The 144,179-nt window shown below is 34.8% G+C and overlaps 13 protein-coding genes and 2 long non-coding RNA genes across 20 annotated transcripts in view; 8 read left to right on the top strand and 7 right to left on the bottom strand.

The window, feature by feature from the left end:
- Positions 1-11,567: 11,567 nt before the first annotated feature.
- Positions 11,568-13,212, top strand: LOC109150806 (acidic leucine-rich nuclear phosphoprotein 32-related protein 2-like). Its single transcript, XM_019298782.1, has 2 exons — positions 11,568-11,925; positions 12,633-13,212. The coding sequence occupies exon 2, from the start codon at positions 12,668-12,670 to the stop codon at positions 13,085-13,087; it is 420 nt and encodes a 139-aa protein (XP_019154327.1). The 5' UTR covers positions 11,568-11,925; positions 12,633-12,667; the 3' UTR covers positions 13,088-13,212.
- Positions 13,213-15,570: 2,358 nt separating this feature from the next.
- LOC109150812 (CDK5RAP3-like protein) lies at positions 15,571-20,639 on the bottom strand. Its single transcript, XM_019298790.1, has 10 exons — positions 20,478-20,639; positions 20,192-20,326; positions 19,385-19,479; positions 19,190-19,284; positions 18,949-19,084; positions 18,697-18,849; positions 17,995-18,510; positions 17,570-17,778; positions 15,950-16,082; positions 15,571-15,859 (listed from the first exon to the last, which is right to left on the bottom strand). The coding sequence occupies exons 1-10, from the start codon at positions 20,536-20,538 to the stop codon at positions 15,728-15,730; spliced, it is 1,665 nt and encodes a 554-aa protein (XP_019154335.1). The 5' UTR covers positions 20,539-20,639; the 3' UTR covers positions 15,571-15,727.
- A 1,055-nt stretch (positions 20,640-21,694) lies between these two features.
- LOC109151391 (rhodanese-like domain-containing protein 9, chloroplastic) lies at positions 21,695-23,779 on the bottom strand. The gene is made up of 6 exons (XM_019299405.1): positions 23,644-23,779; positions 22,770-23,020; positions 22,539-22,689; positions 22,313-22,398; positions 22,114-22,218; positions 21,695-22,016 (listed from the first exon to the last, which is right to left on the bottom strand). Exons 1-6 carry the CDS (start codon positions 23,688-23,690, stop codon positions 21,946-21,948), a joined length of 711 nt encoding a protein of 236 aa, XP_019154950.1. The 5' UTR covers positions 23,691-23,779; the 3' UTR covers positions 21,695-21,945.
- Positions 23,780-31,610: 7,831 nt separating this feature from the next.
- Positions 31,611-35,449, top strand: LOC109150818 (FT-interacting protein 1-like). Of its 4 annotated transcripts, none has more exons than XM_019298795.1 (3): positions 31,611-31,973; positions 32,373-32,449; positions 32,698-35,449. In XM_019298795.1, the coding sequence occupies exon 3, from the start codon at positions 32,829-32,831 to the stop codon at positions 35,151-35,153; it is 2,325 nt and encodes a 774-aa protein (XP_019154340.1). In that variant the 5' UTR covers positions 31,611-31,973; positions 32,373-32,449; positions 32,698-32,828; the 3' UTR covers positions 35,154-35,449. The 4 variants fall into 4 exon arrangements, with proteins under 4 accessions (XP_019154340.1, XP_019154349.1, XP_019154344.1 ...); XM_019298804.1 differs by having other exon boundaries at positions 31,650-31,973; positions 32,675-35,449; XM_019298799.1 differs by lacking the exon at positions 31,611-31,973 and adding an exon at positions 32,002-32,284.
- Positions 35,450-42,834: 7,385 nt separating this feature from the next.
- LOC109153341 lies at positions 42,835-43,971 on the bottom strand. Its single transcript, XM_019301250.1, has one exon. It carries the CDS (start codon positions 43,969-43,971, stop codon positions 42,835-42,837), a length of 1,137 nt encoding a protein of 378 aa, XP_019156795.1.
- Positions 43,972-51,016: 7,045 nt separating this feature from the next.
- LOC109153440 (transcription factor TGA2.2) lies at positions 51,017-55,657 on the top strand. The gene is made up of 11 exons (XM_019301312.1): positions 51,017-51,146; positions 51,259-51,365; positions 51,626-51,702; positions 51,818-51,919; positions 52,452-52,520; positions 52,637-52,696; positions 52,780-52,857; positions 53,297-53,372; positions 53,961-54,232; positions 54,566-54,811; positions 55,375-55,657. The coding sequence occupies exons 1-11, from the start codon at positions 51,079-51,081 to the stop codon at positions 55,522-55,524; spliced, it is 1,305 nt and encodes a 434-aa protein (XP_019156857.1). The 5' UTR covers positions 51,017-51,078; the 3' UTR covers positions 55,525-55,657.
- Positions 55,658-62,038: 6,381 nt separating this feature from the next.
- Positions 62,039-64,766, bottom strand: LOC109150836 (FT-interacting protein 1). Its single transcript, XM_019298814.1, has 2 exons — positions 64,667-64,766; positions 62,039-64,574 (listed from the first exon to the last, which is right to left on the bottom strand). Exon 2 carries the CDS (start codon positions 64,506-64,508, stop codon positions 62,157-62,159), a length of 2,352 nt encoding a protein of 783 aa, XP_019154359.1. The 5' UTR covers positions 64,509-64,574; positions 64,667-64,766; the 3' UTR covers positions 62,039-62,156.
- Positions 64,767-86,175: 21,409 nt separating this feature from the next.
- Positions 86,176-87,107, bottom strand: LOC109150856. Its single transcript, XR_002049236.1, has 2 exons — positions 86,697-87,107; positions 86,176-86,529 (listed from the first exon to the last, which is right to left on the bottom strand). It is a non-coding gene; the product is annotated as an uncharacterized LOC109150856 (long non-coding RNA).
- On the top strand, positions 87,000-91,820 carry LOC109150846 (transcription factor bHLH48-like). The gene is made up of 7 exons (XM_019298821.1): positions 87,000-87,563; positions 87,654-87,785; positions 87,866-87,931; positions 89,711-89,779; positions 90,226-90,297; positions 90,981-91,182; positions 91,393-91,820. Exons 1-7 carry the CDS (start codon positions 87,054-87,056, stop codon positions 91,428-91,430), a joined length of 1,089 nt encoding a protein of 362 aa, XP_019154366.1. The 5' UTR covers positions 87,000-87,053; the 3' UTR covers positions 91,431-91,820.
- A 1,861-nt stretch (positions 91,821-93,681) lies between these two features.
- On the top strand, positions 93,682-94,331 carry LOC109151399. The gene has a single exon (XM_019299417.1). The coding sequence runs from the start codon at positions 93,769-93,771 to the stop codon at positions 94,102-94,104; it is 336 nt and encodes a 111-aa protein (XP_019154962.1). The 5' UTR covers positions 93,682-93,768; the 3' UTR covers positions 94,105-94,331.
- A 303-nt stretch (positions 94,332-94,634) lies between these two features.
- Positions 94,635-97,785, bottom strand: LOC109150860 (probably inactive leucine-rich repeat receptor-like protein kinase At5g06940). The gene is made up of 2 exons (XM_019298839.1): positions 95,413-97,785; positions 94,635-95,265 (listed from the first exon to the last, which is right to left on the bottom strand). Exons 1-2 carry the CDS (start codon positions 97,700-97,702, stop codon positions 94,892-94,894), a joined length of 2,664 nt encoding a protein of 887 aa, XP_019154384.1. The 5' UTR covers positions 97,703-97,785; the 3' UTR covers positions 94,635-94,891.
- Positions 97,786-102,848: 5,063 nt separating this feature from the next.
- LOC109150881 (chaperone protein dnaJ 6-like) lies at positions 102,849-105,191 on the top strand. Of its 2 annotated transcripts, XM_019298877.1 has the most exons (9): positions 102,849-103,014; positions 103,181-103,279; positions 103,398-103,499; positions 103,796-103,855; positions 103,937-104,043; positions 104,132-104,214; positions 104,409-104,499; positions 104,606-104,843; positions 104,903-105,191. In XM_019298877.1, exons 1-8 carry the CDS (start codon positions 102,892-102,894, stop codon positions 104,799-104,801), a joined length of 861 nt encoding a protein of 286 aa, XP_019154422.1. In that variant the 5' UTR covers positions 102,849-102,891; the 3' UTR covers positions 104,802-104,843; positions 104,903-105,191. The 2 variants fall into 2 exon arrangements, with proteins under 2 accessions (XP_019154422.1, XP_019154415.1); XM_019298870.1 differs by having other exon boundaries at positions 104,606-105,191.
- Positions 105,192-109,614: 4,423 nt separating this feature from the next.
- Positions 109,615-113,470, top strand: LOC109150866 (serine/threonine-protein kinase Nek6-like). 2 transcript variants are annotated; one of them, XM_019298859.1, is made up of 14 exons: positions 109,615-109,776; positions 109,869-110,000; positions 110,505-110,571; positions 110,672-110,737; positions 110,843-110,889; positions 111,037-111,082; positions 111,165-111,245; positions 111,314-111,356; positions 111,438-111,487; positions 111,573-111,654; positions 111,736-111,785; positions 111,867-111,940; positions 112,035-112,086; positions 112,160-113,470. In XM_019298859.1, the coding sequence occupies exons 2-14, from the start codon at positions 109,876-109,878 to the stop codon at positions 113,213-113,215; spliced, it is 1,839 nt and encodes a 612-aa protein (XP_019154404.1). In that variant the 5' UTR covers positions 109,615-109,776; positions 109,869-109,875; the 3' UTR covers positions 113,216-113,470. The 2 variants fall into 2 exon arrangements, with proteins under 2 accessions (XP_019154404.1, XP_019154394.1); XM_019298849.1 differs by having other exon boundaries at positions 109,615-109,772.
- A 27,536-nt stretch (positions 113,471-141,006) lies between these two features.
- Positions 141,007-143,515, top strand: LOC109150900. Its single transcript, XR_002049246.1, has 2 exons — positions 141,007-141,460; positions 142,900-143,515. It is a non-coding gene; the product is annotated as an uncharacterized LOC109150900 (long non-coding RNA).
- The window catches only part of LOC109150893 (carboxyl-terminal-processing peptidase 3, chloroplastic), a 4,500-nt gene continuing 3,822 nt past the window's right edge, over positions 143,502-144,179 (bottom strand). The window contains exon 12 of the mRNA XM_019298891.1: positions 143,502-143,879. Within this exon, the coding sequence (XP_019154436.1) occupies positions 143,664-143,879 (216 nt within the window). The 3' untranslated portion in view covers positions 143,502-143,663. The remainder of the gene's footprint in view (positions 143,880-144,179) is intronic.

Here is a 144,179-nt window from a genome sequence, read left to right on the forward strand (position 1 = left end):
TCGCTTTTTCTTAAAGTAATAATTGTTTATTTTGTCGTATAACAAATTTTTTATGTAAGAGTAAGCAATCCGGCCAATTAAGTGGTCAAGGTTTTATGTGTACTCTAGTTTTGACTGAGGCACCTAAGTACCTTAATTCTGATATGCTTTCATTGAGTTTATATGCTAATTTTATTCAATCATTATACCATGGAACATGATTTATCTTGTAAGGTGGACCACATGCATATAGTTCATTTTTAGTATATTAAAAGTTCATTTTTAATATATTGAATGCTCATTTTTTTCTTTTTTATTTTTTGTATACTGAAAGTTCATTTTCAGGTAGAAAAATGAACTTTAAGTATATTAAAAATGAACATTTATCTGTGGTTCACATTATAATGTGGGTCATGATCCATAATATAATTTGTTAATCTTATTGGGTTAAGGCCAATAAATTTAGCATAACATCCCAACAAACAATTATTAGTTTTTTCGCACACACAAAAATAAAAATAAAAATTATTTAATCCATCAATTGATTGTTGCGATACATTATATGTTAAACAAAACAAAAAAAAAAAGGTTGACGTAATTGAATATGTGTGTGCGAGAATGCATATGTGAACATTATTTAGATGAGTCGTCACAAAATACTTAAAGCTAACTGGCTGACTAGAGAAAATGAAGGTGGGTGATTATGTTACATGCAACAAAGATACGATGAATTATTGATCCAAACAACATCATCTTACGTGATTCACAATGTCACGCCCTGATTCCTCAACTTTAACTCCATCAATATAATGTCGTCTTACAATTTGTCTCACTGTATTCCTGCTCATTACAAACCTCATCACCAGCTCTTACCAATTACCAATTTACCATCAACTACATGTGATTAAATGTCGTGAATAAAATAATAAAAGAAAAAATGACCAAAAATGCAACGCCAATGATCAGGGATGAAAAGTGAACATGACTAACATTCAGGGACGAATTCTACAATTACCATATAACTTAAGGACGAAAATTGTAATTTTTCCTAGAATAAATGTTAAGAAAGTTCTTAAATAATTAGAATTTTACGAGTCACGATAACTCGACTCTGAAGTCAGTTTATAATACAAGAAATGGGAAAACATGGCCGGAACAACAATCATCATTGTGTAGACCATGGTCCACACAGCTGTATGAATCATACTGTCAAATAATGTACATTCAGTACATAAATAATGTACTTTTAGTATATTAAAAATATTTTTTTTTTGTTATGGTTCACATAACATAATCTACACAATAATTTTTTGAGAGACAACAATCGTTATGCTGTGGAACCGTGTCCACCTTGCGGTTCCACAGCATAATTTGCCGGGACACAAGCATTGGGCTAAACAGTAATCAAGTAGGGTCGAAGCCCATACGAATTTGGATAACCAAGTTTGGGGCCCAACCCAAGAAACAAGTTTCTAGGTAGGCTTTCAATTTGGAATTTCAGCACAATTTTTTTAACGATGGAGAATAATGGAGTGTTATGCTGGGGTGGACACGATCGTAAAAACGACATCGTTTTGACATTCGACTTAAAAAAAAAAAAAAAAAAAAAGTTTTCAGTTTCGATTGATATTAACGGCGTAATGTTGTGCATAATTTGAACCATATAGTTCATTCATTTTGGATATTTAGTTCATTCATTCTAGATATTTAGTTAATTCATTCTGGATATATAGTTCATTCATTCTAGATATTTAGTCCATTCATTCTGGATATTTAGTTCATTCATTCTGGATATTTAGTTCATTCATTCTGGATATATAATTCAAATTATGCACAACATAACGCCGTTGACAATAATCGAAACTGTTTTTTTTTTTTTTTTTTTAAAGTCAGACGTCAAAACGAAGTCATTTTTACAACCGTGTGCACCATGGTGCACAACATAATTTGCCGAGAATAATAAAGATTTAACTTGAAATATTTGATAATGTATATTATTAGACCATCAAGACCTAAGAGGTTTGCGATCTTTCAGTATGTTCATTATACTTTTTCTTCTTCTTCTTCTTTTTTATTTTTTATTTTTTAGAGTGATGAGGGGCTCGCATCTGTTATCTGAGGATATGTGGCGTTTGATAAATGTCGTCTTGTGATCCTAACCGTTAAAGCACCATAATGAGGTAAACAAGTTTATGTTGCTCATAGTTGACATGCTCAAATCAAGTTCGAAAATAGGTTGCTCACACAATAGTCGAATTTGTAACCTTGTAGTTATCAAGCCAAACACATAACCAACTTGGCTAAGATTGACTTATAATATAGTATATGTAATGTTCACTACTTTTTTTTTTTTTTTTTTTTTAAGTGACAAGGGAAATCGTTGTCACAATCTGAACATATACACGGGTTAAAACCCCGCTTTTTGATCGTAGTCGACAAAGGACCACAAGAAGGTAAACTAGCCTAGGTTGTCCATAGCTGACCGGCTCAAACTAAATACGCCAACAGACTGTTGGAAAAATAGCATAAAATGACATTTTAAGTCGCTATTTTGTGGTACAAATATTAGTGGAGTCCACTTCCGATTTGGGTGGGGTCAGAATGGGTTCGGGTTCTTTGTAGTGAGACGAAGAGATTGATATATTGTACACTCAAAACCAATAATGGGTGAATGAGAAAATTGATTATCAAAGTAAACTCATTTGAGTTGGAAAAATGAGGGAAAGGCTTTAACGTAGCATTTGTCCCACATTGGTTTGGGAGGTGGGTTTGCACCAGTATTCATACAAGAGCCTTTCTAAAGTCTATTTAATTGTATAGCATAGAGGCTCTCTCTCGCGCGCAGGGGTGTAAACCAAATCTCAAAATGAGCTTGAAAAGACTTGACTTGTGTACGTGGGAAGAATAATTGGTTGGCCTTGCGGGCTAAATTATGTCAGCAGTTGTGTCGATTCGGCCAACCAGAGTCGTTGGGTCGATTCTAGTAACCAGAATCGTTAGTGAGCCGTCGGCTCGGCTCGGCTCGGCCAAACGATTCGTTGGCTCTGGCAGAATCGTTAAGCTCTCGTCTGGACCGTTCAGTGTTTTAATTCATCAGCTTAAGAATTAATTTCGAATTCATTCCAGAATTGATTCTCACGTTAATGGTCAGCGGTTACAGAAGTTATATATTCTGATTAATATCATTGTTGAATGGCATGTTAAATGTTATTAATCCTACAACTCCTATATAAGTTATAGAAGTGCAGGTCATTTTCAACATCTGAAATCCTAGGCTTTTTCCCTCTCGAAACACTGCTCTTCTTCTTGTTCTTGCCATCTGAAGTTCTTCCAACGCTCTAGTTCCCTGGGTTCTTACATTGAACCGTAGTACGCTTTATCCTGGGAAATCTAGGCCGCGACGCTCCTATCACCATCGGAAGGCGATAAATTAAATAAGGTTTTAAAGAGAGAGTGTTTCGCTCGACTCGTACTAACCACCTACCCGCAAGTCTATCCTTCCTTATGCTTGGAGGCTCGTCTTCAATCCTTCGTGTCTTATCGGTTATCAAATAAGTGGGAGATTATGATTTAAACAATAAATCCCTTGCTTATATATATGTTGGTTGAAATTATAATCTTCAAGATTATAAATTTCATTTTGTTTGATATATATATATATATATATAGAGGGTTGCATTCAAATACAAACCTCCTTAAAATACAAACTCGAACTCGTGCACACATTAACATACTTACATGCACACAGCGCGTAGGAGGAAAAATCAAAACCATACATCAAAACTCGTGCACACATTAATATACTTACATGCACACAGCGCGTAGGAGCAAAAAATCACAACCATCCATCAAAGCTCGTGCACACATTAACATACTTACATGCACACTGGCCACACTGCCAATAATATCTGGAATTAGCTCGTGCACACATTAATATACTTACATGCACACAGTTTGTATTTTAAGTCGGGTTTTTATTTTAAGGGAGGTTTGTATTTGAAAATAATCCTATATATATATAATTTTGTGTAAAATTGACTTGTTCATTTCCTACACAGACTGCTCTGATTGGGAGTCGAAATTGTAACTTAATGATTACGTACTAAATCAACAGTCTTATTAATTTGCCTAGAGTTGTCCCTGATGCCCACAACCTATACTAGTAGTTGGATATGAAGATTTTTGAGTACAAAAATGTATGTTAATGAGGATAATGTGGGATATGTCTGCTGTTGTTGGGAATGATATGGATATATATTGAATTGTCAATCCAGAGATTAATAATTTGTTGAACAACTAACTATATACATGGGCATGCAAACAACTGCTAGTCACCTACAAGTCTCATCTCTAACCAACAACTGGTACATGTTGTACATGGTACATATACTATAATAATAATCCCTGTAAAAAAGTACAAAGGGCTTTTAAGTCACTCCCATACAACACCATGTTGACGGACGTGAGCTAAAACGCAAAATGTAAACTCGTCATGTAAATCAATAACTATGCCGTGAAAATATAAGTTACTATCTCAAGAATGATTTCACTGTTATTGGGATAAATCATTATACCCAAGTTTACACAAATATTTATAAATTTATGCTAGTTCAAATGAGAATAAGTATATATATGTGTGTGTATTTATTTATTTAAATGAGGAGAAGTATTTATAGAGAACTGTGCGGACATGTGTAGTCGTGTGCCGTTAATTTGTATGTTGTGTGCATGGCCTAATTAATGTAGTTGTGTGCCATAGTTTGTATGTCGTGTGCATAAGGTTGGCAGGTGTAGTTGTGTGCCATTATCCTGTATGTCGTGTGCATGACCTATTGTAGTCGTGTACCATAGTTTGTATGTCGTGTGTATAGGTTTATTAACTAATAGAGAATGGGTTCGAAACCTGATGTTTACATGTATGCTAGTGTGTATTGTGTATTGTGTATTAAACTGTGTGCATGATACTAATTTATCATGTGCATATTATTTATCTGCACAGCTCTCTATATATCATTGTCCTCATATAAACTCAACCATATATATATATATATATATATATATATATATATATATATAGAGAGAGAGAGAGAGAGAGAGAGAGAGAGAGAGAGAGAGAACAGACTAGGAGAATGAATTAGTTATGATGGTCAATTCCAATTTGCATTTCCAACACAAATTATTTGACTTGAGAGATAAACTTTATATAAGATTGTAAGTGGGTTTATCCTTAACTCGAACTAAGAAATTGCACAACTCAAGTAGCTTCACTAGTCAACACATTTTATTTGCAAACTACAATCATTATTGGGAGTGTGCATTTAGTCAATCGAATTGTTTTAATTGAAAATTTTAAATCTTAAACCGTTAACCGAATTAAACTTGTTGTTACTGAATTAATCGAATCAAAATTTATTTTTTCAGTTAATCTGTCGGTTAACTGATTAACCGAAAATTTTTAACTAAAATTTTAAATTATTAAAATTATAGATAAAAATTAACATTACAAATTACATCAATACCTATAATAATAAATCTATAAGGAAATTTAAAAAAAAAAAAAAACAATAACAACACTACAAATATAAAAGCACAAATTTAAATAGTGTAAGTATAAATAATAGTAAACCAAAGAATATATATATATATATATATATATATATATATATATATATATATATATATATATTGGTTAACCGATATTTTCAAACCGAATTGACTGTTAACTGAAATTCTATTAAACATTTAATTATTAACTGAACCGAAATGTTTTTATTAAAATGATTAACTGAAATTTTAATTCGATCGTTTAAGTTTTTGTCAAAGTTTGCACTAGGGATGGCAATGTGCCCCGTTCCCGATGGAAATCCCCAATCCCCGCCCCGACAGAGACGGGAATGGGGAAATTTTTCGAGGAACGGGGACGGGGATGGGGAATATGTGTGATTCCTCGCCGGGGACGGGGACGGGGATGGGGATACCTCTCCCCACCCCGCCCCGTCCCGTCCCTGAATATATAAATAAATAAATAATAAATAATAAATAAATATAAATAAATAAATAAATAAATAAATATATATATATATATATATATATATATATATATATAGAATTTATTTATATAGTTATATATTTATATATATGTACTAGCAGCATAATGTCGCCACTGTATATAAGCAGTATACTATACACACACACACACACACACACACACACACACACACACACACACACACACATATATATATATATATATATATATATATATATATAGTTTAGTATTTTAATTTTTGAATAGATTTTAAATTTTTTTATTGTTAAAAATTACAATTATTTAAAAATTTGATTAGGAGTTGACGGGGAATGGGAAATCCCCGTCCCCGCCTAATTCCCCGCAGAGACGGGAATGGGGAATATTTTCAATTCCCCGCCGGGGATAGGGACGGGGACGGGGATGGGGGCGGGGTTGCAGGGACGGGGACGGGGAGTACACTCTCCGCCCCCGCCCCGCCCCGTTGCCATCCCTAGTTTGCACACCTCTAAAAATTATCAATATTAGTCAAAATATGTTAAAGCACCAACAGGTCGGTCTATGTATTAAAATTGAATCTAAATATATGTATTTGGACACGCTTACCAAATATTTAAGGGAATAATCATTTGACCATTAGCGTACGTCCTCCAAAATCTTGAATTGTTTAAGGTTGGCAGGTGCTTGTGTTTGAAGAATTGAAAATTGTCAAAAATGTGAAACACTGAAAGCGGAGTGGACCAATAAAGATTGGTGTACACTAAAATTCACGCGTTTTGGATGCTAAATTACCAAAAGGTTAAAACAGTGTGAATACTGCCTGCCTCACGTTGAAGGAAGGCATTATGAAGAGTTAATACTTAATATAGTACTCGATTATAATGGTTTTGTTTAATTTAGTTCTAAATAATTTTTTGTGTTTAATTTAGTCTTTAATTTTTATGATTTTACACAATTTAATCATTTGTTAAAAAAAATTGTTAGTTGATTGTTAGAAATAGGGTCTAATGGTAATTTCTCATCATACTTCATCCCATTTGGGATGTTCCTTCTTCTTTCTTTTATTAAGCTCCACGCAGAAATGGAGATCTTCATTCCTAAATCAACTTCAACCCTAAATAAATAAGGGGAAGAAGAGGAATCATTTGCATTTATGTGTAGATCTTAATAAGAGGAAGAAGAAGGAATCATCCCAAATGGGATGAAGGATGAGAAATTCACAATTAGGATCCTATTTCTAACAATCAACTAACAGAATTTTTAACAAAAGACTATTGTGTAAAATTATCAAAGTCGATGACTAAATTGAGCACAAAAAGTCATTTAAGACTAAATTGAGTAAAATCATTATAGTCGAGGACTATATTGGGTATTAACTCCATTATGAATGTAGGGGACTAGCTAGGGGGTAAGGATGGCCATTTTAATTCGTTCTCTAAATATTCATCTTGTATGAATTGGACATTTTAAAATGATATAGTGGGTGGTGGATCGGAGATTAATCTTAAAATATTAAACTCGTCTAGAATCTCACTCAACTCATCGTCTCTCTCTCTCAATAAGTACTATGCCGTTAATTTTAAGATTTCAATAATTCTTGTTAACTTTTTGTTGTTTTTAGTTCTAAACTAATAAGTTTATTTGAAAAATTAATAATTTAGTTATTATATTTGAATATTTCTATTATTTTATGTTGTAATATAACTAGTAAATTTTATTATTTTATTATGTATAAGTAATTTAAATATTAATATTTTTAAAAATTTTAAAATAAGATAATAAATAGTGAGTACCGCACTCAGTGGAGTGATGATGAATTTTGAAAAAGTCCACCCACTACGGGTAAGGAGTGGGACTGAGTGGATAAAGTATAAGGTGGATCAAGCAGTGGATGTAGCTAGTCATCTCCAACCAACACCCGACTTATTGTCATTCCTATGTAGGAGCTAGGACAGATCTTAATTTTTAACGAATAAACTAAGCCTTATTTTGACATTTACAATTTGTCCTATCAAGCATAATACTTGCAACATAAAATTGGGAATACTTTCATTTTTCAATTTTCATTTCTCCATACATTTAATTTACTAACAAAATAATTAGGTTATACACATAAGAGATTCAAACTATTAACCCCTTTGCACTATTTGCTCATGTTTTTCTACTACTTCATTAGGAGAATTGTGATTCTAAATTCTCCAAAACTAATGAAAGGGCAAGAATCGAGATATGTTACAAAATTGGAGAATTGAGTTTAATAAATAAATTTTTCTTTTTTAATTTTCCAATTCTCTAATTTTTTTTTTCATAAAATTGTTCCAATTTTTCACTTACTAGATAAATTCCTTAACTTTAAACAATATTAACATCATCAAAATCTTAATAACATTATTCCTAATATTTTATATGGTGTTTTGATTATTTAGCTTCTTTTAAAAAAAGTACATGTTACTATCACATATGGAAAAAAAATATACATAAAAATCTAGTAAGTGTCAAGTAAGTGATAATTTTTTATTTCTTCTAATAAAATAATCAAAAACAGATTTTAAAAAAAATAAAAATTAGACGTGAATTATATGAGAGAAAATTAGAATAGATAGTGGTAATAAAAATAAGTTTAGCTATATATTAATGGTTAAATTAATTGGAAAGAAATGAAAAAAAAAAAAAAAAGCATAGGTAAAGTGAAATTATGGAGCAACATGGTATAAAATGTGATTGGAGAATCTTAGACAACATTATTATAAGGTGCAAAGTTTTCAGAAATATGACATCAAAAAATTATATTTCTTAATCAATATCACATGATATTTGTGAAGATTTGTCTCCTAGTATTTAATAGACCTTGTCAAGTTGAAAATTTTTTAAGCGTAGTAAGCAAAGAGACAAAGAATACTATTCCTACTATACATCAACTATGAGTTCATTGGAGAAAAAACTAGAAAGAAATTTTAAAAATAAAACAAATCTTTTATATCTTCATCAAGAGGCAGTAAAATATGAAAGATTATTTATTTATTTATTAAGCTTAGTAATATCAAAGACATGGGTCCCACTGATTTCCCAAGTTGAAAGACTTCGGTTCTATTTTAAAAATAATATTTCAATTCAAACTTATGAATAAAATACATATACACTTGTTTGGTAAAATAGTTAACTTATAGATCAATTTTAATTTATTTGATCACTATTAGTTGAGAAAAATTACTCAAAACAACTTTTCAATTAACTTTTTGAGAAAAGAAATTATATCAAACATCTATCAGTTAACAGCTAATTTATCAAACACTTTTCTACAATCAGCTAATGTTATCAATTAGTTATACCATCTAATTAACTTAATCAGCTAACCGCTAACAGCTAACAGCTAACAGCCATTTACCAATCAGTATATTAAGAAAAGAAACTCTAAATAAAATATGGTATATAAAATTTTGATCTTTTCTTTTTTGGAACGTTTGAGTCTTCTCGTTAAAGCGCCTAAAGCATCTAAATGGAGTTGATTTATCATATTATTTTAAGGACGGTCCAAGTGTCCAACACAATAGTCATTCATTCCTCATATTAGCTAGAAAGTCTACACGCATTTTTCTCCTCTTTCAAAACACGGGAGATCTTGTAATTATCTTTACCAGGGAGTATTTTCTTACACTTTACTATGAATTAATCAGAACTAATATAATCAGCTGATCAAAGTAGCTAACACAATCAGCTATTAGTTATCAGTTAATCCAATCAGCTATCAGCTGATTGCCAAACACCCCTAAATGTGGTAACATAATTTTTAATACCATTAGAGTTGGGGTTCAACCTTTTGGAGAATGATTTTTAATACCGAATATATGATAGAATGAAGATTGATTGTTGATTGTTGAATTGAGAGCGGAAAAAATAAAAGGAGAAAATGGGCATGCTTCCAAAATGATGCTAATAATCACAGCTACCATACTGAAAGACAACTCAATTACAACCCCACACCAACTCTATGGGGTCAACCTTAGCTTGGATCATGCTTTTATTTATGTCTACATTAAACCCTCCCTCCCTCTCTCCCATCTATATATATGTTTTTACTTTTTTACCTTTTCTTTCACACTATATATTCCTTTGAAATTTATATATACCTTTGGCCTTCACCTTCAACCTTAACCATTGATTCACTTCATACAACAATTGAAAAGAAAAAAGAATTAATATTTTACCATTAAAAAAAACACTTTTCTGAGGTCAAAAGTTCATGAAATTGTTAGGTATTTTTGGAATATTGCGCATCCATTGAATATTTACACATTTTCTTGATTTTGTTCATTTAATAATATTTTAATTAAAACAAAAAAAACTATAATGGGAAGTAACTGCATATTGTTAAAATTGATTTAATTTATTTTTCTTATGTTAATAAAAAACAAATGTCGTTTTAACCACTACACAGAGTAATATTTGTCATCTATTTTAATGATTAACTTTAGTCTCTAAAAAAGGTAATAACAATCAAATTAGTTAATCCTTTAGAAAAGGATTGTATTGTAATTTTAATGGTTCTTACCCCTATTACTTTAGAGCTTTAATAGATTAGATAAAATTATAAGATGTGTCTCAATAATTTACAGATTTTTCAAAATGCTTGTCCATAGTTTTCCTCAATTGTCTACAACTAATGTCATTTCTAATTATGAATCATCATAGTAGCCGCCATTAGTTTAAATTTAATTTTGTGCATTTATGATCACCGTTACAAAAAATAAAAATAGAGGTTAGATGAAAACTTATAACACTCCAAAATATATGCGTAATTGTTTAATAAAATTCTTAAAACGAGACTTTAATACATAATAATATGTTACATTGATTCACTCCTAAATTAAAAGAAGACTTATCTCATAAATCAAAAGCGCAATTCATTCTTTTATTATTATTATTATTATTATTATTATTATTATTATTATTATTATTATTATTATTATTATTATTTTATTTTATTTTATTTTATTGAAGTAAACCATTAGTGCAATTTGATTGCAATCTTATCACTAAATAACTAAACCGGTAACTAAATTTCAAATGAACTATAATTGCATTTAGCAATTATTGATAAACGATTAATTATATATTTTTCTCTTTAAATTTATCTTATAATATATTAAGAGATAAATATTAACATCATGACATGATAATAAAACTTAATATGTATGTTTAATTTAATAAACAATTCAAATTATTTATAGTTTAATTTAATATCAGTGAATAAATTAAACTATATATACCTATAAACTATATTGAAAGTTTCTCCAATTTTTGTCTATCATGATTCTAATTAAAATTATTAAATGAAGCACAAGTTGCAGTCTATTCACTAATCAGTAATCACTTAGTCATAACCAAATGTTAATAATCAATGGAATACAAAAGTGAATAAATAAAATTTTAATTTTAATACGGAGTAATAAAATTTGAAAAGCCACCATTCTTTTAATCTCTAAAACCTAATTACCCAAACAGTCCAACCAACAAAATAAATCCTTAATTATTTTATTCTACTTCTACTGCTACTGTCCCATTTGTTTTTTCATTCTCTCTGCACTCTTCTTTGCCTCTGCCTTAGCTTATTCCCTCTCCTCTTCAGCCTCTCATCATTCTACAGATTTATCTCTTCAAATCTCTGCTCTAATTCTTAACCTTTTTCTCACTCTCTTAATTTTATCATCTGGGTTTCTTTATTTTCCCTTCAGATCAATTTTTTTTTTCTGCTTCCATTAATATTCCAGCACTAATCTGAGAGAGCCAGGAGAGCTGGACAAAGCATCTGATTATGGGGGGTTTCTGGTGTTTTGATTGGCTTAATCTGATTTTCGGAAAATGGGTTCTTGCTTAAAGATGCCAGTGTTGGCCGTTTCTTGGGAAGTCAGCTTCATTTGGTACGCTCCTTCTCTCTGTTCAAATCCTCGAAGCTTCACGGATAAGATTTATCAGTGTCTTTGATGGGTTTATGGAAAGATTCAATTTTTTTCCCCAGGTTTAGTGGGGTTTCAGTTCCAACAAACTTCCATATGAACTATTGCTCTATTTCTCACTTTCAATGTTTTATCATAAAGATTTATTCTGTGGTTGATCTTCTGATTTCTTATTTCTACTTTTCTACTTGTTTGCAAATATGCTTTTTATGCGTGAAGGGTTTTTATTTTTATTTTTGTTGTTATGCATGTATGTAGTTTAAGATTTTGATTCTGAGTTTCTGATATACCCAATTTATGGTTCATTTTTGCTGTTTAAGCTCTTGAAATCTTAGGATTTTGTATGATTTACTAAGGTTCAGTGTTTTGTTGGATGATTATCAGTATTCCATGTCTTGTTGTCTTATAATGGCTGACACTAAGAACACATAGGTTTGATTCTTTTCGATTTGTTTGTACTTGTTTTTTCTTCAGTTAGGCTCTGAGGATGTACTTCTGTATAGGATTAGCTATCTATTTTTACTTGCCTTTATAATTTGAAGTACATGATTCCCATAGGTTCAGCTTTGGGAAATTTTGGATTTTGTGTTAATCTCAGTGTATTCTAGATTTAAACTATATGTTAAGACAAATATTTAAGCCCCCCCAATGCTTTGTCTTTTTCATGGTAGAAATTTAGGTCAGTAAAGCTTTTTGGATTTGGAGAATGGGTAGAGGCAGAGGAAAGGGAAAGAAACAGTCTGTTCGTGAGGATCTTGGGAGTGGTGAAGAAGAGAAGATGCCGCCTGTTAGGAGAAGAGGAAGACCACAGAAACCATTGAAGGATGAAATAGAGGAGGAAGAGGATGAAGTTGAAGTTGAGAAGGTAGCTGGAGATGAAGAAGACGGCGAGAATTTGAAAAGCACCAAATCGAGCAAAGATAGTAATCAAGGTGTTGAAAATGGCAAGAAGAGGAAGCGGCCTTCACAAGTGAAGGAGAATGGGGACTCGGTTAAAGAGGAAAATGGCGTGGGAACTAAAACCAACTCTAAGGACTTAATAAAGTCGGTTGGGTTCAGACCGAATGGGAGCAGAAGGAAGAGCAAACCTAGACGAGCAGCTGAAGTTGGGGTTGAGTGCAGATGAACTTTGAGGCTCTAATAGCTTTTTTTTTTCTATATTGGTTTATATGTGCTTTGCAATTTTTGTTATGTCATATGGCTTTGATTTTGGATACCCCCATTTTAAGTTAATGAAGAATTGATTTTTCTGGAAAAAATATTCTCACTAGTCTTTAGTCTCCTGGAATATTTATTTGCTAGCTCTTTTTAGTTAGGCACAGTCAATAAAGTAAATACTTTACTTCTCCTATACTGTAGTTCTTATCACATTGTTCATGTCACACAAGTGTAATATACTTCTTTGCGTTTACATCCATTTGAGAAGCACACAGGAGCCTTCCGGTCAAGAGGCTAAATACTGATCTATAACTGATAACACGGGATTATCGGAGTTTCAGGTAATTAGTTGAATTCCTCTTTCTTTTGTGTAAGATTTATGGAGTAGTTATTGTATTGCACTTTAAGAAAATTGCTCCAGAAATTTTAGTCTGTACTTTCTGCACATTTCTTCTCTAAACATCATTGACTCCTTAAAATCTGGACTTATTGTCTGTTTGTTTTTAAATGTAATAGGTTAGGAGCATGACTGAAAAAGGTGCAGTGTGCTTTCTTTAACATGTTTTTTTTTTTTACTATATGCACACATGCTCGCTTTAACATCACTTTTGGTTTAAAATTATTCAATAATCAGTATAAAGCAGTTATGAAAATTTCATTAACATGAATATGATGATCTCTGTGTGACAATAGGGATCAAAATATTTTGGGATATTTCCTTCTATCATCTTCCCATTGCATGCCAACCTTGGACCTCTTCAATGGGAATAATGTGGAAGGAGCCTTTCAGTTAACATAACTAAATTTCATGTGATTTGTGCATATTGATAATGCTGATGATTATTGGCTATATTAAGATGCTTTTCGTTTTTTGGGGTTCTTGTTTCAAATTCAAACTTGGTAAGGAACTAGGGACAACTCTAGCCAAGTTGGTCAGACTGTTAGCTAGGTAACCATGGGGTTTCAAGTTCAACTCCCAGTTGGAGCAGGGCATATTGGCCTTTTAGTTTGAGCCGGTCAGCTATGGGCAACCTAGGCTGGTTTGTCTCATTCCAGTCACAAGGCAGGATTTACCCCGTGCACACCCTTGAGTAGTGGCTGCGGGTTTCGTTCCCCTGATATATACAAGTTTAGCTCTTTAGGGTGTCAGATGCCATTAGTCCAACAGTAAGGCGAGGAGACTTTACAAGTTGTTTTCTGTCCTTATCTCTGGACTCTGGACTTGGTCTCTTTTGGGCATTGTCATCTTAAATTTGAACCAGTCATTGCTGGGTTGGAAACATTGAGGCAAAGTAATGCAACACTTCCTCCTTTATTTCCCCTCCTCCAACTGTACAGAATATATTCAGTCGATTACTACTACAATATTATTGTTTTTGAAGCATCAGACATTTGCTCAAAGTCGCGCAACTCTGAATTACCAGTTTGCTTTCGATGCTCGTTTTGTTATTTGAACCAAATAATGTGGAAATGATGAACATGGTGGATGGGGGGTGAAGATGATGTTAGATCAGACCATCAATAAACTTGTGCATTCAGCTTTGAAATTGAAGGTCAAACTGGCAGTTGTGGATGTGGAAGTTGGCATTCTCTTTTCAAGCAAAGCTGATGAGAAGTGGATTTTTTTTCTTCTTTTCTTGTGGTCCTCCTCCAATGGGTAAACAACCCAAATATTTGGCATTTTAGTCCTAAGAAAGACTTTACCTCATCAATTTGTGGATAGATATAGATGCATCCTTAATTATCCCATGCTTTGTCTCCAAAATTATTACTAATGGATCTTTTATGAGAAAGAATAAGTCTTACTTACTAATGGAAATCTTTTATGAAAAAGAATAAATCTTGAGTAAGATTGTTCACGCTGTGAATCTTTTTAACTAAAATGTAATATTTTTATAATAATATTTTAATTGAACTTGTTTTAAGTGAAATTAAGTTTGTGACACTTAAAACAAAATTATGTTGTCAATAAACTGACCAACCTTGTATATCATAGAGACAAAATATAGAGCTACTTAAGGACCCGCCTACCGATATTGAAAGACAACTTGGCGAAGCCGCCTGGGCATTCAAAATTTTGTGATAGGTGGATTGAGTTTTAAACTTGTGAATTTGAGAAATGTGATGGGTTAAACTTGAAAGAATGTAGAAATTATCCAACCATATAACAATAATGGCATACCACAAGTTGGTGACAACCTTCAAACCGCAAAGTGATTGTCAACCATAATTCGTTTTTCAGAATCTTCTCAACAGTAATGTTTTTTCACCTAATCTGACTTTAAACAGTCCAAGTATTATAATGCCATTATCAATCTCATTTACATAAATATTTCATAATAATAAATACATTTTGATATTTGATATTTTGAAAATTTTCATTTTCATTTTCCTTTTTATAAGAAAATAAAAAATTTCTCCCACTAATACACACATCCATCTCTCTTGGTGTAGTTAGAGGTAAGATGAAATTTAGTGCAAAATGTATGACAATCCAGGTTGAATTTTCAGTTTTTTGGCAATGTATTTTATACAATCCGCTAGTGTATAAACTATAGTTACCATTAACTTCTCAACTATGACCAACAGAAAAGTAGGTCTATGGAAATTAAACACTAGAACTACTTGTCAGCAATGTATTAATCTCTCCGATAATATTGACAGGCCGCCCGTCGAACATAGATGAAAGTGTCTTCTCGCAGAGCTCCTTCAACTTCTTGGTTCTCACAATAGCTGCTTCCTGCATTAGAAACACCAAATACAGGAAATGAATTCAATGTGAATAGACGATGGGTAGCAGTGGTGGTTGATGCAAGGGTAACAAGCTCACTTGTTTTGGCCAGGATGAAGATACAGAATTCTGCAGTTCCATGCGTTTAGAAGCCAAGTCTTTCAATCCCTCTTTCAGTTTAATTTCATGTCGCTTCTTTTCCTCCAATGTATTTGTCATTCGTTCAAGAAATCTGAAATGTAAATGAATAGTTCAATCAACATCGATAAAGATCACTCACCACTAAGTAGGGAGTTCGTGCCTTTTTACCAATCACCTAAGGGTGTGTTTGGAAACCCGGAAAATGATTTCTGGAAATCATTTTCCGGGTTTCTGGTGTTTGGCTACGCAAGGAAAATGAAAGTCAATGGAAAACAACTTATGGTCAATGGAAAATCACACCTATTTTCCGGAAAATGACTTCCCCTTTTTTTTGGGGGAAGTCATTTTCCATCTTCTAAACACACACACCAAAGCCAGACTTCCTCCTTCAACAACACCATACCTTCACTGGTTTCTGGCCGGAAACCAGAAAAGTTCTCTGGTTTCCGGCGGAAACCAGAGAGATACCTTCACTGGTTTCTGGCCGGAAACCAGAGAAAAGTTCTCTGGTTTCCGGCGGAAACCAGCGAGAAAGCTCTCTCTGGTTTCCGCCGGAAACCAGAGAGCTTCTCCCTGGTTTCCGCCGGAAACCAGAGATCTTCTCTCTGGCTTCCGGCCGCGGAAACCAGAGAGCTCTCTGGTTTCCGCCTTTCAGGCCGGAAGCCAGAGAGAATGGCGGAAACCAGAGAGTACAACTCTCTGGTTTCCGCCTTTTTTTTTTGTTTTGTTGTTTTCTTTTTTTTTTTTAATTTTTTTTATTAAATAATATTATTTGATTTTATTAATAAATATTATTATTTATAATATTATTGTAAATGTTATATATTTTAAACAAAATAATTAATTATTTAAAATGTTTAATTATACAATTCTATATCATTTCCAGAAAATGAGCCAAACACCAAAAGACAGTTTTCCATTTTGCAGCCAAACACCAGAAAAGAAAATGACTTTTGGAAAATGACTCATTTTCCAGAAGTCATTTTCCAGAAGTCATTTTCCTGCTTTCCAAACGGACCCTAAAAGTAATAAACAGAATAAGGGAGAATACTTTCATGGTTATTGATTTTTATTATTATTATTATTATTATTATTATTATTATTATTATTATTTTTTAAAGAAAAAAGAGCAATCTCTTTTCCTCAAAACAGTGTAATGCATTACAAGGAGCAAAGTAAAGAACTTGCAAACTATGAAAAATTGTTCAGCACATCAAATCTTCAAACAAATATATGATGCTAAAAGAAACTCAGGTAGTACTAGGTGTCAAATCATTCTATTTGAGGTTGTTACAGAATAACATATATTGTTTCAAAGAAATAGGACCATGGTCCAAATTAGTATGCGAAAATTTGACTTTAGTGGATATAACATGACATTTACAAGTCCTAGGCATCTTGAAAAGACTAAAGCACGCTAGACTGTGGGAGGGTAAGGTGTTTCGGACCAGCATTGAGGTACTGAGGCTTTGGCATAGTAGTTATACTACTATGAAAAAGCAAGTACAACTATAATAGAATACTGGCACAGGGGAAAAAATATGCAAGTGTCGCTCTACTAAATGGCCTGGAAAGTACCTTTTGGAGTTGAGGATCATGATCAAGTCACGAGTTTTCCTATTTGTCAGCAACGAAATGGCTGAGGAAACATCAGACATCATCATCTGAATTGAATCAGAAGTGTATTGTTGCAGCACAAAAGGGGCAACTGCCTGTACTTGATGTTGCAAAGATAAAGTTTCTTCATTTGTTGACTCAATCAAACGTTGATTCAGGAATGCTTTAACCTGATGTGCAAGGTGAAAAAAAAAAAAAAAAAAAAAAAAAGATGACATGAATTCATAGCATGGACAAGTTGCATCATGACAATCTTTAGGATTTTCTAACAATGTATTCCATGTGTACAAGATGAGCACCTACAGGCTGTCACAAAATTGAAGAAAACAATAATGATAGTGATAGTGGTCAAGTAGAGAAATAATTTTTGCAGAATATATACAGACCTCAAATAAATCATCAAGAATTTTATTCCTATATTCTGTCTCCAGAAATGGACTCCTTTCATTGCTAGTGGTGTGGGCTTCAGTCAATGTACTCGCATTTGGTACTGTATTCAGCAAGCCAACATCTTCATCTGCATCTACTTGGGGATTGTCGACACTAATATCCCAAGATATTTCTGATACAGGGACCTCAGGAACTGAGGATTCACCTTGGTTCTCAAGATGTGGTTCCATGGCATCACTGGCATTAACAATTTCATAAGGACCCAATCCATTACCATTTTCTTCTGTTTCTTCTACAGTACCAATGTCCCAATCAATTTGAGGGCTGTCCAAGGTGATATCCCAATCAATGCCATCAGCTGTGATGTCTACTTCAGTGATGGCATGGCTTACCCCATCATGACTGGCTTGTGCAGTTACAGAATGATGTATCTCAGTGCTCGCAGATACATTAAGAGAAGGTGGACTTTCTCTGACATTCCTTAAATTTTGTAACACAGCACCAAGTGGTTTCTGCAACCAGAAAAAGTTAACTGATAATATTGCCAGAATGCCAGTACACATAACACTCATCATAGCACCATCCACAAACTAGCAAAACTTTTTTCAAAAATAATTGTTACAAGTGCAAGAAAGAAATACTGAACTTGCTTTTAGACCAAAGAGTTAAAAACAAAACACAAGTAACGATTCTCTTACATTATTTTCCATATGAGCACCTTTAACAAAGTTTGAATAAAATTCAATGGCTTGGGACACAGAATCACTGTTCAGTACTTCCAAAATTCTGCTGAAAGTGCTTGGAAGTGTACTTGTTGCAGTCTCTAATAATTCTGACTTCACATTTACTCCCTGAATGATTGGAAAACATGAAAAGAAACTTAAAGATTGTCAAAGAAAAAGAAGTGAAAAGTAAGTAAACAATCACAAACAGAAAAAAAAGGGCAAAACCTGCAATCCTAGCTCCTGGCAAGCTTCTATAAATTTAGCTGCTGAAAGAGTTGCATTTCTTTTTATATCGGCTTCCTTGCGTTCCAATTCAGATAATTGATGCTGAACCTTTTGAGTCTGTTTCTTATGGTAGGGGCTAGAGAATAAAACCAGCCAATCATGCAGGGTTCTAAAACATCAATCCTTGAAAAAAGCTTCAAATATTGATTTATGACCACTTCATAATATTGGTGAAACTTACATTTCATAATTAACATTTTGAACCATTATCTGGGCAGCCTCACCAAGGAAAATACGTTCTTTCTCATAAGCACGTACAATTGCTTCCCAAACACCCTGACAAAATTGAAATAAAAGTTGTGTTTCACAATGAAAATACTATTTGGTTTTATAACAGAAGAGAGAGAGAGAGAGAGAGAGTTGCCATTGATCTTACAGCAGCACCTGAAAGCTGACCAAAGATATTGCGGCTTTCTGGGGTTGACTTTAGAAGAGCCTCATATATGTATTTGGCTTCTAAATAACCAATCCCTGAAAAATCCATGTGAATCATCATGCTTGCAACTTTGCAATGCTTATGATGATACAAAACTCACAAATTGCATGATTGTAAATTGAAAGAAAGATATTTACAAAACAATATTTATAAGCTTTGCCATTGCCATAGACTATAATGACTTATTACACGTAATGAGCATTCATACTTCCATTTGCAAAGTTGTTCAAACTCTTTGAGAAGAATTAATCAATTAAATCAACCCAGCCCAAGTCCTGGGAGACAAAGTGAAAGTTAAACATGATTGAAATAATAAAGATGATGATGATGATGATGATAGTAATAATCCTATCACTATCACTATACTAATAATAACAATAATGTTGAGTTCTTTCTGAAACAAGCTAACCAAGAAAATGATTTACTAAAGTTACTTCTCTCTTTGTTTTGAGAAATATACTTTTCTTTTTCTTTCCTGTTTCCTAGTCCTATAATAAGCCTAGGCCATTCAAAAGTCGGTTTCAGTTGCATGCAAAAAATGCTGGCTAGGAAAACAAAGAATCGAGAACACAGTTTCTGTAAACAACCAAATCTTTCTAATTTCAAATATGAACGAAATGAAGTTTCCAATTCCACATGTTGAAAGTAAAGTCCAGCCGGAAGCATATTCGCAAAGCAAGTGTATACAAACGAGAGTTATTAAACAATGTTTCTCGGACTTCCACTTAATCTGAAAAAATAGTTAACCTTCAGCATCGAGGGTATGAAAGTAAGGATCTAGGTCCTTGGGAAGAGAAGCAAACGCCGTCAAAATTTTTGCTCTCACAGCTGCAAGCCGTTTTCGATAGTCCGCCGGAATTCTCTTCCGATCGACCAACCATTCTTCATCCATTAAAAATAATTAAAATCAGTTGAATTACTTAGAAGCTAATAAATCAGATAATTCCAGAATAATTCATGTATGCACCAAAAAAAAAAAAAAAAAAAAAAAAAGAGGAGAAAATATAGAATTCAGAGAATTCAACTTCTTTACCTCCGAGACGAGCAAAAGCGATATCGATCGGAAGGTTACGAATGTCTTCCTGGTTCTGCATTTCCCCCGAATTTCTGCTAGTTTGATAAATCGATGGAGTTTCACAGTCACGCAGAGAAGAGAGAAGACTAGACGCTAACGTACGCCAGGGAAGACTGGAAAAACTGCGGCTTGTACACTGAACGTATATAATGGGCCGTGAGTGATTTGTGCTTTGAGCCTGTAAGCCTTATTTTGCCTGAAAAGCCCATTTCAGGGTCCACCTGCAAGGTAGATCTGGGCAAATTATGCTGTGCATCCGGATGCAAAAACGACGTCGTTTTATTAAAAACGCGTGTCTCCCCTTAAAAAAAAAAATTCAGGTTCGATTCTCAGCAACAATATATGAATTAAAATTTCAGAATCGATGAACTATAATTCCATAATCGATGAACTATAATTCCATAATCTATGAATTAAAATTCCAGAATCTAATCTATGAACTAAAAATTCTAGAATCTATGAACTAAAATTCCAGAATCTATGAACTAAAATTTCAGAATCGATGAACTACAATTTCAGAACCGATGAACTATAATTCCAGAATCAATGAACTAAAATTCCATAATCTATGAACTAAAATTCCAGAATAAATAAACAACATAATGCTGTTGCTGGGAATCGAACCTGATTTTTTTTTTAAGAGGAGAGGCGCGTTTTTAATAAAATGACGTCGTTTTTGCATCTGTATGCACCATGCATGGTGCATACGGATGCACAGCATAACTATCCGTAGATCTGGGTCCAAAATACACAATTTACATACTCAATGTTCACAATTTACATATTAAATTTTTACAATTTACCTTTTTATAAAATTGTGAACATCCAGTACTTAAATAGTTAAATGGATGGTAGGGAAACCTGCTATCAGGTGAAATTGCATTACATTTGGGGTGTCTAGTGGCCTAATTGCACATTTTTTTTCATTTAGTTGCCTAATTGCATTTTCATATTATGTTCAGAAGTTCAGTGACCAATTTGGACCTTATTCATACAATTTATTAATTTTATGAATTGAAACATATGATTTATCTCAACTAAAAATCTAAGCTGATAGTTGAACTGCACATTGAAATATGTTCCATCTCAACTAAAAGTCTACCCTTAAAACCTATGCTAATAATTGAGCTTTATATATTTTTGTTTATGAGTTTTTGTTCCTAAATCATATAAAGTTTCTGAAAATTAGGTAATGAATAGAATTACTTATGAATATTTTACATTTCCAGAATTGAATCTTCAATGAGTCATGGGTTCTAGTCTACATAGCATTGAGCATTATACATAGAACTACACCAAAACTTTGATGGCTATTACAAACACAAACACTAAACCAAACATTTGCTCTAACAATGATGCTGCTATGCTCTTCAGATATCATCATTTACAAGAAAGATCAATCCAAAAAACCAAACACACTTTGGGGCTAGCTTGCAGGAGTCATTTGAAGTATCTTTTCTGCTTGATCAGGGAATAATGTGATCAAAAGAAGTGCACCTGGGAATTCGATCGTTCAAGAATAATTGTCAAAACCAGAAAGAAATGAAGACATGTTTGTTAAACAATTTCATTGTATTGATGACAGATAACTTACAAATTAGTACAGTTCCTAGCACAGCTGAAATCTTTCCTTGTATAGTAATTAAACCGGCCTTGCCTGCATCTTTTAACTCTTTGGAACCGACAGAATCAAATGTTCCTGGAAAAAGATTCCACCCTCCACTAATTTATCTTGATTCTTGACCTCCTAGATAAGATGCTCAGACTAAAAGCTCGGTTGTATGAATGTTTACCTGGTTTTACAGATTGAAGCCCTGACGTTATGCATGCTATGTTCTGGAAACCAGCTTGCTCTAATTTCTGGGCAGCAGCTGCAGACCTAAGAGCATCCAAACAAGATAATCACTACCAATTTAGGGAAGATAAAATATGAGAAAGTTTCAGTACAGGACAACCTTAACAGCTAGCCATAATCTTCATGAACATAGTAATAACAGTTGTAACATGTAAACAGCTTACCTTAATCCTTCTTGACAAACAAGTAGCAGCTTGCTTTCAGGTGAAAATTGGGTTCTAACGGATTGAACGAATTCAGGGTTTGGTTTAGTAAAAGGCAGACCAAAAAATAAACCGGAAAAATTGTTGTGCACAGTTCTCTTCACTATAGTTCCTGTAATGCAACATTAACATAACATTATTAATTAACTCAGCTATAAAAAAGAAGCACTCGAAAATAGGGATCATATATACCTAAGTCATTATCTTTGTTTTCAATGAAAAGTGGAACATGAAAACATTGTTTTATACGTGCTCGCTCAAACTGAGTTCTGTCACGCACATCTACCACTGCATACCCATCAACAGCAACGAGCTTCTTCGCTTCCTCAGCATTCACAAATTCAACTTCTGCTTTGATCCCCAAAGCTCTTCTACGCAGTGGTTTCCCTTTAACAATCCCCCCTCGATAAGTCTTGAGTACCAACTGAGATGTCCCCAGATTGCTGAAAGTGCAAACCCCTAGCTGGCTATTATTCCATTCCTATGATGAAATCTAATACACAAGTGTCCTAGATTTCAAGTAATATGAAACACTACATTGGCTTTTCTTTTTTTGTCAGACCACGAGGTATCCTGAACAGGTCATAATTGTAGAAGACACCTTTAAGCCCGTATCATACTCAGACTAATCCATATTCGCACCGGGCCGGCCCAATTAAGGGTCAAAGTACCGGCCAGATTGGTTTTTCCATATGAGAAGGAGTTTAAACTCTGACTTCTCTTAAGAGACGAGAGTACACGGCCACTCACGCCAATCAAGCTGGTTTCATTGGCTTTTCTTTTGGCTCATGAACTACACTGCAAACATACATGTATGCAAAACGAAATGGTACAATTCATTACAGATCTACATCTATCATTCTCTCTCTTTTTTTTTCTTTATTTTTATGTAAAAATACAGTCTTTATAACTAGAATTCATATAACTCAGCTTTCAAAACCCAACAAAGCAATTGCATACAAGAGGGAAAAACGAGAAAAAAAAACTAGAATTAAAAATAGAATACTTCAAGAGTAAACATTACAGTGGAGGGCATTGAAAATATATATAAATATTAGGAGAATACCTTGGAGAAGAGAGAATTGCAGGAGAGCAGCAACCAAACCCTGCCATCCCTGTAAAGCTTTAATTTAAATTCTTCTTTTCTCTCTTGGCAACTTGACGAAACGAGAAAGATCGGAACTGATAGCTTCTTGGCCAGCTTGGCCCAAGAAATTCGAAAGGATGAATGGGTTGTCGCCACGTGGCGACATCAGTAAGCTGGATTAGATACTTGAATACTTCCATCTCGCACTCTCTAGACTCTCGTAGATACATCACAAATTCACAATCCAATAAATTATAATATTATAATTTATAAATTAAAATATAATAAATTATAATACTAAAATATTATAAATTTAAAAAATTTAAACTAAAACATTATAATTATATATTTTATTATAAGAATATACTCTGGTACTAAATATTAGTAATATTTAAATAAGCATTATATGATAACTTTCATCTCCAAACTATGCCAAATACAATCAAGTGAGGGTAGCTTGGTCATGATAGGTTGAACTTTGTTCCAAATGTCATGGAAAAAAGATACCTAAGATGACCAAATAAAGCATTTTCCTCATATGTGAGGAATTCAAGTTCATCAAAAAAAAAAAAAAAAAAAAAAAAAAAACTTTAAATCAAACAAAGAATAAATCAATTTTCATCTACTTTTAAAAACTATAAATCATTGAAAAACATTTTTCAGCGATCTAAACTCCCTCCCTTAGAGTATTTCTTTCTCACGTGTCCTATTATTGTTCAATTTGAATGAACTTAATATTTATAATTGTTGAGAGGTTGGTAGGTTGATTGTGTCCAAGTTATCTTTTTGTGGCTATAAAATTATAAATCCCTTCTAAAAGCATGAGATTGAAGGTGAGTTTGGTTACATTAATGGGCTACTTACATGGATTAATTGGTCTAACATGTAACTAATAATGTGATTGAGTGTAGTCTTAATCTACAAGAGTCTTATGGAGTTGTATTTAAGTTAGGGTCAAATTTTTATTTTTGTACTAGCTTTTGTTCTTGAGTTAGGGTATTAGATTGCATGTGCTCTCATTGAGAGGTCGGTGCGTAGAGAGGTTCACCTGGTACCGAAAGGAGCGTAGGTAAATTATACAATCTCATATTGATTCTTGGCTCTACGTCTACTCTTGAACTAATTTTTATGGTGGAGTTACGGTATTGTTTTGAGTGCGGAATTATAGGATCAATGAGCCATGCATATTATACACACTTCAACAATGATATTTAGTAAAATTGATTTAAAGTGTTATATTAAATATCTTAGATGTTTATGAAATTTAAGGAAAATGATTTAATAAATTTCATATACATCATTTTGAACACTAAATAAAATTATATTTAATACATTTGATATTTATGAAATTAGATAAATTTGAAGTTGACAAATTTAATATACGGGTATTAAATGAAATTATACAGAAGTAGAAGAGGAGCAAATAGAGAAATAGAAATAGAATAGAGAGAGATAAAGCTCGGAGCTTGGGAATAAAGGGAAAAAAGAAAAAGTTACCATGCATATCAACTTTGTTGGAAAAAAAAAAAAAAAAAAAAAAAAAAAAGACACTATATAAGTGTCCTCTGATTATATTCCCACCCATTTTGTTTAGTGACGAAAAAAACTCACAGTTAATCATCTCAATCCAATAATACTAACATGTTGTTTGGTTGGAAGGGAGGAATTACGAGAAAAATGAATTGTAATTCGGTGAGAATTAAGTAGGAATTCAAATTACAGTGTTTGGTATACATGAATAGGATTACAAGGAGTTGAAAGGGAATAAGTGATACAATGACTAAAATAACCTTATAATAACATTATTATTATTATTATTATTATTATTATTATTATTATTATTATTTGATGGAAAACAATGTAATGAGCCTGACCCATGTCGATTAGAGAGTGTGAGCCCAAATGGATGAGGAGGGGGGCTCACGAGCATGGGCTCGCATGCATGCCTATACGTACGCTTGGACCTCACAAACATGCATGCACGCGTGTATGCGAGGTGGTTGCATGCGTACAAGGTGTTGGCTGCGCGTATGGATGACGGTTGCATGCGTACAAGGTGGTGGCTGCGCGTACGGGTGGCGATTGCATGCGTACAAGGTGGTGGTTGCGCGTATGGATGATGGTTGCATGCGTACAAGGTGGCGGTTGCGCGTACGGGTGGCGGTTGCATGCGTACACGGTGGTGGCTGCGCGTATGGATGATGGTTGCATGCGTACAAGGTGGCGGCTGCGCGTACAGGTGGTGGTTACGTACATGCATGCATGTGGCTGGAATGGCGGCTAGTGCATGCATGCTGCGCACGGAAGGGCAACTGACGGAGGGCGATGCGTATAGGAGCAAGGATCCCGGGATAGTGCGTGACAAGATCGGTCCCGTTCGAGCAGTTGGGGGTACGTGCGGAGAGGGGAGGACACATGTATGGTGGGAGCTGGAGGCCTGTAGATGTTGTACACGTGGGTGGTATGCGGAAGTCCTGAGAGGGTATAAAAGCGGGGGTTGCGGTCAGTTTAGGGCATGGCAAGAAACACAAACGACTTGGTAGCCTGGCGGTCTGAGTCTTCTCTCTCTCCTAATTGGTCCAAAGATCGATTCCGGTATTATGCATGTAATTCAGGTTTCTGTCTATCCGTTTATTTCCCTTTTTACCGTATAACTTTCCTGTACTATTGTTTATGGGCCTGCGACATTGGGTTTGTGCGCGTTTATGTGGGCCTCGCGCTCCACTGGTAATAATAGCTCTTTTATTCCGTTCTATATTTCTTATACCCGGTTTATGGTGGACCCGATTCCAATAAAACCATTATTATTATTATTATTATTATTATTATTATTATTATTATTATTATTTTGCCAACCAGAAATGTAGTGTACAGATGAGTGGATGGGAGCTAATGAGATCTTGTATTATGAGAAGGGCATAAATTTCATAATAATAGCTTCATCTCTCCATTTTTGCGCTGAATTACAATTCATAGGGGAGGATTTCACTGAATTAGGAGGTAATTGCATTGCAATTACTGTCAACCAAACGGCTTGTAATAGATCGCTTGGTTGCAATGAGGGAATTAGGAGCGGAGAAAGAAATTGTAATTTTGTGAAAAAGAAGTAATGTGGAAATTCAAATTCCACTATTTGGTAGATATGAATAGAATTGCTGTGAATTTTCAATTATAGTGTTTGACATATATGAGAACTGAAATATAATAAGTATTATAAAGATCAAAATGTCCGGGTAATTACAATTCTTATGGAAAGATATATGATTATTATGGAGGGCAATTTGGTCATCACAATCCAAATTTTATTCCCATGTATTATGGAATTGCAATTACTAGGGCAATGTGGGATTTCCAATTCATCATATTTTAAGAATTATAATTTCATATAATTGCAATTCCTCCCAACCAAACTCTGTAATTTTCCGCTTCTTGAAATTAAGTGGGAAAGAAATTGCAATTCCTCGAGTCATTATTCTATGAATCATTGTCTACACGGCTATGTGGATCATAAGTATAGTATAAATTACATTATTTGTGTATATAAAGTACATTATTTAAGTACTGAAAATAAATTATTTTGTATACTATCAAATAATGTACATTCAGTACACAAATAATGTACTTTTAGTATATTAAAAATGTACCTTGTATTAATGAAAAGTAATGTACATTATTTTAATACTGAAAGTACATTATTTTGTATATTATCAAATAATGTACATTCAGTACACAAATAATGTAGTTTTAGTATATTAAAAATGTACATTGTATTCATAAAAAATACATTATTTGAGTACTGAAAGTATATTATTTTGTATACTATCACATAATGTACTTTTAATATATTAAAATTGTACCTTGTATTCATGATCCACATAAAAATTTGTCCAATTTTTTCTCTACCAAACACCTCATAATAGGTCGTTATTGTTGGGATGCGAACTTATAAGTTATAAATGTGCCCAATGTGTGATACATCCCATGAGAATGTTATGCATGCATTAACTTCTTGTGATTATTCTAGAATTGTTTGGAATATTTCGGGTTTGCCTATTACAAATATTATTGCTGCTACTTTTCCAGAATGGATAATGGGTGCTATGGCCAACTTAACGGAGGAGCAATTTGCCACACTGGTAGGAGTCCTTTATCATTTATGGAATGCCCGGAACGAAGCTGTGTGGAAGAGAGCATTACCGCCACCTCCCACTACATGGAGGCGTGCGACCGCGGCAAGAATGGCGTATGCGCAGCAGCCTACACCGGAGCTTCACGGACGCCCGCGTTGCTTCTTCGACGGAGGTTTTCGACCGCAGTCGGGCGACGCGGCTTATGGTGTGGTATTACTACACCCGGATGGTTCATTCAAGGCCGCAACAAATGGCAAGCTCATGACTTGTTTGTCACCTCTTATGGCGGAGGCCCTAGCATGCAGAGAAGCGTTATCTTGGCTTAAGGACTGGAACGAACTTGATGTGGATATGCTGACTGATTGCACACAACTACGACATCACTTACTATCTAGTCCTGCGACCATCCTATCTTATGAAGGAGTGGTGGAGGATCAATGTCGGGCAATTATGGCCCTTTTTACGTATTGCTCTTTTAATATTGTATCTAGACTAGTTAATGTTAGTGCTCATACTTTAGCTACGCTAGCTTTTGATCAAGAACACTCTATGTATTGGGACTATGTCCCTCCTGACTGCTTGATTCCTTTCATTAATTAAAATATGCCAACATACTTGGCTTTCAAAAAAAAAGTTATAAATGTAGTTACTAAATTAATAGTCTGGGATTGTAAATTTTTAGTCCATATTTACTTGTTAATAAATTGGTTAAAAGAGATTATAATTATTATGGAAACTAAGTAAACCAATCAAACTGAAACTACTAAAAGCATACGTGTACGTAAGTCCATGCTGAAATATTTATTATTTATATCGGTTATAGACTTATAGTTTCTAAAAGAAGTCATTGGATATTTTTGTTTAATATTTGGTGGGCGTTAAATATCAGCATGGTTTAATTTATTATGGTCTGTTAACTCAATTATCTACGTCATTAATTAACTTGTGCTTTGTATTTATTATTACATTCATAAAATAAACTCCATAAGTATTTAATTTCATAAAACCATTCCACGGTAAAATTCAACCCATAACATTTAATTTTAATTATTACTCCGTACTAATTACTCCATACGACCATACGTATTGAAATATACAAAATTAGTAAATATTTTCTTTATAAGGGTGTGTTTGGAAACTGGAAATCATTTTCCGAGTTTTTGGTGTTTGGCTAGGGTGGAAAATGAGAAGTCAAAGGAAAATGAGGCATGGTCAATGAAAAATGAGCTCAACTTTTCGGAAAATGACTTCCCATTTTTGTTGGGGGAAGTAATTTTCTGGAAGGCTTCTTTGGCTTACAACAACAACCACCTTCGTCTGTCTACAACAACAACCACCTTCGTCTCTGTCTACAACAACAACCACTGTCGTCTCTGTCTACAACAACAACACTGTGAATTCGCCCCAATTCTCAAACCCAACCCTAGATCCATTTCGCAATCTCTACACACGAGGGATGACGTCTTCGTTGTTGGATTGATCGGTGAGCCATGTGATTGTGAAGGCGGTGAACAGATCGACATTGGCGGCGTTCGCACCTGACGCGCCGTGCCTCGCGGCGGGGACCATGACGGACACCTGATAGCAGTCCTCTTTGGTTTCCGGCCAGAAACCAAAGAGCAAGCACGGCTCTCTTTGTTATTTTTTTAAAATTTTTTAACAAATAAATAATATTATTTGATTTAAAAATAAATATTATTATTTATAATATTATTGTAAATTTAATATACTTTAAACAAAATAATTAATTATATAAAATGTTTAATTATACAATTCTACCTCATTTTTCAGAAAATGAGCCAAACACACAAAGACAGTTTTCTGTTGTGCAGCCAAACACGAGAAAGGAAAACGTTTTCCGGAAAATGACTCATTTTCGAGAAAACATTTTCCAGAAGTTATTTTCCTGCTTTCCAAACGGACCATAAAATTAAAAAAAAAGGGTATTGATAGAAAGCTAGCCTTGCTTGTATCGAGTCTACTCCTTCCCGTTTGATCTAAAAAAAGGGATATTGATTGAGGAACTGAGCTTGGGTCCAAGAGTTTATTAGACACAGTGAACAAAGGTCTAAGAAGCAAAGACTAGGTATATACACCGTCTTTACTAGTATTGTCAAAGCTGGCTAGCTCGCCTCACACGGGCCCAGGGACGGAGGTAAGTGTATGTTTAGGGGGCCTTGGCCCCCCTCCCCCACCCCAAAATTTTTTAATATTATATATGTATTAAATTTTTAAAAAATATGTTATATAGAATTTTAAAATTTTATTGTTTTTTCAAAATATTTGGCCCCCCTCCACTTAATTAATCTTACAGGTAAAGTTATAAATTTTTTCATCTTCTCAACTTTTTCAGTTCTCTCCTATTTCAAATTATGTATTCCATATATTGTTGACTCACATTCAAATTAAATTTCATTTAACCTACTTACTAGTTTCTCTGCCTAAAACCATGCATATATGCGGCATATACGTTATAATAAGATAATTTGTCATTAACAAAATCTATGCATATTTTTCAAGTTAATTTTTATTTTTTATTTTATTTATAACTACTTGTTTGGTTAATTTTTGTTTCATATTCTATTGTTTATCTTAAATAATTGTTTTGTTTGATTCTAAATCATGGATATCAAGTGCATTTGTTTGATTAATTATGTAAATTTGTGGTTGTGTGATAAATTTTGTATTTAATTTAAAATGCATAATAATGTAACAATTGTGTAGTATATGTATTTGAGAAAACAATTGCTATTATGTTATGTTGTGAAGATGGTTTTTCAAGAAATAATCAATAGTCTTTTAAAACATGCTGGAATGTTTTCATTCTTTCAACCGTACAAAGTAATGTGCATTGAAAAACATATTGCAAAATAAGTTAATATAGATTCAATTATAAATAATTTATTCTAAACTTTATTGAATTTGTAATGTAATGATTATTTTGAGATATGTTAACGGGATATCAATGTATTTAATTTAGTACTTCAATCGTAATTTGGCCCCCCGCATTGTTCCGTCCTGGCTCCGTCCCTGCACGGGCAATCTGCGGACTTTTGTTTGTTTGTGTTTTAGTCTTTTTTTTTTTTTTTTTTTTTTTTTTTTTAATTCATGTGAAATTAAGTAAAAAATTTTAAAATGACAAGAATAAAAGTACTAAGCATTGCAAATTTGCAATCCAATTTTAAAGTCTAACAATAAATCAATAAATAATAAATAAATATATTAAAACCATGTTCACGTTCAACTTTCAAAATTTTTAAATTCAAAACAATGAAACAAACTAAAATTATTAACATTCAAAGTTCATAATCACATATCAATTCATTAATCATTACACAATCAGTCCAAAACAAACTACGCTTCAAGAAAATTCAGTTAGAACACGAACAAAAACATTTTCAACATCATCGTCATCACCTATGCAAAAATTAAGAAAATTGAAAACATATTATTGTTTATGATAATTAAATCATTAAACTGTTCAATAAAATATTATATAATTTAGCAAATTTCCTTTTATCATCTAACTCAAAACCGCTTAACCAATTGCAAATACAAATCAATTGTTGAACATTTGAAAGAAGCAAACAAAGTAAGATAGTCGCCCGTTATTGACCACCCCGTTAAATAGTGCGTATAACATACACCGGGAAATAGTATCTGCGTGGCACAGAGAACCACTGGACCGGCACGCGCGACCCGGGTCCTATGGGCTCTGCTCTACCACCAGCGACAAAAGGACAACTATACTCATACGCCAATAAAGAAACCCAACAAAAATTAAATAATAAAACTCAACACAGATTAATAATTTTATTATTATATTTTTCTCAGAGAAACAATCTGCACTGCGTACCCACCGTCGCCGCTTGGGTTACCCAAACGGGTCACTACTCTCTCTCTCTCAAAATTGTCTGTAAAACTCTCAACTTTTCTCTCTCTAGACCAAACCCACTGTAGCAGAGACTAGCACAGGAGAGGAGCTGTTCTCTTCTCTCTCTTTAACCTTCCACTTTCTTTGATAACACTAAAAAAAAAAAAAAAAAAAGGAAAGCAAACCCCTCCCACCACTCTTCGCCTTTTTCTTTTTCTTGTTCCCAGTGGGTAATATTCAGAACCTTATCAGCTAAATTCCCACCATCTCTGGTCTCTTCTCCTCAGCTTCCGTGAACCCTCCAGGTATATTCATCCAATCTCCTTCCCTCCCCTCTTTATCTGTCTATGAGTTTTTCTTTCATAAGATGTCTTGTGTTTGTGTATCTATCTATCTACTGGTACGGATAGGTAAAAGAGCTAAAATCTTGACTCTTGGGCCTCTGCATTCGTTGCTTGCTGTTGTGTTTCGCTCTTCGATTTTACTTTATTTTTCGGGTTTTCCCCTACGTTTAAAAAAGTTTCATTTTTTTTCCCCTTTGTTAGTAGTTGCAATTTTTCGTGTTATTTGTCATTCTTTTCTGGGGTTGTGAAAAAGGAGGAATTTCTTGAGCAAGGTGGTTGTTAGTTAGAGCATTTTGACTCCTCGGTTGGGCTGTCTCTTTTTAATTTTTTTTTTGAAATTTTTTAAATTTTATGTTGCAGGTTTGGAGCATTCAGATCTGAAGTATTTCTATTTTTCTGATGATCATTTATGGGGTTCTCCTTCCTTTTTGGAGTTTGTGAGTTTTTCTTTTGACGAAGATCTAAGATTTAAGCTCATCTTTCCATATATATATATATATATATATATATATATATATATATATATATATATATATATATATATATATATATATATATATATATATATATATATATATATATAATCTGATATCTCCTGTCTCATATTTTGGCTGCATTGCTTTAGAGCCCATTTGGATTTCAATATTTTCCCTAATCTTTAGGTTTTTCTGGGTTTCTGAAACAGCTTATTTTAGGGGAGATCTATAAAAGCTTTGGAAAGACTTGTTTATTTGTTGAGCATTTGGCTTTAACTCAGATTGAGGACTAGAAGGTTGTCTGGTTTTTGTTGTATTGTGGAAAAAGAACAACCACAAAATGCAGAGGCCTCCACAAGAAGATTTTATGCTGAAGGAGACCAAACCCCACCTTGGTGGGGGGAAGATCACAGGTGATAAGCTCACTAGCACCTATGATCTAGTTGAGCAGATGCAATATCTTTATGTCCGGGTTGTGAAAGCGAGAGATTTGCCTCCGAAAGATGTCACGGGTAGTCTTGATCCTTACGTTGAAGTTAGGTTGGGGAACTATAAAGGCACGACCCGCCACTTTGAGAAGAAGAGCAACCCGGAATGGAACCAGGTGTTTGCTTTCTCTAAGGAACGCATTCAGGCTTCTATGCTTGAGGTGATTGTGAAAGATAAGGATTTTGTTAAGGATGATTTTGTGGGTCGAGTTGTGTTTGATTTGCACGAGATTCCAAAGAGGGTTCCGCCCGATAGTCCTCTGGCTCCACAATGGTATAGGTTGGAGGACAAAAAGGGGGATAAGGTTAAAGGCGGAGAGCTGATGTTAGCCGTTTGGATGGGAACCCAAGCGGACGAGGCATTCCCCGACGCGTGGCATTCTGATTCTGCAGCTGTTAGCGGTGCCGATGGCCTCGCAAATATAAGATCTAAGGTGTATCTATCACCCAAGCTTTGGTACTTGAGAGTTAACGTGATAGAAGCTCAGGACTTGGTGCCCCATGACAAAAGCCGGTTTCCAGAAGTTTTCGTGAAGGCAATTCTGGGAAACCAGGCTTTGAGGACCAGAGTTTCCATGAACAAAACCATCAATCCAATGTGGAACGAAGACTTAATGTTTGTAGCAGCAGAGCCATTCGAAGAGCAGCTGATTTTAAGCGTGGAAGACAGAGTTGCACCGAACAAGGATGAGGTTCTTGGAAGATGTGCAGTACCATTGCAGTACGTGGATAGGAGGTTGGACCATAGGCCTGTGAACTCGAGGTGGTTTAATCTCGAGAAACATATTATTGTCGAGGGGGAAAAGAAGGAAATCAAGTTTGCGAGCAGGATTCACATGAGGATATGCTTGGAAGGTGGGTATCACGTCCTCGATGAATCTACCCACTATAGCAGTGATCTTAGGCCAACTGCAAAACAACTATGGAAGCCCAATATTGGCGTTCTTGAATTGGGTATCCTGAATGCTCATGGCCTTTCACCTATGAAGACAAAAGACGGGCGAGCAACGACCGATGCATATTGCGTGGCTAAATATGGAACAAAATGGGTCCGGACAAGGACTATTATCGACAGTTTTACTCCCAAGTGGAGTGAACAGTACACTTGGGAGGTTTTCGATCCGTGCACTGTTATCACTATCGGTGTATTCGATAACTGCCATCTCCAGGGAGGAGATAAATCTGCAGGGGCGAGGGACTCGAGGATTGGAAAGGTCAGAATTCGTCTTTCTACACTGGAGACAGGTCGTGTTTACACGCATATTTATCCGCTCCTAGTTTTGCATCCTACTGGAGTAAAGAAGATGGGTGAAATTCATTTAGCTGTGAGATTTACTTGTTCTTCGTTGCTAAATATGATGCATATGTACTCGCATCCCCTGTTACCCAAAATGCACTATATTCATCCGTTGACTGTTAGCCAGGTCGATAGCTTGAGGCACCAGGCCACTCAGATTGTTTCGATGAGACTTAGCCGAGCGGAGCCACCGTTGAGAAAAGAGGTCGTGGAGTATATGCTGGATGTTGGTTCTCACATGTGGAGTATGAGGCGAAGCAAGGCTAACTTTTTCAGAATTATGAGTGTTTTAGGTGGGTTGATTGCGGTTGGGAAATGGTTCGATCAAATATGCAATTGGAAAAACCCGATCACGACTGTTCTGATTCACATCTTGTTCCTGATTCTGGTTCTTTATCCCGAACTTATCCTTCCCACCGTATTCCTGTATCTCTTTTTGATTGGAATCTGGTACTATCGATGGAGGCCGAGGAATCCTCCTCACATGGACACCCGTATCTCGTGTGCTGACAATGCCCATCCCGATGAACTCGACGAGGAGTTCGATACCTTCCCGACTTCACGTCCCCCCGACGTTGTGAGGATGAGATACGACCGCCTTAGAAGCATTGCGGGAAGGATTCAAACTGTGGTTGGCGATTTAGCTACTCAAGGAGAGAGGCTGCAGTCTCTACTGAGCTGGAGAGACCCGAGAGCCACCGCACTTTTCGTGATTTTCTGTCTGGTGGCTGCCATAGTCCTCTACGTCACGCCATTCCAAGTCGTTGCCCTTCTTGCTGGATTCTACATGTTGAGGCACCCGAGGTTTCGCCACAAGCTCCCCTCTGTGCCTCTCAACTTCTTCAGAAGACTACCAGCCAGAACAGACTGCATGCTGTGATCGAGCAATGATAGATTTTGGTCGCCTCGTCTTTACCTTCTCGTTTGTTCATCGCTTTCTGTCCATGGAGATGTGAAGACCCGAGGCTCGGGTAGTGAACATTAGGTACTGTTATGTGTGTAAAATCCCCAGCCCCTAAAGAACTACTACTAGTCTTGGGGATTTAATTGTTCATTAATTTTTATTGCCAATCCATGTTTATTTACAGTCTTGTAAACGGTAATTTCTTTTGCTGGACCTTCTCCATGGTTAATTATTAAGTTCTATCTATGTATTGGCCTTCTTCTCCATGGTAATTTTGTCCCTTTGGAGTGCAACTGTGCAAACAAAACATCCTGGGTGAATGTCGGTTGATACAACATGCAATGTTTGCTTATCTTGATTTCTATTATTAAACTGGTAGTTGCAACATCAACATAATGACATGCTGAATCTAGTTAAACTAGTGACAGGTTAACTACATTTGACACCATCAAAACAAGTCATCATCATATGTTTATCTGCTTCAATAAATACAAATCAATGTTATTATCCATCCCCTAGCTGGTAAAAGATCTCACGGAAGAACCAGCTTAGGTAGTTTACTGGCTCAAATCAAGAAAGAACCAGCTTAGATAGTTTACTGGCTCAAATCAAGAAAGTTAATAGATAATTTCTTACTAAGCGAACTATTTGACCAATCTCTAACCCGTCAACCAAATTTGTCAAGCATAAGGTGGGAGAACTTCACAAGTTTTTGTCAAAATTTGCAAGATTTTGAATTTAGCTGTCCAAGTTACAGCTAAACAATTCCACCGTACCGCTTTACTAATTTACATGATTTGCTCTGTTACTAATAGTGAATATACAAAATTATATTTTCTTATACTTGTGTAATCAGTAGCGTTACATATACAATAGTGACATGAAGCAGGACTTGATTCTTTTAAGGTTTTGCCCAACAATATAACTATTGAAGTAAAGTGAAACATAGTGCAGACTGCAGACACAAATTGTTGGTGCGAAGTTTACCGTTAGGGGTAAGGTCAAAAAGCAGATGATGTCTTGGGTGAATTGGCACTTGGCAGTGTAATTGTAATGCAAAAGTGGGCACAGAGAGGCCTGCTCAGCTCGCTCTTTCATGCATTACAGCTGTTTCTATGGTACAAATGCTTCAATTCACTGGAATTTATTACAAATTTTACATTTGTAAAAATCTTTGGGTATTCATAAACAGGACAAATTTTACCTAACAATTTATGTTTTTGGGAGAAGGGAAGGGCGAACCCCTAAACAAAACACAAACCAGTCGCCACGGGCATAAAGAGCCCCAATGCAATTCTTGTGGACTAACTCCGCGAGATTGGCGTTAGGACAAAAACAAAACAACGTCAAATCAGGCTCAGACACATAATTCCTTGTCAGCCAGTCCGCCACTTGATTTTGTTCCTGCAAGACGTGACAATACTTGAATTTCCAATTTTTTTTTAATCCAAAATTTACATTCAAAGTGATTCCGTGAATGTAATCAACTAGATCAATATATAACCTCTTTTTGATGTAACATCTTTGGGTTGGATGGCTAATCAATCTAACAACCATTCACTGATTAATCATTTAATTAAAAAATGTAAGATAAGATAAATGAGACCGTTAATAAATTTCTATCATAATTAAAGACAAATGGACACCATATATATATATATATATATATATATATATATATATATATATATATATATATATATATATATATATATATATATATATATATATTATATATTATATTATATGGCACAACACCATGCCAAGCTGCTTGCTAAATTCAGCTTATAGGTTACGTACTTCTGCCACCTTCTAATCTAAAAAGCAAAGCGCAATAAGTTATGTTATATATATGTATATGATCATTATACATATATATAGGATGCCCCATTTGATGATCTAATCGCCTCATCATAAAGCCCTTTTTCCTATTTGCTCATTATGAATTTTAGGGAGATGATTTATTAATAATAAAACTCACCTAGTAATACACACATATTGTTGTATTATATTATTGTTTTCAATTTATTAATAACTTATGTGCATTTAAATTATTCATCAATCTTAGTTTTCTGGTTAGATAAAAATAAAATTTCTTTTCCATCCCTTAGAGAATAAGCTTTTGGTTCACCATTGGGGTCAAGTATTCCCACACTACCCTGTTGAGTACTATTACTATCATGGTAATTATAAGAGTATGTAGTAAATATAGAGAGTGAAATCTTTTATTACAAATGATTATGGTATTTATATACGAAAGAGTAAAGGAAATGTGGTGCCATGATTAATGGGAATTGTTGTCAATCTTGCGTGATTTTTCTATTCGTCGATCTTTTTGTATGGCTTGCCGGTTATCCTGATTGGTTTGATTTGAGTCGGTTTATTACGATTGACTTTGCCTCTTAAATTTCTCAATAATGAGCTTAGACCAATGGCCATATGCCCTAACAATGATATTCATGAAGTTTGAAATATTAAAGTGATGAACATTCAATTCAAATAGTATTTATATTCAATATTCAAGTTTAGAGTTTAAATTCAATGAATATCTTGCTCATAATGTAAGTTGTTCAAACTTAATTATGGCTCCCCATACTTTGAATTATAAAAAGCAACCTCACCCATTCCTTTCAACCCTACTTAAGTTCATTAGCATATATCAAAATTTTCCTTATAATGAAGGTAATAATGGACCACTCAACAAATATTATACCGTGGATCATGATCTACATTGCAAGATGTATCACTGACATATATGTTCATTTATATATATATATATATATATATATATATATATATATATATATATATATATATATATATATATATTGAAAGTTCATTTTATATATACTACACGTTAATTTTTAATATATTACTTAAATATGAACCTATGATACTTTAAAAATAAACATTCAGAATACTAAAATTAAACATTTATCATTGATGCATTTTACAATGTAGATCATGGTCCATAATATAAATTTTCCCATCCCAACATGGTACATGAAGAATTGCAAATTAATTAAAATTTTTCTAGTTTTAATGAAACATATTTTTTCTCACATTATATGTATCTTACACCAAATTAAACGTAACTTTATCTATCTCTAAATGAAATCGCAACTTTATACGACTCTCTTGCAATAATTTTCAAGCACATGCAAATTTAGTGACTATGAGGATTATACTCCATTATTTGAACATATTCTATTTTTTAAATAACAATATTAGCATATATATGAAGTAGAAAATTAGTAAATAAGAAAAAGCAAAAATGCAAAACCACTTTCTAAGAGGAAGCTTTTGAAAATTAGTATTAAAAAAAAAAAGCAAAAATACAAAAGCATCTTTTTATTTTAGTTTTTGAAATTTCCTTCAGGCTACTTTTGGTGACTAAAATTGGGAGAAGAAGAACTGAAGAAATATACATAATCGCCGCAAAAAGTGAAAGTAATACCAATTAATTGAATGGTGGTGAAAATGAGGAAGCTAGACTTTTTAAAAAAATAAAAAAATAAAAAAATTGTGGGGGATCTTCAATTCATTGTATATGTAAATGAGTTCTCAACTACTAAAACAATATTTGGAGCATGCGCCTGACCTTCAACTATACACGTAAATGCCTTAATGTTGGGTCCTTGTCTTATAATGTCATTTTCAAACAACATAAACGACCAGTATACCGCCTTCAATTCCAAGAATTTTAGTTTTTAATTTTTTTTTTAATAACTCAGATTTTTTTTTACTTTGATGACTATATTTTGAATTACATGAATCTATCCAAAACTCACAAATAGATAAATTAAACTAATTTAGTTACAAAATTAACATCAAACTATACACTTATGCCCACAAAAAAAGTTCATTCTAAACACAAACATCCAATATTTGTGGAAGAGATTGAACCCCATCCTGCATAAGAATTTTAGTTTTTTTAATTAGTATTTGAATGGTTGGAAAAACAGAAAATTTAAAAAGGGAGAGAAAATGAGAGCTAGATGGATACATATATTTTTATTTATGACATGGAATTAAACAACGTGTACCACTTTAATTTGTCATCCTTACCGATATGATGCCTGTCGTCCCCTTGCTAGGCGTTTTTATTTTTTTTTAATTTTTTTCCATAGATTTTTATGTGATTAACATCATTATTCAATTCAATTTGATGTGCTTGAAAGTCAAAGTAAGAGAATATTTATACGCTGAAACTGAAATTTTTGTTGCCACTGGTTGACAATAGTGTAATCATGGATTGTTGTCACATCAATACAAAAAAAAAAGTGTCAAAAATTTTGTTTAAGTAGTTAAGTATAATGAATATTGCAATTAAGTCAATTAATGAAAAAAGTTTAAATGAGATACTCTAAATCAAAAAATAGTGTAATTAGATCTTACTTTACATGATTTTCAAAAGAAAAGATCTTACCTTACATATTTTGCAGACTATTGTGAATGGTGACACTAGTTAAGCTAACATGTTGCTTCTTGATACTTAAGTGGACAAATTTTTATTTTATTTCAAATTTTTTTATTTTTTATTTTACAAAAAGAACAATGGTCGATGGATGCCTTCTCTCATTGAGTGGTGCTTGTCTAGATATGGATAACTATGGTTGTCTTATTTGTTGAGGAAAACAAACCAATAAATAATCACTGATTTTCATTCGACAAGAATGGGTGGAAATTTGTAAAAATTTAAAATTGGAAATGAAAAATTGTACACTTAGATGTAGGCATTAGGACACCATCAATGATAACTTTTTGAGTACGTAAGATTAGAATCTAATAATAAATGTATAATTTTACTGTTGTTGTAAAAATATATGTATATGAGATGATCATTATCCTATTTTCTATATTTTTTTTAGTACTACTGACTCTGTTACAATGTAGTACTTATTCATATATACTAGTATAAAGAGTTAATACCGTTTTCATTGAGGCTTGGACACATGAGTCACATCGTGCCACTTAACCACGTACAAAGTCATTGGCATATACTGTTTTCCATATAATTATAAATGAAATGTAATTGCCCGCATGAGCAACTTAACTGGTCATAGAGGTGAAAATTGAAAAGAATGATCAGGGATTGATTCTCCCCAGCAGCCCTCCTCCCAGGTGCTCTGGCCTTTCCTGCATTTTTTCTACCATTTGCCATTCCAATCCTATCCTAACTAAGATTTTTTATATACTTATAAATGCATCTTATCATAATGTATTTTATACCATCATGGACTGATCAATAATAAGATCATCCCCAAAATTATTGTTCTCATATGGTATCAGTAAACTAAACGATCAATGGCTACAAACCTACCAAAAAAAAAAAAAAAACTATTGTCGGCCAGTGACTCCATCTCCTCTTCTCGCATCATCTTCGATATTGTCTATCAACCATATCCCCGATAAATTCCCTATAAATAACCTATTAATTTATCTCCATTAAACATACTTCTCGCACGTTTCTGTGTTCGACTTCATTTATTAAGACTCCGAATGAGTGTTTTGTTGTACCTGCGCTCTGGATGAGTGTTCTGTTGTAGCCAATCCTGCGGCCAAAAATTTGGTCCGTCAGGATTCTTTTATTTTGTTTGTGGCAAAGTAGCATCAAAGGAACTACAAGGAAATTACATCTCTACGAAAGACCAAATGGCAGTCATCTTCACCAAGTTACTAACCACAACAAGGCTAAATGATATCTAATATAAGGGACACACTCAATGTTTTCTCTAGAGAACCTTAAACTTGAGAAGATGTATTAGGACTCTGTATTATAGGCACACTAAATTTCTTTTTTCCTCTCACTATATATTATTAGGAATATTAACATTTACCATTCATATCCTAACTGTGACACTTTGTATCTTTATTGATCAATAATAAGATCTTTCTCAAAACAATTATTTGGAAACTTCAGCTAAAAAGGCCGATTTACAAACTTTATCAACATGACTTGCCTCTCCGGTAAACAGTATGCTAGGTTCCTTGTTCTTATGCATTTATTTTTAGAATATATGCCATTGTTTATGTATAAATATTATACGTATATACGACTATGAGTTTTGATTGGAATCTTCAATTTTTATTTATGCGAAATGAGTATCCTTCCTTTTGATATATATATATATATATATATATATATATATATATATATATATATATATATATATATATATATTACGAATCATATACGAAGGAAGGCTTTAAGTAAAAAATATGGTTAAATCTCAACCATAGATCTAATCAAAAAAAAAAAAAAAAAAAAAAAAAAAAAAAAAAAAAAAAACAGGCGGTGATATTGTTGTAAATTTGAGTAGGTAAGTTTAGAAGTTCTTTTTCATTGAGTGCATATTTTTCCTTCTTCAAGTGCATATTTTTCTTCTTCGAGTCCATATATATTTTCCTTCTTCGAGTGCATATGTTCTGCCTCAGTACTTAATTAGTTTTTCCCTTTGAGTGCAAAAATGTAGCCTTCAAATGTACATTTTTGTGCATTCAAGTGCATACTTATGTGCCAATGTTTATTCTATATGTTTTGCATTCTTTTCAATAATCAATAACTAAATTTCTAATGAAGTTTGTGAGATTTACAAACGATTTGTATAAGTAATTCTTCAATAATACTTAAATTGAATAACTTTCTTTTTTGGTAATATAAATTGCTTCGGTTGCACATCTTTGTGCCTTCGAGTGCATAATTTTGGTATTCATGTGCACATTTTTGTATCTTCAAGTACATGTTTTTGTGCTTTCAAGTAGAATATTTTTGTTAATTCGAAGTGAGCAGTAGATCTGGATGAATTTAAGGTTGAGCGCGCGCGCGCGCGCGCACACACACAGTGTGTGTGTGTGTGTATGTGTATATATACATATATATATATATATATATATATATATATATATATATATATATATATATATATATATATATATATATATATATATATATATATATATATATAGGCGGGTTCAGGTGCGGCAGTGTCTTACGGTGCGGTTATTTCTTACGGTGCGGCAACACCAATAGTTCACCAAATATGCACCATCAACGTTAGGAAATACACCACACAAAACAGAGTAAACAGAGCCCTGCATCACCAAACACACACCATTAGGTGTGAGTAAAAATACCATACACTGTTCGGAAATACACCATTGGGGGTGGTGAGTTATATGGTGTGTTTTTTTTTAGTCTGTGGTGTATTTTGTGATGTTTTATTATATTTCATTGGGGTGTATTTTTATTACACTGTTGGTGCATATTGTTAACACTGTTGGTGTATTCTGGAATTTGACCGCACCGCCGCACCGTAAGACCCCGCCGCATATGAGCGCTCTTCTATATATATATATATATATATATATATATATATATATATATATATATATATATATATATATATATATATACTATACTAATAAGAGCCCAAGAGAGTTAGGCCTATAATGGGTAGAAAAAATGGCGGTCACAGATTTTAATCAAATGAATGGCTCAGATTAATTAAAAGATTGATAAGATTTAAATTTTACACTAAAGTTTCCTAAAATACCCACACACCGTTACTAATTCCGTTAAAATTTTAAGAATTGTCGTTAGTTCACCGTTAACTTACTCATTTTTTTTTTTTTTTGAACAGAACAACGGAATCCATTAATGATGAAAAAGTTTAGAAATACAAGCAGGTGGGATATTCTCCCACACCTGAGAGCCAGACATAGAGCCAGTCGCCCGAGCTAAAGCATGAGCTACATGGTTCGATGATCTCCTAATATGACAGACGGTAACGTCCCCAATATCACTAGCAAGTACACGGCATTGCGCAATAATAGTACCAACATACGAAAATTCAGAAAAACATGAATTGAAAGCGTTACAAAAATTAAGACAATCAGACTCGATAATAAAACTCCGGTGATGAAGGGTCTTTAACCAAGATAAAGCTTCCCGAACTGCAATGGTTTCAGCCATGAACGGATCTTGAATGCCATCAAAACGACCTCCTCGAGCTGCCACGAATCTACCCATGTGATCGCGTACCACCGCTCCAAAACCCGCCCCGGACGTGAAAAGAGCCGCATCGACGTTGCACTTTAGCTTGCCACTATTCGGAGGCTCCCAGGCCACTTCTGTATCAGCTTGCGTCAGGCCCCTCGGTTGTTTGCTGTAAGCTTCCGCCCAGAGATTCTGCAAATGGGAAACGTGGTTACGCATACGCACGATGGACGGTGCGGTATTCTGCCACACAAGGTTGTTTCTCGTTGTCCAAATGACATAAAAAACAGCCGCCATTTCCACAGCTTTGGTCGTACTCGACAAGCTCAGAATAGACTGCATAACATGTTGTATAGAAAGTCCCTGTAGGATGTCAGTTTGACACCAAAGATCTTTAGCATACCAGCATTCACCAAACAGATGGCTACTAGATTCATAAGGAGCTGAACATAAAGGGCAACCACCTCCAATCCACACATGCTTTAGTTTCAAGTTTTCGCGGACCGGGAGGATGTCACGCGCGCACCGCCACAGTAAGTGTTTGGTTCGAGGGGGAACCGGGAGAGACCACAACTTACTCCAAGCAGAAAAAGGGCCAGTGTAAGACGCATTCGCCTCACCACTTGTTAACAACTGATAACCCTGTTTCACAGAGTAGATGCCGCGTATATCACCTAGCCATCTCCAAGAATCTTTGAAATGTTTATTCGCCGGAGTTGCTAAAATTCTATGGATATCCTCTGTCTCGAAAAATTCTCGGAGGACTTGTACATCCCAATCCCCAGATGCCGTCATCAAACCACTCACGCGGGCCTCCCTTAGTTCTTCTACACATGGGGTAAGTAGTTTAGGATTGGAATTATCAGACAGCCAACCCCACCCCCAAACTTTCGAGTCCAAACCGTCACCAATACGTCGAGCCAAGCCCCGTCGAAGGACCTCCTGTCCAGCCACAATGCTACGCCACCGTTAACTTACTCATTGATTTCAATAAAAAAAAAAAAAAAAAATCTTAGGTTCGAACCTCATCCCAATCAAAGTTGGCATAATTAGTACTCTATTTTACTCTTATTAAATTATATAAATAATAATTTAGTAGCTACAACAAAAAATTATAGATATGCATTTCTTTAATTTAGAATTATGTGTCCACAATGCCTTTATTCAAAAAAAAAATTATTCATTATCAATAAATTAAATAAGAGAAATAATTGTACTAGTTATATTGTCTTTATTTTTCTACAATATAAAAATTCTTTATATTCAAATTTATTAATTGATTATATTCACTACATTGTCCTTACAATGTCTTAATTCAGTGAAAAAAAATTATTCATTATCAATAAATTAATTAAGAGAAATATTTTCATTAGTTATATTGTCTTTATTTTTTTCAAATGTAAAAATTTTTACATTCAAATTCATCAATTGATTATATTCACTACATTGTCTATTATCTTTTTTGTGCACTATTTTTCTAATTAAATATCAAAGTTATAATACAAAATAATGCTATATATTTATTTACCAAGTATTTTATTAATACCATGAAAAACTTAAAAAAAAAATATAATTAATTAAAGCCAACCATATTAACTACTTGAGAGATTTTGTGACAAAGAGAGTATTCAAATCACACAACAAATTGAAGTGAGAACTACCTTGCAATGTCCTTGTTTGACAATCAGTAGTTAGCGGATTTGACCAACGAATTTATTTAATTATTAACATTGGGTAGAAAAATGACCGTCAAATTATTAAATCAAATGAATGGTTCAAATTGTTCAGGTTTTAATTTTTTTTAATGTTTTTCTAATTTATCCTTAATTATATGATTATCCATTTAACTTTTTCGTTAATTCACCGTTAGTCTAATTCTAATATTAACGTCTAATATAGAATTATAATTACACCATTAGTCTAATTCTAATATTAACGTCTAATATAGAATTATAATTACACCATTAATCTAAGTCTAATATTAAAGTCTTAATAGAACTTAATCACAAATCCTAATGTCGAAATCTCCTCAAACAATATTAGTATATATTTAATATTTTATGCCCTAATTTTTATTTGTTCTCCCTTATGTCCCGTATTTGGTTTCAACCATACCTATACAATTATTTTATTGACAATTATAATCAATCTTGACTATATTATCTTGCATTTGTAAACTTAGAATTACCTATTTAACCCGCACGGGCTTAGCTCAATGGTTTAGTGGGCAGTATTTGGGAGAAGAGACCAAGGTTTGAACCTCGGCGGCGGCAGTGCGGGAATTATGTCCAAAGTGGGTAGATTCCTTGTTCGCACCGGCATTTGGTCCTGTCTGCTGAACCATTGAGTCACCGTGATTTACAACTTCCCACAATGCTCTGTCGGGTCAGAATGTGAGGGGCCCTTGGGGTTGGGGACTCAACCTTTGCGAGAAGAATTACCTATTTAAATACGCAAATTCAACCTTCAATTATCTAAGCATGAACAATTTCAATATAATCTTGCCTTAATATACTTTAAAGTACTTATTTAAAAAAAAAAACATTGGGCATTATCTCAATCGCGCAATGCGCGTAAAAAACTAGTATATATATATATATATATATATATATATATATATATATATATATATATATATATATATATATATATATATAGGAAGGTTCAGGTGCGGCGATGTCCTTAGGTGCGGCGGTGCGGCGTCACCAATAGTACAACAAATATACACCATCAACGTTAGGAAAATGCACCACAAAAACACATTCAAATTAGGTACGCATCACAAAAAACACACCATTAGGTGTGAGTAAAAACACCATACATTGTTCAGAAATACACCATTGGGGTGTGGTGAGTTATATGGTGTATTTTTTGAATATGTTGTGTATTTTTTGTATTTTTGTTGCATTTTATTGTGGTGTGTTTCCCTTACACTGTTGGTGCATGTTGTTAACACTGTTGGTGTATTATGAAATTCCGCCGCACCGCCGCACGGAAAGACTCCGCCGCATTTGAACTTTTTTCTATATATATATATATATATATATATATATATATATATATATATATATATATATATATATATATATATATATATATATATATATATAGGCGGGTTCAGGTGCGGCAGTGTCTTACGGTGCGGTTATTTCTTACGGTACGGCAACACCAATAGTTCACCAAATATGCACCATCAACGTTAGGAAATACACCACACAAAACAGAGTAAACAGAGCCCTGCATCACCAAACACACACCATTAGGTGTGAGTAAAAACACCATACACTGTTCGGAAATACACCATTGGGGGTGGTGAGTTATATGGTGTGTTTTTTTGAGTCTGTGGTGTATTTTGTGATGTTTTATTACATTTCATTGGGGTGTGTTTTTATTACACTGTTGGTGCATATTGTTAACACTGTTGGTGTATTCTGGAATTTGACCGCACCGCCGCACCGTAAGACCCTGCCGCATATGAGCGCTCTTCTATATATATATATATATATATATATATATATATATATATATATATATATATATATATATAAAAGATAATAATGAAAATATTTTAAATAATAGTGTAATAATAATAAAATTATGACACTTATTGTCTAATATCTCTCATAATAAGGATATAATATTATAGTTAGAATGAAGAGGAATTAATTAAATTTTAATAGTTCAGCACCTTGCGCTCAGATGATACCTATGTAGTTTCTCTTGAGGGAAGGTCACATGATCGAATTTCGGTGGTGAGTTGACTCTTTGAGCTGCAGTAATTTAAAAAATTATAAAACAAACACTACCTTGTAATAGATCAGAGTCAATAATATTTTTTTTTAAAAAGGATATAATAAGTAAAAATATAATGGAAAGCTCATCCCTTATTTTGAATGCTATGGAGAATAGTGCTTCAAAATAAATTATTTAAAAAAAAAAAGAAACTTATTGTCTTCTATCCAATAGAGCTTATATCTTATAGATATATTAAAATAAGGTATAAACTCATGACGGTAGGAATGATATTTAAAAATATTTGTGTATAGATAAATAGCGATAAGTTGTATTAATCGTTCTCCATATACAAGATTTAGTATGTCCCCTGCCTATAATAGGGGCATGGCTTTTATACTGGACAATAGCTACAAAACGTAACGGCTACACTAATAAGTACAACGGTCTTCTAATAATTGTGGCGCTCTCCTTTATAAGTGTGCTGGCCCTCCATAACCGTTGTTCTTTAATGAACCGGTGCTCTAATAAGTGCATTGACTCTGTGTTGAGTGCTCAGCTCCGGGCCATTACCATTATTTAACTGTCTTAATCGCCTTGACGGGTTATACTAAGAGTGTTTCGGATCGGATCTAATTTATCTAATTATCTCGTCAACTCTAAAAATCAAAAATTCACTTTTTATCGGTGATAATTATGATCAAATATGACTATTTTCATAAGGAACATTTTTTTAATATGTAAAATTTTACATAATAATACTGTGGTGGGGACAGGGGAGTGTAGTTTTTATTATTCATAAAAATAAATATCGACACAACAATTAAATTTAACACCAACAAATGCGGCATTTGTAATATCGTTATGTATATGATCATAAATTTTTTAAATATGTAATTATAATTGAACACCTGTTAAGCTGTGGCTTTCAGAGTCGTTGAAACGAGGCAGTACGTTTTAATCACTGGAGAAAGTCAATGTTTTACGGTTTTACCAGTGAATTAAAAAATCCACGCCAAGGGCCCAAGACGCTTGTAAAAGGAACCTACACAAATCACAACTTTTACAAACCTACACAAAATGGGCAAATTATGCCCTAAAAACGTGTTCACCAGGTGAACACGGGTCCAAACGGCGCCGTTTGTCGTTTTTACGTAAAAAAAAATCGCTAATGTGGTGGTAACAGCGCACGTTTGGTCAAATTATGAATTTTTTGTTATGAGAGTATGAATGTACTGTAAATTCATAATCTCGTAAGAGAAAATACATAATCGCATAAAAGAAAAATATTTATTAAATTATGAATTTTCTGTAAATTCATAATTTCATAACAGAAAATTCATAATCTCATAACAGAAAATTCATAATCTCATAACAAAAAATTCATAATTTATGAATGTTGAAGAAGCTTGCGCTACAGAGGAGCAACCATGGTTTCGGACGGGAATGTGTAGGCATGGTTCCAAAGTGAATGTGCAGGCATGGATTCATAATTTATGAATGTCCGAAATCATTGCTCACCTCAAATTAAAGTGAAACCGCAAAATGTGAAAATAAAGAAGAAAAATCACGCGATTAATTAAAGAAAAAAAAAAGAAAAGATAACGGTACACTAACACCGTTGGGACCGTGTTCACCGTTCCATGGCATAACAATTGACAAAAATCCTTCCCACACCTACACAAATCAGACCACTCAAAAAAAAAAAAAAAAAAAAAAGGTAATGCTTCCCACACCTACACAAATCACAACTTTTACCCCTCCTTAATTGAACATTGTTTTTCGAAATAGTGAAATACTAGTTAGAGGTGTTATTGTTATTGAGGTCGAATTTCTCATGCTCTAACTTGCCACATGTAGAATATTGAGGTTTAAGTGCTTATTTAAAAAATAAAAATATAAGAATAATATTTTCGACTACCATCATTCAAAATAAATATATTTCTTATGTGTACTCATGATTTTTAAACCATAAAAAGAAATCAAAATACTAACTACATTCAATATAATATCCATATTCAACTATTCAATTGTCAATATATAGCTAGTATCCATATTCAAATATTCAATATTCAAAAACCTTTAAGCATCTGACATTATTATAGTTGAAAGTGTTCCAAAATGGGGAATTGAATAAATTATTACATATTTATATATCAGCCCTTCTGCCATGCCTTTGTAACTTTGGGTCATTTGGGTAATTAACTTACAAACTTAAGGTTTAATTTGGTCACTTTAATTTTCTCACGTCTCTTCGTATCAAAAGATTACAAGTTCGATTAGTACTAATATTTTAATTTCTTGATCATACCTGTCACACATAGTCTTCCTAATAGTGACTAACAATGTTTAATTTATTCAGTGCACATACACCATCGAATAGTGACGACGAGTTTCTTCATTAGAAAAATTTAAAACAAAAAAAAAAAAAATACTCCACATGCATATATACGACGTACTATTAGATATTAATTAAGGACGTCTTCATTAAATGAAGAATATTTCACATTCCTAGAAAATTGAAGAAAACAATGGGAAAATGAAAATTATGTTCATATGAGTCTTTTATTTGTTCTCCATTTGAAAAAATAGAACAAAAAAAATTTAACTTCTCTTCTCAAACTTGGAAAACTATTCAAAATAATTTTTCATTTGGACAATAAGTTGGAAAATACAGGTGAATTTTCAGTAGTTTCTGTATCAAAATTTGAAACATTTTATTAGAATTATTGTACTCAACTTTTTAATTCAATAATCCACAAAAAAAAAAAAAAAAAAAAAAAAAAAAAAAAAAAAAAAACATGCAAAGTAGAAAACATTCGTTTTTTCCCCCTTACTTTGAGAGCATTGAAATATGTTGTGCAGACTGTTATGCAGGTATAAGAAAATAAAGTTGTGGGCGCAGGAATGGAGCCAGAAATTCGGTTGAGGGGGGCGAAGAAGTAGGGACGGATTCAGAAATTTTTTTCAGTAAAGGAGAAACATTAAAACAAAAGAGATAATTTTTTTAAAAAAATACATCTCATTATTAATATAAAAGAATGTATATATATGTGTGTGTATTAAATATTAGAAAGCTATTAAAAATGTGACTGTGTCGAAACCATAGGGAAGGAGTCAAAAAAAAAAAAAAACTAAAAAAAAAAAATTAAAACGGTTGAAGCCAACTATAGAACTATGTTAATGCCAAAATTTGAATCCCTATTGTTTATCATAACTTAACATATGATCAATCAACTCTTGTTGACATTCAATAGTTTTATTTTACTAATACTGACACATGTACTATATATACATATATACATACAAAAATTATATATGGGGTGGGGGTACGGTGAAGGGAGCAGCTGCCCCCCTTTGGCTCCATCCCTGTGTGGGCGCATACTACTAGCTATATATTAACTTTTTGTGGTAAGCACTTGATCTGACAAAATATTATATATTTATATACAAATTAGCACATTAAAAATAATATAATACAACATAATCTATGTAACAAAAGTTAATGATTTTTTTTTTTTTTAAAAAGTCTTCAATTTTTTTTTATTACAAATGAAGGGGAATACTCACATATACAATTTATGCTTACAACAAGGCTTGAACCCTAGACCTCCACATAGGAAAACAATCAAATATATACCAGTGGACCATAAGGTCCTTGGTAAAGTCTTCAATTTTTAAACTAAACTAAAATTGACTAAGATTGGATTAACATTTTAAAATTTTAATATTAAGTTGTCAACTTCAAAATATTTGATTATATATTTATCACAACATTAAAAATTTACATTTTTTTTTTTAAAAAAAAATCAATGATAATAATAATTGTGAGGCGGGCAAGGTCGTATACTCGTATATAGTACGCCGATTGATTTTCTTCCTTCTACACTTTAGTTTTCTATAGATAGAATATAGAGGTAGGATACACTATCCAAAATTTCTTGAAATAGAAAGTCCTAGTCTTATTCTCCACCTCCTCCCTCTCTCTTGAAACAAAACCCTTCATTTTGATGATTAAAACATACAGGGACTCATCATCATCAAGAAGAAGACATAGATAGAGAGATCAAAGTAATCAAATCATATATACTAAGCTAGCTAGCTTTCATGGATTCCAACAAAAACAGTTTAGAGCAGCAGGAGAATAATCTGCAGCTTTCTTCTGGAATAATGCTGCAACCGCCATCTTCTTCTTCACCGTCGTCGTCGTCTGCCGCAGCTCCGGCGTGGGGTTTCATGTAATTATTATAAGTTGTTACTTTTTGAGAATCGAAGTTGAATTTTTATCGGTTTTTTTTTTCCCGATAATTTAAGGTTGATTTAATTATATATGTGTCGGGATTCGATCAGAAACAAAGACGGTAACGGAGCTTATGACTTTGGTGAATTAGATCATGCCCTTCTCCTCTACCTTGATAATAATGCTCAACAACCCTCACTTTTCCAACACCATAAGCGTAAGCTAATTGCTCTCTCTTTCTCCTCAATAATCAAAAATACTAACTTTTTTTTTTTAATGTTTTAATTTAGCCATATATATATGGCCAGAATTGAAAAAAAAAAAAAAAAAAAATCTGTTTTAGCTTATAGCTTGTACTTTCTCCAGTATGTATGTAGCTGTATACAGTTTGACTAAGCTAGAGACTCCCCATTCATATGAGAAAAATGTTTATATTTATATGTTGGAAAATCATGTCTAATTACGTTATTTTTGCAGAGAATTCAGAGTTGAAACCACATACTCTGGACATTTTTCCTTCCAAACCCATGAATATCGGTTCTTCATCGGCAAAGGTATTTTATATATTATGTCTGATCTATCATCTGTATATAGTACAGAAATTTAATGTTTATGTTTTATTTAATTAGAATTGATTTTTAATTTTTGGGGTTTGCTATACATATATAGCCAAATTCTGGATCATCGTCTGAGCCGTCAAAACCAAAAAGCGACGGCGGCGTTAACGTTGTTGCTTCTGAATCTACTTCTGAACCACTCAAACTTCCTAAGGTACAACATATATTCTCAATTAATTGATTATTATCGCACTTTAATTAAGGTTATCTTTTTCTTATTAAGAAATGATGAAGTTCATTATATTCGCACTTCACTTTCAACCCAACTCCCATTATTATTTTACAAATTAAGGTTTATTGTGAGACTTATAAACAACGTTCGAATTCAACATAATCGGGTACGTGATGTGAGACAATATAATGAGAGTATTTGGTAAATAATTGTTAGCTCAGTGGGTTTGACTAGTTGTCTAGTTGATTGATAAATTAGTTGTTAGCTAATAGCTGATTACATGCAAAATAATTTCTCAAAAAGTTTATCGAAAAGAACAGTCTTTTCAATTTTAGCGTTTTAGAATAATAAGTTGTTAAAAAAAAACTGTAGTAATTAATCAAATACTTATATTGATTGTTTAACTAAGTCAAACAGCTAATAGTGGTCAAATAAGTTAAAATTGACTGATAATAAGCTAACTATATTACCAAAGAGGACCTTTATATATTTGTGAATTAATATATATATGCAGTGTGAAGAAAGCCATGCGGGTTCGACTTCAGGAGCTCAGCAAGATTGTGCAAAAACTCTTGATCCTAAGGTGATCATTTGATGACTACATATCTCTATCATTAATTAGTCAAATTAAATCGGATGATTAATTAAAATTTAGTTTGGTTGAATATTATTATGAGTTTGGATTACATTTTAATACAGGCATTAAGGAGACTTGCTCAAAATAGGGAGGCAGCAAGGAAAAGCAGACTTAGAAAAAAGGCATCATCCATCTGATCAATTATTTATTAGTCATCATGTGATCATTATTACCTAATTATGGAAACAATATATAATTACTGCAGGCATATGTTCAGCAGCTGGAATCATGTAGGATGAAGCTCACTCAACTAGAGCAAGAAATACAACGAGCTTGGGCTCAAGTAATATAATCTCAGTCCTTTCAGGGACTTTTTACCGTACTAATAATACTCGATATAATTATATATATCATACTGGTTTATTGGGTATAGTATTATCAGTACCAATACTAATAGTATTGTTGGTACAATTAATACTACTAAAAATTTTGAAATTTCCGACCACCTGAAAGTAATCTTAAATCAAGTCGAAAGCCTTGTTTGACCACTTTTGGTATCCGGAAAAACCCTTGTTGCTATTTCCGACCACTTTTTACTTTCAACTTGATTTAAGATCACTTTCAGGTGGTCGAAAATTCAATAATTTTCAGTAGTGTAAACATATTGTATTTAGTTATATATGTTATTATTGATGCAATAGAAAAAAAAAAAAAAAAAAAAAAAAAAACCCTTACTATTATTCCATATTCTTAATTTAATTACCGCTTAAATGTGTGTTTAGGGAATTTATTTTGGTGGAAATTCCAATTTAGGAGGAGAACAAGGCCATCCACTTTCTGTGGGCAACATAAGCTCAGGTACAAAATTTCAGCCTCTAGTAACAAATTCAAGTTGCTATGCACAATGGCATCTAATTCATATAATATAATATGATCAATATATAATAGTACGTACTAAAAGTGCTTGAATTGTAGATTAATTTGACGTAGACCGGCCAACTACTATGTAGTGTGATAACACCCTAGCCCTGTTATCATTCCAAATAGGTTATTCGCATTTATTGTTTGGACAAAAAAAAAAGATTGAGAAGGGATCGAACCGCAGCGGTACAGACATTGATTCTTTGAAAAAAAATTGAGAAAGTATAAAATAAATATTACATTGTAAAAGATCACGAGTCCATGTTATTTGCTCATTTTTGGCTGTGGTAGAAATTCTTTTTGAGTGTAGCTCAGGGTTTCTACAGCCCGACACATTCATGTATATATATATACAGTACACATGAACATATATAAGAAATTGGTAATTATTATGGACAACTCAAATTAAGTTGATTGGGTTATTTACTTAGTAAACATAATCTTACAAGTTCTGACTTTCAACTGGAGCAAAAAATTGTAAATTATTAGTGAGTGTAATTTAATTTAATGTACATTATTGATTAGATGCTGCAATTTTTGACCTGGAGTACACTCGGTGGCTGGAAGAGCACCACCGGCTGTTGACGGAGCTGCGGAGTGCAGTGGAGGAGCAGTTGCCGGAGAACGATATGAGGATGTACGTGGACAGTATTGTGGCACATTTTGACGAGATAATCAACCTCAAGAGCATGTTAGCCAAATCCGACGTCTTCCATATCTTTTCCGGCATGTGGAAGACTCCGGCGGAGCGCTGCTTCATGTGGGTGGGCGGTTTCCGGCCATCCGACCTTCTCAAGGTACATATATTCAACAAACCCTAGCTACCTATATACTGTTCAAATGAAAAGTAACTCTCCAAAAATATAATAGGATTAATCGCCTAGCACTTACCACCCTAGCCAAAAGTTATAGCTAATTTTTTTTTGAATGTTACTAACTCTATTACATTGTAATATCTAACATACTTTTTCAACCTAATGAAGTACAAAGAGTCAACAACACTTCTACTGAGGCTCAATCTCATGACCTCCCACATTGGAGAGGTCACTACATGCCATCTGAGCACAAGGTACTTGACAGTTATAACTAGTTAATTTTTCTTATAGACCGTCATTACATTTTCGAGACAGATAAGTGTGAATCAGATGGAAGGTGTGACGGAGCAGCAGCTAGTAGGGTTATATGGACTGCAACAATCTACACAAGAAGCAGAAGAAGCTATATCAAGAAGCTTGGAAGCTCTGAATCAGTCTCTCTCAGATTCATTGTCCTCTGATACGCTTAGCTTTTCTTCCCACATGCATATGGGCGACTACATGGCTCAAATGGCTGCCGCCATGGCCAAACTCTCCACCCTCGAGGCTTTCCTTCAACAGGTACGCATACTTAACCTAGCTATTATTATATCTATATACCAAACACGAAAATCACAACTAAAATGATTCTTGCCAACACCCTCTGATCTGAAACTCGTTTCACTGAGTCTTTTTAGTGCGATTTACTTTGATTTGGTCCAACAAGGATGTCATAATTGTGGATTGATTTTTGCATGAGTTTGAGGAGAGAAGTCACAGCAGCAGGTGGGCACGGAATTGTATGTAGAAATGGAGATATGATTCCAATGAAATAGGGAATTGAATTGAATTGAAGGGGAAATTAAAGAAACACATATCCCTATATCCCTATCATCATCAGCCATGCATGTCTGTCTGTCTGTCTGTCATGCAACCTTAATTTCTGTGCACATAATTCTCATGATGTCATGCAACATCGTCACTGCTTGACTTCCATGCACTTGCGGGCACAGCCTTTAATATCATCCATCCCCCTCATTTTTACTTTTTAGATTAATAACTGTGTAATATATGGAACAAATTAATTAATTACATTTTTTTTAATTAGAGTGGAAAATATGTATTTTGTATTATTGTTTTTTCAGGCTGATAATTTGAGGCAGCAAACAGTGCATAGAGTCCATGAGATTCTGTCGCCCCGTCAAGCTGCAAGGTGTTTTCTGGGCATTGCTGACTACTTCCATCGTCTCCGAGCTCTCAGCTCTCTCTGGCTAACTCGCCCTAGGCAGGATTAATGAATCATATATATCATATTAGATAGATACCTTACCTTAGCTTGTACATATAGAAAGAAGCTAGCTAATTAATTAAGATTAATTAGTCAAATTTCAGGCTGATTATCAAATATTATCTAGGAGTACTTATCATCTACATATCTACATATCTCTCTATAAGTGTGTGTTTAATTAGATATACATGTCGTGTTTGTGGGCATATTTATATTGATGCATGCAAGGGGATTCACAATGGAGGCAGTGGGGCCGCTGCCCCCCTCCTTCCATGCCATCCCCTTTATATTGACTCTTTATATATATAGACTAAACGTGTAGAAATATTAAATGTACAAAAAGTAAATCAAAGGATGAGTTAGCTTAGATGGTTAGGTTTATGTTAGTGTGTCAAGTGTCTTGGGTTTCAATTTTGAGGGCATTGATTTTTTAAATTTTGTTTTTTTTTTTTTTTTTTGTTTTTTTGACTTTTTTGAATATTAATTAATAGTGTGACTATAATTGTGATTTATAAGATTAATTTTTAGTTCTTATTAGATTATTTATATGCATTGAGGTTTTCTTTTAGATATTAATAGTGGGATGAGTAATTTATAATGTAATTTCTATTTCAACTATGTTTTTGTTTTGAATTTTTATCGCGTTTTAGTGTTTTTTATTTTTTATTTTTTATCTCTAATCAACAATATTTATGACTCGGTCTCTAAATGTTTCATTTTATTTTTCTTTCGCTCCCACTGAAGAAAATTTCTAAATCTGCCCTGATGCATGCATTTATACATATACAAAGTTTTTTTTTTTTTTGTTAGTAGACTGTAGCTAGACACAATATATATATATATATATATATATATATATATATATATATATTTCTACTAACCATACCGGTGTAAGTGTTCATAAATCTTTATACCATAGACTATATATGGTGAACCTAACATAAGATTCATTTTAAATATGTTATTGGTTCTTTGTATTTCAGTAGGTTGAGAAAGTATATGAACAGATACTACAATGTAATAGAGCTAGTAACTTTAAAAAAAAAAAAAACCATTAAAAGTTTTTTTTTTACTAAATATTTATTATTTGGTATACTATCAAATAATAGCATTCAGTACACAAAAAAGGAGCATTCATTATATTAAAAATAAATATTTATTCGCAATATAGACCATAGTACATAGTATAATTTGCCTGTTTTCATTGGGGAATGTAGCCGGTCACTAGAGAAACGCAAATTATGTTGTGGACACGAGTCCAAAACGATGTCGTTTTCAAGGAAAACACGGCATTTCAGTTATAAAAAAAATTGATTTTGTTTCGCCGTTAACGGCGTTATTCGTTTGTGGAATTATGAATGTACAGTTATGGAATTATGAATGTAAGTTATGGAATTATGAACATAGAGCTCTAACATTATGAATTTACAATTATGAACATATAGTGATAAAATTATGAACATAGAGCTTTAAAATTGTGAACATAGAGCTTCAAAAATTATGAATTTACAGTTATTGAATTATGAATGTACAGTTACGGAATTATGAATGTACAGTTATGGAAGTATGAATGCATAGTTATGCAATTCTGAATGTATAGTTATGGAATTATGAACACAGAGCTCTGAAATTATGAACTTACAATTATGAACATATAGTAATAAAATTATGAACATATGCTCCTATAACAAAGCGGTCTGAAATTTAAAAAAAAAAAAATGTTAGAAGATAATGGTGCCACTAACAGCACCGTTACCGTGTCCACAATGCATGCTGGACACGGGTCCATAGCATTGTTAGAGAAAAGTGTAAATCATGAGTGAAAGCTGTAGGCCCAAATAGGCAAATCCTTTGGTTTGGGCAATCCTTAATTTGAAAGCCCGTTTAATAATTCCTTAAAAATAAAACCTTTTTACTAAAGCCCGTAAAGATATATTTATCCATGTAATATTTCGTTTATCGTGCACAATTTATTCGGCGGTTGCCCAGGTAGGCTATGAGTACAAAAATAATTTATTGGATTAATGTAACAACTAGTTCCGCTGTAGCACTGGCTAAATCTCAAATTGCATATTGATTCCGGGTTCGAATCCCGGCAGCGGAATAATTTTTTCTATTCTAATTTTCCTCTTCTCCGTTTTCCAATAACAAGAATTCTCCTCTAAGATTTTGTTCCACGTATTGCCACGTTTCGTTCTCAATTTTAAAAATAAGTAAGGAGTGCTGTAAAGATAGAACATTACCAATTTATGGTGGATCTAGTCTAATAAAATTATCAAATATACTACATTTCAATAACTTCAAAATGTATTTTTTTTTTTAAACATGTGTTCAATTTCTACTAAACAAATCAAATTATATAATTAAAAAAAGAGCACGAAAACATAATAGAAACTTTTTTTGAGTACTATCAACTCTATTTTGATTCTATGACCTTCCCTCAAGGAGAATCATAAAGGTACCAATTGAGTACAAGGTGCTTGGCATATAAACTTCAAAATACAAGTTTTGATTGAATTATTTTAGATTTATTATCTTCTTTAAGATTCAAACTGAATAAAATCAACAAATTTCGTTGGTCTCTAATCTCCAGATGATTAGTCTTGTTTTCACTTGACATTTGGATGACATCATGGTTATTGGTTAGTCCAGAGTAGGGACGGAGTCAGAAATTCGATTGGGGGGGGGGGGGTGGGGGGGGGGGAGCGAAACAGTAGTGACGGATTTAGAAATTTTTTTCAGTAAAAGCGAAACATTAGAACAAAAGAAATAATTTTTAAAAAAATTAAATTACCTAAGAAATATAGTTATAAATATTGGCGAAAAATAAAACACATAAAAACTTTTTAAAAATATTCATAACAAAAAAATTAATGTGTGTGTGCTATGTCAATGTCAAAGAATTTGAACCCTTGACCTTTACTATTACCAAACACATGATCTACCTACTAATCTAACTCATTTCTTATTAATATTTAATAACTTTTTTATACTAATACTAAAACCTGTACTATATATACATATATACATACAAATATTATATATATATAGGGTGGGGTGGAAATGTGGGTGTGGGATGAGGGGACAGCTGTCCCCCTTTGGCCCCGTTCACTGGACTCTAGCTAGCTTGAGCTTTGTTTTCATCCCAATTTGTTATTTATTTTGACATTTGGATGACACCATGGTTAATTATATTGTGCATCAGGACGCACAATGCATTGTACGTCATGGCCCAAAATGATATTGTTTTGTAATTTATAATATATTTTGTATTTTAACCTTATTATTTATGACTGTTTGATATTTCATAATTGATATTTCTAACCGTCATTTAAACTTCGCCCCCCACTTAAGTATTTTTTTGATAGATTAAACGATAGTTAGAGTTCACTTTCAAAGTGTGAGAATATTCAATCGTTATATCGTGCACCAGGGCAAACAATGCATTGTGCGTCCCGTCCTGCCCAAAACGACATCATTTTGTTAAGTTGTGTGGGGTGTTAACGCGATGGACACCGTTTTATGTGTATTATGTTAAGAGTTAAGAGTTTATGTGTTTATGTTAAGAGTTTATGTGTATTATGTTAAAAGTTAAGAGTTTATGTGTATTATGTTAAGAGTTAAGAGTTTATGTGCATTATGTTAAGAGTTAAGAGTTTATATGTTTAATTATGTTAAGAGTTTATGTGTATTATGTTAAGAGTTAAGAGTTTATATGTTTAATTATGTTAAGAGTTTATGTGTATTATATATTAAGAGTTTATGCGTATTATATTAGGAGTTTATGTTTATTCTATTATACAATTATGTACATTCGAAACATGAATTTTTTTTAGGAGTTCACCGCAAAAACGGGAAACAAAATTTTTAAAAATAAAAATACAAAACCACGTCATTTAGGGCTAGCATTGTGCGCCCTAATGCACGATATAATTAACCATGTTGTCATCCAAATGTCAAAATAAATAACAAATTGGGATGAAAACAAAGCTCAAGCTAGCTAGAGTCCTGTGAACTAACCAATAACCATGTTGTCATCCAAATGTCAAGTGAAAACAAGACTAATCATCTGGAGATTAGAGACCAAAGAAATTTGTTGATTTTATTTAGTTTGAATCTTAAAGAAGATAATAAATCTAAAATAATTCAGTATTTTGAAGTTTATATTCCAAGTACCTTATGCTCAATTGATACATTTGTGATTCTTCTTGAGGGAAGTCACAGAATTAAAAAAAAAAAAAAAATAGCATTTTGAAGTTATTGAAATGTAGTATATTTGATGATTTTATTAGACTAAATCCACCATAAATTGAATAATCGAGGAGTATCTTAGACAAATGAGTACAAGAAATTAAATAACAGAAGACTGAGTTACAAGACTGCTTTGCCTTGAGTCAAGACTCAGACTAGAGTTCAGTGAATTATTGGTAATGTTCTATCTTTACAGCACCCCTTATTTATCTTTAATACGTGGAATAAAATCTTAGAGGAGAATTCTTGTTATTGAAAAACGGAGAAGAGAAAAATTAGAATAATAAACAATTTTCCGCTGCCGGGATTCGAACCCGGATTCAATTAACAATTTGAAGGTTAGCCAATGCTACAGCGGAACTTGTTGTTACACTAATCCAATAAATTGTTTTTGTACGCAATAACCTACCCAGGCAACCGCCGAATAAATTGTGCCCGATAAACGGAATATTACATGGATAAATATATCTTTACGGGCTTTAGAACCACAAATGTATCAATTGAGCATAAGGTACTTGGCATATAAACTTCAAAATACAAGTTTTGATTGAATTATTTTAGATTTATTATCTTCTTTAAGATTCAAACTAAATAAAATCAACAAATTTATTTGGTCCCAGATGATTAGTCTTGTTTTCACTTGACATTTGGATGACACCATGGTTATTGGTTAGTTCACAGGACTCTAGCTAGCTTGAGCTTTGTTTTCATCCCAATTTGTTATTTATTTCGACTTTTGGATGACACCATGGTTAATTATATTGTGCATCAGGATGCACAATGCATTGTACGTCATGGCCCAAAACGATGTTGTTTTGTATCTATTTTCTAAAAATTTATGTAAAAAGTTTTAGACGAAAAAAAAATATGATTTATGGCTCTAAATATCACTTATTAAAGATCATGGTGCGGCATGAATAATCAGGAATGGTTCATGGTGCGGGATGACACTTTAGCCTTTTATACCTGAAAACACATAATTTTATAATTGAAAATTTCCATGTTTTGAATGTACAGAATTATATAATAGAAAACACAAAATTTTATACCTGAAAATACATAATCTTTTTTTAAAAGGATAAAAATCCCCTGTTTCGAATGTACAAAATTTTATAATTAAAAACATAAAATTTTATATCTGAAAACATAAAATTTTATAACTGAATACACATATATTTTCATCGCGTTAATTCTCCACACAAATTAACAAAACGACGTCGTTTTTGGAGACGTGGGGCGCACATTGCTATGTGCGCCTTCGTGCACGGTATAACGATTGGGCAAATCCTTTGGTTTGGGCCATCTTTAATTTGATTCAATTAATGAAAGCCCGTTTAATAATTCCTTAAAAATAAAACCTTTTTACTTAAAGCCTGTAAAGATATATGAGTTAATACCTAAAATCGTACTCGATTATAGTGATTTTTCTCAATTTCGTCATAAACGACTTTGGTGACCTAATATCGTCCCAGACTTTTGTGTTTCGCTCAATTTAGTCCCAGACTTTTGTATTTTTGCTCAATTTAGTCCCTCATTTGTTATTCTGTCCATTTGGTGTTAAATAAATAGACAATTCAGTAATTTTAATATTGGCATCTCTTTACTCATAGACATGTAAACTGCGAAATCCCTTTTTTTTTTACGAATTACTCCCAGAATTACTCCTAAAACTGCGAATATAAAATTTGATTTGCAGGTCCGGGAGTAATTCTGGGTGTAATTCGTACAAGAAAGAGGAATTTCGCACTTCACAAGTTGAAAGTAAAGAGAGATCAATATTGACATTTTTGAATTGTCCCTTTATTTAACACCAATTTGACGGAATAACAAATGGAGGACTAAATTGAGCGAAACACAAAAGTCTGGGACGATATTAGGTCACCAAAGTCGTTTAGGACGAAATTGAGAAAAACCACTATAGTCGAGGACCATTTTGGGTATTAAATTCAATATTCCGTTTATCGTGCACAATTTATTCGGCGGTTGCCTAGGTAGGCTATTGATTACAAAAACAATTTATTTGATTAATGTAACAGCAAGTTCCGCTGTAGCACTGGCTAAATCTCAAATTTCAGATTGAATCCGGGTTCGAACCCCGGCAGCGGAATACGAATTATTTCTTTTCTAATTTTCCTCTTCTCCGTTTTCCAATAACAAGAATTATCGTTATAACGTGCACTAGGGCGCCCAATCCCGTTAATGATTTAAGCGGGGCACACAATGCATTATCACTATAGTAAGCTTTAATGATGCTTTAGAGTGTGGTAAAATTGAAGGCAGAAAATTAGTATTCTTTCAATAACAGAAACAGAGAATTATTGGAAATACATTAGTAGAAATGGGAATTAATAGAAAACATTAATTAGTAACTTTGCTTTATTTTTTGTATCACAGCATGCTATCAGCTCGAGCTGGCAATCTCCGGAAGAAATTGATGGGTGCGGAAGGCAACTTGCTCCTGAATTTGGGGTGCCTTAGATAATAGAAGCCTGCAACAAGAGCTATCATTTTGAAAGGTGTGACATAAAGAATTATTGCTGTAAAAAGGCAGAAAACTATGAAGAGGCTGGAAGCTCTTGGATCTCTCCAACTCAGCAGAGACTGGAATCTCTCCCCTTGAGTTGCAATGTCCCCAACAACAGTCTGCACTCTTCCCGCCACGCTTCGAAGTCTATCATATCTCATCTTCACTGTAAACTCTTGCTTTGTCGTCGGGAACGTGTCAAACTCTTCATCCAGTTCATCATTATTAGCTGCTTCTGCCCAGGATAACTTCGTGTCCATATGTGGAGGGTGTCTTGGCCTGAACCGGAAGTTCCATATCCCTATAAGGAACATGTAGAGGAAGATGGTAGGGAGTATGAGTTCTGGGTAGCATATGAGTATGCAAAAGAGGACATGGACTAGTATAGTGGTGACTGGGTTCTTCCATTTGCAAACTTCCTCCAGCCATTTGCTCATGGAGATGGCGCCTGAGAAGAGCGAAACAATTCTGAAAAAGTTGGCTTTGCTTCTTCTCATGCTCCACATGTGGGAATCTACATCCAGCATGTATTCCACAACTTCTCTTCCAAGAGGTGGCTCAGCTCTTGCAAGTCTCACAGCTACAATGTTCATTGCCTGGTACCTTAAACTGTCCAATTGGTTGACAGTGAAGGGGTGAAGATAATGCATTTTTGGGAGCAAGGGGTGACCGTAGAGATAGATTATATGGGCGAGAGATAAACAAGTGAACCGGAATGCCAATTGGAGTTCACCCATTTTTTTAAGCCCAGATGGTTGCAGGACTAGAAGAGGGTAAGCCATGGTGTAAATCCTATCCATTTCTAGAGTTGATAATCTAATCCTTACCTTTCCTATCCTTGAGTCCTTTCCTGGTTTATCACTTCCTCCTAGATGGCAGTTATCAAAAACTCCCAATGTGATCACTGTACTCGGGTCGTATACCTCCCATGTGTACTGCTCATTCCACTTTGGACTCAGGCTATCGAGTATCGTTCTTGTTCTCACCCACTTCAGCCCATATTTTGCCACACAATAGGCATCTGTCGTTTTTCGCCCATCTTTAGTTTTCATCCCTTGAACCCCCTGGGCATTCAGAATTCCAACTTCAAGTATTCCAACTGGCTGCTTCCACAGTTGTCTAGCAGTTGGCCTTACATCACTTATGTACATTGTTGATTCATCTAAGACATGGTACCCACCTTCAAGACAACCTCTGAGGTGTAGTCTTGTTGAGAACTTTAGTTCGTGTCTCTTATCTCCCTCGAGGACTCCAAATCCATATTTTTCCAAGTTGAACCAGCGAGAATGAACTGTTCGGTGGTCTAATCGCTTCTCGAATGTGTTGAGGGGCAACGTTAGTCTCCCCACTTGCTCGTCTTTCGAAGAGGTCTTGTTTTCAATTGTGAGTACGAGTTGCTCTTCGAAGGGCTCGGCTGCTACGAAGAGCAGATCTTCGTTCCAGAATGGATTGGTTGTTTTGGTTGGGGATACCTTAGTCTTTAGTATCTGGTTCCCAACTTGAGCCTTCACAAAAGGCTGTGGAGGTTGGGTTTTGTCCTCGGGTTCTACATCTTGAGCTTCGATCACGTTGATTCTCAGGTACCATAGCTTTGGAGAAACATACACCTTTGATCTAACACTGTAAACACCTTCTCCATGAACTGAAGCAGCATCTGCATGCCATGCATCTGCAAATGCTTCATCAGCTTGTGTCCCCATCCAAACTGCTAGCATGACTTCGCCTTTTACCTTGCTTTCTCCACGACGGTTTTCTAGTCTGTACCACTGAGGCGCCAGAGGGCTATCGGGTGGCACCCTTGTAGGGACTTCATTCATGTCAAACACCACCTTCCCTAAATAATCATCTCTTGCTACCATCTCTTTGTCCCTCACAAGGACTTCAAGTACTGAAGATTGTATTTTGTCTTTTGAGAATGCAAAGACTTGTTTCCATTCAGGGTTTATTCTTTTCTCAAAGTGCTTTGTCTTGCCCTTGTAGTTTCCAAGCTTCACCTCCACATAAGGATCACAGCTTGCTGTGACAGGGTTTAAAGGCAGGTCTCTTGCCTTCTCCACACGAACGTAAAGAAAGTGCATCTGCTCGACAAGATCATAGGTGCTTGTCACTCTGTCACTCGTAAGCCACCCTCCTCCTCCCCGAATCCCTCCGTGTGGCCACCGTTCCCCAAGTTGGGGCTTTGTCTCTTTCGCTTTGTAGTCATCTTGGTTGCTCATTCTTGAATCCGCTAGCTTGCTGTTGTATTGGAATTCAATGGAAGCTAGCTCAACAGCATCAGCAATCTGGCAAGCTAGAATGTTTCAGATGATGAGGTGATTTATTCAAAGTTGAACAAATTTGGAGCAGTGAAAATGGAGGGGTACAAAGTTCATACCTTTGACTGTATTTGGTTATATAGACTTCACTTCTTGAAGCTTCAATTGTGGCATTATTCCCTGCTACAAAAGAAAAGCTGCGGGCCGGGCACCTTTCGAGAATCAATTCAGATGCCTCTCTCAACATCTTTCTCTCTTCTCTGAGTTTTGAAGTCTTCTTTAAACACCTGTCAAGTGAGTGCTTCATTCAGCCTTTTGAGAAATCTTAATTTGACAATCATGAAGTGAATAAAGCCAAGATGTTTAGCACCCTCAGTTCAGATTATGATTGTCAAAAGAACATTAAAGCATGCTAAAAGGAAACCACAGCCTAGAGAGGGCATCTGCTTTGTTAAAATGCAATAGTCCAAGGCATTTGGGGCTGTAGATTAACATCATCTCCATACTAGAATATTTCTAGCTTTTAAAGATTCTGGGCTTAGCATAGTGGCAAACTGCATCATTCTGCTTTATTCTTCATTCCTAATATACAATATATTGCTAGTCATTTCACTGAAATAGATTGGTTGATTATATTGCAGGTTTGATTTCATGATCAGAGGCTAAAGAATTGTTAGTAATGGTGCTGAGATTAAAGAAGAGAAAAGGGAAAGTAGTGAGTGTAGAAAGGTTATGGATGGGATGCTCAGATCATGCTGCAAAAAAAGAAAGAAAGAAAATAAAGAAAAAGATGCTTTTATCCTTTATTCTCCATCTTTACTTATTCTCCTTTTAACACTTTGTCCTTTGTCAATTGTCAATCCACCCTGCTTTCCCTGCCTAACACAATTTTGTAACCTACTCATACGTTATTGGACTTGTTCAATTACCGGAAAATTTTTGTTATTTACTCCCCCAAAAAAAAACAATAAAAATTGTTAGTAAAGGTAATATTTTTAAAAACTTGGTTTATTTGGTTCAATTTGGCATACCTCTTTGGATATTTGAAACTAATTGCGAAAACATTCATGCGTTTTTTGTCAAAAAAATATATATATATATTGTTCATTTAATCCAGAATTACCATTCAACCAAATTAGTTAAAGTGGCATAGAAATTGAACTAGTTTATGATGGTAGATATGAACTCAAAAATACTGTCAAGGAAATGAGACCAACAAGTAATACAATGAACAAAGTGTAGAACAATTGTTATAGTATGCACCATGGTCTATATTGTATTGTAGATTTTGATCTAAAAATTATGTATTTGCAATTGACATATTTTATATCAGTAGTTCACAATTTATGTGTTGGTGAATAAATAATAAATTGAAGACACATAACATATTAATTACCGACACATAACATAGTAACTAGAGACATATAATATGTTAACTGTAGACACATAATATATTGTTAAAATATTATGTATCTGCAATTAACGTATTATGTGTCTGTAGTTAACATGTTATGTGCAGGGTTGTAAAAACCGGTCTAGGCGCCCGCCTAGGCGCTAGGCGCCTCTAGACCGTGGCGATTTCCCCCCTAGGCGCCCGCCTAGTGCCTAACTCGGCCGATTTGGCCGCCTAGCGTCTAAGTTAGTCGAGTTAACTCGTCCATTTCGGTCGAGTTAACCCGATCGGCTCGACCTATTTTTTTATTATATATGTGTGTGTGCGCGCGCGCTAGGAGTGGAAATGGGCCGAGCCAAGCCGAGCTTTGAAAGTTAGGCCTGAGCCTGTTACGAAAATTTAAAGCCTAGGCCCGGGCCTGAGCCTGTATGTAGGCTTTTTGTTAGGCTCAAGCCTGAGCCTACATTTAGCATGGCCTGAAGCATTTTTAAAAGCCTGTTTAATATTTATGTCATTAAAAATGCTTCAAAGTAAGTCCTACCTTGAATAGTTTATAGGCCTGACCTGTTTAGTTTAATAGGCTTTGAAATTGGCTCAAGCCTGGCCTTTTTACTAAACGAGCTAGGCCTAACTAGGCTTTAAGCCTATTCCCACCCCTAGCAATCGTTATATCCTACACCACGGCGCACATAGCACTGTGCGCCGCGCGCCTCCCAAAACGACGTCGTTTTGGGGTAGTGTTGGGAGCCGCAGTAGGAAGTTGCTGAGATTATGTGTATTTGTTCACAACGTTATGTGTATTTGTTCACAACGTTATGTATATTGGTTCATACAGTTATGTGTATTTTTTAACAATTATGTACATTCTTTTTATACAATTATGTACATCCGAATCAGAAAATTTGTGTGTATTATGTTAAGAGTTGATGTGTATTATGTTAAAAGTTTATGTTTATTATGTATTATATTAGATTATGTGTATTATCTTTTAAAAAGAGTATGTATATTTTGTTATATAATTATGTACATTCATGTATAACATTATGTGTATTCTAGTATAACATTATGTACATTCTTGAACAGCGGGTTTTTTTTAAAGAAAAAACTACTGCCATTCACTGGGGCGGGAAATTTAAAAAAATAATAATAATAATTAAAACGACGTCGTTTTACATCTGGGCGCATAGTGCAACGCGCGCCGTGGTGTAGGATATAAATTGCCCACCCCTAGTGCGTGCGCGCATGCGCATACATATATATAATATGATATATATACACTCGTAGACTAGTTTGATACTTTGAATCTTTGGATGATTGAAGTATTTGAGTATTTCATATTTGAGTATTTTTAATTTTTAATATTGTTTTAATGTTTTTTTTTTTAAAAACCATTGTTTTGATGTTATGACTTATGAAGTATCATTAATTCATTTATTTGGACGAGTTATTTGATTAAATGTTGAAACCAACCTCATTAAAATTGCAAACTGCAAGTCTACACTGTTTTTTTGGCGCCCGCCTAGCGCCGCCTAGATTCCGCATAGACTGCTTAGGCGCTAGACGCTGTCCGGACGCCCGACTAGCGCCTAGCGCCTACTGCAACCATGGTTATGTTCATCAATTTATTTACAAATACGTAAACTGTTAACTACAAATACACAATTTGAAATTTATTTTGAACTAAGGTCCACAATGTAAGGTAAACTCTGGTCCACTATATAATTTGTGGGAAATTATGATGGGGAAATGTGCCCACTTTGCAAGGTGGGCACAGTTCCGAAAACGACGCCGTTCTAATTTAAAAAAAAAAAAAAAATTGTTTTTACTTGTCGTTAACAGCGTTTCTCTCTTCACAATCGCACAATTTAAAACTTATGAATATATTGTATTTAAATTATGAATCTACAGTATAGAAATTATGAATATACAGTATTAGATTTGTGAACATGTGATAGAGCTATATGTTCATAATTTTATAAAGGAAAAATTACATCTTTAGTCCCTGAGTTATAATCAAGTTCCGATTTAGTCCATAAGTTATGACCGTATCCGAGTTTAGTTCCTCAGTTATGAGTGAAGTGGCGAGTTTAGTCCTTAGCCTTAATACTCCGTATGCGGCTAACGAAAAACTTAAAAACAATTTAATAATAGAGGGGTAAAATATGAATTTCAAATTATAATCCCCTTCTTATGTTGAAACCCATTGTGCAATAGTCATTCTTTCTTCTTATACTTACCATCGAAGGTCTTTTTCTTCCCCAAGATTGAAATCTCAAATTCGTCCACTTTCAAGCTACGAAATTCACAGGTAAGTTGTTTATCTATTTTATATGTTTAAATAAATAATTAATATTTTCTGTATTGATGAATTAGTTTAGCCATTAATTATACGATGTCATCTCTTAGTTGTGGTACTTCATCTTTCTCCCAAATTGGAGATAATTTTTTTATGTAGATGTGATGATTTATTACCCATCAAAATGTCATGGAGTTATGTTAATCGAGGGAAAAGATAATAAGCTTGTCCATGTTATGGAGCACATTTTTGTACTTGTAAAAAAATTTGTAATTGAAGTTGTTTTTTTTTTTTTTTTTAAATAGACTGGAAATATTGAAATTTGATTTTTTAGAAAAAACGGGAGTAGGGTTTCTTCACTGATTACATAAGCAACTTAGAGCTTTTGTCGATTTGAGGAAAAGTATTTTGGCTAAGTTTACAAGTTTTATTAAGGAATTTACTTCTTTATCCCTGGAATTAATTTTGTCAACACACCACTAGCGTCAATGACCAAACTCGCCACTTTGCTCATAATTGAGGGACTAAACTCGGATACGGCCATAACTTAGAGACTGAGTCGGAACTTGATTATAACTCAGAGACTAAAGATGTAATTTTCCCTTTTATAAATATATATTCATAATTATAGAGCTATATGTTCATAACTTTCGATGTTCATATTCTCAATTGTTGAACTCTGTATTCACAAATCACAGGACTATATGTTCATAATTTGATAACTATACAGTTTAGAAATTATGAATCTACGTACAATACAGAAATTATGAAATCTACAGTACAGATATTGTGAATCTGCAGTATAAAAATTATGAATCAACTGTATAGAAATTATGAATCTATTGTATTTAAATTATGAATCTACGATTTAGAAATTATAAATATACAGTATAGATTTTATAAATTTCCAATATAGAAATTATGAATCTACAATATAGAAATTATGAAGGATCACAGTGCCACTAACGACACCGTTACTCAACCACATAAAAACGGCGTCGTTTGGAACCGTGCCCACCTTGCAAGGTGAGCACGGTTCCACATCATAACGCTCCGTAAGGTAAATTCTGGTCTACGATATAATTTGTCAGAGGAAATTTCAATTTTGGTCATATGACTATAGGGGTCTTGTTAATTTTAGTCCATGACTTTCAAAAGTGTCAATTTAGTACCTTAACTATGCAATTTTTGTCAATTTTGGTCACTCCGGCCAAATTGTCGGCCAACTTTCGCCGAAAAATTTTAATAATTAAAATAATGAGGATATTTTGATCGTTTCACGCCTCTTTTCTTCTTCTCCAGCGAGTCCATCCCTTTCTCTCCCGTTTCCGGCGTTCTTTTTCTCTGTAAACCCTATCTTTAATATCATCAAGCCTCCTTTCCCTATCGTCTTAGTTCATTGCATTCGTCGGAAATTCGAGAGGACGGGATGAACTCGCCTGGGAAGAAGAAAAGAGAAGTGAAATTATCAAAATACCCTCATTATTTTAACAATTAAAATTTTTCGGTAGAATTTGGCTGACAATTTGGTCGGAGTGTCCAAAATTGACAAAAATTGCATAGTTAAGGTACTAAATTGACACTTTTAAAACTCAGAGACTGAAATTAACAAGACCCCTATAGTCATAGGATCAAAATTGAAATTTTCTCTAATTTGTCATCTCCATGTGAGATTAGATTGTGGGGTGTCATTTGTCAATCATTATTGTGTGGACCATATTTTATCTATTATAAAATAATGTACATTCAGTACAAAAATAATGTTTGTTGTATACAGTGGATATACATTATTTTTGTTCTGAGTGTATATTATATTGTATAATGTACATTCAGTATAAAAATAATATATATTTAGTATATTAAAGATGTACTTTTTCAATCATTATTGTATGGACCATGGTCCACACAAGTTGTGTGGACCATATTTTGTCTATTGTAAAATAATGTACATTTAGTACAAAAATAATGTACATTCAGTACAAAAATAATGTACATTATATTCAGGGGATGTACACTATTTTTGTTCTGAGTGTACATTATATTTTATAATGTACATTCAGTACAAAAATAATGTACATTTAGTATATTAAAAATGTACATTTTATTATGGTCCACATAACATTGTGTGGACCATGGTCCATACAATAATTTGCCGTACTTTTTGTTATAGTCCACATAACATTGTGTGGACCATGGTCCATACAATAATTTGCCGTCATTTGTTATATAAAAATTTCTTGGCCCAACAGTGATTTCTTAGGGGGCCGTTATCGGTCCACTAATGAGCCTAATTTTCTAACAATTGGATGGATAACGGGCCTAAAAAAACAGGCCTAAATAAATCAAAAGTCATGTCTGCTGTAGGGCCCATACTGCAAAACTGCGCAAATTATGCCGTGGAATCGTGTTCACCGAGAATAGTGAACACAAGTCAAAACGACGTCGTTTTTAGGCAAAAAAAAAAAAATCGCGGATGTGGAGTTAACGGCGCGTTACTGATCAAATTATGAATTTTCTGTTATGAGATTATGAATTTTATGAAAATTCATAATCTCATAACAGAAAATTCATAATCGCATAACAGAAAATTCATAATCGCATAACAGAAAATTCATAATCGCATAACAGAAAATTCATAATCGCATAACAGAAAATTCATAATCTCATAACAGAAAATTCATAATCTCATGATTCCAAAGTGAATGTGTAGGCATGGTTCCAAAGTGAATGTGCAGGCATGGATTCATAATTTATGAATGTCCGTGATTTCGGACGGGAATATGTAGGCATGGTTCCAAAGTGAATGTGCATGCATGAATTCATAATTTATGAATGTCCGAAACTCCGAAATTATGAATGTAATGAAAATTCATAATCTCATAACAGAAAATTCATAATCGCATAACAGAAAATTCATAATCTCATAACAGAAAATTCATAATCTCATGGTTCCAAAGTGAATGTGTAGGCATGGTTTCAAAGTGAATGTGTAGGCAGTCACGTAATTAATTAAAAGAAAAAAAAAAAAAAAAAAAAAAAAAAAAAAAAAAAAAAAGATAACGGTGCACTAACACCGTTGGAACCGTGTTCACCATGAATGGTGAACGCGGTTCCATGGCATAACGTCTGGCAAAACTGTGCTTACAGGTACAGTTGTGGGCCAACGACAAGGTACGTGTGTACAACTGTCTTGCAAATGAAATTCAACGTACTCCGCAAGATCCGACAGATGAAGAAATGCAGCCTCACAGACATAACATAATGGCCAATTTGGAGCATCTTAAAGCCCGACACAAACATCCGACTATCTTCATGCATCCACGATATTTATTATCGGGAAATGACATATTTTTGTCATTCATTTGTACCATAAATATGAACTCAGCAATAGTTATGGTAAATTATGGTGTAGACCATAATTCATACACTGAGATGTGAATTATAACAAAAAATATATTTTTAATATATTAAAAGTACATTTTTTGAAGGATATTAAAAGCACATTATTTATATACTGAATATATATTATACAAAATAATGTATTTTTAGTATTAAAATAATATATTTTTTCTTAATACAATACATATTTTTAATATAATAAAAATACATTATTTGACAGTATAATCCACACATAATGATTGAATAGTTACACCGTGGACCAGGTGACAGCGTTTCAGCTGTTATGATTAACGATCACGTTTGTCGTGTCGTTTCATTTTCAAAAATCATGTCCAGCGTGTTTTTTAATACGTATTAAATTTTGAATTTCTAAACATATATAAAGCGTGATGGTTTATGAATATTAAACTTTGAGTATCTAAAATATGCACAATAATAAAGAAGCATGCACCTATGAGTCTATGACATAATTGAAGGGCTAAATATGTAATTTTTATCATCATTATTATTATAGGGGTCTCAGTAATTTTATAAATTAATTTCAGTAATGGTCCTCCGACTATATTGATTTTTCAAAATTAGTCTCCGACTTTTAATTTGGACATTTTATATCCCTTGACTTTCAATTTCTTTCCAATTGAGGTCCTTTCGTCAGATTACGGTAAAGTGAACTTTAAATGAAAAGGTAAAGTAGTCATTTCATCTGCCTAGTGTATAATTATTCGTATTTCTTCCTTGTATACGCAACTTCGGACATCAAATTCACTTAATTGTTTAATCCCTAATGGAATTTTGTTCTTCGAGTGGATTTAGGGATTAAGCAATCAAGTGAATCTGATGTCGGAAGTCGCGCATACAAGGGGAGAAATACGAAGAATTATACATTAGGCATATGAAATAACTATTTTACCCTTTCATTTAAAGTCCAATTTAACGTAATTTGACGAAAGGGCCTCAATTGAAAAGAAATTAAAAGTCAAGGGATGTAAAGTGTCCAAATTAAAAATCGGAGATTAATTTTAAAAAATCAATATAGTCTGAAGACCATTGCTGAAATTAACTCTAATTTTATTGTGCTAAGTCGTTTCGAGATGGGCCCGGGTCTCTTCAATCTGTTGGACGATTTTCGGTGGTTGGGCTACACTATAGTTGTCTTCCTGTTCCTTATTCACGCCATGGGCCTATCCTTTTTCATTACAACGTACGTGCAATGTTTTTTTTTTTTTTTTTTTTTTTTTTTTTTTTTTTTTGTACTCCCATTTCTAAAACCACATCCACCTTTTTTATACTAAAAAAATTCATTGATTTACATTAAACTTTAAAACTTGCAATATCTATTTGAATATGTATCGTTTAAGCTACCTTTAGCTGCTCGACTTAAATTAATAAGGTCAAGCCAATAAATAGCTCGCACAATAAATCAAACTTGAAACTTTATAGCTACAAAATCAATTGCCAGACTAATTTCACTGGGTTGTCATTGTTACTAAAAAATCTTTAAATTATTACTTCAATGGTGTACATTGAGTAAACTATGTTCATGATTAATAGTCTCTAAATCACACAAAATCATGTGCAACAAATTCAACCGAGAGTGTGTTGCCAACAATAGAATCAAACTCGTAATTTTTTTATACGAGAATCATACTTTAGCACTCAATCATATATTCGTTTCAGGAGAAGTTAACATATTTGTCTAATACATATTTAATTTGTTTCGAATAAATACATTTTATATACTAAATATATTTTCACTACCTGTATTTAGTAGTGTACCTTTCATTTTACCAAAGTGAGAGACTCATTCATATTTGCTCACCGCAATAGATAAGTTACTGCAAAAGTTTCCATTCTTCTAATAGAATTTAACAAGTCATCTAATTTATATGGATAAAAATAAAATAAAAATAGTAAGCCTTGTGTGAGCGTGAGACTATCTCACATTCTTACGTGGGGACAAACTTGTAAGGCTATTTCAAAAAAAAAAAAAAAAAAAAAAAAATTACAAATAAGTTATTAATATTTATCTATGTAACGATCTTTTATGATATTGAAAATAATATAGGTATATGTGGTTGCAACATAAAACGACAAGCAAAAATTCAGAGTATTTTGAGATATCGATTTATATGGAAGTGGACATATTAAACACTAGCTACTGATCTAGTATGATAAACTAATCCTAAAGTAAATATGGATGGTTAACTATGATCATATAAACAATTAATAAAAGCAAGGCAAACAAATTGGGAAATGCAAGAGAGCGAATAGTAGATTTTTTGGTCAAGTATTTTATCACCTAGTGCCAAGCTAACATGAAATATTTAATTGTGTTTTAAACAAGTATGAAAGATTTCATATAAAGTGGGGGAATTACTTGCATAATTCCAACCAAAATAAGGTAAGTGAAATACACTCATTCATATGATATAGTCATATTCATAATACAAGAACAAACAATTAAGATAAAATCACTTAACCAATATGTCATCTCTCAATATATATGAAATAGTTAAATACAATTGTGGGTGCTCTAATTTATGTCATAACTCACATCAATACATAATTATAGCAAGAAAACATGTAATTTATACAATTAATTACAAGCATAATTAATATAAGTCACAATTGCCACGCAATATACGAAACCTCTAAGACCGGTTAGGTTGGTATTGCCACCATCGGCACTCCAAGTCCGAGATCATATCTCGGCATAAGCCCTACGAAGTAGGCAATTAAGCCCGGTTAGGTTGGCATTGCCACCACCGGCACTGTAAGTCCGAGATCATATCTCGGCAAAAGCCCTACATGTAGGCAATTGGGCCCGTCAGGTCAGTTTTCCAACCCCGGGTAAATCCAATCTCTTGATTGGTAAATTTGAACCAGATCATGTTAGAAATTCAAATGCTTGATTGATAGCATTCAATCTCTTCATCGTGACGAGATACAATCTCTTGATCGGTAATTTAGACCTCTTAAATCTATAGTCCTACTATCGGGTCACTTCCCGACCATAATACACTTGGTGACCGTAGCACACCGTAACACACTTCCCAGACATAATTACCTTCCCGGTCCCATTACCATTAGACTTCCGGGTCTCCAAACGTCCCTCCACTTGGGATTCTTGGGTCGTAAACCGAGCATAAAAAGGAGAAAATGCCCTATTTGAATGATTCCAGTTTCCAAAACCCATCATGATGGTTAATGTGGATAACCAAACGTGATCGGCTAAAAATGATCTTAAAACTAGGTACTCTGGGTCAAGGTTTGACCAATCACAGACTAACTGCGACCGGTTAGCTCGAGTAAAGGGCCTTGGGAGAAGCGTTTCCGCTTATGATCGATAAGATCAATAGAGATCTCTGGACCGTAAATAAATCCAATCTCTTAATTGGTAAGACCTAATCACTAGATCTCACAAAAAATCCAATCTCTCGATTGGTGAAACTCGATCCCTAGATCCGTACAATTTGATCTCTTAATCATGCTAAAATTCGATCCCTAGATCATGAATAAATCCAATCCCTTAATTAGCAAAATTGGATCTCTAGATCACAATTAATTTGATCTCTCGGTAGTCCAAAAGATTGCACTTGCAGTTGTACTCTTTTTCCTTTAACTAAATTTTTTCTCACTGGATTTTTCTTAGTTTAAGGTTTTTAACGAAGCAACCGTTGTAAATTGCGCCCCTATGCTCAACTCATACTCGAGGAGCCCGTCATGGACTATGTACTCGGATCTTTCAGTCTGAACCCTTCCTCGTTAGTTCGACGTAAGGGCACGAACTGGGACAATTACTTGATAGGGAATATACTCCCAGTATACCGCCCTACACATTTTGTACATCTGTTCAGCTTCGGGTACGGGTCAAGTGCCTATATAAAAGGCCCTAGCCTTCATTAGGAGAGGGCATTTCTCTTCTCTTGGGACTCTCTCTCTCTCTAACACTGGATAAGTTATTTTCCTCTACTCACTCTACAATAGACCCACTAAACAATCAATTTGTAGACCATAAACATTCAATAAAAGAGGCTAATTTATATTTTCCTTCTATTTCTTACGATAGTTGATGGATTTGCATACATGCCAGGTCATTAACACTATCACCTACCAAAAACAAAAATAAAAACAAAAAACCTCGTTGACGTGTCGTCGTCGTCGGTGACACCACCTCCTCTTATAGTCTTCTCGCATCATCTTCAATATTGTCTATCCAACCACATGCCCGATAAATATCTTACAAACAGCTCATCACTTTATCGTCATTAAAAATAGTTCCTCAAACTATTTGTTATGGAAGCCTCAACTTGTCCCATTTCTCCATGGTCAAAATTTTATGGTATACATTGAAGGCACGTTTCTGTGTCGGGCTTCATTTATTAAGGCTCTAAATGGGTGTCCTATTGTAGTTGTGCTCTAGATGAGTGTTCCATTGTAGTTGTGCTCCGAATGAGTGTTCCGTTATAGCTATGCTCCGGATGAATGTTCTGTTGTAGCTACGCTTCGGATGAGTATCCGTCGTAGTCGATCATGCCGCCGAAATTTTGGTCCATCAGGATTCTTTTGTTTTGTCAATGACAAAGTAGCATCAAAGGAACTACGTACAAGAAAACTACATCTCTACAAATAGACCAACTGGCAGACATCTTCACCAAGTCACTAACCACAACAATGCTAAATGATCTAAGGGACAAGCTCAATGTTCTCTCTTCAGAACCTTAAGCTTGATGAGGCATATTATGACTCTATATTCTAGGCACACTAGAATTCATATTCCATCTCACTATATTATTAGAAATATTATCATTTATTATTCCTATTCTGATTTGGACTCTTTATATCTTTATAAATACATCTCTTCATCATGTACTGTATATCATTTGATCAATAATAACATCATTCCTAGAACAATTGTTCTCATCATTCCCAAAACTTTTCATGCACAGGCTTAGCTCATTTGTTCAGTAGACAGTATTTGAGAGAGAGATCAAGGTTCGAACCTTGGAAATGGCAGTGTAGGGATTATGCCAAAAGTGGGTAGATCTCTTGTGCGCACCACACTTGGCCATATCTTTTGAAAGTCATTGAGTCACCACGATTTACATTCTTCCAAATGCTCTGTCGTGTTGGGTGTGGGTGGGGGGACCTTGGGTTGGCGATTCAACCTTTTGGGAGAAGATTTTTTTTTTTTTTTGGAACTTATCCATAAATAAGCATATAATATATTATGTATAGTTTGCCAAAAGCCTTGTGGTCAAGCGGCATGAAGTAACTCTCCTAAGTGGGAGATCATGAGTTTGAGCTTTAATGAAGACGGTATTGATTTGTCAACCTTTAGTAGGTTGAACATATACTACATGTAGCAGGGTCAATAGTATTTTTCAGGAAAAAAAAAAACCTATTATGTAGAGTTTATTTCCTTTTTGGCATTTGACTACATTAGTATTTGCACGTTTAAATGTATACTTTTTTTTTTTTTATTAAATGTATACTTGTCAATTTTGATTTCTTTCACTTTTATTTAAATTTTAAAACACACCTCATTTTTAATTCAAAATGCTCTCATTTTGTACAAATTTATTCAAACATCACATTTTGTATTTATAGATATTTTTTTTATTACTAAGAGCTAAATATTTTTGTTTTATAAGCACAAAACTAAAAATATAACAAATTAAAAATTTAAAAATAATGGTGGAAATGTCAATATAGTGATGTCAAACTTTCTATTCTATGATTATAGTAATCTACACAACATTTGTAGTGGAAGTATCAAAAAAATTTCTATTGAATTTACATGTAAAAAAAAAAAAAAAAAATCTTTCCTTTGAAATGTGCCTTGTTAGTGTGTATAAATTAATAAATCATGAAGAACTTGCAAATTGTTTAGTCTCTAGTTCGATCATCCACGCATTTAGAACACAAGAAATTGACGTTTTTATTTTACATTGAATTCTATGTTACTCTATAAGATGGGTAAGGACTATTTATAGCTTTATGAGATTTTAAAGGTGATAGTCTTTTTAACCCCAAATCCCCAAGTCCCCAACCTACGTTTAGAAATTAATTTTATTAATTTCATTAATATAACAATTTAATTTGTATTAATATATAAAATGTATAAATTTTAAATATAATTGTCCGAACATTTTCAATATGAATAATAATGCCCTTAATTTTGCTTAGAGCTGGACAGGGATTAGGACATGTTCGACACATGCGTAGACATATGTGTCCGAGTGTCGACGCCAGTACGAATTTGTTATTGGTGCTCCTCACTCCAAGCTGGTAAATGAATTGCCAGTTTGGCACCCTTTATTTTGAATCTAATCGATTGATCACTTGAAATTGGACCGTACTCTTCTCTGAAATAAGAACTTTGGACGCCACCAAGATGAACCGGACAAGCGAGCTTATGAAAATTTAGACGCCAACAATACACATAATTGGGTGAACACAAAGTGCACCGAATAGGCTCTGATACTATAAAGAGAATGCTATTTGACACCCTTTATTCATATCAGGAGAAGTCCTACCTAATACTTGCTTTTATTAATAGAACGAATAAGATTTGATTATTGTCACGAACATTGGAAATTTAAGTTTGAATTGATCTCTTTACGAATGAAAATATACAATTTTGAAGCTTGATTTACCTCATCATGAATTGAGGCGGGTTCATGGGGTCCACCATTTAGTGTTGAATCCAGAAGCGACAAATTACACCATAGATCAGGGTCCACTTTGTATTGTGGAACCTGATTCAAAACAACATTTAAGTAATGTATTTTTAGTTATCGGATTATGTACATATAAGTAAATGGAAGGTACATAATAAATTAATTCTAATATGTACATAATTTATTAACTTGTACATGTTAATATATTATGTTAACCGCAAGTAAATAATATGTTAATTGTAAAAGATACATAATTTATTAAGTGAAAGTGCTTAATAGGTTAGCATGTACATAATTTAAATGTTTTTAGACAAAGGTCTACAATAACTATATTTCATGGTATAATAATTTTTTTAAAATTAGTTTGATTCAATTTACCTCGTCATGAGCCTGGTATGAGTTCATTGCAAAGCCGATAAACTTTGGTTATAAAACAAGAAAAAATGAATTGGCATCCTTTGAATTTATCATTTATTTTTGTGTCATTAAAATTGCCTTTCGCACTAAAAAATATTGTATTCTAGATTTCTAGTGTCGTACGTGCTAAATTTTATATATAAAAAGTTAAACTATTTTTTTTTTTTTTTTTACATTTACTAATACAAAAAAAAAAAAAAAAGTTACTTTCTATTTCAAAAAAAAAAAAAAAAGAAGTTACTTTCTCTGTCTTGCCACATTTAAATATATTAACAAATTCATCAAATGATTTAAAATACTACCGTATACTGCCTATGTCCTTTTCTACATTTCTTATTTATTATTTTGTCAAACAAATTTTTTCTTATAATTTTTTATGTAATAATACTTTTAATATAATTTTTAAATATATATATTTTATATACTAATACAAGCTAAATATTATAAAAAATTGAACAAATAATTGAGCCAAGTCTAGTTAATCGAATTAGACATATAAAATAAGGTGGAAGGAGTATAATAGTATGCATTGTTAGATATGTTGTGTTTCATGTAGTAAGATTTAAAAAAAAAAAAAAGGATTTTAACAAAAATTGCAACTATTTTAAGTTTATAATATCAATTAACATGACAAGACAAAATTAGCTACACTAATTTTTTTTTTTTTTCCTTCTGTTGAGAGGGGGATACCCGTAAAAAAAAAAACCAAAAGAAAATCACAAGTGGGAGACCCGTCTAATTGACGTCGCTCCGATCCGGTCTAACTCGATCAACTCCTCCATCTCACGTGGCGGTCTATCAAGAATGGCGACTCCGCCTTGATGCGTTGCTGCCATGTGAGCTAGCCTGTCCGCAAGTCTATTCTGCTCTCTAAGAATGTGAACGTATCTCAACTTGGAGAAACCTGCTGCTTCTCGGTAACACATGCAGAGGATGTTATTTGTCATGTCCCTCAACCCTTCGCCATTTCGAAGACTATCCATCAGGTGTTTCGAATCGCACTCAAGGACGACGCGTCTTGCTCCATACTCATGTGCCATCCGAAGACCCTGTAGAATACCCCAGGCTTCCGCAGCTTCAACCGAACACCTGCCGATTTTATATAAGAAACCTCTCCGCCAGACTCCATTATGATCTCGAAGGACACCCCCACAACTAGCCCTCCCGTCTCCCTGCCGACTGCCGTCAACATTCAGCTTTAACCATCCCTCCTCTGGTCTCGACCAAGTGAGCCGCGCATCTACACCCCGGGAAAATCTCGGTAGAGGTCTTTGCACGGACTCGAACGCCCTTTTCGTCTCATCATCACACTGCCGAAGCCACTGTAACTTTTGTTCCAGCGGTGTAGAAATGCCATTAAAAATCCTTTCATTTCGCCATCTCCACAGCCACCAGAGTCTTGTGCAAAATCGCTCCGGCCATCCGTCTTCAAAGCCGCGCCTGTTATCCCCTCGAAGGTTCAAAGTGAGCCACGTTTTCCAGTCAAGGTCTCGCAAAGCTTCCCGCGTACTCCTTGGTAAGGACTGCTCCCAAATCTGCTTAGCAGCACCGCAGCTACGAAACAAATGGTTTAAATCCTCGCAATGACTTGCACATAAAACATAACTAGCATCAGCAGTTAAATGGCGTTTAGTACGTTCATGGTTAGTCATGATTCTCTCGTGTTTGACAAGCCAGACGAACATCGCTATTCTCGCCGGCACCTCCATAGCCCAGATAAGATCCCAATCCTTGTCCAGCTCTTGACCTCCGAAATGAACCAATAAACTATACGCTGACTTCACCGAGAATCGCCCCCGGGGGTCCGGGTTCCAGCCCCAGCCGTCGTTAATCTCTTCTTCCGCCAAGCCATACCCTGCCAACCTTTCAAGATCCTCAGGAGGGAGATGTTGCTCTAGTTTCTCCCATTTCCAACCCCTAAGTCTGTCCCAATAATCCTCCACATTGGCGTATAGGTCTGGGAGACTCAAGATGCCCTGTAGTTTCTCATAGAGGGGTTTGGGTGTTAGCCAAGAATCCATCCAAAACCGCGTGGATTTCCCGTTCCGAACCACTCGCGAAATTCCTTTTTCCAGGACTTCCTGTGCGACTAGAATTCCCTTCCATGCATTGGAAGTACTCCTTCTACCCGGTGTAATTAAAAGAGGGTCAGGGTTTCTTACATACTTGGTCATCAGAGTTCTCACCCAAAGAGCATTGGGTTCCGTTCTAATCCGCCAGTTTAACTTAGACAGGCAAGCAATATTCATAGCGTGCATATTCCTTAAACCCAGGCCACCGTTAACTTTCTCCGTTGTGATCGTGTCCCAATTAACCAGGCTCATCCTGTTTCCTCCTGTAGCTTCGTTGCGGCCCCACAAGAACCGACGGGTCCTCTTTTCAATTTCGTTGCAGACACCTTTCGGTAATGCTGCAGTTTGCATAGTGTAGATAGGAATGGCATTTAGGACTGATTTTGCTAGAATGACCCGCCCAGCTAAAGAGAGTGTCTTTGCTTTCCATCCTTCCAACCTGGCCAAGATTCTCTCCAGGAGACCCGAGTATGTGTTGCAAGTTACTCTCCCATGTATAGATGGCACACCTAGATATCGTCCTAGATCTTTTGTTTCCTCGATACCCAGCTTAGCTGCTATTTCCTGAGCTAAGTTGGGGTGGACATTCTTTGAGAAGAAGACCTGAGATTTGTTCAAACTTATCTTTTGCCCCGATTCTCGACAAAAAGAAACTAGGCACTCTTGGATGACCGCCACTTGATCGCAGGACGCCTCGGTGAAAAGGACCATATCATCTGCAAAACAGATGTGAGATAACACGGGCCCCGCAAGAGCCAACTTGATACCATTCCACGCCCTATCATTTACCCTTGAAACAATAAGTTGACTAAGCCTCTCCATACACAAGACAAAGATAGCCGGGGACATTGCATCGCCCTGGCGTACACCCCTCGAGGGTCGAAAATGCTCCAGACGTTCTCCGTTCCACACGATCGCTAACCTGGAAGAGGAGATACAAGTCAAAATAATGTTAGTCCAAATGTCATTAAAGCCTGCCCAAATCAGTGTTTCTCTAATAAAAGTCCACGAAAGTCTGTCGTAAGCCTTTTCGAGATCCAGCTTGATGGCCATGTAACCCTTCTTCCCTTTGCATTCCCGCATGGTGTGCATAACTTCTTGGTACACAAGTACGTTGTCCGAGATCTGCCGCCCTGGGACAAAGGAACTTTGATAGGGCCCGATAACTTGAGGGAGAACGCGTTTGAGTCTATTTGTGATCAGCTTTGTTAAGATCTTGTACCTCACGTTACACAAACTGATGGGCCTGAACTGTTTGATAGTGTCAGGGACCTGAACTTTGGGAATAAGCACGACCAAAGTATCATTAATGCCCTCCGGGAGCCGGCCGGTTCGTATAGCATCTCGAACCAGGTTAAAAATGCTGTCCCCAGTGGCTTCCCACGTGTGCTGATAGAATCCTGCCGGTAGGCCGTCCGGGCCCGGAGCTTTAAACGGCTTCATATCAAAAACAGCCTCCTTGACTTCATCCTTCGCCACCTCCCTATTAAACACTCTCCAATCCAGCTGGCTTAAGACTGGGAAAGAAGCACCCAAGGTGCGCTCAAGAGCCCCCTCCGTGGAGTCAGTGAACAGCTTGATATAGAAATCCCTTACATGATTTTTTAGATTCTCCCCCTGTGGGAGCCACGTCCCGGTATCGTCTTGCAGACCCAAAATCTTGCTCCGTGCTTTCCGAACAGTAGCTGCAGCGTGATAGAACTTTGTATTTCTGTCCCCCGATCTTATCCAATCTTCTCTAGACTTTTGATACCAAATCAATTCCTCTTGATACAGGGCGTCCTCCAAACTAGCCTGCAACTTTCTTTCCAATCTTCGCAAGCCAGAATGGGGTCGCTGGGCCAAGATCTTCTAAATGCCCCCAATTCTAGCCAAGAGACTTCGTTTGCGTTTGTGTACATTGCCAAACACCTCCGTGTTCCAACTTTGAAGCCCATCAGCTACCAGCCGTAGGTTATCCGTCAAACACTTATCGGTCTTCCACAACTTCTTGACTACCTCGGGCAAATCCTGGTGTGTAGTCCAAGCAGCCTGAAAGTTGAAAAATTTGACAATATTAGGCCGAATTCCCCCAAAAAGCCTTACCAGGAGCGGAGCATGATCCGAAGCCACCCGGGGCAAGTGCTCCACCGTAGCCTCTGGAAAGCGGGCACGCCAACCGAGGTTGCACATAGCCCTGTCCAAACGGGCTCCCTTCACATCATCAGAAGCACCATCCTTGACCCAAGTCAGCTTCGGCCCCGTAAACCCCATGTCTATGAGACCTTCGTCCTGGATCCACTTTACAAAATCTGAACTTCGTTGCGTTGAATAGGAGCTATAGTTGCGTGTTTCCTCCCTCGAGACCACTGAATTAAAGTCCCCAGCCACCATCCAAGGTCCGTTCAGGGCCCTTCGCGACTGGGAAAGGTCATTCCATAGCCGGCGTCTCAAGTGCGGAGCCGGGCTGCCATACACTGCCGCCAGGACCCAAGGTGACTGGTCGTTCTGCTGCACCTGTAGAAGGATAAATTGAGGATGGGTGAACAAAATGTGCATGTGTATTGGGTCCTTCCAAAGAACCCAAATACCCCCACTGAAGCCTACAGCTTCTACGCGGATCCAATCCGAAAACCCGAGCTTAGCGCATATTTTATTAGCTTGGTCCCCCGACACTTTGGGCTCGAAAAGTCCCAGGATGCTTGGCTTATAGACCTGTAGCAGATTTTTTAGGGCACGGTGGACCACCCGTCCACACGCCCCTTGGCAATTCCAAAACAAAAAATCCATAAAATAAATAAATAAAAGAAAAGAGAGAAGAGAAAACAAAAAGAGCTCCAAAAGGAAGCTAACAAACCAAACCGAAAAACAAATACAAAGGCAGAGTAAACATTACTCAAACGCCCAAAGGGGCCTCATAAACCTCCTGATCCGCTGGATTGCCTTCAACTTCCATGACTGCATCCCCTTCATTGTCGAAACAGTCCGGCGGGTCAGCGTGGTGTTCTTCAGTAGGTTGCCAAACGGGCGGGGGTAAGTCACCGGCCTCGTTCCCCACCACCACACGTGATGCATGAATAACAATACCGCCTTGCTCACCTCTGACGACTGTATGCTCGTCTTCTTCCGCCGCTCGTCTCGATCCAACCCCCCGTCTTACGCGTAGCCCCCTTGAAATCTCTTCTTCTCCCCTCCCCCGAACAACCTCTGGCACAAACGGTTCATTCTGAACCTGCTTCTCAGCTATAACTACATTTGGACGTCTTCTGCCATTCTTCGCCCCCTGCTCAGCGTGTAAGTTAGACTGCAGTGTTTTATCAGCATCCCAATTCTCCAAAAACTGATCGACATTTGCATCCCCATTCATGTCCTCCTCCCCATGCATCACCCCATCCTCCTCCAAATCAACAAGAGCCGAAAATCTGGTCACTGGAGGTTTTTTAATCTGCCCAGAATTTCCAGATTGCGCAACCTGCTTCTTCCCAACCGCTCCACCATTGTTTCTCTCATACTGCCGACCCCCAGTTCTGCCCTTGCGCCCCGGAGCGATCATCCATTTCCCAAAAGGTTCAGCGCCAACAATGACTCCATGCACGACCCCTGATCCAGCGTTGCCTTCTTTCTTGCTTCCTGTTTCTTCACTTTCCGACGCAGGTTTGTTCGTTTTGGGGCATGTCTCCGTCGAGTGACCGTATATTCCGCATGAGAAACACACTAAGTGGATGCCTTCGTACGCCACCGACCTCACTCGCTGCTTATAGGTGAATTTTGAGATGAGTGGCTTCCGTATATCAACCTCCACACATATGCGTGCGAACATACCCCTCGACACCTGGCTTGTAGCTTGATCCACGCGGATCGTCTTCCCCACCTTGTTCCCGAGCTTCCTAAGGAAAATCAAGTTATAGTACTCAGCTGGTAAGCACGGGATTCTTACCCACACTAGGATCTTCTCTGTGACATCGGCGTAGGGGTCGAAATCCGGTATCCATGGTTTAACAAGCAAGTAATGGTCCATGATCATCCATGGACCCTCAAACATCGCGTGTTCTAGATCCTCCACCGCGCCGAAACGGACGATGAAATAGCCATTATCAATCGCGATGAGCTCCATTTTCCCCTTCGGCTTCCACATCGAGGTGAGACGTCTTAGCAGATACGCGTAGCCTACCGATCTTCCCATCACCTTAACGATGATGGCCTTCCTCCACGGCGCCCTAATCTGTTCTACTTCCGCCTTAGTCAGCCGAATGGTAGGACAGAGTGGATCATCGGCCTCCCCATCGGATAGATCCTCGTCTTCCTCCTCCTCAGACACGTCTGCATGTCCGAGAGATGTCTCCATATGATCGGCGACTGTCTGAGCATACGTCCTCCTAGACACAGCCGGTACCTGCGACACAAAAGTATTCGTTAAATCTCTTGATGACATACCCTCGCGTACAGCCTGCATGGCCGTCGGTTCAGTCGGAGCCCCGTCGCCGTCTAACGGAGTTTCTGGAACAAAGGCCACGTCCGTCGAAAAATCAGTCGTGAGATCCATCAGCGCGTTCATTTCAGAGCCGGTTGCCTTCTTCGCCTTCTTCGTACTCCGTTCAAGCAAATCTCGATCTTCTTCCGACCGTTGGCTGGAGAGCTTTTCCCCATCCATCGCGTTAATAGTTTATTAATTAATTTCATCACACTAATTTTTATTTTAAATTCATACAAAAAATTTATTTTACCACGTTAGCTGTTTTAACGTTTTAAAATGAATATTATTAATCCAATATTATCATGATAACATTAAGGGTCCATTTTTAAAAAAACGGAAGAATGACTTTCGGAAGTCATTTTTTAATGTGTTTGTATATTCAAGAAAAATAAAGTCAAAGAAAAATATTTATTCTGATTAACGAAAAAATGCCTAATTTGTCCAAAAATGGAGGTTAGAAAAAAATATTTTTTTATTTCGTTGAAAGTTAAGAAATTATATTTTTTGTTTGGTTTATTTTTTTATACTAAAAAATTTAAATTTTATTTATAACTTTTTTTTTTGTTGAAATTAAATGCAAACTAAAAGTATAATAATCCAAAAGTAATATGCATCATGATCTATAACAAAATTGATCGTATTATCACAATATTAGATAATAGTTATTGGTTTTCTCTTTAAATAAAAAAAAATCATACTAAATTTCTTTTTTAATAAAAAAAATAGTAATTTGATAATTTAGGCGGTTAATAAAATACTCCATAAAAATGTCTAATAAGGGTAAGGGATGAGTTTTTTTAAAATAATAAATAAATAAATAAATAAAAATTGTAACAATATTATCAAATAAAAAAATCTAAATAAAAATTCAAATTTCAAAAAATAATTTGTATAACCTATAAACAATTAATAAGATATTCAAAGTATTCAACGTTAATGATGTGACGTCTAAATGTTCAATAATAATAATAATAACCTTACCGTACCTCCCAACCTAACTTCATTCGGATCTAAGATGGACCTCTTTATTTTTGTGTGACGAAAAAAATCACAAACTACTAAATAGCTAACTGGTTCAAATCAAGAAGACTAATAGATTATTTTTGTTGAAAAACATAAATATAAATGCAAGAAAATGACAGGTCATCTACTGCGATAGAAACAGTGTCGGGTTGAGTTCGTATCCGGTCCCCACTGTAACGCCCACCCGTTTAAGGACACTCCTATCTTCCTACGCTTCTCCTTCTTCATCTCTCTCTCTCTTTCTTTCTGCACAGATAACGGCCCCCAAAGCAAACGTTGCTTTATACGTACTTTATATATATATATATATATATATATATATATATATATATGTTACCTTCTCCCCCTCCCTCTAACTAATACGCAAAAAGAGCACAGCCTTTTCAGAGCGCATAGAGAAACGTTGCGCTTACCTGACAATCTGCCATTCAAACTCCGTATGAGAATCAACTCTGCTCTGCTGAGAAGTGAGAACAGTTTAGAAGCTTCACTCTCGTTTTCTGACTCTGCTTTCTTTCTTGTTCTTTTCCAGTTCTTTTGCTAGTGGTTCACTGCTTCTTGAGCCATTGCTGCATTTCTTAAGTTCTTGAGTGTTTGATAGCTTCGAGAAGTGAAAGAACTCTGTTTGTATTTAACTGGGTTGTTTTCAAGTTTTCAGTTTGAGATAAGATAATTCTCCGGGGTGAGCTGAATTCAGGCCTTTGAAATATTTGTATTGTGAACTGGGGACTGGGGACTGGGGACTGGTTTTTGGTTCATTACAAATAGGAATGGAGTCAATGGAATTGGGTCAAACTAGATCCGTGAATTGCGGAGCGAAACCCGGAGATATCCGAACTGAGCTTCCACAGTTTGGCAACGAGGGCTTCCATAGTTTAATGCCAGTAGTATCTGAGGAAGCTGGAAGTTCGTTCACTGCTCTACTCGGGCTCCCAGCGAAGCAGGCGGTGGAGCTCTTGGTTCACTCGTCGGAAGCAGAAGATTCGCCGGCGACGAAGCTTCCTGAAATTGAACCTCAGAGGAATTATCACCACCAGGGTTTTCTTCCGCCGCCAATTTTCCCTTCGGACACGGCTTTGGTTGACCGAGCCTCCAAATTCTCCGTCTTCGCCGGGAACTCACCGGAGACGGAATCAATTCCGTCGAATTCGTGCTCGAAGCCGCCGCATTTCGTGAAGTCGGAGCCCGCAGATTCGGACTCAAACCCGAATTCATCCCCGGCCGTTTCCAATCCAACTGTCAATCAGAAATCCGCCAAACGAAAGGAGAGAGAGAAAAAGGTAATTTCAAGTTTTCAACTTCCCAGTTCCCACATTGCAGAAAATGGAATTCTTAATCGCGAATTAAATTTTCTGTTTTAAAAAAACTAGATTAAAGAACCCAGCAAGAAGAGCAAGAAAGCAGCTAACAATACCTCGGAGGGGGATGGTGAGAAGCTTCCATATGTTCATGTCCGAGCTCGCCGAGGCCAAGCCACCGATAGCCATAGCTTAGCTGAAAGAGTAATAATTCTATAAATATCCTAATTAAGCTCTAATTGCGGTGTAATTGCGGGGTTAAAGAACTCTATTTTATTATATAGGCAAGGAGAGAAAAGATTAATGCTAGAATGAAGCTGTTACAGGAGCTGGTCCCAGGATGTAACAAGGTTAGCTGTCATTTCATCATTAGTACGGCTAGTGTTGATGATGATATCCTTTCAATTATTTACTTGACTGGAAAATCTGCTTTAATTATGCTTTAAGATTATTCTAAGGATGGTTGGGTCATTGTCTCCTACTGTAACCAGAAAAGAAAGAAAAACTACTGGCTTTTGCACCAATAAAAGTGGAGAGCTAAGGGGGATGAAATGTCTCTTTCAAAGTTCTAACTGTTGTTTCAACTTTTTGCTTTCCATGGGGGTCTCCGGTTCGTGAGAAGTCTTTTCGGAGGTCACCATTGTCTATTCTTACAAAGATAGTATCCCGGTTCATCTTTGCTTGATATTGAGTAATTCAGAAGATACCGAGTTCGGCATTTGTTAACTAATTTTGGGAAACAAGATTAGTTAGAAGTTATTCTAGAAGGCTTTTTTCCACTATATCCAAGACCTTGGTTACTGCCCTTAGGGTTAGGTTATAGGGTAGGTCTTATGCTTAAATTTGCCGTCTAAAACAATAGAAGTAGCTGTTACTCTTGCAATTATTAAGTCCTTGTCTAGGTGGGTATTGCCAGCTACTGTGCCTCGAGACAAGAGAGAGGACAAGGACTAAGGAATTTGCTGCATTAAAAGTTAAAGACTCTCTGCATGCCCTTTTTTTGGGGGGTGGCGGGTGGGGGGGGGGGGGGCGGTATAATAATTCATTTCAAGCTCAAGCTTCTGCCGGATCCTATTTGAAGGAGCTCTCCTAGTGTTGCTTGTTCCATTCATAACGTTTGAACCTAAGACCTTACTTAAGGGGAACCAAACTCCTTCAACTCGGACTAAAGTTTGTTAGTGACTAGCATGTAGTTTGATTTCTCTGGATCATAATTCTACCCTCTCTATGATACTGAACTTATTTTTCTTGAAGGATTATATTCATTGTACTTCTAATCTATCCATAAGAAATTCTTTGGGAGTGAATGCATTCTATGAGTTAGAATAGGATGATCGGTTAAGCTTTTACAGACTGTATCCCTAAAGAAACCATTCTAATGAATTATGTGAATTATGGCTTGATCATTAACCCATACCTAGGAGTACATTGTTTCTTCATTTGGATGTTTAGTTTCCTGTCAAACTCTTTGGGTATAAATGAACTTCTTTGTATTTCTTTTTATGATAGAATTAGAAAAGTGACACTGCTCAATATTACAGACTTCAATTATCGTGTGCTATCAATACCACTGCTAGATGCTCATAACAATATATTTATAAGTCTCTGGAGTTGATGCCAGAGGGTGCATGACTCAAAGTCCATTGATATTTAATGCACTCCACTGTATTAGTTCTGGAATTCTTTAAAAATGTGAAAATAAAATAAATTCCAGAGTAGTATTGTGTATAAGAAAGATCAATTGGACTTGTACTGCTCATAAGGTGGAGTCCAAGTAATCAGAAGGCATACTAAATAGGTCTACATTGCAACCTTCTTTATTTTCTGGTAAGCAAACCATTAACTAAACTGTACTTGGAAAAATGGGGAATTTGGAAAACCTAATTTATTATTGTGGTTCTCCTTCCTCCCTAGTACCTATGCAATTATTGTAAGGTCTTGACTCCTTTCAGGCAGTTGAGATCTAAAGACGGTGCTATTCATGTAAAACATTATTTCCCACCAGGCCACCATATTTAGGTTCAAATATCACCAATGCAAGAACAAATTCGTTTCAGCTTTGTCTTTGCCTCTTTATACTAAAGTATTATGCTTTCTTAATTTTATTTTATTATTTAATTTCTTTGCAGATTTCAGGTACTGCAATGGTGTTGGATGAGATCATTAACCATGTCCAGTTCCTACAGCGCCAAGTCGAGGTCAGTCTTGAGAGAATGTTCTGATTTATCATAGCTGAAATATCATGGGTGTTTAAAATGCAATTACACCTTAGTTACAGAACAGGACGAAGGAAATGAAGCATTCAGGGCATGTTCCAGAATAAAGAGGCTTAATTGATTTATACTTTCTGATTTTTAAAAAAATATTTATTTGACAATAATTTTCAGTACCCATTACTCTTCTAAGAGATGGGTAAGTTGGTATATGAGTGCTCAGGCAATAGAAACCGGAGAACAGAGAGATGTCTAATGTTAATTCAAATGTACATCATTTTCTCTTTGGACTTCAAATTCCAATCACTCTGAGGCTATTGTCTAAATAGTAATAGGTCAATGGATAATCCTGGTTCATGAAATTTAAATTTCACAATAGCTTTGTAGTGTGCAACTGTTAATTTTTCTGATAAGTGTTTCTGTCGTTACAGTTCTTATCAATGAGACTTGCTGCTGTCAACCCAAGAATCGATTTTAATATTGATGCTCTCTTCGCTGCTGAAGTAAGTATGACAAAGCCCTTTATTCTTAATAGCTATTTGACTACACTACAGTGAATAGCATTTATTCACCTCTGACTTCTGATTGATGGTACCATAAATGCTAAAGTTAAGCACTTTGTGTTAATATTTCATTACGTGAGTTAATTTGGAAATGCTATTTTCTGGACATCTTCTTCCCCTTATAGCCACGACAAACAATTTTTGGTTTGTTGTCCTTGCTTAATAGTTCAAAACCTTGTTTTAAACCAATCATGAAGTTATAGCAGGGATCTCAATGGTGGACCACCCATGCCTGTGAACATTTACGCCTTGAATGTATGAGCATGATCTGTTAGAATGACATCTCTCTCTCTATATCATTATGTTGTTTCCCTTTGGGGGTTGTCTATGTCAGACTCTGAATTAGTGGGTCCTATATCTATTAAGCGACAACTCAGAAATGATTGTAATAGTACCGTTAACATTGAAAAGTATTCAAGTCCTGGAAACCATCTTATGCCATGGCTTTCTGAGGACCCCTTAGTGATGATAATAAGAAGGATGCTTCCCATCCTCCCATCATTAGGAGATATATAGTGAGTAGCGTTTACATTTGCAGAGTAGCCTGGGGCTACATAATAATTTTAGACCATTTACTATGACTATATATTATTGACCCAACTTCCTTTATTTTCAAAATTCAGACTGATTCCCCTGTGGAAAATAACTGCACTGGCATGATAATGCCCTCGATGTGGCCCGAGGGGCAAGCCATTGAAAACAGACCGCAACATCAACAGCTATGGCATGCCGATGGATTTCATCAACCTATGTGGACTAGGGAAGAGAATTGTAGCTTCATAGCACCTGAGAACTCACTATTAACTTATGACTCGACAAATTCAGGTGATTTTCCATCTTATATTTCACTCAAGTCTAGAAATTGAAATTCCCCCCACACTCAATTTCCTTTGGGTTGAATGGACATCAAGCTTTGGTCTGCACAGATACAATGCTTGCTGTCCAGAAGCATCTAGTATGTACAGTACACGAGCATATATATATATATATATATACATAGATTGAAGATTAATTGTATATGGTATATGGGTACAGGTCCTTTGCTTGCAAATCAGCTAAAGATGGAGATATGAAAGAAAGCGAAAGCAAATGTTTTTGCAGTGGTTAGGCATGATGTATATATGATTTATTATAGTAGTAGATAGCGGGGAAGTAGAGAGGATGGCATCAAGAGTTCCAACCCAACCGGGTATCCACATTCTCTAATTAACAGAGAACCAGAAACTCCCATTACTCTTATCTGAGTATGAGTATATAGAAGAAGAAGCTAAGTATGACATCTATTTTATGAATGAATACTAACGTAGAGGAAAGCGGAGGGAGTCACTTCGTGTGATGGATGCTTAGCTTGTTTGTATGATGAGATAAGATAAGGATTCATTCATGCTTGCAGCTTGTTTGTAAAGCAAGATGGACACTATTATTATGATTCACAGTGGGAGGGAGGAACCCAATTCTATCAATATGTTCGCATTTGGCAATTACTTAATTACGATTTCTTTGTTGGTACTTTGTAGTAATTTTCTAAGATTTTTACAGATCACTTTATTTTTTTTTTTCCTTTTTAAATTTATAACGTCGTTTGGAGACGAAGGAAGGGATAAGATTTCAATCAAGATCAATTCCCTAATCAGAAAGTAGCTTATAATTAATTTAACAAAGTTGAGTTGTGTCATTCTAATGGTAAGTTGGATACTATAATTGGGTAAAATTAGTGCAAAATATAAATGTTTGATATTAAATTGTTAAATTTAAAAAATTTGAATATAATCCTAAGAAATGGTAAATAATTACATTTTTTAACCAATAAGTCTTTATATTACTATTAACACATGTTGCGAGAAGTTGGCTTTTAAGTTATTATGGACTAAATGCATTGTTGTCCATGTGTTAGAGCATTTACACTAGTGAAGAATAGTGAGCTATTTCAGCAATAATTCTTTCAAGCTAAAAATAAGAGTAAATACCAGCAGAGGTCCTCTGACTTTGGTGGCACTGTCACTTTTAGTCCTCAATTTTTAAATCAACCACTTTTAGTCCTCTTACTTTTTGTTTCTAGCCATTTATGGTCCTTTTGTTAAACTTGGTCATCTAGTGTCGTTTTCTCAAGGATAATTTGATCCTTTCATAATTAATTTATTAATTATTATGTTTAATTTCCTCATCAGAATAGTCAAACAATGGTTTTCCCAATGAAAGCGGCGACGAATTGTGAATGCATATATGAATTCACGAGCTGGTTTTGTACACATTCATGGAGAAACCATTGTTTGACTATTCTGATGAGGAAATTAAATATAATAATTAATAAATTAATTATGAAATGACCGAATTACCTTTGAGAAAACGACATTAGATGGCCAAGTATATCAGAAGGACCATAGATGTCTAGAAATAAAAAGTAAGAGGACTAAAAGTGGTTGATTTAAAAATTGAGGACTAAAGGTGGCAGTGTCACCAAAGTCGGAAGACCTCTGCTGGTATTTACTCCTAAAAATAATATTGATGTGGGGGAGAATTAATTAGGGAAGAATGCATCTGTAAAATAGGAAATAATGTCAGAAAAAGAAGAAGAAAGAAAAAAAAAGAAACATCAAACGCGCACAGCAGCCCGCCCGCACGGGTGCGTCAGGCGCGCGCAAATTCTCTCTCCTAATCACTCTTACATTATCCCCATATTCTTCCCAACTAATGTGGATGCTCTTAGTAGCTGTGTGGTTTTAAGAAGTGGGTAAGACTTCCTATGCCTCTCGTTACACTCAATACAATAGGTAATTTATTATCGAAAAATACTACTTAAACTTTTAAATTCTATTTTAAATTGTATTTTGCTATTCAAAATTTTGATGGTAACAGTTTTTTTGGACCAACAAGATAAATATAACTTATCATTCATGATTACATTACGAAATAAAAATAAGAGAATAAAGATTGAAAATCCATATAGTAGAACTCTTATTAATTATTAAATCTGAAAATTCATGTAGTAAAACTCTCTTAATTGTTAAATTTGACTTTATTAAATTAGTCCAGTATAGAATCAGTTCATTATAATAGTAATTCTAAATCTTTTATTTATATATTTTTATTTCGATAATTAATTATTTATTTATTTTAATTTTAATTCTTATTTACTATCAAATAAGAATATATTTTTACTTAAACTCATTATTTGATCCTCTTTACAATTTCAATTTCAATGTTTGAATCAAAATATACTGATTCAAACATTAGAACCACAATAGTAATGAGAATCAAATACTTAATAATTACGGAGTATAATGCTAAGAAACGACAGCGTATTTTGAGTCACTCACACTCGAACACGAATCCGGAGGGAGGATTCATCACTCCACACTACAAAGACCATCTCCAAGTCCACACAAAAACTCTCTCCAAATTTCATCAAAGATGCCATCCGCGAAACCCTTCGCGAACGCCGCCGGTATGCTGAGAACCCGCCTGAGCTCCGGCCTCCGCACGCGAGGAGGCCATGGCCCCAACCCTTTCCTCACTCCCGGCCACCAGGAGCGCCCCAACGGCTACCTCTTCAACCGGACCCCGCTGCCCCCCGGACAGTCCCGCAAGTGGGAGGATTGGGAGCTCCCCTGCTACGTCACCAGCTTCCTCACCATCGTCATCCTCGGCGTCGGCCTTAACGCCAAGCCCGATCTCACAATCGAGACCTGGGCCCACGGTGAAGCTCTTAAACGCCTCGAACAAGAGTCCAGTGATGATTCCGATTGAAAGATTGGTGGATCCATCTGCATCTGCGATTTGTCAATTAGGGCTTTTAGAGGAAGGCCGCTGATGCTGATCCTGATTGTTGATATTCTCTGGTGTAGTTGTTGGAAAAATAAGTGTTTCTATTTAATTCTTGACTTGAATCGATAACACTACGATTTTGTTTCGGAATTACCTTAATCTATGCTCAACTTCAATATACATATATTTTCTCAGCCTGCTAATGACAACTTGAATTTCTGAATTTATATTAAATTGGTTCCTTTTTTTTTGTCAGGCAAAAATTGGGACTTTTTATCATTTGCATATTTATTTTACGAATTCTGGTTGAATTATTAGTGTAGATTTAAAATTCTTGGAGTAGGGGATATTGGTAATCATTGAGGACACTGAAATCTCATTCCTCTATTTGGTTTTCATTCCCCTTTGAATTCATTAGCCTTACTATTTCATCCTCTTTTATTCTCATGTGTCCACTGTTAGATGCTAAAATATACCACTGGAATTTGTGAATTTATTGTTGTGCCAAAAAGTTCAGAGCTGTTTACTGGTCATAAAACTTCATTTGTGATCAAGAACAACTTGAAAGCTTTCTAGTTTTGAAACAACTTACCAAATCATTCTTGAAGAAGTCAAGTATTCCACAAACCCACGAGAGAGATTGGGAATTTGTGACACCAGAGTTCATTTATATTGCATGGGGATATGTTTGATTAACATAATAACACTACTAACATGATCTGTAGAATGTACAAAACCATGATGCCAATAGACTCTGCTCTTTATTACTTCAGAGAGGCACTGAAGTATTACCAGAATCAGATATTTCAAGATTTGTACTCTCAATCTTGATTGAGAGGGACTGAAGCTCCCTGACAACATCGGCCATGGAGGGTCGTTTGTCAGGCATTACAGCAGTGCAGTGTAAAGCAATCTCCAGAACTTCCAGCATTTGTTGTTGGGATGAACCTGAAATCTTGGGGTCCAGCAATTGAACTGCCCCATTTGTGATGTTGATTTTCCTTCTTACCCACTTCACAACATCTAGCGAGCCCTCCCAAGGCTCTGTTTGCTCAGCATTCCGCCCTGTCACGAGCTCTAGCAATACAACACCAAAGCTATATGTGTCCATTTGTTCAGTCGCCTTCTTTGTGTAACCAAATTCTGTGTTAAAACAGTCGCCATTAATGAAATATCACCAGAACAGGTTTCTTATGCACCAGAAAATAAAAGGAAATGAAGCTACATGATCTTAAGCATAAGTATAATGCCATATAATGGTTCACAGCATACAATAGAATGCACTCATACCTGGTGGCAAGTAGGAAGAAGGTGAAGATCCTGAAGCGAGGGAGGATTGAAATGCTGTCTCTCCCAAGACACGATCAAGAGCAAAGTCTGTAATTTTTGGTTCAAAATCAGCGTCGAGCAGAATATTATGTGACTTGATATTTCTATGGAGTAAATGCGGAAGATAATCCCTGTGAAGGTATGCTAGTCCTTGAGCAACTCCGAGGGCAATCTGCAGCCTAACACTCCATGGTAAGTTGATGCCAGATTTCCCAATTAGATCACCAAGACTACCATTTGCTACATATTCATAGATCAAGAAGATTGAATCGCTTGAATGGCAAAACCCGAGAATTTTTGTGATGTTCTTATGCCTGACCTTTGCTAAAGTCTTGACCTCTGATTTCAGAGATTTTGAAGACTGCTTTCCAAAATTTACTAACTTCTTCACAGCAACTGGCTCACCACTTGGTAAATTTACAACGTAAATTCTCCCCAAAGTTTCACTGTTCCCTCTGGCCGCCTTTTCATCCATTGCCATGATCAGATCATTCTCTGTAACTCTCAGAGGATAGAAGAAAACTGACCTCCAGCTTCCCATTTGGGGATTTGGTTTCTGAGAACGGCGAATCATGTAAAATCCAACAGCCATGATAATCGCAATGGCTAAAGCTATCGAGATCAAGGTATACGCCAATCTTGATATCTTAGCATTCTTGTGAGTAGGCCTGTCATCTGAACAAGAGTTGGGAAGTCCCGAACCACACAGGCCAGGGTTTCCTTGCAAAGATGAAGCAGGAGGGCCAGAAATCAACGAGGATGGAACTCTGCCAGAAAGCCGGTTGAAGGAGACATTGAACAAAGCAAGTTTCAAATTCTGAAGCTCTTCTGGGATAGGGCCAGTGAGGTTATTAAGTGAAAGATCAAGGTAAGTTAACACCGGCAGTTGAGCAAGAGATTTTGGTATTTCACCAGCAAAACTGTTATGAGCTAGAGACAATGAGACTAATTTCTTGCAGTTACTCAGTTCAGGAATTTCACCTGAAAGGTAATTATGGGATAGATTTAAGATGCTCATAACTGGAGAATCACAGAAGTTTGAAGGAAGTTCACCATACAACCCATTCAGAGATGCAGAAAATTTATACAAGGTTGTAACCATTCCAAGACCATCAGGTATTTTACTAGTAAAGCTGTTATTATCAATCTCCACTTGCTCTAATTCAGCAGCCTTTGATATCGATTCGGGGATGACCCCAGAAAACCTGTTGTTTTCAGCTCTAATGATCTTAATCTTAGGCAATGACCATAGCCATGAAGGGAAATTCTCAGTAAACCTATTGTTCTGAACTTGAAACCTTTCAAGCTTGATGCATTCATTGATGGAGTCATTTGGTATTGAGCCATTCAAGAAATTTTCATGCAAAGCAAGGTTTTGAAGACCTTTGCCATTACAAACACCAACAGGGAATGGCCCAGAAAGCCTATTCTGTGAAACATCAAAAGAAACCAAATTTGGAAGAGACAGCCCAATCTCAGGGATCTTACCAGTGAGATTGTTCTGAGAAAGGTCTAAAATGGCCAAACTTTTCAAACCCTCAAAGAAGTTTGGTACTATTTCTCCATGAAAACCAGAGCTTCCCAAGATAAGCTTCTCAAGTTTACTGAGCTTGCCAATATCTCCGGGAATCTCACTCACCAATAAGGAATTCTGAGACAAATCAAGAGTCAAAAGCTGAGTGAAGTTACCAAAGACCTGTGGAATTTTACCTGAAAGCAAATTGCTACACAAGTTGAGAACTTGAAGCTCCTTCAATGACCCAATGCTTTCTGGGATGTTCCCATCAAGATGGTTCCTCCCAAAATCAAGAAACTTCAAAGACCCAAACTGAGAAATCTGGTCTGGGATTGTGCCCCAGATGAGATTGTTGCTGAGATTCAGATTCTCCAAAGACCCACACTGTGAGAGATGGAGAGGAATGGGCTGGTTGAAGAAGTTATCAGCCAGGTTAAGATGGGTGAGACTGGGGAGCTCACATATAGCAGCTGAGATTTCACCAGAAAGATTCAAGCTTTGAAGATTGAGAGAAGAGATTGATGATGATGATGAAGGTTGAGGTGTGCAAGTGACACCAGTCCAGTTACAGTGGTGCACAGCTGTGGTGTTGGACCATCCCATGAGAGAGTTCATGGGATCTTCAATGGAGTTCTTGAATGTAAGCAGAATATCTGCTTCTGGTGAAGCATAACTCAGAAGATACACACAGAATGAGAAGAAGATGAACAGTGACACTTTGCAGACAGTAGCCATTGGAGAAGGAAAAAAGGTAACTTTGTGCTTAGGAAAGCTTTTAACATCAACTTTTAATTGAAGTGAACCCAAGGAAAGTCTATTACTGTATACAAAATTATACAGTAAAAATAATTTTAAAAAATTGATTCAATCATAAACTTGATTTTTTTTTTTTCCAATTTATGCTGTCCGTAAACAAAAATAATAATTAGTTTCTTCAAGTAAATGATGATGTTTGACCATCAAATTATTTTTCTACTTTTCAATCTTTGAACCATGTAAAAATATCACAAAAACATTGTATACAAACCTTTAAAAAATGTGTATGTGTATTTGACAATTGCATTCATAGTTGTACATTTGTCAATTCACATTTCTACTTTCTCAACAGTTACTATCATTTATCTGTACATGTAATAAGACAAAGCTTAACTCTTGAAGTTTTGTGCACCCACTCTGCACAGGTCAACCAAAATAATTGAACAATACAAAAAAAAAAAAATCATTTAAAATTATAAATAAATTTAAAAAATAACACTTATCTCTCAGTTATATCTGTCGTGTAAACCTAATCAATATTCAATACAGATTATATAACGGGCCTGCACGGGCTTAATTTGAACCATTTAATGGTTCAGTATGCAGTATTTGGGAGATGAGATCAAGATTTGAATTTCGGCGGCAGTGTTGGGATTATGCCCGAAGTAGACAGATCCCTTGTGCGCACTGACATTTGACCATGTTTACTGAACCATTGAGTCACCATAATTTACATCTTTGCTTTGTCGAGCCGGAGTGTGGGGCTCTTGAGTTGGATATTCCATCTTTTGGGACAAGGAGATTATATAACGAGAATATATATGCTAAAAAAAAAATACAATTAATACATTTTTGTAATACAATTTAGGACAAGAAGAAAAGTGAGTTCATGGTGCCATCTATCTTGTTAGAATCTTTTTAAGATTTTAAGTAGGAATAAAGCTTCGGTTGACGACTAAAATCAAAATTTTTTAAATAATAAATAAAATAAAATAAAAAGAAGTGCAAAAGAAAACAAAATGCAGACATTTTGGGGAAGGAGGAAGAGCTGGACGACCCGTGACCTCTTGTAGTGTTATTGCGACAGGGTACTGAGAAAACGATAGGGAACCAATTTACCATTGCTTTCTTTTACTATCATTTTTTTAATATAAATTAATTTAATATTGTTGTCAAAAATCTGTTATGATTTTAACTCTGGGAATCTTATGTATTTGTAATGAGAAAGCCCGCATGTATTATTTGACCAGTTCAAATTAAGAATATCAACAGACAACTCTCACAATTAATTGAATTTGAAACATTGTAGTTACTAAGTTGACTGTTGATCAATTCACCTGAGAGTGTCCAACTAATTCAACTAGAGATTGTTTAATTAATTTGATTGGAGTTATCCCTTGTTATCTCCTAATAAATGATGAAAAAAAAATTCATGGTAACCAATGACGGAACAATATATATATATATATATATATATATATATATATATATATATATATATATATATTGTATGCTTTAGTATAATTGAATAATATATTATTTATATAAAAAAATTATCAAACGTTGGTAATTAGTAAATTTTTCTTACTTGGTGACGTTTGTAGGAAAGAAAATCATTTTATTAAAAATAATTAATTAATTACATTGTTGTTAGTCGACTTTGAGGATAGAATTGCTGTCTTTTTTGGTCACATGCTATGTAGTGTTAATAATTTAAGGTTGGTGGTATGTAGTTATATAATGTGGGAAAAAACAAAAAGGTCACCCGCTTTAGCCGCTGAGATACTACTGTACAGTCTAATCTAAACTATAAAGCACTACGTACCACTACAGTATTTGTGGTCCTTTCTTTTCCCAAATACAAATACATACGTGATGATTTTTATTTTTTAGTACTACTTATATGTTATAATGTACTATTTGTTCATAATTACTTTCTCAATTTACTGAAACACAATAAATTTATCTATGTGAAAGAATCACTTTATATTACTGAATCACAAGATTATTAGCACATACGTGATCCTTTAATTGATTTTTTTATTAAAAAATACTTCTATATAGATTATATTTTTTATAATAAAATAAATATGTGATAAGAGTTTTATTTTACGGAGTATAAATTTGATTTATTTTTGGGATAAAAATTAAGGAAGCAAAAGGTCAAATTTGATTACATCACTAGTTGACTAATGCAAAACTGACATGGTCTACTAAACGTCAAAGACTGCAGCTTTGTGTCATAAATTTATCAAAAATGAAGTTTGAGGTCACATCACTTCCATTCTTTTCTTTCTCCAACAAAACCCCCTTTATTTACCAATTCACCCCTCACCCAAAAGATTCCATCTCACGCCATGCCATTTCTTTACAATTTTAATCGCAATTACTATTATATTTACTACTCCGTATTAAACAACATATACCAATTAAGAGCCGGACCATGAATTTTTATCCACAACGGGTAGAGAGATTCTTTTTAAAAATGTTATTCAAGTCATTCTAACTTTTGTAATGAGCGTGTTTCTACTCCTGTTGAGATGGGTAAGGACATTGAAAGGACTATGAATAGTTTTAGTGAAACTGTAAAGGTGAGAGAAATAAAGAAATCAAGTTGAAAAGTTGAAAAAGATTAAACGGACCACGGAAAAGGTATGTGTTTCAAAATGATAAGAGAATTTAACATTGCCATATTAGGTAAACAAGCCTGGTGTCTCGTTTTACACCCCAACTCTTTACTTTCAAGAGTCTACAAAGTCAAATATTTATTTGAGGCTCAACTTGAAAGTAACCATTCATTCATATGGAGAAGCATCCTGGAATTTCAAAGTGTTCTAATTACAGGTTGCAGATGAAGAGTGAGACAACTTAAGATCAAAGCATGTTAACATCCTTACTGTATGCCAGATTTGCAACATTAAAGATGAAACTCTTTTCCATCTCTTTGAACTTGTTTGGTTATCAGCAGCGGTTAGAGGTAGCAGATTGTGTTCGCGATGGCGGATTGAGACCCGTGAGACGATCTCACACAATTTTTTGTCGTAAAAAAAATAAATATAAATCTTCAACTTATTGATATTTAAACTCAATTTTATTATTCGTAATGATGAAATACACATTTAACCTGTTACTTCATATATTTTTCACATATGGTAAAATAGTTGAGAAAGCAGAAAACAATGCGAATCTTGAAACACAAGATTGGAAGAGTCCCACATATTGGGAAGACAGACATCATTAGCTCGCAAACATGATGTAACACCACAATCTTAAATAAAATCATAACAATAAGATCTTGCCAGTTGCCACCAAAACCAATTAACTTCAAATATGGATTCTTAGATCAAATTGTCAGCCTTTCCACAAAGCACAAACTTAAATTGAATGGGCCTTTATTAGGCTAAGTGCTTAAGTACATTCATGCCATCGGGCTGTGTGGCCCAACAACATATGTGCCCATCTCTCACACCTATGCAACTCTATGCGCAAATTATGCTGTGGACTCATGAGTCCAAAATGACGTCATTTTCAAGAAAAATGCGGCATTTCAATTAAGAAAAAAATTAATTTTGTCTCGTCGTTAATGGCGTTAATGTCGTTATTCGTTTGTGGAATTATGAATGTAGCAGTTATGAAATTATGAATGTACAGTTATGGAATTATGAATGTACAATTGTGAAATTATGAATTTAAGTTATGAAATTATGAACACAGAGTTATGACATTATGAACTTACAATTATGAACATATTGTGATAAAATTATGAACATAGAGTTCTAAAATTGTGAACATAGGGTTTCGAAAATTATGAATTTACAGTTATTGAATTATGAATGTACAGTTACGGGATTATGAATGTACAATTATGGAAGTATGAATGTACAGTTATGCAATTATGAATGTACAGTTATGAAATTATGAATGTACAGAGCTCTTGCATTATGAACTTACAATTATGAACATATAGTAATAAAATTATGAACATATGCTCCTATAATAAAGTGGTCTGAAATTAAAAAAAATGGTAAAAGATAACGGTGTCACTAACAGCACCGTTACTGTGTCCACAATGCATACTGGACACGGGTCCATAGCATAACGATTAAACTCTATGTGTATACTTAAAATAAAATTTGTAAACCCAATGTGGATGAGATAACATAATTATTTGTGTCAACTTAATCAATTATCTTAAAATTTATAAGGGCATCCTCAATAGTGTGAAGATTTTGAGAGGATTTTACAAATGTGATTAGGAAAGAGAAAATGAGAGATGAGGGAAAAAATATATATTTAAGCACCAATCTTTGTTCGAAAATTGTCCCTCACGCACGTGAGGCGCATGTTTCTCTCTCATAGTTGGACTCACCCCTTCTGCAAAATCCCTATTTCAGCAGGAAGACCCCATCCTCTCTCTCTCTCTCTTCCACCTTACTATTTTTCTCTCAAAATTTGTACAAAATTCTCCTATTGAGAATGCCCTAAGAGAGGACTTTACCACACTCCGAGATGCTATCTGGCACAAACATGATTACATTATTTGTATAGCAGTGTTGCAAAAATCACGCCTAGGCGTTCTAGGTGGCCCCCACCCGCTTAGAGGGCGCCTAACGATTTTTTCAACATTGCTCTACAGTATTACTTATTTGACTGATGAATCTCGTGGTCAAATAGGTTGTCCATACAATTTAAGAATGTGTTCGTCAGACACATTCCACATTTTAATGTGGACTAGCATGACACAATCAACATAGCTACCACGATATGACATTGGTTTGCATAACATGACATAACTCACTTTAACAGTACTAGAGAAATTGTTTCGATGTCTGATTGTAAAAAATGTTTAACAATTTTATCAATTTTTATTATAAGCGTTTCTGCCTATGATTAATGAATTAACTTATTTATTTAAAAAAAAAAAAAAATTGTCAAACACCCCCATAATTTGCTCCTAATTTAAAAGTGGGCCATGAGTTGCTTTCTGGCTTTCCGCCCAACTTACATAAAGGCTAGCCCGCTCCGCCCAAAAGGATCACAAATGGCGGGAATAAAGAAAGATACAAACCCGGTGTGGCGGGAATGGAATTTAATGTTTGTATATAAACCGTTGGATCCGAATAATGTTGTCCCAACTTAATATTCTCTCTCTAAATTGGTCTGCCGTAATGGGGAGGCGAGAGAAGACCCCTAGGGTTTCTGAAGAAAACTTGGAGGAAGAAGACGAAGAAATGGAGGAAGATCAAGAAGCAGCCCACGCTTCTGCTTCAAACGGGAAGAGCCTCTATGAGGTACCGCCAACTGCTTACAAGTTTCAATTCCATTGCGTGTGCGAATTTTGCCAAATATTTGCATCAAGATACCATTTTTACCTTACTTCTATCTCTTCTAAATAAATTTCCTAGAATTAATTTCGTGGGTTTTCTGGGGATTTAATTGGTTAATGTTGGTATGTAGATTCTTGGGGTGGGAAGATCAGCATCTCAGCAGGAAATAAAGAAGGCATATTACAAGCTGGCTTTGCGACTGCATCCTGATAAGAATCCTGGTGATGAGGTGAATTTTGGTTATCATGGGCACTGGATTTGGTTCATCTTGCTGTTAAAACTTAAAACAACAGAACAGGAACACAAAGGAGTTAACAAAAAAGAAGCTTTGTATTTTTATTTTATAGGAAGCTAAGGAGAAATTTCAACAGCTGCAAAAGGTGATTGCTGTTCTTGGTGATGAGGAGAAAAGGGCAATTTATGATCAAACTGGTTGTGCTGAAGACGCCGTGAGTGATTATACTGACCTGCAAAATTTGAAGCTTTTTGTTATATTGTTGAACATTTGAACCTGCAGATGCTGCTCAATTTGTCTTGATCTCTTCTTATTTACTAGTTTACATTATGGTTCATTTTTACCCCTGAGGCCCAGAATATTTCATTTAAAAGAATTGACCAAAATAGCATATGCTAGTTGTTTCCAGTCAAAACTCATTTTACTGATATATAAGTAGAAAACCTTCTAACTTGGTATTTTTCTTATATCAATACGAGTTTTTTCACAATTCTATCTGGTGAGTTACAGGACCTTGCAGGAGATGCTATCCAGAATTTGAAGGAGTTTTTCCAAGCCATGTACAAAAAGGTTATAGTTTATTCTATTGGTAGTCTTATGTATTTCAAACTAGCCATATATATCCTCTAAATGCTTACATAATGGTTATAGGTCACTGAAGCTGACATTGAAGAGTTTGAAGCTAATTATAGAGGCTCTGATTCGGAGAGGAAAGATCTATTTGATCTTTACAAGAAATGCAAGGGTAACATGAGCAGGTACACTAGCAAGGAAATTTACCATTTTTCTGTAAACCAAATGACTTTTTTTTTTTCTTCCCTGATTTGATTTGGCTTCCTTCTACAGGCTCTTTTGCTGTATGCTTTGCTCAGATCCTAAATTGGATTCACATCGTTTTAAAGATATTATTGACGAGGCAATAGCAGCTGGTGAGGATTTGCTTCCTCTTGTTCACATGATGTTTGGAAATAATGTTTTTTAGGCACAATGAATTGTGTGGGCAGATACATCATGAAATGTGGAATGTTCTTGTACCCTTCTTTTAAAAAAATAATATAAATAATGGACAGTGAGGCCATTCTTGTTTTATTTGCCAGCCATTGACTGTTTTTCTTTCTGAAAGGTGATCTGAAACTAACAAAAGCTTATGAGAAATGGGCCAAGCAAGTATCTGAAAAAAAGCCACCTACAAGTCCTTTAAGACAGAGGCAGAAGTGAGTTATCTATTTTATGTTCTTAAACAATCAACACTATGATGCTTCACTACACCTGAAATGAGCAGGGTTTTTGATTGTGCACAAACTGGGAACTCCTCTACAGGTCTAATAAAGGGTCTGAAGATTTATACGCTATAATTTCCCAGCGGCAAAATGAGCAAAGAGACAAAACGAATTCTCTGTTCTCATCCCTTGCGAGCAAGTATGGTGGTGATCAATCTACCCCCGAGCCCAGTGAAGAAGAATTTGAAGCTGCTAGGCGGAAACTTGAGAGCAAGAAGAAATCCACGCGGAAGTAATTCTATTATAGTATTTGGTTATCTAGTGTTAATATTTGAGTGATGAATATTAGGGTAGTGTAAATGTTGAAAGAAAGATGTGTTTGATATCAGTCTCAGGCTGGGAGATAATGACAGTACCAGGGTTTGTACCTTCTTCTCAAATGGATATGTTGTGTTACATGTACTTTATGGAGTCATTTTAATTATTTGACAGGAGAAGAAGAAAGAGCATGAAGTGAAGCTAGTGGTTTATCATTTTGTATGGTCCATTTTTAGATTTTCTTGCTTTCTCAAGATACCATTGCTAATAGTAGGGTCAGATATGTTGGTTGCTCATCTTTTGTCTATATATATGTATATATATATAATATGCATGCCAATCCATACTATTTTGTCTTCGTTTCTCCACATCCTATTTCTTCCTGTGGATGGTATTCAATATTCTTCTCATATTCACTACCCCACCCACCAAACATCTTAGATTAGAATTTTCAATATTCTCATATTACTCTCTACGTCCATTTTTTCTATCCTACTTTCTTCTTTGTTTATTTTTATTTATTTTAAATTTGAATTTTGTGTTTAATAGTACTTTTAGTGTAGCTTCTAAATATATAAATCCTGTATACTAATATTAAATTTAATATTATAAAAAATTAAATTAAAAATAATTTTAATCAAAATTCGTTAACTGAATTAAACACATAAAATGAGACGGGGATGAAGTAATTCTTTTTTATTTTTTTTATTTTTTTTTTTTTACGTAGGGAAGTAATATTGGAGTGGAAACGAATAAAATTGCAGTGGTGAGGGGTGACCGACGGTCCACCCAAGTTGGCAAATGGCAATTGGCATTTGATTTGATTTTTTTATTTTTATTTTTGCAAAAGCAATTGGCATTTGATAAAATGTTGATTCTTCTTGGTTGTGGGAAATAAAGCATTCTTTCTACCGACACAACTCTTTTTCTCACTACTTTATTTTTTTTAATTGAAAAAACTAGTGTATGATACGGAAGAAAACGACGTAGTTACGAGTCAGCAGCGAGATCTCTCGGGCCTTTTCTGACACCGACTTTGTCGGACAATAAGAAGAATCTAGACCATCCAATTATTTTATTTTATTTTTTTAAATTTTTATTTGGTAGGTGCTTGGCTGCTTGCCACTGTGACGTTTAATCCCTGTGATTTTGATACCATATCTCATTATTCTATGATTAAACATTTTTTACTTTTGATTTGAGAAGAAAGTACACTATTACTTTAATTTTATCCAAAATACTCAGTTAAATTAACAATGGTAAAATTAGAATATTATAGAATTTTATTGTCATGATGAGTCAAATATGCTCTTATTATTCTTTTTATATTAATATAATCTTTAAAGATGATAATAATTAAGGATAAAAGTTTACACTTTAAATTTAAAGATTAGTGCAGAGGTTTTAAGTTTTTTATAGTCCTTGTATGCTTGTGTAAGTAAATCGTTACTCTACTTAACTAATTAACAGGTTCGGAATTTGGACTGTGCAAGCTGAGCTACCGTACAGGATTCCAAATTTGAGAAGCCTAATATTTTATTTTTACATAGTTAGTTTCGAAATAAAAACAAATGGTTTTTAATTAAATTTAAAAGGCTTCATAAAGAAATGGTAGGAATATGTGTTTATTGTATTTCAACTTTGAGATCTAAGGTTTAAAATTTGTGCACATTACTTTTTCTTTGCATACAGTAACATTTTACCACCTTATCTTTGCATACAGTAACATTTTACCACTTTACCTTTGCATACAGTAACATTTTACCACCTTATTATTATTATTACTAGTATTTTTACTCGTGCATTGCACGGAATAGATTTGTTATAATCTTTAAGAATATTTTGATCAATATACAAATATAAAATTATAACAACGAATATTATATAGTGCAATTGATTAAATGGGTTGTATCGATTATGTTTTTTTGATGTTATCCTTTCTTGAATTCGAGCAAATAATTGCCCAATTATCCGTGCAGTGTGCGTGCAATGCACGGATAAATTTTTTTATTATATATTTAGATAATAAAATTGTTACTATTTCTTTAATCCTTTCAAAATTTGCTAAATAGTCATTCAAATACGTGTAAATATGTATCAATGCAAAACACTACTAAAAATTTTCGTATGAGCAGAAACGGATATGGGGGACTGTTTCTACATTAGAGAGAAACGGTCTCCTCGAATATGCTTTTCCTTTGTTTCCGATTAGAATAGTATAGATTAGAAAAAATTACTCCATTAGTTTTAAAGATTTTGATTTTGGTAGGGCCTCATTTATTTACCCTAACAGGGCCACAAAAATATAAAAACCGGCCCTTCCCTCCACCGCCACTTACGCACACAGCACCACCCAGTTATCCTACGCCACTGCTACCGGTGGAGTATCTTTTCTTACGCTTACGCATCTCCAGAGGCTGTTTGTCGTGTGTGGCAAAAGAGTCTCCACACATAAAAATTACCATTGAAATTAAGGAGATGGACAGAAAAATGCAACCCACAATGATCAACACACTTGGCATTTTGAAGAAAAAGTGATGAGAGATTTAGATAGGGGAGGATGGAGTGGGAATGAGATAATGGATGGTGATGTAGTAAATACTTGCTTCTACTACGGAAGAAGCCTGTTTCATTCACTCTTGTTATTGAATGGTTCCAGTAGAGACTAAAGAGAGTGTAGGGGGAAGAGAAAGGGATCCCCTTTGAGTGTAGTGAAATGTTGAAATTGCCTCCCTTTGAATGAAGGGCTAGGGCTCTTTATAAAGGCCCTTGATTCGTATAGTACTCAATACAGAATAGATGAACAAAAAGTGTAGGATGGTATATCCGAAGTATATTCTCAATGATATAAATAGAATTGGATAGATTATGTAACTTAGTAGAAGAATCTTAATTGAATGCACGTGAAATAATCTTAATTTGTATCTTTGCCCAATTTACTATAAAAATAAATTATATGGAAAAAACAACTGCATGCATCTTCCATTCATATGTCAATTTCAATAAGACTCCTAACGATTAAAAAAAAAGAGAATAAAATATAAAAACGATTTTGTCCCTAAAATATAAAATTCGACAACATTTTGCCGTTAATTTGGCTGAAAGAACCAAAATTGTTAAAAATAACAAAGTTAGGCACCAAAATTGAAAAAATTTAATGTCGTACACCAAAGTGATAAGACCTCAAAAATTGTGAAACCTATATTTCAACTTTGAGGTCTAAGTTCAAAACTTGTGCACATTACTTTTTCTTTGCATACAGTAATATTTTACCAACTTATCTTTGCATACAGTAACATTTTACCACCTTATTATTATTATTACTAGTATTTTTACTCATGCGTTGCACGGAATAGATTTGTTATAATCTTTAAGAATGTTTTGATCAATATACAAATATAAGTTATAACAACAAATATTATATAGTGCAATTGATTAAATGGTTGTATCGATTATGTTTTTTGATGTTATCCTTTCTTGAATTCGAGCAAATAATTGCCCAATTATCCGTGCAGTGTGCGTGCAATGCACGTGCGATGCACGGATAAATTTTTTTTATTATATATTTAGATAATAAAATTGTTACTATTTCTTTAATCCTTTCAAAATTTGCTAAATATTCATTCAAATACGTGTGAATACGTATCAATGCAGAACACTACTAAAAATTTTCGTATGAGCAGAAACGGACATGGGGGACTATTTCTACATTAGAGAGAAACGGTCTCCCCGAATATGCTTTTCCTTGGTTGATATTTGATTAGAATAGCATAGATTAGAAAAAATTACTCCATTAGTTTTAAAGATTTTGATTTTGGCAGGACCTCATTTATTTACCCCAACAAGGCCACAAAAATCTAAAAACCGGCTCTGCTAATTGAGCTGTGTTTTCGAATAAATTTTCACAAGATATGATGTATGGAATAATTTGTTAGTATGTATTGTGTACTTGGAATAAATTTTGAAAAGATATGAATATACGATGGATGGAAAATTTTGTTCGAAAAAAAATGAGCCAACTCTTTGACAATCACAGTGTGAGAGTTACACCTAATGTGATGGGCATTAGATACTAGTTCGACAATTGAGTTACCGTGATCTACTATCTTCACAAATCATATTAAGTTGGTGTATGAATCTCGGGACAAGAGATTTAACATTTTGTAGATAAAAAAGAGTTAAAGACTGATTAAGCAGACAAAACATAATTCTTGTAGCAATATTACGAGTTTAATTCTTCATACTCATAACACTCTTTTAGGTAAGTGGATAATTCCAAAATAAAGATTTAGTTGGGAATGGTGACATTGTAGCTGTAACCTAATGGAATAAGCGATTTCTTCTCCACCCTTTCAGATTTCTGGAAATGCAAGCAAAGCTATTAATCTATTATGTTACTCTTCATCTGTCACTCAGCTTCACACACTCACTTTTCCCAATTGCTTATTTTTAAATCCAAAATCTCGTAAATGAACTTCTACTTTGTCTGCATACGCCGTATTATGCACTTAATATCACCATTTTTTTTTAATCAAAACAAATATATAATTAACCATTCCGTTAAGTCCTGCAAAATGTTATTACTGTATTCACAAGTTGTATCTCGATTCGAATTTTATAGTTGTCATAATTCGTCTGTTTCCCAAAATTTACATAATCTGGAACGTACAAGTTACAAAAAGATTGTAAATTCAGGGTACACAGACTACCCCCCCCCCCAACCCCACTGGGGCCCCCCAGGCCCCAACACACACGTAGAGCATACAAGGGTTGGTGGCTGCTTAGTGCTGCTTGATATAATTATGGAATGAAGGTTTTTGTTGCTACTTCAATACTGGGTCTCTTAAAAAGCCTCTCATTATTGCTGCAAACAACCCACATTTTGGAGGCATCTTCTCTTGAATTCAGCTGGTGTAAGGAAAGATTTGCCTTTTCTGGTTGAATTTGAGGTGGGTGAGTTCAAGAACTGGTTCTTTTAGCTTAAAGATTGAATCTTTTCCCCTGTAATTTTCACTTGTTCATGTGAAAACTTCTGGGTTCTGCAGAGTATCAATGGAGGGGAGGAATAGTGGTGTTGATGCCATGTCAAAGATGGAAGACTATGAAGTGATAGAGCAGATTGGCACAGGGGCTTTAGGACCAGCATTTCTTGTTCTCCATAAAACTGAGAATAAGAAGTAAGCAATTTGTCTTCTTTTTTTTTTTTTTTAAACCCCATTTTTCAGTTGCAGATATTATAAATCAGGGGTTTTGTGGTATATATGGCATAATGAACTTGAGCTAAATGCTTATATGGTTTATAAATTTCTTGCTTGATGCAGAAAATTTGCATCTTTGTTCCCAGTATATGTCAGTTTCTGATGAATGTTTCTAGAAAGCTTCTAGAAATACAAACTATTTGCAGGAACAATTTGAAGAAGATAATTCCTTTTCTTGAAAATAGTTGTGCTTCCACATTTGGAACTCTTTCACTGCTTTTCTTTTAGCAAAACTAGACTTGTATGTAGCCGCTAAATCTTTCTCTAGATACTGCAATATACTGATCCAAGTCAGTTCTTTCAATAGATAATCGTGGTGAAATTTTCTAAACTTTTTGCCTATGATAAGTATTTTCTATATTTGCTGAATACCCATTCTTATGATTTCTCGTTATATTTTCCTTTTTGCCTTGTTGTCTATAGGTATGTCCTAAAGAAGATTCCTTTGGCAAAACAGACAGAGAAGCTTAAGCGGACAGTACATCAGGAGGTTATTAAATACTCCGTATTTTTTACCAAAAGAGTTGTTTTTATAAGCTGCTAACTCAAATCATAATTAACGAAATGCATTTATGCATGTATTACCACAGATGAATTTGATTACTAAACTAAACCACCCGTACATTGTGGAGTACAAAGATGCTTGGCTGGACAAGGTATTGCATTAGTTTTCATTCTTTTATTTTTCTTTTGAGTTGGGTTATTGGATGAGACGCTTTGCTAAGTAGCCTTGAAAGTCTTAAATGTGCGTTTTCATTCAGGGCAGCTGTATTTGCCTCATCACCCGCTACTGTGAAGGCAGAGATATGTAAGTTTGATCCATAAATCGTAACTGTTAGGTTCATATTTTGATATCAGTGACAGAAAAAAAATTAGCGGGGAAGATAAACGAGACTTTAAGTAGCACTACCAGGAGTGTCTTATTTACTTTCATGTGCTTTTTTGGGGTTAATAGGGCAGAGATTTTGAGAAAATCCCGAGGAGCATTATTCCCCGAAGAGGTAACCGATTGCAATTTTAAACCAGTGGAGATCTTCTACTAGCATCGTTAAATGTTACATTCTTCTTTGTTTTGTGCTTTAGAAACTCTGCAAATGGCTGACACAGCTATTACTAGCCGTGGACTATCTACATTCCAATCGAGTCCTTCATAGAGATCTAAAGGTACGAGTTTATACAATGAAGGTGTAGCTCTTTAGTTTACCGTTTCTAATATCTCGCTTCTGCTGCAGTTATCCAACATTTTTATCACAAAGGACGATGATGTCTGTCTTGGTAAGAAGATGACCAACTGCTTAAATGTGGCTTGATTTAATTTCCTTTCCCGTGATCTATAATCAATTTGTTTTTTTATAGGTGATTTTGGATTCGCCAAACTTCTAGATCCTGAAGACCTCACTTCCTCGGTATGAATCATTTCTATCCGCATTTTGCAATGTTTCTTCGTTCTGGGCCCCTTTTAGCCACAATCTAATGTATGACTTCACCTAGGTGGTTGGCACTCCAAATTACATGTGTCCTGAGCTCCTTGCCGATATGCCTTATGGCTATAAATCTGATATATGGTCACTTGGTAAGAAATCGATCTAAAGCGCTCCCCTTTTTGTTTGATTGTGTCCCGAGTTCCAAAGATGTCATCTTTACTTCTTCGTAGGTTGCTGTATGTTTGAGATTGCTGGACATCAACCGCCATTTAGAGCTCCTGTAAGTTTCACGTCCAGCAATATTCAATTGTTTCTTTGTTTCTTTTCTTTAGCCGCAATAACAAGAAAATTTGATGAACAGAACATGACTGGCCTCATCAACAAGATAAATAGGTGTACTTTATCGCCACTTCCTATCATATATTCCTCCACCCTGTAAGTAGTTTCTTCGCCAATCTTCAAGAAAGTCGGTTCTTCTTTGTCACCTGTGCCAATGCGTATTAATGTGCAACTGATTCGATTGTTGCAGGAAACAGATTATAAAGAGCATGCTAAGGAAGAGTCCAGAACACAGACCGACAGTAAGTAATGGTGATTTAAACAAAAAAAAAGTTGATAAATTTAGTATGTGATTTGTGGAAATTTTGATAACAGGCTGCAGAATTGTTGAGGCATCAACATTTACAGCAGTTCCTTCTGCAATGTCGCAACCCTTCATCTGTGTTTCTCCCAGTTAGGTCTCCGAAGAGCACAAAGGAGAAAACGGGGAAGCCTTCGCCTAGCAAATCTAGCAGTGGCAAAGATAACCGAGACAGACGGGGGCCAGTTTTCTCACTTGATCAGAACTTGGGTGCACAACCTAGGAATTTACCAAGCACTAGTAAACAAATAGAAGCTAAACTCGAGACTAAGCGAGTTGATAGAACAAGCTATTCTGCAAAGATCTCTGAAGATAGCGAGGAATCATTGGTTGGGGATACGAGTGAGACAGCTGGTAACGAGGAGGAACACCCTGAGTTGTTTTTGCAAAAGGAAAGCTTGAAAGTGCCAACTCCATCTGACTTCGTTACACCAAAATCCAACCCCGAGGAGCAGGAAGAAACTTCCATGCATGTCCAACGTTTCGAGGAGGGCGACGAAGAAAGTGACAAAACTAAAGATTTGGAGGTTTTGAACTGCACGAATGGCAACGGGGAAGTGGAAATGGAGGGGGCAGTGGATTGTATCGCTGAGAAAACCAGCAGAATGACATTATCCAATGCTAAGTCTTTTGATCAAGAAAGTGCATCATCATCAACTACACAGCTCTTAAACTCTGAAAACATTGATTTGTGCAGAGAAGTTGCACTGGATTGTGCTTCAGTGAAGAAAAATGGCACAGCTACAGGTGAAGAGCAAGCGGAAATACAAAGGGTTGCCTTCGAGAACGAGAAAGATGGCATTCAAATGAGTGATGAACAAGCACAGAGTCGCATTTCATTGCTGAGGAAATTAACCGCATTGACTAACGAGAGCAAGGATGAGTGGGGAAATCCAACTCAACAAAGAGCAGATGCGTTAGAGTCACTTCTCGAGCTCTGTGCACAACTACTTAAACAGGACAAGATCGACGAGCTCTATGGTGTCCTCAAACCATTCGGGGAAGATGCAGTTTCGTCCAGGGAAACAGCAATCTGGTTGACCAAAACCCTCATGAAAGCACAGAAGTAGCCACAAGGCTTCCCCTTCTGCAATACTCTTGTAAAGATTGTTCTTTTTTTCTTTTTCTTTTCATGGTTTCACTAGTAATGTGAGTATGGAGAGTTTCATTTCATTGGTAATGAAGGATTGGATATGTGAGGGAGTTTCTTGTTTTCATTTTTCAGACAACTGTAAGGGCTCTGTGTTATGAAAATTGGTGTAGATATTGTTGGGAAGGTTTGATGAATCTGTGCTTTTTTATATAAAGTTTGACTGTTGTTGGTACTAAGAACGGTCCATTCGGCCTAATAAGACAAAGCCCATCTCAACAAGATCCAATTGTTATACCATGGACCAGGTCCATATTGCGTGGGCACTGGTTTAAAAATTATGTGTCTGTAATTGACGGAAAATTATGCCGTGCAACCGTGTGCACAATGTTGTAAAAACGGCGTCGTTTTGATTAAAAACGCGTGTCCCACTTTTAAAAAAAATCAGTTTTGATTGTCATTAACGGTGTTATGTTGTGCATAATTTGAATTATATATCCAGAATGAATGAACTGTATATCCAGAATGAATAAACTATATATACCCAGAATGAATGAACTATATATCCAGAATGAATGAATTATATAGTTCAAATTATGCACAACATAACGTCATTAACGGTAATCAAAACTGATTTTTTTTTTTTTTTTTTTTTTTTTTTTTAAGTCGGACGTCAAAACGACATCGTTTTTGTAACCGTGTGCACCGTGCATGGTGCACACGGTTGCACAACATAACGCTCCGTAATTGACATATTTTTTATTTGCAATTAACAGTTTATATATCTGTAAATAAATTGAATACATATAATATATTAACTGCAGACATATAATTTGAATGATATTTTAGATCAAGAATGTTATTCATCATATTATATGTTTGCGCTTAATATATTATGAGTCTGTAATTACAATGTTATGTATTTGTAGTTAATATATTACTTTTAATTTATTTACAGACACATTGTTAATTACAAGTACATAATATTTTAACTGTAGACACATAATCTAAAAATTATTTTGAATTAGGATCCACAATCCAAGGTAGAACCTAGTCTATGGTATAATTTGATAACAAGATCATAGCTTAGTGTCCATACCTTGAAGAATTTATATAAAAAAATGTCTAATTTGCATACTGAGCCAGCAAAATTATAATGGGAAATTGACTGAAATATGTAGAAATAAAATCAGACAAAAAGATTAAATTTTAAAATTTGGATAAAATTAGGAAAAACTAATTTCCAAACACTTTTCAAATTTATGGATTTTTTATAAAAAAAATTGTTTTGCTTATTTTTATCAAAATTGTAATATCTGCTTATTTTCATTCTATTTATATATAAATTTCCTATTATAGTGAATTTGCCCGCACAAATTTAGCTCAATGGTTCAGTAGATTTTTTTTTTTTAATGTTATTAACTTTATTACATATGCACACACAGAGTCAACAACGCATCCACTAAGGCTCGATATCATGACCTCCCACATGTGAGAGAGGTCACTACATGCTATCTGAACACAAGATGCTTGACACTAAACTTTTTGATATAGAGTCAATTTTCTAACATTGCAATTGTATTAGTATTATTAGACGTATCAATTTTGTGTGGATATCTTAATAGAGTAGGTAACTCGTTAAGATTTTTGAATATCTCTTCTTTTCCTTAACTTTAGAGAATAGGCCAACTATGTAACGCTGGAACATGGGCTGGCTAATTCCAAACCAGCAACCGCAACGTGGCAGACTCTGATTGAGTCACCGCCCACATACATTTCCCGGTTCAATTATTGGCGCCACCCACTGCCAACCGGTCCAGCTCACCATTACCCCTATAAATTACCCCCCTCCCTTTCTCCATTTCTACCACATAACAGAATCAGAGTCCTTGAAATCTCAAGAGTCGAGAGTATTTCGCCTTCACAAATGGCGCAAGTTAGCGTGATCAATGCTTTCGTGCTCGTTGTTGTGTTCGCCGCCGCAGCGTTTTCTGCCTCGGCACAGGATTTAGCCCCGGCGCCGTCGCCTGATGTCGGAGCAGGGTTGTCTTTGCCGGTTTCCGGTGCTCTGCTCGGGACCTCTCTCATCGTCTCCCTTTTCGCCTTCTTCAGGACCTAATTAAGATATTGTTCATATGTTTGTATCGTATGATTTATTACGAGCATTTAATTTCATGTACGGCAATTAATTATTTTACCGATTATATATTATGGAATAATTTTTATTTTTTTTTCAAAATATATCCCTTATACTGATTTTTTTTTTTTTTTTTTTTTTTTTTTTTTTTTTTTTTTTTAAGTCAGAGAAACTCATAACTACTATTGGACACTCGTAAATTTTTAAATGTTAATAGAGCATTCTCGCTGGGACTTAAACAAGTAACATTGTGATTATTAAGTTGTTCACTTAACTATTTTAACAAATAATATATAAAAAATAAATCTTTAAAAAATATATTAAAAATGAATATTTAGTATATTACAAATGAACTTTATATAAGTAGTTCTCTGTAGAGATACTCAATTGTTCATTATTTTTCGATCTATTGGTGTTCATTCTCATTTTCCACACAAAATTCTATTCTGACCTAATCTCCTTAATTTCCACACGTAAATGTAAATGAGTGCACGAGAGACGGAGGAAAATGTTATTCTGTATTTTTTTTTTCCTCATAACATTATATTTTAATTTTCAGTATATATACAAGTTTTCTGTTTTAAAATTATATTCTTTAAATATCACACTAAAAGTTGATCAAATAAAAAAATTTATGAAAAGAGTTCACTCAATAATTAAATATTGAAAAGTTCAAAATTAATAAAAGTTCATTTAAAGTCTCACCCAAAAAAAAAGTTCATTTGAAGTACATACATTAAATAATGTAACATTGTTAATTTTTTTGTTCTTCTTCTTCTTGGCGAATCCCCAACCCCAAGAGCCCTCCACATCCCAGTCCGACAGAACATTTGGAAGGATGTAAATCACGGTGACTCAATGACTCAGCAGAAAGGGCCAAGTACCAATGCGCATAAGGAGTTTGCCCTTTTTGGGCATAACCCTACACCGCCGCCGCTGAGATTCAGATCTTGGTCACTTTTCCAAAATACTGTCTACTGATCATTGAACTAAGTCGGTATGGACAAATAATTAGTTAATCACCAAAAGAATTTCACCCTTTAAAGAACAAATAATCTTTTTTTTTTTTTTTTTTTTTTTTTTTTTTTTTTGGTTCTACACCAAGAGAATTTCACAATAATCATTTTTCAATCTCATTTGTCATTAATTAATAAGGTTCCATTAGAAGAGTGGTTCCTTATGCACATCGGTATTTGGCCACGTTCGCTGAACCATTGAGTCATCACTGTGATTTATATCCTCCCAAATATAATGTTCTGTCGGGCCAAAGTGCGGAGGCACTTAGGGTTGGAGATTCAACCTTTTGGGAGAAGAACGTCTAAAACAGTATCATTGTAACAATTAATTGAATTGCACCAATGACATACTTCCACTAAACTTTTATCCATTAGCGAGTTAAATTTTTTTTGTAATTGGGATAGTTAGGGGTGTTAGCGAAGAGAGCTTTCGGCAAACTACTCGTGTTCGTGTTCGGTAAGCGTTCGTTTATGTTCGTTTGTTAAGGTAAACGAACCATTAACAAACAAAAATTAGAGCTCGGTTAATAAACAAACAGAGCTTGAACAGTTGTATGCTCGTTTGCTAAGAGATCGCGAACAAGCTCGTTTGTGTTCGTTTAATAATGTTCGTGAACAAGCTCGTTTGTGTTCATTTAATAATGTTCGTGAACAAGCTCGTTTGTGTTTGTTTAATAATGTTCGTGAACAACCTCGTTTAGTGTTCGTTTAATAATGTTCGCGAACATGAACGTAGATTATTGCTTGTTCACGAAATAATTGTGATCATGAACATGTGCAGGTGTTTGGTTATTAAAGGTTCACGAACGTGCTCATGAATGTAAACCAACATGTTCGTGAACGTGTTTGTTAACGAACATGTTTGTGAACATGTTTGTTAATGTTAACGAAGACGTTCGCGAACATGTTCGTTAACGTAAACGAACACGTTCGTGAACGTGTTCGCGAACGTTAGCAAATACTAATGAACGCTTAACAAATGAACACGAACAGAATTTTCAAAAACCTTAACAAACGAACACGAACACTCCAAAATTCTTAACAAACAAACACGAACAATCTTCGTTCGGTTCGTTAACAGCCCTAGGGATAGTCCACCATTTCCGTTAGTCTAATTGTAATTTATTTACATAACTTCTCAAAGTGTAATTAAAGTCATACGTTTTTCTAATCCTTCTTCTAATTAAATACACATGATCTTAAGTTTAATTAGAACAATTGTACAACGTTTGAGTGGGGGGTGGGATGGGAGGGAACCTATAAAGTCTAAACATTCATTAATGAAGCCTTTGAGTCTTTGACGGACTCCATGAAAATAAGTTAGACAAAACTCATTAGACCATTATAACTTCATTACTGTTTAAGAAAATTTTAACATTAACGTCGCGTTTAGTTGGAGGGAGGGAATTACATGGAAAATGAATTGCAATTTCATGGGAGAGGAATTACTGGGAATAAAGTGTGAATTTAAATTCCAGTGTTTGATTTACATGAATAAAATTATTGAAAATTTCAATTCGAATGTTTGGTATACATGGGAATTGAAAGGGAATATAAGTAGTATAAATTAAAATCCAAAATGTCCATTGTTATTATAGGCATCAATTTTAGGTTAAAAAAAGGGAGGGTAATTTTGTCTCATCATTATCTTTTTTTCTTCTTAAAATCTATGGAATTAAAATCCTAAGGGGGGCATGAGATTTTAATTCCATGAAAATGAGTGAATTGCAATTCCTTCCAACCAAACTAAAGAATTTAGTGGCCTTTAAAATTATGTGGGTATGGAATTTAAATTCCCTCCAACCAAACGCCCTGTAATGATTTCATCACTATTAGTATATACCTACTTCTATTATATTTTTCCGGAATAAGGGTCAAATAGGCCATCGAACCGCACACAATAATGCAATTAGGTCACTGAACCTAAAAAAGCTACAATTAGATCCCTAAACTAACCATTTTCTTGCAATTTGTCTAATTTGTAAGTTTTCTAGGTTGTTAGCAAGTCACTTTTAGTTTAAAATATTTATTATTTAAATAATAATTATTAAAAAAAAAAGAAGAAGAAACAGATCGTCTCCGGTCTCCGGCCATGGATTCGTCTCCATGGCCGGAGACGAAGAGTCTCTTCGTCTCTGGCCATGGAGCCGAAGATAACTTCTTCGTCTTTGGCCGGATGCGAAGATAACTTCTTCGTCTTCGGCCAACCAGAGACGAAGACGTCTCCGGCCATGGGAGACGAATCCATGACCGGAGACGGTCTGTTTTTTTTTTTTTTTTAAATAAATTTTTTTGAGGATTTTTAAATAATTATTTTAAATAATAAATATTTTAAATTAAAGGTGACATGCTAACAACCTAGAAAATTTACAAATTAGACAAATTGAAAGAAAATGGTTAGTTTAGGGATCTAATTGTAGCTTTTTTTAGGTTCAGTGCCTAATTGCATTGCTGTGTGCAGTTCGATGACATATTTAATTGTATATTATATTGTAATTAAATATATTTGAAATGGGTCTGAAATGGGCATGGGCTGCTGGAACGAAGAAGCTGCAGCTGTTTATCGACTCCCTTAATGTTGTTGACTGGATTAATAAAGGACCGGAACCTTTGGGTCATTGTGGTGTCATTACGAGGTTTTGTAAAGAATAGATATCGAAAGACTGGTTGATTAAGATCGACTACACTCCTCGGGAGTTCAATCGTGTGGCCGACTGATTGGCTAAGGATGCACCTTGAAGACAATGCGATTGGATTGAGTTTAGTGCTCTCTCGCTTAGCATTAGTGATCTTTTGGAGTTTGATAGGTCTGGTTAATAACTCTTGAGAGTGATAACTATACCCAAGGTCACCCCCTCCCCTTTCCCCCAAAAAATATATTTGAATGTTAAATCATAGATATATTAATTATCATTTTATTAAAACCACTATATAAAAATTAATTTAATTGTAGATTATATTTTAATTAAATATATGGAATGTGTGTGTATATAATATATACTAGTCTTTTCTATGCGCGATGCGCAAAAACATATGCCCAATATTTATATATTTTTTTTAAAAAAAAACTAACAAATTCCTACTAATTAAAATCTATATGAAATCAAATTTATATAATAATCCAATATATAATGTCTACAAATATTATTATCATTAAAGAATATAAAAAATTATATGGTGGTGCATGTGCATGGTAAAAATAATGGAAAAGATAACGGAAGTTATAACGGTAGGAGTATTTTTGTCCAAAAAATTATATAGTACAATTCTAAAAGCACAATGTACAAAATGATTAGCATTAAAAACATGGACATAAATGAGGGATATAACTTTGATTGAGACTTATTATGTTTTTAGATTATTATCAATATATTTTAAAAAATAGGGAAAAAAATTGGTTCCTGTAACAATATCTGAAAACAAATTCAAACATTATTTCGACAGTTCTAACTTGCCATTAAATACGGCGTAAATTGCTTTCGAACGCATCTAAAAGTTGCATGTTAATTATTAATACATTATTGGGCTTTTCTTCAGAGGTTGAAATGATCAACACGTCTACATTAGAATGTACATGGATTGAAATAATCAAAGGCACCAAATTTGTTTAACTAACATAATAATGAAATACACTAACTTCTTTGATTCAATATTACAAAAATTGGTCACTTTCTTATAAATATTTTTAATTATATTTCTTTCTCGACCTATTAAGACACAGAAAGTCAACACCGCTTCTATTGAAACTCGATCTCATACTCTCCCATATAGAAAAGTCACTACATGTTGATAATTATTATTTGGTTCTATCAATATGAAAAATTACCATGTATGCATCATATCTCGTACTTTGCAATATTATTATTACGGAGTATTATTTTTTCTATCACCGTAAAGAGAAATATTTGTAGGTACGTGTTTGTTTGTTTGTTTTTTATTTTTTTTTATTGATAACTCAAATTTATTGATTTCACTGGATTTTTGAACTTTCACCCTGCTACTAAAAGTAAATTCTAAGTGAGATTTTTCATTCGTTAAACTAATTCTCGGAGGTAAGTTCTAAATTTTCATTACATTAAGGAGCATTTTTAGTGGTACGTGGAAGCCCTCCATCGCTTCGAATGCACTACCCCTATTCCCCAAACACTATAGACTAATGGGACATTTGGTTCACGGAATAAGCCTGAAATGGAATAGCATTTCAGTAATAGGCCTAATCCTTTGTTGGTAAAATCATTTATCTCAGGAACAATGTTCCTGGGAATGACCTATTACCCTTGCAAGGGGAATAGAGATTATTGGGGGCTGGTAAATTGGTATATATTATGTTATTTTTGAGTTCTCAGGAATAGCTTAAAGTTGCTATCTTCTATTTTATCCCCTAATTAAATTTATTTCCTATTTCACCACCGCCATCACCGTCGCCGCCGCCACCACCCCACTGCCACCGCCATCGCTACCACCACCACCACCACCCACCGCCACCCGTTGCCACCACCACCACCACCCCACCGCCACCGCTACCGCCACCACCGTCGCTGCCACCTCCGCTACCGCCGCCGCCACCACCACATATTTTTATAAGGGTATTTATGTCTTTTAAAACATATTTCATTTCTATTTCTTAAACCAACCAAACACTGTAATATAATTCCTAAAGTCTATTCCTTCCGCAAACCAAACAATAGAATACAATTCCTATTTTATTCCTTGCCTATTCCATTCCTTATGGAATAACATTTCTATTACTTCAAAATTCATTATGTGAACCAAACGTGCTGTAAATGAAATCTAAGTGTGTAAGGGTCTAAGGGACTCATTCGTTCTTAATCAACAACGTTAAGGGTTCGATCATTAGTTTTGGGTATAGAACATTCTTAAATCTCCAGGCCAGTTGTCCCACTTAATAGAGGTGCCTACAATTTAGCAATGTGATTAGTCATTGTGTTCGGCGGTGGAAACTCTAGGTAAACAAAAAACAAAAAGTTAAATACCTAATTGAAAAAATCTCGTCACTGAGAAAAAAATCCTACCTTCTAGCTAGTTAGGTAGATTTACTTTTTTGATATCATGAAATTATATTTTTTTCTCATTAGTCCAAACTTTTCTAAATGAAAAAATGCACTTAACTAGGGAATAATTTTCCACCTTTTATTAAATTGTCATGAAAGTTTGAAAACGGCCTCTTAATTATGTCACCGCTCTATACTAGCTAGACTCGGTGTTTTTCAAAAATGAAATTTAAGATAGCGTGTTTAAAGAGGCAAAGGACTAACCAGCAATAACATGAACATGAGTGGGCTAGGTCAAGCGTCCATATTCAACATATATGAATGCTACAATTATGATATGATAAAGATCAGTTCAATTCCGGCCATCTCCGATCCATATCTTTCAGGCTGACCAGACGACCCAAGTCAAGTCATTGTTCGGAAATTTCCCACATACCACGCGCTCTCACCTCGATCAGATCAACACCCCTATAAGTAGTCGATCACCATTTGAAGTTGATGAGCAGAATCATCAGATCAGAATTGAAGCAATTAATCAAGTCTTTTCTTATAAGTTTGTGTTGAGACTTGAGATTGCAATAATGGCAGCACTGCAGTCTGTGTCCTTGAAGATTTCAATGTTTTTGGTGGTGATGTTTGCAGTGGGTGCTGCTGCACAGGACACCGTGTTGTCACCTTCCGGCTCACCTTCTCCGGCTCCTGGAGGAATGGACAAAGGAGCAGCCATATCTCTGCACCTGGCTTCTACTGCTCTTACTGGACTATCTCTAATCTTCTCCCTCCTTCCTCTTCTCAACCACTGATGAGAGAACATTTCACATATATAATGGATCGGAGATTAGAGTTGAGTTCACAAAACTCCATTTCTACTGTACTGTACTGTTTCCCTCTTTTTCTGATCTTGTGGTTTCTTATTCACGAGTGCTGTACACGTTACGTTGTATCTCTTATAATCAATACGAAATAAATTATATACTTATACGTACTTCAAAATATATGGTTCCATATCGATCAGTGCAAACACACACATGCATGCATGAAAATAGGTTACTTATTCCTTTAATTTGCTTCCACAGTTCCACGCATATCAGTGATCATTTGTCGGTCACAAGACGGGTAATTGTTCGAACTAGACTAGCTATGCATTCAACTAGAAGAACATGAATATGCATAACATGAAAGAATGGTGAAGAAGTGTATTGATTCTCTGTATTACAGTTTTTGGAATGAGAAACAAAGCAGTATATATAAGCAGAAAGACTCCATCATCATACACGAACGGTTATAACTGCCAGCTAAGAGAAAAAGACTCTAGTACCCTTCCTTAGCTGGCTGTTTGTGAGCCGTTAACCTTTCTTCATTATGCACTGCTTGATAGCCCCTTCATCACCCCCCGTAAGCTGGAGCATGCAAGTCTTGGAGGCCCAGCTTATTATGAAAGGAATCAAATAGAGGTTTTGATAAGGCTTTAGTAAATCCATTAGCAAGTTGCTTGTTGGAGGGGATGGCAAGCAGCTTGATCACCTTTTCATGTACCTTTTGTCTTACCAAGTGGCAATCAATATCTATATGTTTAGTACGCTCATGAAAGACAAAATTCTCCCCTATAGCCACAGCAGATTTATTATCACAAAATAAGGCAACAGGACCATCAAATGTGATCTTCAAATCTGCCAACAAGAATAAGAGCCACTGAATTTCACAAGTAGTAGATGCCAAAGCCCTGTACTCAGCCTCTGATGATGATCTTGACACTGTGGCTTGTTTCTTGGTCTTCCAAGAGATCAAGGATTGCCCAAGGTAAACACAATAGCCAGTGATGGATTTCCTTGTTTCAACACAAGATGCCCAGTTTGAATCAGAAAAGCTTTGAAGTTTAAGAACAGAATTTGAAGGATAAAAGAGCCCTTTTCCAGGTGAACCTTTAAGGTACCTCAAAACTCTATGAGCTGCTATCAAATGAGTATTTCTTGGCTTGTCAACATGCTGACTAAGCTGCTGCACAACAAATGAAATATCTGGCCTTGTGTTGGTTAAGTAGAGAGTCTGCCTACTAACCTTCTAAAGTGCTCAGGTTTATCCAGTAATTCCCCCTCTAAAGCAGTTAATCTCTGACATGTATTGAAAGGGGTCTTTGCAGGCTTTGCATCAAGAAATCCATATTCCTTTAAGATTTCCAAGGTATATTTTCTTTGACATAGATTGAGTCCTTCAACACTTCTAAAAGCTTCAATTCCCAAAAAGAAATTGAGATGGCCAAGATCTTTTATTCTAAAAGACTTGTCTAAAAATTGCTTCAGCTTATCAATTTGTATAGAGTCTGTTCTTGCTAGCAGAATGTCATCAACATAGACTAATAGGGCAGTAAAAGAGGATCCTGAGGTTTTGGTGAACAAGGAGGGGTCTGCTGCTGATTGTTGAAAACCATTATCTTGGAGAGACTTAGTAAGCTTGGCATTCCATTGCCTACTAGCCTGTTTAAGGCCATAAAGAGACCTTAGTAATCTACAAACTTGTCTAGGTTTTTCACTCTGAAATCCAGGTGGCAAAACCATATAGACTTCTTCATCAAGATCACCATGTAGGAAAGCATTGTTAATGTCCAATTGCTGGACATCCCATCCTTTTGCAACAGCTATAGCCAAAAAGGTTCTAATAGTTGTCATTCTAGCCACTGGAGAGAAAGTTTTCACATAGTCCACACCTGATTGTTGTGTGTAGCCCTTAGCAACCAATCTGGCCTTATACCTCTCTATGGATCCATCTGCCTTTTGCTTGACCTTATAGACCCATCTACAACCAATTGGGAATTTCCCTGGAGGCAAATCTGTTAAGGTCCATGTGTTGTTTGCCACCAATGCTTCTATTTCATTGTCCATAGCTTGTCTCCATTCCTTGTGTTTTACTGCTTCATCATAACTGTTAGGCTCATGTGTGGCATTGATGGACAGAACACATGCTTTGTGGCTGGCATTTAGACCATCATAGGATACATATCTGTCTATGGGATGAGGGGAAGCTCTCACCCCTAGACTGAGTTTGGTGGACTGACAGTAATAGTCCTGCAACCTAGATGGAATACTTCTTGTTCTGGATGACCTTCTTGGTTGTTGAACACTAACATCTTCAATCACAGGACCATGTTCTTCAACATAATCAGAAACATTCTCTTCAATATGAATGTTTTCAATTATGGGATCAATCTCAGGTGCTGTCATTGTCTGATCATTAACCCCCATCTCATCATTATTTTGAATGTGTCCTTCATCAGAATTGGATGAAGTACCTCTAGTATTGTCCTGGTCATTAATCAAAGTATCCACTTCAATGGATACAAAAGGCAATGAAGGGCTGACTTTGTCAATGGTGTGACTGCCATCCTTTTTTATCAGCTTAAGGGGATAGACCTGCTCATAGAATAGAACATCCCTAGAGATGAATATAGAATTGTCAACAATATCATATAACCCTTCACATGTGCTGGATGTCCTATGAAAACACATTTTCTGGCCCTTTCCTGCATTTTACTTCTTCCCTGTGATATTGTGGCACCAAAACATAGACACCCAAAGCATCTAAACTGCTCATAATCCACATAAGTACCAAACAGTACTTCAAAGGGTATTTTTCCATCAAGAACAGCAGTAGGTAGTCTATTAATCAGATAAGTAGCATGGAGGACACAATGGCCCCAAAGTTTCAAAGGTATACCTGACTGGAATCTCAGTGCCCTTGCCACATTAAGTATATGTTGGTGTTTTCTCTCAGCCACCCCATTCTGCTGAGGTGTATGCACACATGATCTCTGGTGTACAATTCCTTTCTCATTAAAAAAATTTGTCATGAAGAATTCCCCTCCATTGTCTGTTCTTACTGCCTTGATTTTGACTCCAAACTGTGTGCCAACATAAGAATAGAAATTCTGGAAAATATTCTTAACTTCTGACTTATGTTTCATCAAGTGTAACCAGGTGAATCTGCTATGATCATCAACCATGGTCAAAAAATAGTGCTCTCCCTTAGGAGATGCAATGGCAAAGGCCCCCCACACATCCATGTGTATTAAGTCAAAACAATTGGCAGTCCTAGAAGTGCTTGTAGGAAAATTTAACCTCTTATGTTTGGCAAAATGACAAGTATCACACACAAATTCAAAATGTCCATGTAAATTGGCAGTTTTTATTCTTTTCAAATTTTGGATCTTATTCAAGGGATAATGCCCCAATCTATTATTCCAAACTCCAATGGTTAGATTATTACAACTTTTCTTAGAAACACTATCAATAGAAGAACTATCTCTTTTCTTTGCAGGAGGATGAACCAGCTGATACAAACCATCATTCTCCTTAGCAAAACCAACCATCATCCCAAGATGCCCCTGAATATTACAAAAATCAGTCCCCACAACAATTTCACATCCTGACTGTTTTGTTAACTTGCTTGCAGAAACAATATTGAAGGCAAAAGAGGGTATATATAGCACATTCTGCAGTAATATGCTTTCATGCAATCTTATTTGTCCTATATGTGTGACAGTCACAGTTTCCTCATTTGGTAGTTTAACTGAGATCCCTTGAGCCTCGCAATAATTATCAAAAAAATCTAGGGAACAGACAATGTGGTATGTTGCCCCTGAGTCTAAGATCCACACATCAGATGAATTCAGAATGGCATTAACATAATAGTTAGAAGAGCACCTGCCTTCATTGTGACTTTCAAAAGGTTATCAGCTCACAAACAGCCAGCTAAGGAAGGGTACTAGAGTCTTTTTCTCTTAGCTAGCAGTTATAACCGTTCGTGTATGATGATGGAGTCTTTCTGCTTATATATACTGCTTTGTTTCTCATTCCAAAAACTGTAATACAGAGAATCAATACACTTCTTCACCATTCTTTCATGTTATGCATATTCATGTTCTTCTAGTTGAATGCATAGCTAGTCTAGTTCGAACAGTAATGGTTGATCAGTTTCACTAATCATCACCCCAAAAGAACACATCTCTTATCTCTATCATAAGCAGATGTGAAGAATGTTTCCAGTGACTTTAATTTGATTATGCAGTTATGGCATGCATCGATCACCTTCGCTCATCTCAAATCACACAAACAAAAAAAAAACAAAAGGTCTTTTTGTACGCGTATGTAATTATACAAAACGTTTACGCGATTGTGTTCTGATCTGCAATAAATTAAATATACCAACACGTACCATATTTCATATTTCTGGCCGGGAAACTTGATGCACGTGCATAAACATTTGGTACCAACTACTTCTTCTGTCAACAAGATTGGCATCTTCACTTTAGGTCTGGTGCTCATCAAAACTTGAGCCTTTGTAATCACTTGAAGCGGTGATTGGTTGGATGGAAATTTTTTTTTTCGTTTTCTTCCTTTTTTCGCGGCAATATAATTTCACCCCTTAAAAGAACAAATAATCATTTCCGATATCAAGTCCCTAATTAATAGGACTCCATTTGAAAAGGTTTGTGGGTTAGTATATTAGAATACTTAGAGCACTTTTAGACTATGTTTGGCAAACCTAGCTGAAAATGAACTAAAAGTTGAAAAACTGTAAGCTAGGAGTTAAAAACTGAAAAGCTGTTAAGCTAGCTGTTATGCTTGAAAATGTTTAGTAAAATTAGCTTTTTGATAAGTTGATAAATGTAAAAAGACAAAAAAAAGGACATCTCCATAAAATTTAAATTAGTTTATTTACATATTAAAATTTAACATTTTGTCTTTAAAAAAATTAACATTTTGAAATAAAATTATTAGTATAATCATGATCTAGCATCCCATAATAAAGTAGCAATATTGTTGCGAATCTCCTTCATGTAATAATAATAATAATAATAATAATAATAATAATAATAATAATAATAATAATAATAATAATAATAATAATAATAATAATAATAATATTATTATTATTATTATTATTATTATTATTATTATTATTATTATTATTATTATTATTATTATTATTATTATTATTATTATTATTATTATTATCTGCGGTAAAAGTTGCGGATAAATGATAAGAGAAAAGGGTTTTAATTGGGAAACGTAAAGGATGTCATCTCTTTAAAATAATAAAGACAAAGAAGGAAAAAAAAGTTAGAAGCTACTAGCTTATTTCGAAACAAGGTAGCGTTCCAAAATAAACTCTTATTTTAAGCTACGAGCTTATTTTGGGAACATTACCAAACAGAGCTTATAGCTTATTAATAGTTTAAAATAAGCTATAAACTCCTAAATAAGCCCCGCCAAACAGGGTGAAATTGGAACTGCATGCAATGGCACGTTCCCATCAGACACTTATCTATCTAGCTAGTAAGGGGTCGTTTACTTCATTTTTCTGTTTCTCCATTTCCAGTTTTCCATTCTTCCATTTCTCCAGTTTTCCTTCTCCATTCTTCCAGTTTTCCATTTCTCCATTCCTCCAATTTTTTATTTTTCTAATTTTCTATTCTATTAAAAACAATCATCCCATACAATATTTGTATATTTCTACAACAAAGATAATAATAATAATAATAATAATAATAATAGTAATAATGATAATAATAATTTAATAATAATAAGAATAGTAAATATTTAATAATAATAATAGTAATAATTAATAATAATAACAACACATTTGTGTATATAAGTAGGAGGAAAAAGAAAAAGAGAAGAGATAATAATAATAATAATAATAATAATAATAATAATAATAATAATAATAATAATAATAATTTAATAATTGAATAATAATAATAATAATAATAATAATAATAATAATAATAATAATAAAAAGGGCACGCACAGCACAGGAAAGAAACAAAAGCGGAGCTTTGAGCTTAAAACATGCTGTGCGCAAGATTCAAAACTGAGACCTAAGCTTTAGCACTGTTCACGCGTCTCCATCTCTCCATTTGGAGAATGTGTATTTTCCTTTCTCCAAAATTGTATAGGAAGTGGAAGAATGGAGATGAGATTAAAATTGGAGATATAAAATTAGTAAACAAGTTTTCCATTTTTCATTTTTCCACTTCTCCAATTCTCCATTTTTCCAAAAAATTTTCCGTTTTTCCAATTTAGTAAACGACCCCTTAAACTTTCTTTAGTTGAAATAGTCTACCAGTTTAACCACAATTTATCTAAACATCTTTTCAAATAGTTATTAAAGTCTTGAATATCTCAAATCTTTTTTCAAATACACACCATAATAACTAATAAGTTTAATTAGAACAATTGGCCAACGTTTGGGTGGGGGTGGGAACAATTCTAATTCCTAAAGCCTTTGAGTCTTTGACGGGCTCCATGAAAATTGGTAATCTCATTGATGGGCAATAAATTAAATGAGAGTACAATATCTGACTATTTCAACAATAGAAAATGCTTTTTAAAATTTTGCCAACCTATAATTAATACATTAATACCTAATGGTTAGGGCGAATTTCGGTTTGAATTATTCGAACTGAGTTAATCGAACCGAACTAAACGATTAGATTTTGATTTATTATTTTAAAAATGATCGATTTTATATTTTATAAAGCCAATGGTTTGTGTTTAGTTAATCTCAATTCAAATTGTTTGTCCAAATGCACGCAAATTTCAGTGCCTTCGCTACCTTAAATTTTATCATTTCAAATTAGTGGCATCTAAGGATGACAACGATTCGGTTTAAATTGAATAATGCACGGTAGAAATCAAACTGGAGAAAAAATAAATATTATTGATCGAGAAGATAATGACTCTTAAAAATAAAACAAAAAAAACCAGGACTATGTGGTCTAATGGTATTTGGGTTGGACTTCCATTTGGAAGGTTGTGAGTTTGAGCCTCAGTAGAGGTGTTATTGGCTCTTTGTGTTTTAGTAGGTTGAGAGAGTATATGAACAGATACTACAATGTAATAGAGTCAATAGCATTCAAAAAAAGGTAAAGGTAAGAGGGCAACGTGAACTTATATTCTCATTAAGATAGGTACACAACTTAAATTTTTGGTAAAATTAAATGCAAACCCAAAATTATTTTTATTTTGTTAGTTTAACTTTAAAGTTTACATATTTGATTATAATCATTTTTTTAAAAAAATTCAAAATGAAAAAAAAAATAAAAAAAAAATTGTTGAATTTGAATTATTTAAAAAAAATAGAATTAAAAAAAAAAAGGTTTGACGGACCGTTCAAACCAAAATCGTCCATTCTGATTTGCCATTTTTTAAAACCATGAAATGCTGATTTAAAACTCGAACTGAACCGTGCTCACGTCGTGTCACCGCTTTATACGCTATGCTGCCCTAATGAAGTCCAAATATGTTTTAAAAAATGAAAGTTAGTAAATAGGTTCCATATGTTATCCATGCCTACAAATTTTGAACTGGCAAAGGACGCACCCCGGCCGGCAATAGCATCACTCATGACGCAAGTAACATGGCTGGTTAGGTCAACCGTCCCATATTAAACCAGGTCATTGTTTGAGTTGTACCCTTACACCACCTGGCAATTTCTCACCGACCAACCCCTCTCACTCAATATCTATAAGTACTCATCATTTGAACCCCAGGAAAATCATCATAAGCAAGAAGCCCACTCACTACTCAGTCTTCTATCATCTCTTCTTGAAAGAACAAACTCTCTGTAGTTGAGATTTCTCTACTTCTCTTATCCAAATTTCAATCATGGCACACTCTGTCTGCTTGAAGATTTGTATGTTCTTGGTGGTGATTTTTGCAGTGGCTACTGCACAGGAAACTGGCTTGTCACCCTCACCTTCTCCGACTCCTGGAATGGACAAAGGAGCAGCCATCTCTGTTCACCTGGCTTCCACTGCTCTTACTGGACTATCTCTAATCTTCTCCCTCCTTCCTCTTCTCAACCACTGAACATTTCACATATTATAATGGAGAGTTGAGATTCAACTCTGTTTTCCTCTTTTTCTTGTGGTTTCCTATTTTCTTTAATTTGTTTCCCCTTCTGATTGGGTGCTGTTAGTTGTATCTCATGTAATTCATTCTTGGATGGGTATTATCCATATGAAATAAATAATTATAGTTCAAAATGGTTCCTTTTGCTTGATTGCCCAATGTGGCAATGCCAAATGTTATATATACATTGACAGATCTCTTATCTCTAGCAATCTTTCTAGTGATTTTGGTCATCTCAATAATGCATTCATCATCTATAATCTCTTTCAACGTATGATATAACTCGTCGGGAGTTGTTGTCATATTCCAAACACTAGAGGTTAAAAGTTTACTAGATCAAACAGGTTCCTTTGGGCATTTGGAACATTTATCATATCTATTTGTATATTCTCATATAAATGTGTTAAATGAATATCATCAATTTTTTTTATTTTTATTTTTAAATCTCAAATTGTTTGTCTAAATGCACACAAAGTCCAGTGCCTTCTGTGCAGGGGCGGAGCCAGAACTTAATAGTGCGGGGGGCCAATTACGGTCGAGATACTAAATCAAATATATTGATATCAGTTAACATATTTCAAAATAATTATTACATTACAAATTTAATAAAGTTTAAAATAAATCATTTACAATTGAATCTATATTAAATTATTTCGCAATATGCTTTTCGATGCACATTGTTTTGTACGGTTGAAAGAATGAAAACATTCATGCATGTTTTAAAAGATTATTGATTATTTCTTGAAACCCCCTCTTCACAACATAACATAATAGCAACTGTTTTCTCAAATACATACACTACACAATTGTTACATTATTAAGCATTTTAAATTAAATACAAAATTTATCACATAATCACAAATCTGCATAATTAACCAAACAAATGCACATTGATCTTCATTACTTAGAATCAAACAAAACAACTATTTAAGATAAACAATAGAATATGAAACAAAAACTAACCAAACAAGCTAAGTAGTTAGAAAAACAAAACAAAAACAAAAAATAAAAATTAACTTGAAAAATATGGAAAGATTTTATTAATGACAAATTATCTTGTTATACCGTATATGCCGCATATATGTATGGTTATTTCTTGAGAGAAAAACTAGTAGGTAGGTTTATGGGGTTTAATTTGAATGTGAGTCAACAATATAGGAAATACATAATTTGAAATGAAAAAGAACATAAGAAGTTTATAACTTAACATGTAAGATTAATTTAAGTGAGGGGGGCCAAATATTTTGAAGGAATAACAAAATTTTAAAATTCTATATAATATTTTTTTTAAAAAAAAATTAACACATATAATATTAAAAAAAAAAATGGGGGAGGGGGGCCAATAGGGGTGTGCAAACTTCGGATAATTTTCGGTTAACCGACCGAACCGACAAAGTTCGGTTAACCGTTTTCGAACCGAACTTTTTCGGTTCGGTTAATGGTTAAAGGAATTTTAAAACTTCGGTTAACGGTTAATTCGGTTCGAAAGGTCGGTTAACCGAATTAACCGAACGGTTAACCGAAATTTTTAATATATATAAAAATAATAATATAAATAAAAATACTAATTTGAAGTTATGGATGTTTGGAGTTTATAATTAATGTTTTTGTATATTTTGTTATGAATTTATTATGATATGTATTTTAATTTAATTGGATTTATTATTTAGGTGTTATTTTTAGAATTTTAAATTTTAGCTTTAAAAAGTTCGGTTAATCGGTTAACCGACCGATTAACCGAAAAAAATTTCGGTTCGGTGAATTCGGTAGAGTAAACTTCGGTTCGGTTAACGGTTAAAGAAAAAAAACTTCGGTTAATTCGGTTCGGTTAAAACGGTTCGGTTAACCGAAAGGTTAACCGATTGAACACCCCTAGGGGCCAAGGCCCCCCACATAATACACATCCCTCCGCCACTGCTTCTGTGTCACAGATTGTTTTCTGTGACTGTGTTAAGACCGTAGGAATAATGGGCCAACTGATTAGCTTGCCAAATAGGTAAAGGGGCGTCATCAATAGCGTTAAGGGTATTCTGCCAGACACTAAGGTCTGGCCGAGTCAGGCATGCCGAGCCGGTTAAGTTTGGGGAGCCTGTTGCTAGTCTTGGACTTGACTATGAAGGGGACCGGTGCGATTCGAATGGCACAACTGGTCGAGAGCTATTACCGTTCTCCTGATGAGCCCATGGCAGGCCGAAACCAGTTTGGCATGTATGAGGGTAAGGCTGGTATGCGGGGTATGAGGGGCTCCGGGACGCCGCACAAGCGTTTTGTGTTGCATTGGACTCTATGCCGTGACAGAGTGGTATTAGAGGGAGACGTACTTATATTGTTGGGCGCTATGGTGGCTCCGGATGGGGAGGACTATGCGAGCACGGGTGGCGCGTAAGGGGCGCACGTGCTAATGACGACTCCACCTCGGTGGTCCACATGGGGCGGATGGGTCCTAGCGTGGGAAAGGAGACTTGGGTGGCAGCCAACTTAGTTGGACGGCTTTGCAGAAGCAGTCTTGGCGATGCGCGCGGCGTGTAGGCAGTATTTAGTACGACGATCCTTGAGCAGAGGCCTTCTCCCCTAATACGCGCAAATTATGACGTGGACTCGTGTCCACAATGCATTGTGGACACGAGTCCAAAACGACGTCGTTTTAAGGGAAAACGCGGCCTTCCAGTTAAAAAAAAAATTTGATTTTGTCTCGCCGTTAACGGCGTTATTCGTTTGTGGCATTATGAATGTACAATTATGGAATTATGAATGTACAGTTATGCAATTATGAATGCACAATTATGGAATTATGAATGTAAGTTATGGAATTATGAACACAGAGCTCTGACATTATGAACTTACAATTATGAACATATAGTGATAAAATTATGAACATAGAGCTCTAAAATTGTGAACATAGAGTTTCGAAAATTATGAATTTACAGTTATTGAATTATGAATGTACAGTTATACAATTATGAATGTACAGTTATGCAATTATGAACACAGAGCTCTGACATTATGAACTTACAATTATGAACATATAGTGATAAAATTATGAACATATACTCCTATAACAAAGTGGTTTGAATTTTTTTTTTTTAAAAAAAAAAAAAAAGTGGAAGAGAACGGTGCCACCAACGGCAACGTTACCGTGTCCAGCATGCATGCTGGACACAGGTCCATAGCATAACGATTTCCTAATACGAGGGTGTGCTCGATTTTGGGTGGGGGAGAATGTCACGGACTATTTTCCGTGACCGTGTTAAGACCCAATGAATGAATAGGCCAACTGGTTAGGTTGCGAAATGGGTAAATGGGGCGTCAATAGCGTTAAGGTTGTTCTGCCTTAGACGCTAAGGTGTGGTCGAGTCCGGCATGCCGACCCGATTAAATTTGGGGAGCCTGTCACTAATCTTGGACTTGACTTTCCAGGGGACCGATGTGATTCGAAGGGCACAATTGGTCGGGAGTTATTGTCATATTCCAAACACTATAGATTAAAATTTTACTAGATTAAATAGGATTCCTTTTGGGCATTTGGGAGATTTATCATAACTATTTGTATATTCTCATATAAATCTATTAAATGAATATCTTCAATTTTCTAAAAATCTCAAATTGTTTGTCCAAATGCACACAAATTTTAGTGCCTTCGCTACCTTAAATGTTATAATTTCAAACTCAGTGTCATAGTCCAATTCAAATTGAATCATGCACGGTAGAAACTGAACCAACAATACTATCGTTGGAGAAGCCAATGACTCTTAAAAATACGTCCCCCCTCCCTCCAAAAAAAAAAAAAAAAAAGATAAGAGAGCAACATGGACTTTAATTCTTATTAAAATTTCATTAAGATACATAGACAACTTAAACTTTGATAAATTTAAGTACAAGCGCAAAATTGTTTTTATTTTGTTAGTTTAACATCAAAGTTTACATATTTGATATAATCATTTTTCAAAATTTCAACATGATTTTTTTAAATGGTTGAATTTGAATTATTTAAAAATAAAAAATAGATTTTGAAAAAAAGAGTTCAAACTGGCCATTCAAATCAAAATCGTGGATTTTGATTTGTCATTCTCTGAAACTGTGAAACACTGATTTAAAACCTAAACTGAACCGTGCTCACGTCGTGTCACCCCTTTAAACGCCATGCTTCCATAATGAAGTCCAAATATGTCTAAAAAATAAAAGTTAGTAAATAGGTGCCATATGTTATCCATGCCTACAAAATTTGAACTGGCAAAGGACTCAACGGCAATAGCATGACGCATGGTGCAAGTAACATGGCTGGCTAGGTCAACCTTCCCATATTAAACATTGTACAATGATGGATTCCATCTCAGGCTGACCAGAACCAGGTCATACCGCCTGGCAATATAATTTCCCACCCATCCACCAACCCCTCTCACTCAATACCTATAAGTACTCATCATTTGAACCCCAGAAAAATCATCAGAAGCAAGAAGCCTACTCAGTCATCTATATATCATCTCTTCTTGAAAGAACAAACTCTCTGTAGTTGAGATTTATCTGCTTCTCCAAATTCCAATCATGGCACAGTCTGTCTGCTTGAAGATTTGTATGTTCTTGGTGGTGATTTTTGCAGTGGCTACTGCACAGGAAACCGGGTTGTCACCCTCACCTTCTCCGACTCCAGGAATGGACAAAGGAGCAGCCATATCTGTGCAGATGGCTTCCACTGCTCTTACTGTACTATCTCTAATCTTCTCCCTCCCTCCTCTTCTCAACCATTGAAGATTTCACATATATAATGGAGAGTTGAGATTCAACTCTGTTTTCCTCTTTTTTCTTGTGGTTTCCTATTTTCTTTAATTTGTTTCCCCTTCTTGGGTGCTGTTAGTTGTATCTCATGTAATTCATTCTTGGATGGGTATTATCAGTATCAAATAAATAATTATAGTTCAAAATGGTTCCTTTTGCTTGCCCAATGCGGCAATGTTATATATATCATCTCTTTCAACGTATGATACAAAAATCGCAAATAGGTGTTTTCTATAGAAATTTTTATCAGAAATATAATCCCTTAAACACAGATCAAGCTTTTTAACAATGTATTTCAAAAGTTCAAATATGTATTTATACGAGGGCAAATAGACAAATATTGTACAAAATCTTACGAATCTTTTTTTCCAACTTCATGGTATATTTTGATAATCAATTTCATATTCACATATTATCCATTTTAAATTCTAAATACTCAAAATTCATCTTTTTAATTAGGAGAAACTGAATTCACTTTAACATACACAATCTAAATTGGAAGTGGATCTCATTTAAAACAAAATGTCAAAATCACCATTCACATACTATTTTTTGCTAATTAATTCTACCAACATTTAATACTTACCACCTTGATAACTTCTAATCACCTTAATTTTTTTTTTTTTAGTTAAATTGATTTACACTTCATTCTTATAAAGAATGAAAATTTAGCCCCCAAAGGCTTAGTGTAGTTAGTTCGTCGCCTAACTTAAAAGTCATGACCGGAGGCGATAGTAGATTATGATATGACCGGTGGGCTAATTGCGCGACTTGTGATTTACCTCCGCAGTGACACTAGCTAGAGGCGGGGCCCTGTGGACTTAAGATTAGTTCGGACTTCGGAGAGATTACTTAAATTAAAAAAAAAAAATGAATTGAAATTTTAATTTCTACAACTTAATTTTTGCTTTTAAGCAAATATTGTTGGAAAAAATAGCATAAAATGGCATATTAAGTGGCTATTTTGTGGTACAATTATCAGTGGGGTCCACTTCCAATTTGGGTCGGGTCAATGTGGATTCGGGTTCTTCGTAGTGAGACGAAGAGATTGATATATTGTACGCTCAAAACGGATAATGGGTGAATGAGATATTGATTCTCAAAGTAGACCCATTTGAGTTGGAAAATGAAGGGAAAAAGTGAGCTTTTGTCCCACATTGGTTTGGAAAGAGGATTTGCCCCACTATTTATACATGAGCTCTTGTTAAGCTTATTGAATTGTATAGCATAGAGACTCTCTCTTGTGCATAGGGAGAGTGCAAATCAAATCCCAAAACTTCTGGCCAAAACTATTGAAACTGCTAAGTTTCAAAGTCTCGGCCACCATGGCCGAAACTGTGTGCACAATATACACGAAATAAAAAACTTTTTTTGTGACTGTTGGGATTTAATTCAGCTGTTATGGAATTAATTTTTGAATTAACACCCATGTTAATGGTTGATGTTACAAGAGTTGAAGGGATGCCCCTAAATGCCATAATAAAGGCTATTCACTCCTCATTCCCTATATAAGAAGGGGTAGAGTGCATCAGAATTTTTCTAAGGGAAAAAGTAACAAGAACACACAAGAAAAATAATTTTTCCAAGCCTCAAAATACTTCTGCTTCTACTCCATTCTTGAAGCTGTGTTTTGCCCGTGCTCTCGTTCGCCGGGTTCGTTCGTTTGGGTGCTCAAACGTCGAACCGTTGTACGTTTTATCCTGGGAGACCGAAGCCACAACGCTCCTAGCACTTTTGGGAGGTGGCAAATAAGGTTTTAAGGAAAGAAAGGCACTCGCCTAACTCGTACATTTCTCTCTTCCTTCTTCTTCTTTCTTGTTTTGGATTATGCTTTTAAGCAAAAATCCGTTCTCCCTCTTTTGATATATTAGTTGGATTGGACTTATAATCCGAGGATTATTAGTTTCAATTTTGGTTAATATATATTGGTATATCTTTTTCATAGATATACATGTATATATAACCTTTGGATCCGTTTATATATATTTGTGTGTATATATATATATTTCGGGCATATATCCAATAATATTTTATATATATTTCATGTGTATATATATAAATATTATTTTATGGATATTAAATCGATTGTGGTTCATTATCACCAACAAATATATATAACAATATCATGTGTTATCATCAATAAATGTAATAAAATATTTATTAGCATCTCTCGTTTGTATAATTTTTAAATCACACATATCGCTATGAATTAAATCAAGTAATCTTGTGTTCTATTCAATTTATTTGAAAAGAGGACTTGTTAATTTTGCCTCAACAGTCAACACAAACAATCCATCTAAACTTACATCATCACATTTATCACCTTTTTCAATGTATTTTTTTCTTACGTTTAACAACACTCACTAAAATCACCAATATGTGTTTCATATTTACCACATTATTGATTACTTTTAAGATTGTTGGTGATAATGAACCAAAATCGATTTAATATCCGTAAAATAATATTTATATATATACACACGAAATATATATAAAATATTATTGGATATATATCCGAAATATATATATACACACAAATATATATAAAACGGACCCAACGGTTATATATACATGTATATCTACGAAAAAGATATACCAATATATATCAACCAAAAAGAAAATATAATCCTTAGATTATAATTCCAAAACAACAAGAAAGGACGGATTTTTGCTTAGAGCATAATCCAAAACAAGAAAGAAGAAGAAAGAAAGAAATGTACGAGTTAGGCAAAGTGCATGTCTTTCCTTAAAACCTTATTTGCCACCTCCCAAAAGTGCTAGGAGCGTTGTGGCCTAGGTTTCCCATGATAAAACGTACAACGGTTCGACGTTTGAGCACCCAAACGAACGAACCTGGCGAACTAGAGCACGGGCAAAACACAGTAGCTAGAAAGAAGTAGGAGTAGAGTTTTGAGAAGAAAATGTGCTTATCTTTGTGTGTTGTGTCTCTCTTGTTCTTCCCTCACGTTCACTTCCTTTCTAACATTGTGTTCAAAAAGGTTGCTCCCACCACATCTTTATATAGGAGATTGGTACTAAATAGCATCATCATGACACATTAACCAACATAAATTCAATTTAAAAATTGAATTATAACGTTTGAAACGGTCGTACTTATTATCGAAATAATATCAACGGTCACGAACTTAATATCCGATTAATTCGTACCGACCATAACGACCCGTTTCAAATATCTGAGTGACCGAGAAGTCCGTACAAACCCGAAAGGTTAACGAATTGGGACCGAAAACCACACCCGAATGGTCCGCAAAGTACCGAAACGGTGTGGCACGAATCAATGCACATAGCATTGACTCGTGCAGCACGAAAGATAGCTCACACGAAAGGAGCTTAATTCACTAATTAAACTTGCTTAATTACATGTAGCATCTTTCGTCCATGCATAACATTCGTCCATGCAAACTTTCGTCCCAATTCCTATTTCACTATTTTAAGCTTTCCAAAGCTTAATCACAAGCTTGACAACTCATGTTGTCACACTAATTAGGCTTAATTAAGCTTAATCTTAAGCTTTAAGCTTTCTAAGCTTAATTTGACTTCTCTCAAATAGGTTCACTTTGAGAATCAATTTCTCATTCACCTATTACCCATTTTGAGCGTACATTATATCAAATTCTTCGTCTCACTACGAAGAACCCGAATCCACCTTGACCCGACCCAAATCGGAAGTGGATCCCACATATATTTGTACCACAAAATAATCACTCAAAATATCATTTTAATGCTATTTTTCCAACACTATTCACCTTTTTTTTTTTTTTTTTTTTTTTTTGGAATAAGGGTCAAATAGGCCATCGAACTGCACATGATAATACAATTAGGCCACTGAATCCAAAAAGTCAACAATTGAGTCCCTAAACTAATCAATTCCTAACAATTCTTCCAATTTGAAGGTTTCCAACAGGGCAATGGGTCATCTTCCAAATTAATTATTTTTTGAAAAATAAAATTTAAAAATTAATTATTAATTTAAAAAAAAAAAAAAAAAAAAAACAGATCGGCTGAATTCTGTTTTTTTTTTTTTTTTAATTATTTAAATAATTAATTTTTAAATTTTATTTTTTAAAAAATAATTAATTTGAGAGGATGATTTGTTAACTTGTTGAAAACCTATAAATTAGAAGAATTGTTTGAAATTGATTAGTTTAGGGACCTAATTATTAATTTTTTAGGTTCAGTGGCCTAATTGCATTATCGTGTGCAGTTCGATGACCTATTTGACCCTTATTTCTATTTTTATTATTAAGTTGATTATATTTTCTATGACTTAATCTTTGCTTTTAAGCAAATTCACATAGTACGATTGCGTACAATTGTTAATAAAAGTAATACAACATTTATTACCACATCTCTTTATATGATTTTTAAATCACACAAATTGCTATACATTAAATCAAATGGTTTCATATTCCTTTCAACAAATTTGAAATGACTCTTTCTTAATTTGCATTAGCATAAATTTCACGTGTGATTGTCATGAATTTGAAATGTATGAATTAGGTGTATGTTATTAATTTATGCGAATAATTAAAATTAATATGACTAAGTCTACCATATCACAAATTAGAAGCATCAAACAAATAAATAGAAAACTTATTATTTTTATTATTAATTATTAATATTCATTACATTGAGTTTTCTGTTTTTAAAGAACTGATTTGTTACATATCCCTTACAAATTGTTACATATCCCTTACATTCTTTTTTGAAAGCCTTGCAAACATTCTTTAACTTAGACAAAATTACGTTATTAGACTCAAACACCATATTAAAGTTATGCTTGTTCAACAATAAACTAGAAATCTGAACATGTACTTTTGGCATGTTATTTACCTTGTTGAGAGTCAGCTCATTCTTTGAGGTCATTTTCAAAACTACTTTTCCACACCCTTAACTGTAGACTAACTAGAAATTTTCATTCACACATCTCTAAAATGACGATCTCGAAGGTAGTAAATAGAGTTGGTATAGATGTGTTTGATAGCACTAATATCAATAAATCACGCACTCCCTTAAATTGGATCGTCATGCTTACCTTTGCGACAATTGCAAAAAGAATTTATCAATTACCTCCACGTGTACAAGTATACTTGCGTTACAAAGTGTATGTTACTAATTAGCTTTAAACATTTTCTCCTCATTACTTTAGCTTTAAAAACTTCTCAAATGTGCTCATTATCTTTTTTATTATCCACATTTACCCTCGTATTTCCTAAATCATATCATATAATATAATAAAGGAATATCAATTATTAGTGCATTGTCCATTCAAGAATTACATAATAATTTATCCCAAAAATGCACTACTCATCTTAGCTTCCCGTAAAGGAGTCTTAGTCACTTAACCATGATGTTGTTCTCATGGTGGAATGTAGATATCATTACAAAATGCAAAAACACTACTCCAAACACTATATATTACGGAGTAAATTACTAAATTTTACCACATCAAACAGGTTCCTTTGGGCATTTGGAAGATTTATCATAACTATTTGTATATTCTCATATAAATGTATTAAATGAATATCTACAATTTTTTTTAAAAAAATCTCAAATTGTTTTTTCAAATGCGCACAAATGTCAGTGATATCGCTGTCTTAAATTTTATCATTTCAAACTTACTGTCGCCTAAAAATGGCCACAGTTCAATTTGAACCATCTGATTTGAACATAATCATGCCTACAAAATTTGAACTGGCAAAGGACTCGGCGGGGGCAATAGCATGACGCATGATGCAAGTAACATGGCTGGTTAGGTCAACCGTCCCATATTAGACATGGTCCAATCATGGATTCCATTTCAGGCTGACCACAACCAGGTCATTGTTTGAGTTACACCACCTGGCAATTTCCCACCAAACCACCAACCCCTCTCACTCAATACCTATAAGTACTCATCATTTGAACCCCAGAAAAATCATCAGAAGCAAGAAGCACACTCAGTCATCTATCATCTCTTCTTGAAAGAACAAACTCTCTGTTGTTAAGATTTCTCTGCTTCTCCAAATTCCAAGCATGGCACTGTCTGTCTGCTTGAAGATTTGTATGTTCTTGGCTGTGATTTTTGCAGTGGCTGCTGCACAGGAAACCGGGTTGTCACCCTCACCTTCTCCCACTCCTGGAATGGACAAAGGATCAGCCATATCTGTGCAGCTGGCTTCCACTGCTCTTACTGGACTATCTATAATCTTCTCCCTCCTTCCTCTTCTCAACCACTGAACATTTCACATATATAATGGAGAGTTGAGATTCAACTCTGTTTTCCACTTTTTTCTTGTGGTTTCCTATTTTCTTTGTTTCCCCTTCTTGATTGGGTACTGTTAGTTGTATCTCATGTAATTCATTCTTGGATGGGTATTTCCATATGAAATAAATAATTATAGTTCAAAATGGTTCCTTTTGCTTGATTGCCCAATGTGGCAATGCCAAATGTTATATATACATTGAAGGATCTCTTATTATCTCGGCATCCTCAATAGATTGGTTTTTTTTGCACAAGAATTAAGAAGCCATGTAGGATGGAGATGAGGGAGAGAAAAGAAAAAGAAAATAAGAAAAAAAAAAACAAAGCAAAAATAATGACAATTGCAGGAAACAGAAATAAAAAAGAAAGACTATTAATGGGCTGGCAGCATCTGTGTGGTGTGGTCCAAAATTTAAAAAAAAAAAAATGGGACCCACATTTATGACAAAATCTCCATTCTTGCAGGAGGAACTCTCCCCCCTCTCTTCTCCACCTTGTCATTTTTTGGGTGTAGGCAGTATTTAGTACGACGATCCTTGGGCAGAGGCGTTCTCCCCTAGCACGATGGCGTGCTAGATTTTGGGTGGGGGAAAATGTCTCGGTGTTTTCCGTGACCATATTAAGACCAAGGAATGAATGTGCCAACTGGTTAGCTTGCCAAATGGGTAAAGGAGACGTCAATAGCCTTAAATGTGTTCTACCTTAGAAGTTGAGGTCTAGCCAAGTCAGGCATGCTGAACCGGGACCAATGCGATTCAAAGGGCACAACTGGTCAGGAGTTATATTTGTTCCCCTGATGACCACATGACACGGCAAAACCAGTTTGGTAAGTATGAGGGTAAGGTTGGTCGACAGGGTATGAGGGGCCCCAGGACGCCGCACGGGCGCGATGTAGCCTACACCGAACTCTATCCATGTGACACTTCATTACCTTAAATTTTATCGTTTCAAACTCAATGTCACCTAGGGAAATTGAACTAGGGAAAAAAACGATACTACCGATGAAGAAGCCAATGACTCTTAAAAATACAAAAAAAAAAAAAAAAAAAAAAAAAAAAAAAAAAAAAAAAAAAAAAAAAAGTAAGACAGCAACGTGGACTTCAATTCTTATTAAAATTTCGTTAAGATAATATACAACTTAAACATTGGTAAAATGAAGTGCAAGCGCAAAATTATTTTTATTTTGTTAGTTTAACTTTAAAGTTTCCATATTTGATATAATCATTTTTCAAAATTTCAGAATGAAATTTTTTTAAAAAAATTAATGGTTAGAATTTGAATTATTTTAAAAATAGAAAATATTTTTTTTTTTTGAAACAAAAAAGTTCGAACGGGCAATTCAAACCAAAACCGTCAAATTCTAATTTGCCATTTTCTAAAACCGTGAAACGCTGATTTAAAACTCAAATTGAACCGTGCTCATGTTGTGTGACCGCTTTAAACGCTATGCTTCCGTAATGAAGTCCAAATATGTCTAAAAAATACAAATTAGTAAATAGGTGGCATATGTTATCCATGCCTACAAAATTTGAACTGGCAAAGGACTCAGCGGCAATAGCATCACGCATGATGCAAGTAACATATTAAACATGTACAATGACGGATTCCATCTCAGGCTGACCAGAACCAGGTCATTGGTTGAGTTGTACCCTTACACCGCCTGGCAATTTCCCACCAACCCCTCTCACTCAATACCTATAAATACTCATCATTTGAACCTGAGGAAAATCACCAGAAGCAAGAACCCCACTCACTCATCTATCATCTCTTCTTCAAAGAACAAACTCTCTGCAGCTGAGATTTCTCTGCTTCTCCGATCCAAATTCCAATCATGGCACACTCTGTCTGCTTGAAGATTTGTATGTTCTTGGCTGTGATTTTTGCAGTAGCTGCTGCACAGGAAACCGGGTTGTCACCCTCACCTTCTCCCACTCCTGGAATGGACAAAGGAGCAGCCATCTCTGTTCACCTGGTTTCCACCGCTCTTACTGGAGCTTCTCTAATCCTCTCCCTCCTTCCTCTTCTCAACCACTGATTAAATTTCACATAATTTTTTTTGTTCTCATCTGCTTGTTTTCCCTTCTTGGGTTCTGTTGTATCTCTTCATGTAATTCATTCTTGGGAATTATCAATATGAAACAAAGAATTATATTTCAGAATGGTTCAATTCCTTTTGATTTGCTTGCCCAATGCTATATGTCATCATTTATACATATACACAGAAAGATCCCTCATCTCTAACTAAGCAGACCGGATGCCAAGAATCTTTCCAGTGGTTTTGATCTTGTTTGTTCTGTACAAGGTGGTATGTTTCTATGAAAGATGTACAAGATTAAAGACAATATCCAACTCACGCTCGGCTACCATGATGCAAGAATCGGCTTCCAAGTCTCTGGGAGAATTCAGGGCCTCAACTGTGCACTGAACATCAGGTGTGATGCCCACCTGATCAATGTCATGAAGTGCAGGTGACAGATACTTCGCCACCGTCACGAACAGAGCCGAACCGTCATGCAGTTGTGTAACACTCTGCACCAAACATAATCAATTCATGTTGAGATTAACAAGAACAAGAAACAATAATAATGGCAGAAGGGGTAAAGAAGACAAGATATACGTGGTTCGGCAATGTGCCTACATCCACGGGAGTGAAACAATTCTTATATTCATAGTGATGGTGATAGTGGTGACACTACGCCTTAGGGATACAACCAATATATTTATAGGTATCTAATCCATGTACAATAGGTTTCACTACTACTCCTAGTATGGACAAACTCATATTCCTAATCCATATATGAGACAAACTCAACAATTCACTTTCAGCCT

This window comes from Ipomoea nil, unplaced genomic scaffold (assembly GCF_001879475.1).
Source record: "Ipomoea nil cultivar Tokyo-kokei standard unplaced genomic scaffold, Asagao_1.1 scaffold0268, whole genome shotgun sequence".
NCBI classification, from domain to species: Eukaryota; Viridiplantae; Streptophyta; class Magnoliopsida; order Solanales; family Convolvulaceae; genus Ipomoea; species Ipomoea nil.

Coding starts and splice junctions, on each gene's coding strand:
- LOC109150866 (XM_019298859.1), top strand. CDS start 109,876: ATGGAGGGGAGGAATAGTGGTGTTGATGCCATGTCAAAGATGGAAGAC. Junction 110,001..110,504: donor CATAAAACTGAGAATAAGAA/GTAAGCAATTTG, acceptor TGTTGTCTATAG/GTATGTCCTAAAGAAGATTC. Junction 111,655..111,735: donor ATCTGATATATGGTCACTTG/GTAAGAAATCGA, acceptor ACTTCTTCGTAG/GTTGCTGTATGTTTGAGATT.
- LOC109151391 (XM_019299405.1), bottom strand. CDS start 23,690: ATGGCAGGGTTTGGTTGCTGCTCTCCTGCAATTCTCTCTTCTCCAAG. Junction 23,021..23,643: donor GCAATTCTCTCTTCTCCAAG/GTATTCTCCTAA, acceptor TTGCACTTTCAG/CAATCTGGGGACATCTCAGT. Junction 22,219..22,312: donor GCTTCAATCTGTAAAACCAG/GTAAACATTCAT, acceptor ATCTTTTTCCAG/GAACATTTGATTCTGTCGGT.
- LOC109151399 (XM_019299417.1), top strand. CDS start 93,769: ATGCCATCCGCGAAACCCTTCGCGAACGCCGCCGGTATGCTGAGAACC.
- LOC109150818 (XM_019298795.1), top strand. CDS start 32,829: ATGCAGAGGCCTCCACAAGAAGATTTTATGCTGAAGGAGACCAAACCC.
- LOC109153440 (XM_019301312.1), top strand. CDS start 51,079: ATGCTGCAACCGCCATCTTCTTCTTCACCGTCGTCGTCGTCTGCCGCA. Junction 51,366..51,625: donor ACTTTTCCAACACCATAAGC/GTAAGCTAATTG, acceptor TTATTTTTGCAG/AGAATTCAGAGTTGAAACCA. Junction 53,373..53,960: donor TGTGGGCAACATAAGCTCAG/GTACAAAATTTC, acceptor ATTATTGATTAG/ATGCTGCAATTTTTGACCTG.
- LOC109150860 (XM_019298839.1), bottom strand. CDS start 97,702: ATGGCTACTGTCTGCAAAGTGTCACTGTTCATCTTCTTCTCATTCTGT. Junction 95,266..95,412: donor TTCTTCCTACTTGCCACCAG/GTATGAGTGCAT, acceptor GTTTTAACACAG/AATTTGGTTACACAAAGAAG.
- LOC109150806 (XM_019298782.1), top strand. CDS start 12,668: ATGGGTAGAGGCAGAGGAAAGGGAAAGAAACAGTCTGTTCGTGAGGAT.
- LOC109150836 (XM_019298814.1), bottom strand. CDS start 64,508: ATGAGCAACCAAGATGACTACAAAGCGAAAGAGACAAAGCCCCAACTT.
- LOC109150881 (XM_019298870.1), top strand. CDS start 102,892: ATGGGGAGGCGAGAGAAGACCCCTAGGGTTTCTGAAGAAAACTTGGAG. Junction 103,015..103,180: donor ACGGGAAGAGCCTCTATGAG/GTACCGCCAACT, acceptor GTTGGTATGTAG/ATTCTTGGGGTGGGAAGATC. Junction 103,500..103,795: donor CTGGTTGTGCTGAAGACGCC/GTGAGTGATTAT, acceptor GGTGAGTTACAG/GACCTTGCAGGAGATGCTAT.
- LOC109150812 (XM_019298790.1), bottom strand. CDS start 20,538: ATGCAGAACCAGGAAGACATTCGTAACCTTCCGATCGATATCGCTTTT. Junction 18,511..18,696: donor GTGCTCATATGGAAAATAAT/GTAAGAGAATCG, acceptor TTCTGGTTGCAG/AAACCACTTGGTGCTGTGTT. Junction 16,083..17,569: donor ATGATCCTCAACTCCAAAAG/GTACTTTCCAGG, acceptor TTTACATTTCAG/ATTTCTTGAACGAATGACAA.
- LOC109150846 (XM_019298821.1), top strand. CDS start 87,054: ATGGAGTCAATGGAATTGGGTCAAACTAGATCCGTGAATTGCGGAGCG. Junction 89,780..90,225: donor TCCTACAGCGCCAAGTCGAG/GTCAGTCTTGAG, acceptor CTGTCGTTACAG/TTCTTATCAATGAGACTTGC. Junction 90,298..90,980: donor ATGCTCTCTTCGCTGCTGAA/GTAAGTATGACA, acceptor TTCAAAATTCAG/ACTGATTCCCCTGTGGAAAA.
- LOC109153341 (XM_019301250.1), bottom strand. CDS start 43,971: ATGACGGCATCTGGGGATTGGGATGTACAAGTCCTCCGAGAATTTTTC.